Here is a 119,175-nt window from a genome sequence, read left to right on the forward strand (position 1 = left end):
ATGGAATATTTTACTACTTTATTAATTATAGTTATAAAATTATCTAAATATTCTAATATGCATAAAAACTATAAAAATGGAAACACACAAATAAAATCAAATGTTCTTGCAAATCTGTCCTCACTGTCGACTGTCCACTTAGTGATTGTAGTTCTATACCAACTGTGACAGAGTAGCTACATTTAACCTATTAATTCTTTCATTTGATTTGGAAAATATAATTCTTAAGTAATTTTAACTCATCAGGAAATTTCCCAAAAATACCTAACCCCAGAATTGTGTAGGGAGCTGTCTTTTGGCCTGGTGAGGTCTTTGTGTCTTGTGTTTATACCAGCCAGGATGTATGCTTAAATGTGCAGGTAACTTTGCTAGCCTAGGCCTACTAAATTTTGTGTCCACAAAGGTTGTCAAATATGAAGTCTTTAATTTTTCCTCCCAGTCTACAGTAGCACAAGTGATTGCCCTACAACAAAGTATTTTAGTAAGACTATGTTGATTTATATCAATGATCACTGTCCCTTACACTGAACTGACCTACTTGTCCAGTACAAGCCAACTGTAATGTTCACCCTGTTTCATGTTGATACAAGTTGTAAAATTCATACTGTTATTTTTTGTCTGACAACAAAACTCTAACTGTAGTGTCCCCATAACTTCTAAGCTGTTAAAAATTACCTATAGCCTTCACATTAAAGGGAAACTTAGGAGACCTTGGACCACTAATAGTTTTAACGCAGAGGTGTCATTCAATATGAAAATTCTATTTTAATGTGGTTACTTTTGACATGCCAATAGCTGGTAAAATCAAGGTGGGTAGGGTACGATAAGCGGACCTGGTTTTTTATATCCAAGAATGTAATCATCGATACCTAATATTTCCATCTCAAATCCTAGATTATCAATCGATATAAAAATATCTTTAGTCCGCAACAACAAACGTATGTTTTAAATAAAAATGTGATTTTAATATTAACAGTGATCAAACAAATTATTATAAACAAAATTAGGAAACCTGAAGACAACCTTATTTGCTCCTCTCACAGTTACACTTGTTTCTTTCCCACAAATTTCACATAATGGGTTTTTCTGTACGAGTCCAACATTTTGAAGCCACTAAAAACATGTCTTATCATCTTTCAAAACAATGTTGTGTAGTTTTCTAAAATTGACTGCCATTCTTTAATCAAATGTTACTTATGTAAAATTGAAATATTACCTTATGTGTATTATTTGAAAGTGTTTACAGCTGTTGATATAGATTATTTAAGTTAATTGTTCAAAATAATTAATTAGTATCGATTGATTATATCGATGGTTATGATTTAGTGATATCGTTTGCCAATTTCGATATAAAAAACCGGGTCTGCTTATAGTACCCTACCCATCAAGGTGACAGAGGATTGAGATCTAAGTTGTTAAATTAGGTATGTACCACTATTGTCAAATAGTACAAGACTGAATCCCAAACAACCATACTCGGCTCTGGGGGACTGAATTTTATGATTTAACACTGTTTGAGACTGCTTTAAGATTTCTAAGCAGAAAAACAATCTAGCCAGTATTTTTGCTGCCTACTTGGACTTATGGATATTACAGATAATGGGTTGCCAATTAATTGAAAAATTATTGTTCTTTATCAACATAATTTATATAGCCCAAATCATTTTACAGAATTACCAGGAGACTAGAATTCCAGACAATTCCTTGGGCGTATGAACATCAGATGATGTTATTTTTAGTAGTGAGTCTTCATATGAGTAAGCTTGTACTAATTTAATCTTAAAGACAGATCATGTAAGCTGTGCACGTTACAGACCTAGTTTCAGGATACTTCACCAATTGAGGAAGCCTCAACTAAGGATGGAAATCTTTATTGATGACTTTATTTTATTTTAAGTTTTAATGCAGCATGAGGAAACTTCAGAGCATATTGGTTCTATATGATGTCAGATTGAAACATGTGAGGATAAAATGCCTTAACAAATCCCAGGGAGGTCCAATCAAGAGAGGAATAATAGCCACAGTGACCAAAAACAAGCCAGCATAGCCTAAGAGCTGAGGCTTCAGAGAATATAAAAATAAATAAAAAAAACAGTGCAATAGACTTCGTGCAATATTTAGAATGTTAGACTAAAACAAAAACAAACAATTCAGATTCTACCTACTCAATCCAGCCTACCAGTAAATATATAGATCTATATAATTAATAACAACCAACACATCCATATAAATTAACAATAATACATATTTTGTTTTTAAGGAGAAGCCAATCCCCTTTTAAGCCTTATTCTGCCCGTCCTCATGGGCCACTGGCCTGTGCGAGGATCTTATCAAACAGAATAAAGGGGAGAGTCGATACAGTACAAGGTTTATTGTACTGATAAAAAGTGAAAGGGTCACAGACAGCATTAGAACCTGCGCTATCTCTAACTCAGACCCAAAGTCCAATGTCTTAGACAACTCGGCATCGGCACTCCCATAAATAAATAACTATTAACATATTTAACATGGATAAAATTTTAAAACTCAACAATATCAAAACTGAATAAATAAATACACTGAGAGACAAAATTAAAAAAAATAATATTGTAGTATCACCACTTGGGAATTCATCAACACAATAAAATATATTAACTTTTAACCAGCACTTCAAATTGTTTTGGTTAATATTATTTTGGTAAATATTCAAGATATACTATGAATGATACAGGGATTGAACATTTTTTTGTAATGAATAAGTTAAACAAATAACTTATGAAATTCATCATGAAATCAATGAAGAAAACTCTAAATAAAAATTAACCATTCCCACCAGAAAATCAATGTAAAAGATGAAAATGTACAAAATAACAATAATGATTAAATGTGTTTGTAACGCTCTCGCTCTTAGCCAACAAGAAAAAGACTAAAACTTACAATTTCATTTATGTGCTTGACAATTGGTGCCTCTGATGGGCGAAGACATTAGTGTGAGACCCATTCAGTAACTAAAACCTTACATTTCTATCTCAGCAGTTTTTAGCAGCATACACAAATTTTGGTGGTACATAAATAACAAAATTTTGAATTATCTAAGTATTGTGAAATTAATATGAATTATCAGTTTTAAAAAATATGGAGATTTGCAACACAGACACCTGGCTGAATGAAAGGAAACTGGCTAGAGCAGCCATAACAATGGTGCACTAGAAAACACCAGGTAACAGAGTAACACCAGGTAATATACAGTTAGGGTTAGGTGAGTTTGCTGTAAATAACGTAGAACATTTATTATAGATTATAGACTCTGTTACCAAGATCAGGGAAGTTACGTCTATCCAGCAGCATGTACTCAGTCATCAAGGCCAAGGTCATTTGCAAACGTAGTGGCAGCAAACTTGTCCGACTGGCATATTAATATCGTGTTGCTCTTACTGTACATTTTATCAAGGCCAAGGTCATTTGCAAACGTTAGTGGCAGCAAACTTGTCCGACTGGCATATTAATATTGTGTTGATCTTACTGTACATTATATCAAGGCCAAGGTCATTTGCAAACGTAGTGGCAGCAAACTTGTCCGACTGGTATATTAATATTGTGTTGCTCATACCGTACATTATACCTTTATAGTTCCCTCAAGCATTCGTGATCATATCTTCAATTTTATATATGGTAAATATTTACTTTAGCCACTTCACGCTATTTAACAAAATTTCAACTTAAAATAAGAAAATAAATTTATAGGAGAGTAGTACAACAGATATAAAAGGGAGGCAAGCCTAAATAATAACAGAAATTACCTTAGAAATGCTCTTGGCCATCGGTGTAGGCTTTGATGGTGACCGGTGCTACCCCACACTTCTGTCAAAAACAGAAAAACATCCTTGTATAGTTAAAAATAATTTAATAACAAAATGTGCAGATAAGATGCGCATTGGTAGAAAATGTTGCAAAAATATAGAGAAAGAGGAACAAGACCGAGAGCACAGAGGAAATATTGTCAACATAGGGGTAGAATCTAATGAAAAAATGCTCTGACCTCCAAAATTCCTTGTAATTTTTTCACCTGAATGTTGGTACCCCAATTATTCCCTCCATCAATGCGTACTCCTCCACCACTGACTACCCCTCTTTAACTTGTTATCTCCCCACTCAAAAACCCTGATTCCCCTCAGTCCCCTAGATTGATGAACAATTAGAGACATAACTTAAAATTGTATTTCATACATTTATAATAACGTATTATCAGTAATCTATAGTGTGTTGACGCAATAAAGATTATTATTATTATAGTTATTGTGCAATTATGGATCGTGACCACCTGAAAATGGAAACGAAAAAAATACTATTTTAAGAAATTGATATGATTTGAGATCGTTATAGCTAACAAGGCTAAAGTAAATTAGAACTCATTCTTTTAACTACTAGTTCCTTAGCAACTTGCTCTGAATCGGTGACCTCTGGTTGATCAGCAAGTACCAAATATTGGTATATTAGTTACTTTTTTCACATCCTGAAAACTACATATTGGGGGTGCAGTATAATAAGCGTCCAACACTCGAGTGATCGATAATATTGAATCATCAATATTCATTAATAAAGAATCCTCGCTACAACCACTTAAGTTATACCAGATTACATTATATTTTAATTACGCTGTATTTCAAATTACAGTATAAAAAGTAATAATGTTAAGGTGAATAAAAAACAATCTAGCATATATATTCATGAAATATAACAAACAAAACCGTACATTTACATACTTTTTACTATTTTGAAGAATAAATGTGTCTGACAAAAAAAAAACACATGCATAACCAATGCACTGCTGCCACTGCAAATCTACAGTATTAGTGTAAGTGACAGGTAATTCACTGATAACCTATTACCGGGATACTGTTGTTTCAGTAACAGCTGGGCTGAATGATTTGTTCTCATAACGATTTTTTGGATTCAGGTTACTCGATAGACAGTAACAGCCCAGGTCATTTAGTGCAAGCAATAAGGCATATAATATTAGCAATGGAAATATTACTACACTATGCAATGTTACAGTATTGTGCAAATTAATGTGAACAAGCAGAATTAATTTGTAAATATGATTTATTTAGGCCAAAGCTACATTTACCTGAGATTGTTACCATTAATTAGTGTGAAACATGTCCCCCTTTCACTTCCTGGACTCTTATTGGCATGGAATCCACAATTTTTTGCTATTACTTATGAATGCTTCATCTCTAAACCACACCTGAATCACTGCTTCCATCAATTTTTTTTTTTTTTTTGTCGTACGGTCCATTTTTTCAATCTAGCCTTGCATATCGCCCACAAATTCTCATTAGGTGAATTCCCAAGCCAATCCAGAAGGGTAATATTATTATCCTTGAAGTATTTCATCATAGTCATTGATACGTGGCACGGAGCTGAGTGTTGTTGAAAACTTGCAGTCCCTTCGGCCTAGACTTTTTCAAGCTCTATAGCTAAGCGTTGCCGCAGCAATATTTTGTACTTTTCACTGTTCATCATACCTTCAATAGGAACAAGAGTTCCAGTTCCTGAGTATGAAAAACAGCCCCAGAACATTTTTTTGGTGGGATGTTTTAACTGTTTAGTTAAAATGGCTAGCAGAAAGTGATTCACCGACTGCCTTTCGAACTAATTTTGATCGATCGGTACTTTCCCAATTTTAGATCACGTCCTTACTCTTACAACGTGATCTGACGTCGGAGAAGTTGGACAATTTGGGACTTGATCTGAGGTTGAGAAAATACCAATCAGAAATACCCTTGGCCATCAGTCCGGGCGTTGGTGGCACCCCTGGCACCAATCCACACTTTTAGCGAAATAAGAAGAATATCCCTCGAGATAGTACCCAAATTCATGCTCAGATTACATGTGCACTTGTTAATGTTATGTTTAACTTTTAATATTTATAATAAATATATATAAATATTAAAAGTTGTATGATAAGAGTATGTATGGCTTCATAACAAATAATAGTAGATAAGAACTTTGTTATACCTAATAAAATTGTGTTGTATACTCAAATTTGAGTTAACCTATTTATAAATTGATTAGTTTATCAGTCTATGTTACATTGTAGTGAGTTAGTTAGTTAAATATTTATATACGAACATGCTACCATGATAGGTAACAGGCCACTGAAACGTAATAATTCAATGCATTATTTTGTGATAGGTATCGACAAACAATAGTATTTCCAATCTCTAACGAGTTCCTCAGATACCACACACATGGTTTAACTTTGTTTTAATTACTTTGAAAAATAATTCAAACTGAATAACGTTTTAGACTATTACAATTGTGAAGCTATAGTTTTATACCTCAAAGAAACATATATGCATTTTAGAATATATAAAATAATGCAACTTACTTTAGGCCTAGGCCTACACTAAGTTTGGGTAGTTACAAATATTTAACGGAGTAAACAAACATGTCTGATAGCATTTAAATCATTCTAATTGATGATTCAATGTTATTCACTCGAGTGTTGGACGCTTATTGTAGTACAGTCCATAGGTAGGGTACGATAAACGAACCCGGTTTTTTATACGATGCCTGCAAGGTGGTCAAGGTGAGGCCTCTTTTCAAAAAGAAGGGTGATGAGTCCGATGTCTGCAACTATCGTCCAATATCGCTCCTTCCGGCAGTATCCAAAATCATTGAGAGGGTAATCTGTGACCAGCTGACTCTCTACCTGGAGGAAAATAAACTCCTGGTGGAGAGGCAGTATGGTTTCAGAAAATCCAAATCAACCAAACTGGCCTTAATTGATTTTGTAAATGGTTGCATTGATGCGGTCGAGGCTGGTGAGACGGTATTCGGCTGTTTTGCTGACCTATCGAAGGCCTTCGACTGTGTCAATGCGGTCATTTTATTGAAGAAATTATCAGCACTGGGCGTTCAAAATTCTGCCATCGCATGGCTAACCTCATACTTGACCAATAGGTATCAGGTAGTGGAGGTTCTCAGCACAACCAAATTCAAAATTAAATCCACACTTTCACGACCCAGTTTGATCCGAAATGGCGTGCCACAAGGTTCAATCCTGGGCCCTTTGCTTTTCCTGGTTTATGTAAACAACATAACCAGTAAGATTCCAGTGGAAAATCTTTACATGTTCGCTGATGACACTACCCTAGTTACCAGGCACAGAGATTGTGGAGTCCTGGAATTAGAATCCTTCATCAAAGCAAACAATCTAGCCCAATTTTTTGAAACAAACCACCTCAAACTCAATCAAGAAAAAACAAAATGCATCTGCATCCAAACAAAACAAAAGAAAAATTCAAAAAAATTCCTGGACTGCTAGCTTGTGCATAGGTGACAGGGAGATGGATGTCACAAAATCAGCAGAACTGCTGGGGGTGATATTGGATGATGGGTTAGACTGGAATGAACAGTTGGTCAAAATTGAAAGCAAATTAGCCAAAGGCGTTTTTGTCCTTCGAAACCTTGCAAAACTCAAAAACAACCAATTGGAAAAATCTGTATACCACTGTTTGTTCGAGTCTCACATCTCTTACTCAATCATCCTGTGGGGGGGCTCAGCCTCAAATCTCAAACGAATTTTTACTTGGCAAAAAAGGCCATCAGAGCCATGTTGGGCCTGCCTCCCCGCTCACATTGTAGTGATTACTTCAAAAACCTAAAAATATTAACAGTTCCATGTCTATATATTTATGAATGTGCCTGGTACATAAAATCTCAAAACTTAGAATTTATAAACAATAGTCATAATTACAATACTAGATTTAAGAACAATTTCTCAATGCAACATAGGCTTACTCTTTTTGAAAAAAAACCAAATTTCTCTGGACTAAAAATTTATCAAGTTTTACCACTAATAATAAGAACAATCAATTGTAACAAAAAATTCAAGAGTGAGCTAAAAAATTTCCTAATAGATCAATCCTTCTATAGCATGGAACAATTTTTTGATCATTGTAAAGGTCTGGAACACCCCACCCTACCCTAAACACTGTCCCTCCTATACAGGGCAGTTTTGGACCTGCAGAAGCCCTAAAATGGGCCAACTTCCTGCGGAAACAAAAGTAAAAGTAAAGTAAGTAAGTAATATATCGAAATTGGCAAACGATATTACTTAATCATAACCATTGATATAATCAATCGATACTGATAAATTATTTTGAACAATTAACTTAAATAATCTACATCAACAGCTGTAAACACTTTCAAACAATACTCGTAATGTAATATTTCAATTTTATATAAGTAACATTTGATTAAATTAAAAATGGCGGGGAGACTTTAATAAGCGGCCTACACTCGTTACTCGGTTGTTTTTGTCGAATTTTTCAATATATTATCCAACTTCGATATGGAAAAATCATACACAATAAGAGTTATAATAAACTATTGTAACAAAAAGAATCTCGTTTATTACAATTTTAAAAACATAAATTTAACACTAACATTACAAAACAACAAAATCAACTAAGGCCTAGGACTTACATAACAAAGAAACCTTACAATATTTATAACTTTCTCAGCTTGATAGCAATTAGTAACAGCTTTTGTAAATGGAGGAAAGAATTCTACCCATGGGTTACCAGGAGCCAAACGTACCTGTTGAAGCCTCTTAAACTAATATCACTAAGTCACTTGTGAGAAATATCTTACATATACCATTTTCCACATATTCATCACCATTTTCAGTCTCAAAGTATATGTTACTTCTTGCTGTTTATTGTTTACATTAAAACTGCTATAGTAATAAGGTGAAATCATATGCTAAATTAAATAAATTGTAATATCAAATTATGCCTTCAGATAAACACGTATAACAATTCTTTAAAAACAACCGAATAACGAAGTAGGCCTCTTATTAAAGTCTACCCAAAATGGCAGTCAATTTTACTGAAAACTACACAACATTGCTTTGAAAGATATGATAAGACATGTTTTTCATGACTTCAACATATTGGACTCATACCGAAAAATCCATTATGTGAAATTTGTGGGAAAGAAACAACTGTAACTGTGAGAAAAGCAAATATGATCGTCTTCAGTTTTCCTAATTTTGGTTATAATAATTTGTTTGATCACTGTAAATATTAAATTACATATTTTCATTTAAAACATGATTGTTATTGAGTACTATATACTTTTATATTGATTGATTATCTAGGATTTGAGATGCGATTATTAGGTATCGATGATTACATTCTTCGATATAAAAAACCGGGTCCGCTTATTGTACCCTACCCCAGCCCATACTTAGCGTAGGCTAATGTTTGGAAACATGCGTTATGATGCACTAAATGGGTTAACTTAGAAATCTAATCTTTGCTAGATGACCCTCTTAAGAGTTAAATAATTTCAACTTACATGATGTAGTGATCATTGTGGTTTATTCCAGGATTGAGATGAGATTCTTTTTCATCAGTATCCATTATAAGGATGTAAAAAAAGATTTTAAAATATACTAAGACACGACTGGCTATATGGACTATTCACTTATTGAAGGTTTTCACAACATTACTTTGTAAGTTAAATACACTTAATCTCTAATAAGTTAGTTATAACATAACAGTACGTTACAATACGTCAAATTACTTGATTGTGAAGAAGACAGACAACAATGAACAAACGCAGTAAGAGGTTAGTTTCCCGCCCATAAGTATTTAGATTTAGACAGGTTCTAAACTAAAGCCGAAAGCCTTTCATTTCATAATCAAGAACTCTAATGTTGAGTAGTGACAACAGAGAATAGAGAAATATCATTAGGGCAACAGTATATAGAACAACAACTTCTATTTCAAAATGAAATTAAATTGAATGTATCCTATGAGTTAAGATACGCTTTGGCTTGCAACGTCTACGATATCCTACTACTGTGCGAAAACAAACCTATCTCCAGATATATCTAAACTCTGAGTTACAGCCTGTTAATAACTATAATGATTTATCGTAGAGATAGAAGCACGTACTCTAGCGGCAAGATTTTCAGGTGGGTGGGGTATTGGTGGCCGTCAGTAATGGTATCCAGTCACATGAAATAATACATAATACACCCATAGAAAGTCTTTTTATTTCATTACATAGTTACAGACTTATTCTGAACTGTGTCTACATTCCCCCGGGACAACCGGTCTCAACGTATGAAGTGTTCTGTGAATCAGTCGATGAAGTTGTCTCCTTTTCTCCGTCATCTTCATTGGTATTGGCGGGTGACTTCAACATCGCTACTTATGACACCGGTTCCTTTCGAGCAGCCCTCAGGCGACCGACCGAAAAGGGAGCTTCTTGAAAATCTCTCAGAGTTGCACTCTTTGGACCAAATTAACCATGTAAGGAACTTTAGGCAAGTGACTTTGGATTTGGTCTTTAGTAGCATCAAACCTGTATCCGTCTACAAGGCTGATGACCCATTGGTTGAAGCTGACCCTCATCACCCTCCGTTATCCTTTTCTCTGCCTGTCGTGAGAGGGACTCTTGCCCTGCTGGATACGTCACTTTCCCAAATCTTCGTAAATGCAACCTTCAAGCGGCTTCATATATGCTTTCTGAAGTGGATCTTTCCTTCATTTATGAGCAACCTAACATCCAGGAGAATTTCAATAAAATTGCTGCAATTCTTGGCAACATTTGTATTAAATGCAGTCCACTATAAAACGAATTGGGACTTTCACCCTTCCCGAAATGGTTCTCCAAGGAGTTGATTAATCTGGTGATTACAGAAGAAGATTGCACATAAGCGTTATAAGCAGTCATTTCAACCATCAGCCTACTCACGCTTCTGTGCATTACGTCATGCTTGCAAGATACTCAGCCGGACTTGTTACAGAAATTACTTGAACCACATAGAGAACTCAATCCCACATAATCCAAACAGTTTTCTGGAGTTTTTGCTCGTTCCTCTGGAGAAACATCTGGTATACCATCTATTGTAACTCTTGGCGATCGTTCCTCACTCGATCCGCAGGAAAGGGTTGATATATGTTCTCCGAATTCTTTTCATCTGTTTTCTCACAGCCTGCAACTGCATTTTAATTCCCTTTGATTTTAATTCCACTTCTTCCTTGGCAAGTATCTCCTTCTCGGCCTCGGAAGTCTTGGGGGTCCTCAGGGGGCTCGACGTGAGGAAGGGTGCCGGCCCCGATAGCATCACACCGTCCCTCCTACAACACTGCAGCAACCTCTTGGCCCACCCTTTGACCTTCCTATTTAACTCATCTATTCTGCTTGGAAAATTTCCAGATACTTTTAAAGTGGGGCATATTGTCCCAATATTAAAGGGTGGCAGCCCCTCGAAAGTGGAGAACTATAGACCAATCACAATTCTCTCTGCACTTGGGAAGGTGTTTGAAATGCTTATTCTCTCTCGTCTCAAACCATTTGTGAGGTCTCTGACTTGCCCTAATCAGCATGGATTCACCTCCTCTAGATCTACAGTAACCAATTTACTGGTTTTTGAGGATGCTATATTATCAGCAATGAGGGAAGGGAGGCAGTTGGATGTGGCCTTCGTTGATTTCGCCAAGGTCGTTTGACAAAGTCGATCACTCTATCCTCATATGTAAGCTGGAAGCTTATGGGATCCATGGACCACTGCTCTCATGGCTCCATGATTACCTGCATGAGACCGACGGTGAAACTGCCGGGCTCTATATCCAGAGAATTTCCTCAAACCTCGGGTGTACCACAAGGCTCCTTGCTCGGCCCTTACTTATTCACTGCATTCATCAACGACCTTACGCCCATCCTGCTAGTAGAGGCCCTTCTCTTTCGCAGATGATGTCAAGATCTTCACAGTAATCTCTCACCCGGATGATTTCGCAAGGTTGCAGACTAGCCTTAATAGTGTCCTTGATTGGTGCAATACAAACAACATGAAGTTGAACTCCTCCAAGTGCTCTGTGATGACCTTTGGCCGGTCGCGCGACCCACGCTATTTCCAGTACACCTTGGATGGCCGAGCTCTGGATAGGGTGTTCACGGTGAGGGACTTGGGTGTTACCTTCTCTGCTGATCTCTCCTTTAACGCTCACGTGGATGATCTGTTGCTGACGGGCACACAGGGTTCATCTCAAGGTCGACTCGTGGCATGACGAGCCCTGTTGTTTTAAAAAACACTTTATTCTTCCTTTGTGCCCCGTTTGGTCACCCTACCACTTGACTCTCATTGGGAAACTCGAGGTTGTCCAGAGGAGGTTCTTTAAGGCTGGTGGGAACGAGGCGGGGACATCAATTCAGGGAGGTTCCTCTCGCGGATCTGCAGAACGAGCTACTCCTGCCAGATCTCCTATCCAGACGAAAGGCTGCAGATGTCCTGTTCCTTGCCAAATTGCTGAATGGTCTGCTTGATTGTCCTTCTCTCCTCGCACAAGTGGATATCCGCATTCCTTCAGCTACTCGGTCGCGTGATCTGTTCGGCAGGCGTCACTCTCGGCGTGATTATGACTTTCATGGTCCCCTCGCCCGAATGATGAGGCTGGGAAATAACTTATGCCACCTTGTCGATCTTTTTCACGACAGTGCTTCGACCATCGGGGAAGAGTGCTGGCATCCTTCCGCGATCCTGAGTAGAAACACAATTTCTAATCTTTAGATGTTGATGGTAATTTATATTTCATTTTTATGCTTGTTACCCCTCATATTGATTGTTGTGTTTCTGAATAGTTTACTGCTTTGTTGTTATCTATTATGCTGTTTTGTTGTTACTATTACTTGTATTATTAATTGTTATATTTAATAATTTATGTTGTTGTTTTTTGTTAGATTGTTATCACTGTTATTGTTTCTTTCTTTCAGTTGATATTTAAATATTTATATGTATACTACCCACTTGTACTTTGGCTTGTTTGCCGTTGGAATGTAATAAAATAAAAATAAAAAAAGAGACAAGTGCTTTGTATATCAGTGGAAAACGCATTTTTATCATTGTTTTTCGTCGTCTAAATTGAAAACAACGTTTAAATGCGGGAAGAATGGTTCATCAAAACACGGGAAATCTCAAACGTTGAGCTATGCCGGCTTCTATGTACACTGCAATGCATTCATTTCTGCACAAGATAGGATGTCCCCAGGATTTCCGATTTGTTGAACCCGTGATCTCTCAATTATTAGAGAGCCAAGACTATAGCGATTTTAGTCTACAGAGGAAGACAATTTATATTTTAATACTCATTAAATTCCAATCAAATACCTTTAAGATCGGCTTTTTACCAAAATTCCCAATTATTAGATTATGTATAAGTGTAATAAGTACGGGAATCCAATGATAAAAATACGTTTTACTTCCACTTAGAATTGAAACGTTGTGGTTGTGCGCTATCAAGCGGCAAACGAAAGAAAGACCTATTATACACATATTACAGAAAACTAATAAACACGTGTTCTATTGAACAAACTCTGACTACAATAATAAAAATACTCAACAACTTAAATTCAATTTATAAAAATGAAGTAATTTCAATAAGATTAAAATGGATTAAATCTCTGAACAAAAGATGTAGCGATTTAGATATTGTAGCGATATCTATGCTTCAAAGAACATAACTTTACTGGCTTTAGAGCTTTACCTAACAATATTTCTGTCAAACAATTATACCATACGGATGCAAGGTCTATTCTCTGGAAAAGTCAAAGCCCTCACGAAGTACATCATACATCAAACGTACTGTCCTAGGTTGGTACAGTACGCGCGCTGAAGGTTTCGCTCCGAGTCAACCGAGCGGACTATGGCGGGGGACGGGTAGATTGCCCGATATAACAACTGTTCTGTAGACATCCGCCAATGTTTGGCCCGCCTGCAGTACTGAATATTTTTTGTCCCTGTTCTCCCTCACAGTCGAGTATTCACTGTTGTTAGAAGTGGACAAGTGGTTTAAGTGCGTTATACACAATTCATTAGTTTAGTTAATAGTGAGGTTAGTGAGTTTTGGTAGTTGTAGGGCGTTTACAAATTATTTAATAATTATCCTTGCTATTAAGTTTATATTACTAGTTTTAGTGGGTTTGTTTTGATTCATCATCTCAGTCGGTATAATGACCCGATACGTTTTCCAAAGTGGCTCGAGGAAAGACTACGAGAAGCCATGCTCGAGAAATTATATGGAGGGTTAGTGAGTTCATGGCAAATGAGTTGAAACTATCTAATGATGAACGAATCCCTATAAATAAATGTTTAAGAAAGAACTGCCGCGGCTTGTGGTGTTTCAAAGACACTGATTAAGGAGATTCGCCGTGAAAAATATGTATGGATTCTTCCACCTGAAGGGGAGTGTTCGTTCACTACCCTTAAAAAAATACAAAAGAAAAAAGAAAATAGTAGAACTAGACGACTTTGATAAATGTGTTGTTCGAAGAACCGTCCATGAATTTTATAAAACTGATAGTTGCCTGCCAACTCTTCAATTGTTAAAAAACAAGCTGAATAAAAAAATTAACTATGAAGGGGGTTTAACTAGCCTCAGAAAAATATTAGCATCATTAGGATTTCGGTGGGAAAAAAATTGAAAATAATAGGCAAATTTTTGATTGAAGCTAGAGACAATAAGAATGAAACGTATAAACTATTTACGAAGTATAAAACAAGCGCGAGCAGAGAACTCTCCTATTGTTTACATTGATGAATCGTATATATAATCATCTCATGTGACTGAAAAGGGATGGAGTGTCGCCAGTCTTCAAGGTTTTAAAAAGAAAATAAGTAAATGGCGAGAGGGCCATAATACTGCACGAAGAGGGTGAAATGGGGTTTATTCCTGCTTGCTTAATTTGGAAAGCGGGAACGAGCGAAGGAGATTATCATGATCAGATGAACCATGCGAACTTCATGACATGGGGAAGAACTCAGCTCATTCCAAACTTACCTCTATAATAATTATTGATAATGCCCGCCTAACATAACGTCCAAGTTAATAAAGCACCTAATTCAGGTTCCAAAAAAGTAGAAATGATCAAGTGGCTACAAGATCATGGACTGCAGTTTGATACAATAGGTTATCACTTAAGCCCGAATTGTACAGTTTAGTAAAACAACATAAGGATGTATTTAAAAGATTTGCATTTGACGATCTGTTAGAAAACCACGGACACAGCGTTCTTCGCCTTCCTCCGTACCATCCAGATCTAAATCCAATTGAGAATATTTGGGGAATAATAAATAATTATGTAGGTCAAAAAAATGTTGTAAATAACATTAAAAATACCATAGCGTTATGCAAAGAAAAGATAGACTCAATAACAAAAGAAAACTGGGGAAAGGTGTGTAAGAAAGTTGTAAAATTTGAAGATGAAATATTATGAAAAGGAACATTTAATTGATGACACAACAGAGAGATTTATTATTAGTTTGAATGACACATCTGACGGCAGCAACAGTGAACAGGATGCCAGCAAAGAATCGGAAACGGGTGGTGAGGATGGAAATAACTCGCCCATTAGCAACTCTATTATAGGTAAGAACAGCTTTGTAAACAAAGTAAAATCTAGGGAAAATACTGTTCACCACGCCGATTTTAAAATAACGGATTTCTACAATTTATGCGTTGAGAATTTAAATTCTTAATTTGTATTGTTAGACGTTTAGTAACTTTATTACGATTTTTAATCACTAATAGATTTATGACATTTTTATTCTTATCTGTCAGAAAGTCAATTATATACAATGTATTGCTAAGGTAGTATTCGAATTTTGAATTGAATGCTACAATGTAATACGGTTTTAATCCATATATAACCAATGTCCTCTATGTATAGTGTATTCGTAGAAATGCTAAAAAAATAATTTATTGTCATGCCACATAATTAATAATTAAGTTTTTCATATTAAACAGGATTCTTTATACAACAGTGTTTCGTATTCATTCATCTGTCATAAACTTAGTTTTATAAACAATACACCCCAAAACACTTGAACATAATTTTCATTAAAATTTAAAACTTTTAGTTTATCATAGATCACCACTAAGGCCTAAAGTGTTTTTTTTTTTTTTTTTTTTTTTCAGAAATAAACTATTGCAAAGTGATTCAATGTTAAACTTTCAAATGGTATTGCCGTGTTGCATTTACGTGAATGGGCCATAAACTGTAGGGCAGCGGTGTGGGTGATACATTCCACTTCAGACTAAGTTACGGCTAACCTAAACTATGTAGGCTATCTGAAAAAAGTTAAATCTGAAATTAACTTCAGTTCATTCGGAAAAACTTTCCCGCTGGTGAAAGTTTTTCCCTGACCAAAATAATAAAAAAATCCTCACATAACAAACTTTTTTGTATCACAATTTTGGCACAGTTTAATTTTAAAATATATTTTATTGAAGAAAAGTAATAAGACATTGAAACTTAATACATCCATTAGCATTTGGCATAAACAGGAAAATAGATCTGCGAAGTTTCAGAATTTTATTTGTATAGGAAGTTGGTCTAACCATAAGTTGATTGTCGAGCGAGAATTAAACATTGCCGTCCGTGACGGATCATTGGAGAGTCAATGTTTTTATTTGGTTAGTAGGGCAACGACAGGGCCGAACCTTCAGGGCGCGTACTGTACCCCACACTGACGGCGGAGACATTTGTGATCAGATCATCTGAATGTTTATATTTTTCTTTATTTATGTGCTATCTACAGAAATGTTTTTCGTTCGCCGTCAGCAATGTGGATGTATTTTTTTTTTTAGAGGAAAGAATGTTACCTATAACAACTAAAGGAGCTTATGAGGATGAGGAATCCAGACTTGAAGTTTAGTTTAGGTGGTCACAGCAGATTTGTTACCGATTATCGAAATGTAAATGTTCTCAGAACTAAACTTAGAGATCTCAAGATAGTCCTTGTTGGCAGCCAATTACGGTAGTGTCATCAGTGTTGTATAATCAAATCTGTCTCCTAACATCTCGAATGCAGAACTTGGTTTTGGAAACTTTATATTGTATATAGGCTAATAGAACAAATTTGCAAGTTCAAAATCGAGTGGTGGTAAAGTGATCATCGGTGTTTGTGTTAGTCCGGTAAAATAAGGATGCAACCTCGGAGTGAAAGATAATAAGCTAAAAATTTGCATACGTCTTTATTTTGATGGTATAACACTTACCTCAAAAGTCTCATATAATCACGTGTACGCGACTTAAGATATTTAAGGTCAAAGTTCACGAAAATCAGTTTTTTGCAAATATCTCGTTTCCCTTACGCTAAATGACTTTGAAGGTGGTTAGAGAAATTGTAGAACGGAAAATTCTCTTCAACTTTTGTATGAAGTAAATTAATGTACGTTCAACCCTTTTTGAGATACAGCGCAAAGAGTAGGAGATCGCTTACCTGTATATACGATAATGCAAGGTCAGCTAGTAGAATACAATAAATAAATAAGTTATATTGTTAATTATTCACTTACTATTATTATTATTACTTAATACTATTATTATTGTTATTATTATTACCATTATTATTAATAATTAATTAAAATTAATCTGTCAAAATTAACAATTGTAAAGTTCCCATCGATTAATTACTACTCTTCCAGAGAATAACTGTAAACAAAAAAATCCAAAATAATCTAAAAGAATATCTACAGTATGAGTTAAGCCCGTATCAAACATATTTATTTAATAATAATGGCATGAGAAAAACAACAAAATCAGCACTATATAAAAACATGACTTCTGTGTGTTATACCATCAAAATAAAGACGTATGCAAATTTTTAGCTTATTATCTTTCATTCCGAGGTTGCATCCTTATTTTGCCTTATTTTACTGAGTTAGTGAGGAATTCCTCTAGAGAGGAATTGGTTGAAAATCATTTATTTTTAAACCTTAAAAAATAAAATGGACTAAACTGGATACTACAACACGAGAGTGCGTTGAAATCAAAGTTTCAACAACTTTTAACATTTGCGACCTCGTGTCGTCGCGACCGGAAGGGGGACCTTCCAGAGGAATAATCCGTGGATCCGCCACTAGATTCCGACTATTCCAAAACCTAACCAGCTTTGATGACTAAATAAATACTAATAATTTGGGTATAGTTCCGAAAGGTTCCCTAACAAAATACAACTAAAATCTAGACCACCCACGCTACTTCTCCCGGTCCACCCTGTTCGAAAGCTGCACAACGACTCTCTGTGTGCACAACCTCCGGTCACAGCCTGAAAACCTAGCAGGAACCATCCTACCAGAACCTGTCCGGAAGAATTCCGGATGGTAGGAGGCTCCTATTGTTTGAGCTAAAGGCTAGAGGTCGGCGCAGCTGGCTATAGCGTTCGCGGCAACAGACGGATAACGCGCGCCAAATTCAAAACTGTAGCGGCACTCGCCGCACATTGACTTTCCACTTTATTATTTTTATACTTATACTTTGTGCTGTATGTTTAACGGCTAATCAGACACGGGATGGCATGATAGTGTGGTACCCAATTAACGCCTTAACCGAAGAAGCGGTTATGAATCATGGTCTCAATTACACGTCACCCATATGTGGGCTACATTCACAACTCAAAGACCATTAATTAGTGTGGCGCCCAAGCTATTATACAAACACACTAGGGAGAATCATACAAATAAATGTTAACTGCTACCAACCTGAGCCTAGTGCAAGATATTTCCTTGAAATCCCCAATGTGGGTAGATTCCTATCGATACCTACCTCTAGTATTCCACATGATTATATATTTAATTATTAACGTAAAATATTGTACTATGGAAAGTGCACGTTGTGGTTAATTCCAATATGACATAGTTAGTGATATTAGTCACTATCATGTCTGTTTTTAGAATATTATATAATCCCCAATTACTGTACAATATGACATCGATTCGTTTCACAAAAAAAAAAAAAAAAAAAAAAAAATATCAAAAAACGTGCACTAATACATTATTTAAGTATTTTAATGTTCGGATGGCCGTAAAATACACCGTTACTGTTAAAGGTGAGCAATACATTTTTTTAGCTTTATTACTGTTAGTTACAATACATTCGACCACGCTGGACACAATTACTATTATATAATAAAACGTATGTTAACGTGTAAACCATTTTATATCATTATCTTATATTCATTATAACTACTCTAGATAGTTGATAGTGTGCTCTGAATAGGATCTAAATTGCAATACTTCATTGACAGTTAAATAAACACCAGCGGTCATAACCGATGTAAAGGACTAGTGATTCAAATTAATGAGAATTACCAAGAATTATCCTGTAAATAAAATATAAGAAGACAATTACAAATTTTTACACTATTCATTGTGAAGGCCCAACATAACAGAAAATTTTATTGCCCGACTGCCAACTAAACAGAACAATCTCAGAGAAAAAAAAAAGAATATAAGGTAATATAAATGCATGTCACTGTTTGTTTCTTTATTCTGTTTGTTAATTACGTTTAAACTGGTCAAATGAGCTGCGCCCGAACCCTGACACTGTTCAGAAGGCTTTGAAATCTTCCTTCATTTTGGGACCATGTTTGCTGCGGCTCTAATCTGTTTCTGTAATGCTTATTGTTTCTTCGAAATAATAGGTAATATGTTCGTTCGAAAAAATTTGTATATTATAAAGTAATGGTTGTGATATTATCATGCATTTTACAACTAAACAGAAGCAAACACATCAATCAAACGAAATAATCATCAGGAAGTCACGAAATATACGGTAGCAGCTACCATATTTTTTACCTCTATCTAGTTTAACTAATACCTACAACGTGCATAGCGTGTTATGTATCATGTATACATACAAATATAAGAATTAAACTCATTTTCTAGTCCCAATACTTCTGCTTCTCACATATTAAGTAAAACGCAGTTGGTCCAGTTGTTTCTGAAGTTGTAATTTGGAAGCCATTTGAAGGCAAAAGTGACTGTGGTAATCAAAAACATAAAACAAGTGTTTTTACTTTTGTCATCTTAAGTTCACGTGAAACTAATCAGCATTGTCTCTGAAAACATTAAAAATCTTAATGATCGCAAAAATTTCAAATATCTACTAAAATACCTCAGTGTCAATATGTCAAGGACGTTTTAAACTGTTGCAGAACTCAGTAATGGATGTAGGGATGATAATCGTTCAGCTTTTGGTAATAAATACAAAATCGGGATTTCACAAATAAAATCCAAATCCTACGTATTTGCTTAAAAATGAAATTATCTTAATAATTATAATTATATATGCACATTGTATGTGGATTTTTGTGTGGGTCAGCCATGGGTATATACTTTTTAATGGATTCAAAACTTATCGAAGACATTGGCTCTTTTACGATTAATACTAAATTATTTGAGTGCATAAATTCCTTTAGTTTTTTTTTTTTTTAATTTAAACTGATGATTACTCCAGTACTCTTGATAACCTAATGACAATATTTCATTGTAATACTCGTAGTTACGACAAGCATATTGAGAAGCTCATATTAATATTAAATAATTATAACCAGAAATTTTATATTATAGTTCTAACGGAGACTTGGATGGATGAAAGTGGCGTGTTTGAGCGATTGCATGGGTACGATATTTTAGTTAACGAAAAGTGTAGGAATCAGAATTAGTGATTGTGGTATGTATGGGAAAATCTGCATGTGAATAGTGAGTTTACACGGGGCAACTAGAATTAAAATAGATATAGTAACTGGTAGTGGCCGGCACAGTATCCTGGCCGTGTACCACAGTCCATTACCCGACCTTGAACTGTTTATTGATAATCTAGAGTCATATTGTGATAGCAGGCCGCAGGACAGGATACACTGGCTGGTGGGTAACGTGAACTGCTGTATTCTGTCGGACACACATAACACAACGTCGTAACGTTATCTGAACGTCCTCTACAACGTGGGCTATGTCTGTGGTATTAACGTACCCACTCGTGTCACTCGCGAATACAAGTAGCTGCATTGGTCATAGTTTTATCGACTCAGGCACCACGAAATATGTAAAATGCGGTCTAATTAAAGCAGAAATGACGGATCATTATTTTCCTGTTGCTGCAATTAATAACAGTATTATTCATTCTAAATTTAGTAGAACAGACCACAACATTGTTATACATTTCAAAAATGTAGCACATCTCATTTCTATAACTAGGGAGTCTGTAGTTGATACGGACGTCAACACTTCTTGCGTGCTATTTGTCCATCAGATACAGACAGTATTGAAAAACTCTACAGAAGTTAAAACACATTCCCACGAAAGAAATGAAAATAAAACCGTGGATGATTAGAGGATTTGATCAGTCAGACGCAGAGATAAGATTATTAAACAATTAAAATACAACCTTTCGATCCTATTCTTATTGCTCGGTTTAAATCCTACCGAAATGTACTTAGTAATCTTATTAAAACGGCGAAAGAAGACCATTGTCGTAATAATATTAACTTGAAAGCAAAATTCCTATGTAAAAGTATTAGCCAAATTACTGGTAATACTAAATGAAAATAGGCTTTCAAAAGTAACCCATTTTTGGAAGGGAATAGGAAGCAGGATAAAAGAGACGTGATTAAGGTTGCGGACACATTCAATGATTATTTATATATGATTATGTAAGTGTTGGGGCAGGGCTGGCCAGTGCTGTCCCTCCCGTGACTGAGCTTGTTGTTGACGATACTTTGCCGGGGACTCGGCCCTCTGACTGGTTTACCTCACTCAGGACAATATTGTCCGGAGTGTTACCGAACTCAGGAGGAGTTTCCACCACGGGGATTGACGGGATTCCCACTAAGAGCGTATACTAGTTTTTGTTTCTGGCAGCCATATAATTTTGAGATTGATAGGAACTATTTACTCGTTTAAAAGACAAATAATGACGTACATTCCTGGCTTATAACAGGTGCTTAAACTCAGTGACCCCATTATATATCCATTATCAGGTTCGCACCACTTTGAGGAAAAAAATTGTTAACATTTTCTTGAGATGATTTGTGAGTTATCTCACATGTCTCATTTGGAGCTTTGAGAAAAGTATGTACTTCCCATACAATTAACTGACATTTACAAAAATAAATATTGTGCACCATTTCATTTTTTTATTGAGTTATTTTTATTCATAGACTTGACAAAAGGATTGAACCAATTCTGGTTCGGCTTACATGTAATAATTACAGGTAGGCTAGTACTTCTATACAGATCATATTATGTACAAGTAATCATATTAAAAATACACTAAGTGACTACTAGTTACTGATAAAGATAGTTTCATCATTAATTTACAAGACAAATACATTAAAATACTGTATATTTATACATACAATCACTACTTTTGGGTTCTTGAACATTGTCACTATCTAAATAGTCAACATCAGTATCTAGATATTCCTCCATATACTGTACTGGATCTTCTTCAACCTTTTCATCATGCTCCTCCTTCTTGATATGCCTTTTAAGACCAGACCTACTTGCAAACAGTTTCCCACATCTTGCACATTGGTAATTTCTTTGATCTGCACAAAACAAAGAGTTTTATTCATAATATTTAAATTCAGTATTATATACACATATGTAAAATCAAGACGTAAGAAATATTTGTAATGTAATTCCAGTTTTATTTACAAGTATTGTGTAAGTTATAATACAAGTATTCTGATGGTTCAAAAAAACAAATTTTGGTTTTCAATGGAAACATTATTTATGTGACCACTGTGGTAGCCAACCTTCACCTTTAATGTGTCTGCTACAAAGAACCTGTGCTCTCTGTAGAGAGAGAGAGAGAGACAGAGACAGAGTGACAAGCTGATTGTCTGCAAAACGGATTAGTCTTTCGCAATCTGCACTGTACCTGCAGTACATCATGAAGTAGGTTATTGAGATCTATTGGTTGGATATCAGGCTGGAACCCTTAAGTGATTTTTTTATATACAATTAGTTTGAAAATTATTTGGTTAAGGAAGTATTACTAAAACCCACCATCATAATTTTGACAGAACTTGGCTTAAACCCTAACAATGTATCACTGATGAAAACTGATGAGTTGCAAGAACATTGAATCCTCAAGAGACTTAAAAGCAGAACAAGTTAATGTGTCTGACCACTCTGTGGAATTTGTGTGTGAAGCTGCATTGGGAAGATTTAGCAAGAAGAATAATTCTCTCTATGTGCTTGGTATCTATCGACTACCTGATGGAGGTGGACCAGTAAAACAAGCCATTGAAATAATCTGTTATATACTCAACTTTATGCAAGCTGATTCAAAGTCCTTGGTGAAAATGTGTGATGTTAATATCAATAGCCTTGCTCCGAATCCTAACAATGCATGTTTTGAAGATGATCTACTCTGCTACGGTATCAGTAGACTCCCTCTGTCAGCAACTCGGATAACCAATACTTCCAAGACCTCCATAGATTGCATATGTACAAATATCCCTGACGAGTATATTAAAAATACAATCATTGAAGCTGGAATTTCAGATCATACAGGTCAAGTTTGCACCATCCGCTGAGGAATCAAAAATAGTAAAAAACATTAAAGTTCCCTTAGAAGAAACTACAGTCCACAGGACCTTAATTGCTTAAGGAATGAGCTAGCTGGGGAAGAGTGGTACCATGTGCTTAATGCTGAAGAAGCTTATCAACAATTTTTGACAACTGTGACAAGAGTACTTGACTATGCATGCCCAAAGAAAAGAAGAAGACCAAAATCACAATCAATTTTTTAAATAATCTATGATGATAAGGCCAATAAGCTAAAAAATGAATGTCTTAGAGCTTTTTACATATATGAGATGACAGGTAGTATTGGCGACAAGGAGGGAATGACAAATATAAAGAGAAATTATTATATCAAACTCAGAAAGGAACACTGAGCAAACACAGGATACTTCTCTTCGTTTGGAAATGAATTGCAAGAAGGAGGATGACCCAGAGCTCATTGCTGATCATCTCAACATTTTATACCTCACAGCAAATAGCAGACACAATTCTTCAGGAAAACATAAACCAGCTGCAAAATGTAATTCTGGATCATACAAACAATATTTCAGCTGATAATTACATAACATTCAATTTTACCCCTACTGATGAGAAAGAAGTTCTAGAAGCAATAAATTCACTAAAACCAAAGTTATCTTTTGGAATGGACACTGTGCAAAACATTTGGCAGCTCCTCTAACAAGCATAATTAACAAAACATTCAGTTTGGGCCAGTTCCCATCTGCACTGAAAATTTCTAAAATCTGTCCCAAGCATAAAAAGCATCTATCAATAAAAAATAAACAAAACTATGAACTATATCACTCTTATCCACATTTTCCAAAATAATTGAGAAAATTTAACTGAGAAAAATGTTGCAACACCTTAAAATTAACAATCTTCTAAATAAGAACCAGCACAGATTCCTCAAGGGGAAGTCAACTGTTAGTGCTATTACAAGCTTGGTTGAGTTTATTACAGATCAATTAGAAGAAAACAACCATGTCTCAGCTGTTTTGCTAGACTACAGCAAAGCAAGTGACTGTTTAAGACACAAACTGATTCTGTATAAACTGGCTGCACTAGGATTTCAAGGCAGGACCAAGAGAGAAGAACGAAGACAAAGCTTCGAAGTTCTGACAACAAACAGCAGATCCAAGTCATTAACACTGAAGACAGATCATACCTTGGTGGAATCCCACATCATATATGGCCGATTGTGTGGGGAGGAACCCTCACAGCACAACCTCAAAAAATATTTGTCCTTCAGAAAAAAGTCCTTATTATTTATTACTTTGTTAACATAAAAAAGGCAATATCTATGTGTTACAGCCTAGACCAATCAATTATTCTGAAATCTTAAAAACACATATTTGCTACAATTTTAGTCTATGGTACTTACTTTTATGAACAACATCAGAATGTCTCAAAAGAAGAATCCTTGATTTGAATGTCTTATCACAAAGCTCACACATATGAGGCTTATCTAATGAGTGAGTGGATTCATGTTTCCTCATGGTGAGTTTAGAACGGAAGCCTCTGTCACAAAATCTGCATATAAATGGAGTCTCTCCTGTATGTAGCCGCTCATGGACCTTAAATGGATTTGTGTATTTGAATGTCTTCCCACAAAAGTCACATTTATACGGTTTTTGATCGCCAGTATGTTTTGCCATATGGCCTTGGAACCCTATTTTTGAAAAAACGAATCTATTACATACGCTACAGGAATAGACCTCAGGTTCATCCAACAGTTTCTTGATGATTTCAGGGTTACCACTACAAAAGTGAAATTTTCTGTGCCTTTCGACACCGGCAGACTTGTGAAACTTCCTTCCACAAATGTCACAACTGAGGTTGCCAGCATCTTTCAGGGTCAATCTACCCCACATTTTATTCTTCGGGCACTCCCCAGTCAAACTGAGTATCCTCTCATGATTTTTCAATGACTGCGGTTTTCTAAACCTCTTGTTACAATCTCCACACTTATATCTTTTCTCATCGGAGTGTGTCAACAAATGAGCTTTTAAGCTTCCACTGTGCAAAAATCTTTTTGGACACGCATCACATAGAAATTTCTTTTCAGCAGGTACAGTTCTGTGAACGGCCTGATGTCGCAGTCGATGTGTGTTGGTTTTAAAAGGTCTGTTGCAAATTTTACAGGGAAAGTTAATGCCACTGTGCAGCATCAAGTGCTTGTGCAGACTCTGCTTCGTCTTGAGGATCGCCCCACAGTGCCAACAGATCTCATTGCAATCTCGATCGTGTCCTCGTTCGTGTTTTCTCCTGGACTGAGAATTTTTTAGTTGTTTACCACAAACACTACACTCTGTTCTAGTATCGTGTATGGCGGCAATATGTTGCTCTAACCTCTTCTCTTTTTGAAATATACGGTTGCACATTGTACACTTCCACATGTGACTTGTCCTCATGTGCTCTATGAGACTTGCCTTGCTCAGGAATATATCACTGGAGTCACACATCAAACATTTCAGTTCACTATCCTCATGATCTGTTTTTGGTACCTCCTCCAGCAGTACCGGGTTTTGGAATTCTATATTATTAACGTCACCACTCAATTTATCAATCTTCTGATGATTGGTTAAGACGTGGTCTACCAGATCTGGATAGCTACTAAACAGAGAATAACACTCCAGGCATTTGTAAGACACAGTCAAGCCAGTATCACTTTCTGCAGATTCGCAGTTTCCATCATCATTAGTATTACGATCAAGTTGATTGATCAATTCATTTTCTATATATTCCGAGGCAGGTTCAACTCCGACACTCTCAATGTTTACACCTTTATTGAGTTGTTCTTGACTTGAGTATTCTGATGAATTCATAAGTCTTAAATCCTTTTCCAAATTTTTAAGATCAAATAAAGGTGCATTATACCTTTTCACTGGTGTAAGATTGGGTGGTTTTTTATCGGCTGTAGATTTCCTGAAACATAATGGATTATTATAACACTCTTTGTATGATTTTGAGCCAGAGTGTTTGATATCAAAATTGTTTTACGTTTTCTGTGTTGCTAAACTAAAATGTAAAATCATCACAACTTCATATAAATTTATTTTATTTTATCTTGTATTAGCCTTAATTTTTATGACTGTAAATTTTTATAAACATTTTCCATCTGTTATGCTCTATATTTTAAGGACATAGGAACATTTTCTCTGACTAAAAGTAATAGCATTACAGTTTTTTATGTTGCTAAAATAGCACAAAGGTAGAGTCAATAGATTCCCAATACTTGTCAAGCAGAACTAAGTTCAAGCTTCAGAGGTATTCAGAGGTTCACTGAAGGGAAATTTTCTCTACTGTGGTTAACAGCACTGTTAAAAGGACAGTCACGCAGGGATGAAGTTTGGAACGGAAGACAAGCAAGAAATAGATCGACCTAACTACAACAAACAACAGCAGTGCTCACGACATGAGGAAGACTGTACCACCAGCAGTCGAAAACGTGTCCATCTGTCACCAATAGGTAATGTTCATCCATTTAGTACTGTTGTAAATGAATAATTTATATATGTATTTATCTCTCGGTCTCCAGAAATAATTATTTATATTCCTCATTAGATCAGCTCATTTCTCCAATAAAACTTTGTTAATACATTTTGTGTGTGAACATATACATGATAATATCAAATTTTAAAAGGATATTCAAACATGAAATTTAAGACATAATTCATCTAGGTTTGCTTGGCATGTTTAATTGGTTACACAACTTACTGAGGAGTAGTATAAGTGATCTTCTGGCTGGGCAGAATAACCATATTGTTGCATATCAACTCTACGCCATTCTGTAACATTGACAATTAGCGTTTTTAGAATCTGAAGAGTAAAAATAACTACAAAATCACACATATTAAAAGTCTGCCCAATACTCATTTTCATTAATTAAACTAATTTTAGTTGTATATAAGATAAAAAAAACATTTTATATAGCCTGAACTAATATATTTCATATTTTACTCCGGATACCAATGGTAAGAGATGGGATCAGCCAAAGTAGTGTGGCGGAGTACTTAGACTGACTGACAGACAACACTTACCAAGCCACAAAGTACCTGTCACAATCTAAGTATTAACTTCCTACGAACCTTATAAAACACTGATGTATCGACTCATGTACAGAAATAATAGTTTCTTTCAAACAAAAGAAATTAAAGCAAGTAAAACGCTTGGAAATTATGTTCATTAGTACAGTTGAAGTTTCAATATTCAAACACTCAGTATCAAATACTAAAAGGATATTTAAGTACTATTTAGGTATTTTATAGTACAACAATTTAGATAGTTTATCAGTATTACTTATTCACTCCTACCCTAACAGCGTCGTTTGAGCAAGCCAATAGCACACTTTCATAGTGTACTAATAGTATATAAGAAGTTTTGTCACCAGAAAACACATTAGATCTCAAATTGTACTTGAAGAAGGCATTAAGTTGTAAGCAAAACAAAACTAGTGAGTGAAGTGTTCTACCATCTGGCTTGATATTAATGTAATTTTTAAGGGTGTTTATTACTTAAATGTATTTCGTTATTACTCTGAAACACCTTTTTTGTCCACCTATTACTCAAAATTAACTTTTATAAATTCAAATTTATTTTGGTTCTAGATAGATACTATAAAAGTTTAACTATGAACTGACGGAGCTGTGGAGTGGGTAGTATTTGTGTCTGCAGCGCCCTCCACCATCACCCACAAACACCCTCTTGCTATGTACAATCAGTCGTTGCTTAGTATGTCTGCTTGTCTTATCGCTGAGACTCGCTTGCATGGTTATCTGTATTAAGATTGTGGAGTGGGGAGTACTTGTGTCTGCAGCGCCCTCCACCATCACCCACAAACACCCTCTTGCTATGTACAATCAGTCGTTGCTTAGTATATCTGCTTGTCTTATCGCTGAGACTCGCTTGCATGTCTATCTGTATTAAGATTGTGGAGTGGGGAGTACTTGTGTCTGCAGCGCCCTCCACCATCAACCACAAACACCCTCTTGCTATGTACAATCAGTCGTTGCTTAGTATATCTGCTTGTCTTATCGCTGAGACTCGCTTGCATGTCTATCTGTATTAAGATTGTGGAGTGGGGAGTACTTGTGTCTGCAGCGCCCTCCACCATCACCCACAAACACCCTCTTGCTATGTACAATCAGTCGTTGCTTAGTATGTCTGCTTGTCTTATCGCTGAGACTCGCTTGCATGTCTATCTGTATTAAGATTGTGGAGTGGGGAGTACTTGTGTCTGCAGCGCCCTCCACCATCACCCACAAACACCCTCTTGCTATGTACAATCAGTCGTTGCTTAGTATGTCTGCTTGTCTTATCGCTGAGACTCGCTTGCATGTCTATCTGTATTAAGATTGTGGAGTGGGGAGTACTTGTGTCTGCAGCGCCCTCCACCATCACCCACAAACACCCTCTTGCTATGTACAATCAGTCGTTGCTTAGTATATCTGCTTGTCTTATCGCTGAGACTCGCTTGCATGTCTATCTGTATTAAGATTGTGGAGTGGGGAGTACTTGTGTCTGCAGCGCCCTCCACCATCACCCACAAACACCCTCTTGCTATGTACAATCAGTCGTTGCTTAGTATGTCTGCTTGTCTTATCGCTGAGACTCGCTTGCATGTCTATCTGTATTAAGATTGTGGAGTGGGGAGTACTTGTGTCTGCAGCGCCCTCCACCATCACCCACAAACACCCTCTTGCTATGTACAATCAGTCGTTGCTTAGTATATCTGCTTGTCTTATCGCTGAGACTCGCTTGCATGTCTATCTGTATTAAGATTGTGGAGTGGGGAGTACTTGTGGGATTGTGGATTGCAAGCACAGATGCAGCCAAAGCAGCTTATTATGCTCTTGTCGAATCCCAATACTATCTTGGGGAGGAACATCTGAGTGCAACATGAATAAAGTTTTAGTCCTTCAGAAAAAAGCAGTCAGAGCACTTGCAAACCTGAATCATACAGACAGCTGCAGAGATGCCTTCAAGTTACTGAAGCTCCTAACCGTAACAGCACTTTATCTTCTTGCAGCAGTCATTTACACCGACCAGATGGACTTTCCCAGGAATGAAGACATTCATTCATACAATACAATACACGAGGAGCATTAAACTACCCTCTTCCTACCCATCGGACAACACATTTTAGTAAAAAACCATCCTACCTGGGCCGTAAAGTTATAAACTCACTTCCACAAAACCTCAAAAACCTCAGAGGAAATGAACTGAAGAGTCGTCTCCAGGACTGGCTAGTGGAACGACCTGTCTACACTATCAATGAATTCTACAGTATTGTAAAGCAAGAGACATAAAATATCATTTCATTTCTGTTGACGCCATTGTATTTCTTGAAGAAACTACAAATAAAGATTCTTGTCTACTTGTGTCTGCAGCGCCCTCCACCATCACCCACAAACACCCTCTTGCTATGTACAATCAGTCGTTGCTTAGTATGTCTGCTTGTCTTATCGCTGAGACTCGCTTGCATGTCTATCTGTATTAAGATTGTGGCCAGTTAAGTTTTGATAAAAAGTTACGTATTCTTTTGTGGCATTGACCTCACTTAATTTATTTAATTATTTATTTCTCGGGTTCGATTTCAGACGCAATGATGGATTCTAGCCCAGGTCATTATAATAAAAACTCTCCCTTGGTAGACTGAATAAAACAATATACTTTATTTTTTAATAAATTGGAAATAGATTTTATAGCCTAATACAAACTCATAACAGGAGAGAGAGCAATATCATGCGAGCTTAACGCGTTCTAAACTCCGACATGACCGCTCTAACAACAACAGACTTCCAACCAGACGCTACATCAGCAGAATCAGCACATTCCTGCTTGTTTACTGCAAGTTAACTGTGCAGCTGCTCTACGTATGGAGAGTTTCCAGGCTTACTAGTGACAGACCTGGACTACAATTTATATGTTAAATTAAAATATTGCTTCTCCTCCTGCATTGCTTAATCTAATACGACTGACTGCATTAGATTTATTGTTCATTATTACAATTAAATCATTTAAATTTATGTTGAATAAAAATAAAATACATTACTGATAATTTAATATTTTAATTTGGTTGATTAAGACCGTATAAGATATTACCGGTCTGGCCTTACAACTATATGCTGGAGGCCGTCGCACTTTAGTTAAAAGTTGTGTTAAAAAATTAAGTGAGTACAATGTTTGTTGGACAGTAACTGCACCACGTGTTCTAGCGTGTACAGTGGAGAGGGAACAGTTGCTTGTGCGCATGCGCTACTCACGGTTCCTTCAGAACACAACATTTAATGTGATTCAAAATATTAGGAAAACATTTCAAGGAATGTTCACAAAAGTAACACAGTTGAGTGATTCATTAAAAATTTATAATAATATAACAATAATTTTTTTTCTCATGTTTTAATCGAAAGAAATCTAAATTCTGTGATATGTAAGGATATTATGACCACAGTACAACAATGTAACATTGTAGGCAACTGACTAGAGCAGCTGATTGTTGTGGCTCACGAACATTGTTGTCACATCATGACAAATGAGTGTTCGGTTTTTTTTACAAGTAAATTATCTACCTTATTTGTTAATTGATTTTCTTAAACTTGGTAATGTTGGATTTGTAATTAATTCGTCTAACTAAAATGTAATAATTGTGACTTATTTATCATATATAGTTTGTAAGATGTTTACACTTCAAGGTTTTAGAATAACACTGTAATTTGAGACAGTACATTTTCAAAAACTATTGTCACTTTTTATCTATATTTCAACCCATCGTCTAACACTAAAAAGATTGAGATTCACGAACTGAGCTAGCGAGACTCTAACCTGCCAGAGATGGTCATCTGTAGAGATAAGGCCAATTTCTGGAGCCTGAAGTGGCAGCAGTTGGTTCACTGACAACTCAGAATCAGCTGTTTCCAAGTTCACTGGTTCACCAGCAGCTGATTCTGTATTTTTATCTTGTCCTAGAGTATTCTAAACAGATACATAAAGTGACTGAAATATGAATGAACACCACAGTTAGTGGTCAAATAGATACTTTAATATAAATATATATTTTTTTTAATGTCACTAGTCTGAAAATTTGCATTTTGACTTCCATAATTACTGTACTATTATTAACCAAGCGGTGGTGAAAATATCCTTGGGACCTAAATCTAAAACCATGTATTATTAGTAAACTAGTAAAAACCTATTTTTAAATTAAAATAAATTTATTTGAAAAATAACTTAGAAATTGTTTAAAATAAAAAAATAATAACAGAACAATATTTGAAGATTAATTCATTAATCTCTCTTCTTCTTCTTGTGGTGAAACACTTAAACCACAAGGACCTGTTTTATACACTCTAGAAGTATTGTATAAGACAGTACAGACATTGTATATATGGTGCCAACCAGATCTAACCTATGTGGCAGTTCAGGGAAAAGTCAACAAATTCTGTTGTCAGTTAATGTATTAAAAAATAATTTTACCTTAAATATAACTTATGATTTGTTCAATATAACTGTTTTTCTCATATGAGTAAGTTTACACTGATCATATATTTGTAGTCAGCATATCGGTAGAATTTAATGAGTATCAGTTTAGTATTTTTTCCATGTATGTATAAAACAAACAGTGAAGGTCCAAGTATGGGTCTTTGTAGTACATCACAAACTATAATGTTTCCATTAGTATTTCGCCTTCAATTGGTATACAGTACACTGTTATCTAATCACAAGATATAATCTCATACAAAAAATAACTGATTCAAAAATCCTTATTTAATTTGCCAAACAAAAGTCATTATGAATAGAATCAACATTTTATTTAATGCCATAATCTGATTTTTTTAGAGCACAACTGTTTTACACTTTTATAGCTAGACCAAGATTATTTTGTTCAGTCAAATGAAAGGTTCTTTAATTTACTTACTTCCCAAACAATGCAATCAGTTGAGGGAAGATTACTTGATGAATCTAAATTAGCACCTACATCTTCAAGATAACTTTGAGTATCTTCCAACACAGGCTTCAGGCTTTTCAGCGGCATTACCAGAGATTTCTTAGGAATTGGCTTCAAAAGCTCTTCATCACTAATTTCTTCTGTATCATCATCCTGAAAACAACATCAAAGCTAGCATTAATTTTGTTATAAAATAAACTAAACTGAAAATATGATGAATGGTCCAAAATAACTGTCTACCCACATCAGAAATAGGTAATGACAGATAAGATTAAATCCTAAATAAATATATGGATATTACAAACCATCCTAAGATGTAGTAATCACAGCATTGTAATATTTTAAGATTAATGCATTTATAGATTTTTTCAACAACAAATACTACAAATATGCTTCAATGAGCCGCCATTTTGTACAGGGTTGAGATAGAAAGCTCTAGTTTCCACTGGTTTCTTCTTATTTCAAGTCCTTTTCAAATGAGGTGTCACTTAATTGGTCTTAACTTTAAAAAATGTTGAGCCGCTCAAAATGGACAAAGTTGTAACAGACTAAAAACTTCACTTCTATTTCTTAGAAAGGCGTCCCAAGTTTCATCCCTCCATCTTTAACCATCAAAAACTAAACAGAGTGTATCCATACTTTTAACTCACAACTGTATTTTCAATTACTTCAGAAAATGTTGTACACACAATACAAGAAAACCCTCATGGACTTTGACTACTGGGCCTCTAGCAGAGTATGTGACCAATGCAGAATCCTCTCTAGAACTTGTAAAGCTAACTATATGCACCTTCTGGATTCAGCTATTTCAACAAACATAAGTCTTTTGGATCTTTGTCAATGATATAAAATGACCTTCTACCCCAGGAGAGATGAAAAATGATGACTCAGTGTCTTCCCATCCAAGGAGACGTGTAATATGTTCTTTTCCATGTGTGTGCCTGCTCTTAACTTGCCAACAAAGGTGTATAGCATGCCCTTTACCTTCTCCGAGACCTCAGTTACTGATGAAGCAATGCTAAGGAAGTATTTCCTCATATCCTGAAGGAAAATTACATTGTACCCATTTTCAAATCTGGTGACAGACAAGTCATCGTTAATTATCGGCTGATGAACAAGATATTGGAGGGTTAGGTGCTGGACATCCTCTAGCCACTTTTCAAAAGCATTATTATTGATGAACATCATGCATCATGGCAGAGAGATGCTTTAATTTCTTGAATGATCTCTGTAATGATCTCCACCTGCCTCCACATAGTTTCCTATTCTATAAACTCCTACAATTAGCCAGTTAAATTTTCACTATTGTCAGCCCCTCTGCGACAGGAACTTAGGTGTTGATTGTTTGTCTCTCCATGATCCCTAAAAAAACTATTGTTTATATGAGGCTGTCAGGGAAAAGCTGTTTAAGTTGTGATATAGGTGCCTTCTTGTGGTCGACCTGGCTGGGCCTTGTTAACATAACAGCCTGTTAACAGAAAGCCAACATGGCTTCATCAAGGGAAGATTCACAACATCTGCCATAATCAAACTTGCGGAATTCATCATTGATAGCTTGGAAGAAAAAATCTGGTTACTGGAATTATGCTGGATTTGAGCAAAGCTTTTGATTGCTTGGGACACGAACTGATCCTCAACAAACTTGAACAGCTTGGTGTGAAAGGCCAAGCCTACACATGGTTTAAGAGTTATTTGGAAGGAAGAAGTCAGGTTGTTGAGATTCAAGACACACAAAAAAACATACGCCAAGAAGTAAGATCCGACCCTTTACCCATTACAAGGGGTGTACCTCAGGGGTCGGTATTGGGACCAGTCCTATTCATTCTCCTGACAAATGACATGCCACAATATCTAGGAATGCACTGTACTCCCCTAATGTACGCTGATGATACAACACTTCTAGTCTCCGAGTCATCACCAAACAATGTGGCCATCAACTCTTACATTGCACTGAATAAGGCATATCAATACTGTCATGAAAACGACTTAATTGTAAACGCTGAAAAAACCAAACAATTAGCTTTTGGGAGAAGACGGGAGGAAGTCCCAGAACTAGCAGAAGTATCAATGGAAAGCCAGACCAAATTCCTAGGAATGACTATCGACAATGCACTATCCTGGAACAATCATGTTGACACACTCTCCAAAAAATTGAACACCTGCTTGTACATTTTAAAAAGAGTAAACCTCGTCAGTGACGATGCCACAACAAAAACTGCCTACCATGCATTGTTTGAGTCTCACTTACGATATGCCCTTGCAGTTTGGAGAGGCACAACAGCAGGAAACCTTAATCGAATTCTACTTCTCCAGAAGAGAGCAATCAGGATTATGGTCGGCCTTGGCCTAAGGGAGAGCTGCAGAAAGGTCTTCAAAACTACAAATGTGTTAACAATCATACACATAACAGTACATAAAAGAAGTCATATTGTATGTAACGATCGAACAGCTTCAACGAGGCCTTGATATACACACACACACAACACTCGTCATGCATCAAACTTTCACCTCCCTCTACATCACACTGCATCATATGAGAGGAAACCATCCTACATGGGGAGGAAACTCTTTAACCTCCTACCAGAAGATCTAAAGATGCTGAACGTGAAGAAGTTGAAGACAGCCCTGACCAACTGGCTCATCGACCGACCATTTTACTCCATTAATGAGTTCCTGGACTGGAGGAAGAATGAAGAACACATCCACTGAAGGAAAAAACCTATATAAAATTGACGCCATTGCATTTCTCGATGTTATGTTAATAAAGAATTTGTCTATTGTGGGTAATAGTTTTAATATTTCTGTAGAAATCAATGTGATTGGTAAAAAATTCTTCTAGACTTTCATTTTCACCTCGGATTTTTGAAGTGAAGGGTGGTTTTTTAGTAGAGTTGTTTTGGCATTTTATACTTTCCTGTCAGTGTTGGCAGCATGCTTTGTGACTTAAAGAGATATGTTTTCCCGTTTTTCATCTCTCAACGGCTCTTTTGGTTTGTTAAGTTTCTGCCTACAAGGTTTGCTGAGACCTAGGGTGCAGCTTTGTACAGTGCATGTCTGGGGATTGGGCTTATTACTGTTAAGTAGTTCGCTACAGGTCTGGCTGACTCAGTGTACAGTCAAAGGTGTGATTCAGGTCCTGGACTATTGACGTTTGTAAGGCAGTAGGTGTCATGTGTGATCTGATGCTATATTGTGCAATTTTATTTAGAAAGGACAAAATGTATGACTTGGTTATTTCCTCATATTGGCAACTTGTTGGCACGTGATAACACGGGCATGGCAGTTAAGGAATTAACAAAATAAAATAAATAATAAGCATTATCAATTATGTATTCTAAATTGTTTTCCTGAAAAGAATGATATGTCACACAACCTAATAAACACCAGAGACTATATTGTCTCCAGGGTTGACAGATTTCACGATGGGTTCTGGATATTCATATCAATATCACACATGTGATGTTGTTACATGTTCCGTATTGATGTTTAAAAATAAGCTATTCTGCCCATCCCCATGTTTTGCCTGTTACAGATTATAAAATTGTATCTAATATACATATTAAAAATACTCTGTACTACTCGGTCTATAAATATTTATCCTATATTATATTGAAACATAACAAAGTCATGAACATAAATTAAGAGAGCACATCATGGGGAAATGCATTTCCATTTCATCAAATCAGATTTAATTCATACCTCAGACATTCACATTCGATTGATATTAAGATCACGATTGATATCGATGATATAATTTAAATATTCATAGAAATTAAAGTGTAAATGTATTTGAAATTAATTTAAGATGAATCATATGTTTGATTTCATCACTAAAGTATTAAAATAAACAAAAGGACCGTATTATATAAATGTTTACTCTACTACTTACGGTCTCTGATTCATTCTCACTCCCGATAAACAAGGAATACTTGGCGACTGCTCTCAGGTAGCGGTCTGCGTTCCTGAACTGGTCTGTGAACCTCTTGCAAGTTTCGAGGTCAGTAACGCACTGAGGGCACACCTTGTGTGGAAGCCGGTCACTCACGTCTATCTGTCACACAGCCAACACGTTACGTAGACATTAGTTGGTAGCACTGATTCATTTTGTGTTAAGTTCAATAGTGTTGGCCTCGCTGACCATTTGTAGTTATGTCGGAAATAGTCACTGCTCTAAACAATTTATTTCCCCAACGCTATCCACTCAAGAAACTTTATTGTAAGCTATGAATATACAAGGATTTACCTCGTGTTTCTTTGACTCTATTCTTTGCCAATTACGAAAAATATCTATTCAAGTAATAGCTGAATGCTATATAATGACCAATCACAATAATTAATTTAATATTTTTACCATGAAATTATTCTTAGAATCTCTGTAAAAACTAAGGTCAACTTCATGATTCTAAATTTATAATACCATGTATTTAAAAAATTACTTACACAAACTTATTCAAATAATGCTACACATATAAATACAAGGCAACAATTTAACAGGCAACAGATAACAGTACTCTACCAAAACGTTAGGAGGCTTGAAAATAAAAGAAACCACCTAGATCAAATTTTGACCGAGATTAAACCTACCATAGCAGTGCTGACAGAACATTGTCTCTCAGAGATGGACTTAAAATCAACAGGAATATCAGCGTATAACCTAGTGTCACAATTTAGCAGAGCTTACGACTACGGAGGTGTAGCAATATAGCAGAGGGAAGATGCCGACATCGAGTTAGAGCTAGCAACTTCAAATCACAGCGAAGAACTTCTGTGTGAACTCGCCGCCGCCACATTTAGAATAGGCAGCTCAAAATTAACCATAATTGGAATATACAGACCCCCACAAGGTAACCTGGACGAAGCGTTAAATGCTTTATCGCAAATTAATCGAAGAACTCCAACCCTGTAACCACAAGTTAATAATCACTGGGGACATCAACATCAATAGTCTAGTACCTAACAAAAGCAATACAAGATTGATGGAGACCCTTTCCCTACATGACATCACAAGGCTGAACCTCCCTGCCACCAGAATAACGCATACTTCATGCACTTTTATCGACTGCATCTGCACTAACCTACCTCCTGACAATGTCGAAGTGACTGTTCTAGACACAGGCCTATCAGACCATAAAGGCCAACTTTGTACATTAAACATCGCCAAGAATAAAACCCAAAAACAATACTAAATTAGGAAGGGAGATGAATAAAAAGATCACTGGATCGGCTGAAAATAAATCTTTCAACCCATGACTGGAGAAGGATTTACGCTTCAGAGACAGTGGATGAATCCTACAATGTTTTTTGCACATCCTGACAATGGAACTTAACACAGCATGCCCTGTAAAAAAACTTAAGCAAAGAGGAACAAACAGAGTGCAACAGTTCACAGACAGAAGATCAATACAGTTAAAACAAGACTATTTAAACTCTCTTCATAGGTATGAGCTAACTGGATGGACAGAGGATAAAACCATCATCGCCGAGAGGAAGAAGTGTTATGACCTCAACCTAAAGCAAGCTAAACAAGCAGAAGCAACTCAAAAAATTCTCCAATCGGATAACAAGTCTAAAGCAGTCTGGCAGAAAAGAAGTCCAGCCCATGAGATTAGTAACTGCAGGCAAAGTACTACACAAACCTAAATTGCAGAGGAATTTAATACATATTTTGCTAGTATAGCGGAAAACACATTAAAAGCAAACAAACAGAACACCAAAAGTAAAGTAATAACTAGTACACCATCCTCATTACAACAGAATCTGACTCTCACTGACAAACGAATAAAGAATAAAAAGTTAAAGATACTATAGCTAAGCTAAAAAAACAACGCCTCCTGCAGTACTGATGAAATCTCGGGAAAACTGGTAAAGCACTGTGTGGATGCTGTTCTGGCACCACTGACTACTATTATTAACAGGTCTCTTCAAACAGGAATATTCCCCTCTGCTCTTAAAGAAGTTAAAGTGTACCCAAAATTAAAGAAGGGGAAAAAACCAAAATTAGAAACTACCGCCCCATTTTAATTATTCCTACCTTCTCAAAAATACTGGAAAAGATTGTATTGAAATGACTTCTGGCCCATCTAATGGAGTTAAACCTTCTAACCAACAGCCAACATGGATTCATCAAAGGAAAGTCTACAACCACAGCCATGATAGATGTTGTATAGTCTATTATAGATTATCTTGACAATAGAAAGTCCACAAAAGAATTACTACTGGATTACTCCAAAGCATTTGACTGCATAGAATACAAGATAATTCTAGATAAACTTGAAGGCCTGGGAATAACAGGTTCTCCTAAAACCTGGTTTGAGAGCTATCTCACAGGACGAAACCAAGAAGTGAAGCTGAACCACACTACTAATGGAGTGACACTGACAGTTAGATCAAAACCGCAACCAATGACTAGGAGAGTCCCTCAGGGATCTGTGCTCGGCCCTGTTTTGTTTATACTCTTGACCAATGACTTCCCTGGCTATGTAAAAGAATTCAGCTCGGTAGTTATGTTTGCAGATGACACAACCCTCCTGCTCTAAAGTGAAATCACCGAAGACCTCAGCATAAATGCCTATATAGCTTTAAATATGACCTATGACTACTGTTCTTCAAATGACCTAGCTGCAAATCCATCCAAGACTAAGCAGATTAACTTTGAAGGGGGGGGACAAGTTCCTGTGCTGCCTGACATAAGTAATGAAGAGGAAACCAAGCTTCTGGGTCTAACCTTGGACGCTAAACTAACCTGGAGTCCACATATTGACAGCCTCTGCAAGAAGCTAAACACCGCCACCTATGTAATGAAATGAATAAAAAGTGTAAGCAGTTGGAAAACAGCGACAATCGCATACCATGCACTTATGGAAACCCACTTGAGGTATGGAGTCATTGTATGGGGCAGCACTTCAGCAACAAACCTGAAGCGAATGCTGAAAATACAAAAATCGGCTGCAAAATCTCTAGCCAATCTGGATTCCAGGGACAGCTGTAGACCAGCATTCAAACAACTAAAAATAAACACAGTCACAGTGATATATATCCAAGAACTCATTCTACATATAGACAAGCTTGGACTTCCCAGGGTAACACGACCACATTGCTACAATACCCTAAATGCGTCTCTGATACCACCCAGTCAGACATCGAACTGCCCTTCATGACAAGAAACCCTCAACAATGGGAGCACGACTTTACAATCAGCTCCCAGCTTCCTTCAAACAATTAACTGGAAAGGCAATGAAGAGGAAACTTGATTCGTGGTTATTGGAACATCCTATCTACACTGTTGAAGAATTCACTGAAGAGATAAGCCAGACTTTAGACTAAAACTCAATCAACCATAAATGACAATCATGTATTATTACCATGTATCATATGTATATTCTGACAAATAACTGTTCTCAATATTCATTTTTTGAGATTCTGATTTTAATAACAACACAATATCACAAAACTGATATTTTTCAAACACTAAAAATATTTTTTAAAGTAAATCAATCCTACGTACATTTTTATACAAATATTGAATTGTTTTTATTGATGAACATAATAATATTAAATTACAATCAATCTAATAATTAACCCAATTGTTAAATTTAAATTATTATCACAAATTGAATAAAATACTAAACAAGGTTATAATTTAAAATTGTTATTAAATGAGATCAAATATTTTAATGTACCCTATGTTTCAGGAGAAGTTCACCAGTTTTTCTGATTTCAGTTGCTTCGGAAGTTTCAGAGAAGAGATCAACAGAAACTTGCTGTGCTTTATTCATACAAAATCTGCAGAGATCCTCCAACTCATGTAACTCTGTCTCTGGATTCAAATTGACCAAAGCTTTGGATATTGTGTCCGGATCGTAGTCTTTCTTTTTTGTCACTTGGTTGCTATCTGTAATAAAATCCATTTTCCAAATAACAATTAAAAGAACCCAATAATCTGTATGTGCTTGATAAACAAACAGAGAACCACACAAATTGTATTATAAATTATAATTTAGGTTTAAATTAAGATACCATAAAATCAATACAGTTGAATTGCTAAATATGTAATAACAGTCAAATTTTCTTAAAACATTGTTTTAACCCCTTAATGAAAGAGGGTCATAAGTAGTTTTACGAGTAAAAGTATAAAGTAAAACACCACGGTCACAATATGTATGATGTAATAACTCAATACGTAGCCTGACACCATTCTGTATATATTGCACTTTCCTGACACATCCACACTGACATGGGCCATTAATAGCTCATGCAATCCTACAGAAAAATGTTCACATCCCCACAGAGAAAAGAGAAATTTTGCCAGCCTACTGAGATATGCTTCAATGATGCTCAGCCCAATTCCACAGTGACATGCACCATCATCAAATTCAATGTTGCCTATATAGAAAAAATCTTCATGCAACATTTCATGACTATAGCTTAGTTTGTTCTTGAGATATTGTGTGCAGACAGAAAAACTGATTGTCAGAAATGGAATTGCACTCTCTCAACTGGTAGGTTTCATGTAATGAAATAAAGTTTGGTTTTTTTGACAATTTATATGTATAATAAATATAGCATAGCGGAAATAATCTGAAAAGTAAGCCGGCTTAGCTTATTCAACATACTCTTTTTAGTATTGGCATTTTAAGAAACCATATTATGAAACTAAGAATATTGTATGTCAACTTAAAAGGTATAAAATTTCTTATAATGTTTTTTAAGTCATATCCCTATAATGAAACTAATAATACAGAATGCTGGTAATATTGACTGCTCTGCAGAATCTTCTATGTGACTAAATAATGTTTCCTGTATTGTATCGTGAGTTTTAATTGTACGCCTGAATGCCTACATGATCTATTGAAGAATCATAGGAACACTTTCCCAAAGTTTCTGGTGTTCCAAAATGTAATGCAGCAAAAGTAGTTTTCCTTTCTATTTAACATTAGTTTCAGCAAATTATATTGATAACAAAACATTAAAACATGTTTTTGTAAAGCTCAACTTATGCTTGAATTTAATTTTTTTAAGCATTACGTTTAAAAATACAATCCAAGTTTTTTGATGATTCTGAATTATGTAGGAACAAGAATTAAGTTTCTAAAACGATTTGATAATAGTATTTTTATGTCCTAAAAACCACAGTCCAGTGTTTACAGTTAGACCACTTGGATAACAAACTGCCTTTGTATTAGTATTTGTATTTTCTGTATTAGTGATGTAGATAAGATTGACAGTTGTCTTACTGTAAGATATCGGAATGCGTTCACTTTGCACCATGAGCTGAGACGGGTCCAACACACACTCACAAAGTGTGGAGGGATCATCGTTTTCACTGCCATCAGGCAGGTCAACTGCAAACATAAAACAATGCTGTTTATTTCATCTGCAATGTTATTTAATAAACATACGTAAAATAAGTGTATAAAATAATATCGACTTTATTTTAATATATTTACATGCCTAATCTAAAAATACATAAAGTTATCCCAAGAAACAAATACTTTTTTATCTTATAGATCATACAGTCCATTACCAATTATTATGAATTATTATCTATAACCATGTTATAGATATACTTTTGTAGCCCAATAAATTTCAAAATCACAAGGTAGAAGTATGCCATACTACATGTTGTGTAACAGGCTCTCTCCATAAAATAATTTAGTTATTAGTAGATTTTTATTTTGACTACAGAAAATCTATTGATCACTATCAATCTCAAAATTGTTAACATTTGTCTGTTTTTATTTGTTACTACCTGTATATCACTACCATACTTGTTTTACATATTATGTATTGAAAACAAGTCTGACATAAAAAATGACTACATAAGTTCATCAAGAACCTCACATTACAACTATAATCTAGTGTTTCTGTAACTATCACAATATGTTTCATTTGCCTTTATATATGTATATTAGTTTCAAGTTAGTAAGGAATGATCTTTGATAAACTTTTGTTTTTGGAATTAATTTCTTAATCTAACATAAGATGTACTACTAAAATCAAAATTTTGTTTTGTCTTGTACTTTTTCCACTAAAGGTGCAGTCTGCACGTGGTCGTCAAAATGGATTTTTTTACTTACTCTTCAGTTTAAAATTCTTCTACAGAATAATAAGGCCTCGTTGTAACGTGTTCTTTTAGCGCAGACTTACTTTTCTATATCTTCCATATTTCTTATTTACTGAGGAACCTTGTTACGGACTTTTGTACAGGTCAATTTTGAGCCTGACTAGGCTTTACTATAGGTGCATGAATTTTCTCCTTTTGTCTAGTAGGATACTTATGTACTCCTTCATTTTCTATAAATGTCTCAGAATTTCTTTTTACCAACAACGCACATTCCAAAATAACAAAGCTGGCAGGGTTAATATTTTTGGTTACAGGAACAAAGCTTTACAATAGTCAAGTTGACCAGGCCTACTGGATTTATCAGCTACTCGGGTCAAGCTCTTAAAAGCAATATTGAGGTTATAAAAGTCAAGAACTTTTTTTAAACACTCCTTCCATGCTTCAGCAAGGTTATCTATATTGAGGTAATGGTACGTAATATTAATGGTAGGCCTAAATCACAAGTCTTAACACAACAGGCTTAACAAACATAATGCATTGTCCAGTAGTTCTAAGCATTGGAAGTAATTATTTTTATCAGGTGGTCTGTAAACGTTTAACAAAATAAACTTCAGTTTGTTAGAAGTTACGATGATTCCGTAAAATTCAAATATATCCTCAACAGAATTTGACTTAAGTCTGTTTATAAGATTTACTTTAATTCTACAGTCAACGTTAATAAAAATTGTAACACCATCACCAATCCTATTTACTCTAGAGCTATCTACAAATTGATTGCGTCCATTGATTTAAAAGATACATTTTTACCATTGGACAACCAAGTTTCAGCTAAACAGGATGTCAGGTTCATCCTCATAAAGTGATGCCTCCAGTGCTTAATGAACAATATATGCAGTCCTAGCTTAGGACTCAATCCAGACTCATTACTATTTACAACAGACCTCCTATGCCTAGTACAATTTTTATTTGTAATACTATTTACATTTCTTACACAATTCATAGGCCTAACCTTAGTGACATAATTGTGTCCTACCTTCGATTACATAAATTTAAAACGTGTAACTAATATTTAATTCTGATTGAATTTAAAAATAAATTATAAGCCTACATCCTCAGGAACATTAATTTGACTAAAACTTGTCAATAACCCTATTGTATGAACTGACTTAATAATCCATAATTTTCATTGTAGCTGACTTATTAATGATTTGTTTTAGACCAACAATAAAAGAAGAAGAGTTTCTTGCAATATCTTTCATTTACCTTCGGGATGCTATGAAACTCTCTTTGTTTGTTTATCTATGTACTAGCTGTATATATATTTTCATAGTAGCTATTATATGTAGGTATTGTTACACTTACTGTCCAAAGTTTGTGAGCCTTGGGGCAGCAGGTCTGTGATGTTGTTTACAAAGATTGTAGGGACTGGCTGTTGGGCCCTGATCAGTTTTGTTCTGGTGTGGTCTGTAAAATATTTGTCCTCAAAATGATCTGAACACAGCTTGTAGTATCCATTGGACTTTTCCACAACGGACACCTCAAGATCTGTTCTTCCACTATTATGTAGCCAAGTTTTACACCTGTAAACATCAAATTTGGTTTGTAAGAGACACTTAATTGTAAAAGATATATATATATATATATATATGAAAAGTGTAAATTGTGATACTATCTTTCTAATCACTACATCCCCCCACCTAATTACTGACATTAACAACATTCTCTTTAGTATTGATCATTCCTAACTTCAAAAAGGTGTTGTTTCCTGATCTCTGATAAAATTACATTCCTGTCACGAAGAGTAATACACTGTTTTGATGTGCAGTATTGATGTCATTGAAAAAATATTTATTATTTTCTGAATTACCTCTGTAATATAAAGCTAAATTCAAAACAATCTATTAACCTCTTTTGTAATTACAGCAATAGCGTCAAATTTTACAAAAAAAAAAAAAAACATTATTATAACAAATATTTTAATTTTAATGTTATATTGTACAAATTTTTTGATTAAGTTGTATCAAAACATGTTGTAACCTAACACTTTTTAAACTCAACTTTTGATGAATTCTTTATTTTTATGATAAATTTTACTACATTTAAATCAAATTCAATAGAACAGTTGGGAAAATTGAGAAGCTCTTAACAAAAGAAATATTAAATGTTATAATCAAAACCAAAAATTAATAATTTTTATTATTAGAATAATATTGGCAAGGTAATAAATAATCATTTTGAAGTATATTTTCAAGTCAAAGGCCTTATACACAATCATCGCCAATAAAAATTAAATATTGATTCAACATTTAAGACAGTTCAGCAGCAGACTATTTCAAAAATAAAATATAATGATTAGATTGGAGTGTGGATTGGCGAAATTATATAAAAACTTCTAAGTTGGTTTTGTTGTTTTCATTGGTTCTCTTGCTAACACACTCTCTAACCAAAGTATACTATTTGAAGTTTTACTAAAGACTAGTCGTTCAATCAATCATTCATTTGAATATTTTCTAACAATGTAATGGTAACACTATATTTATTGTATCAGAGTAAAATACTCTGAATTTAAAAAATTATATTTTGCAGTGTTTAAATTTTGTTGTAGATGATGAAATTGTAGTGTTTTGCTGTAAAAGTAAATAAACTAAACATAAAAACACCTTTCTGACTTCACTCTGTATTTTGAAGTGTTATATACTTACAGTTCTCTATTACGTGGAAAGCAAAAGAATCCTTTGTTAGGATGATTCAGCCATGTGTTGTAGCATTTCTTGGCAGCACAGACGTAAACATATGCTCGGACCATGATGTGAAATATAATATAGAAGAGCCAAAAGCAAGTTCACACAGAGTCTGAAACAATAGTTACACTACTATTACATATATACTTAATATTCCACTTAAAAATTGAAAACCATTAACTATACAATTATTTTAAACATACTAATTTGTATTATAATCTTCAATTTCCACTTTTGAAAATTAGTATATTAGTTTTAAATTTGTTACCAACAGTTTAAATATTTTTATTTTTATTCAGTAAATGTCCTAACCTCTAAAGAGCGATCCAAATTATGAATTCAGTTTTTGTGCATTTTCGAAGTTCCTACCCAAATTATATTTTCTTGAATATATGGTTTTATGTATTTTTCTTGTGAAAAACATTCACTGATGAATTTCTATAAATCTATCTTGACAATTTTCTTAATTTAAGCACAGCAGAACACCACAGCAGATGTACAAAGAACAATCATAGCAGACCGCAGAGGATTGATAAAAGAGAGTAAGTTTCTTCAAAGATCAAGTAATTGTATTTGCACCAATGATGGGTCATTATTTACTATTAATAATAATGCTACTTTAGCTCATGAAGCCAAACACAAGTTCCAGGACCAGATAAGTTATTGTAGAAACGTCATAGGGGTAGGAACTTTGTACTTCATGTTTATTTACAGCATCGTAGGCCTGCGTATTATTACATCAGAAAGAGAATATTAAAATAAAAATTGTTTATCCATTTTAAATACAATGTTAGTATTTATATTACCTATTATTTAATTTACATATTAAAATTAATATTAAATATAAACATTAATACTGAAAATTAACATTATCTTTAAATTTGCTCTTCCCTTTTCTTAAGAATGTCACACTTTCATTCTTTCTTCTCCTCTCAACTAACTTAAATGGTGTAAATCATGAATGGCCCTTAATTACCATATGACGTCCATCCTTTTCTTTAAGTTCAATCAGTTTATAAAAATTTTTTTTAAAACCTTTACCCTCCTTAATCATGAAGGTATTAATACAAGGTATGGGTATACCACATCATATGACACATAACCTGGAGATGTCTTGCGGACAGATAGACTGTCACACAGAAATGTGTACATCTCTGGGCTGTGCACCAGTCTACTGAATGTTACGCTTCAATTAATCCCAACCAAATTCAATGGTAGGGCATGCATCATAGAACTCATTCTTGTCTAAGTAGAAGTTAAGTTTCATGCAAAATTATAAGTCTACAGATTAAATCTTTTAGAGTGAAATAATATATCATTCAGTTTCATAAAAGTGTTCAAATAATAAAAGTTCCTTTGAGATAAGGAGGGTACCACAATGAAAGAGTGCACTGAAATTAAGTCTTGTCTCCAATTTTTAATATTGACTTTCCACTCTATTATTTTATCTTTTTACTCTATGAATAAAAATGTTACACGTTGAAATCTCATAAGTTTATTTACACATTTATTTATGCTGCTATTTATTATACATTTATATATCCAGGATATGGATATGGATCCCATTTGTAAAGATATAAACATCTGGCAAGACATAGAATAAAGTGAGAGTATACTGAAATTAGAACTTGTCACCAACTTGTAATATTGACTTTCACTCTATATTTTTACAGTAAGTATAGATAATCTACATGTTAATATGTCACATTAAATCGCATGTGATTGTTTTAGACTTGTTTAAAAATTTATCCTCAAATTTTCTCATTCTCATGATGGTTACATATAACACCTATGTAAAGATATTATTCAATAATGCTTAGCCAAACCCATGGAGTAAAGTGCACCATAATCGAATTTAGTGTTGCTAATATACAAATGAAGCTTCATGTAAACTTTCAAGTCAGTTTGTTCTCGAGGTATCTTGTGGACAGACATACAGAGAGAAATGAAAGTTTTATTAGTGAAAGTTGAGTTACAGTACATTGATTCATTAGCATTAGATAACTAATTTGATGTTCCGTAATATCATCTATATTAATCCAAGATATTTATAGAAATGTATACTTTAGCCTGTAGTAACTAAACTATGTAGTAACTACAGTCCTACCTGTCAATATTTAGTACAGTTGTAGTTTGAAAGAAGAATATGTCCTTCTTCAAGGTAGTTGGAGTATATTATTTTTGTTATGTTCTAAAAAAGCTCATAACTTGATTGAAAAATGCACTTTTTGAAGACAAAGGCCAAGGACAAAAATAGTAAACCGAGAATAAGATTTTATTTTAAAAGGTGATATGTTTTAGTAATTTGGTAAAGAAGGTCAGACATCAGGTCAGCGAGGGAGGCTTTGTGTTTGCTACATATCAGACAACAGCCTGTTTGAACTGGAGAGCATCTTCCACTGGATTTAAATATAGTACAATCAACAATTTATTACTACCATTATAAGCAATCTATCGACAACAGTCAATAAGGGTAGAGTATGATAATCGGATCTGGTTTTTTATATTAAAATTATCAAACGGTATTTAAAAATTAAACCAATCAATATAATTAATTTGAACAATTTAACTAAATTATCTGCACAAACTACTAACTGTATACACATTTTGATATGGTAAACATAATTCGTTCTATAAGTGACTTTTTTTAAATAAAAAGATAGTTAACTTTAGAAAACTATATAAAATAACACTAAAAGATGATTGACTGTGTATTTCTCGGCTTCAAGATAGTTTTGTTGTTAAGTTTTTTTCATTATTTAAATTTCACTTTTCTTATTACCTGTAGGTCTTAATATTATTGTTTGATTAATGGTTATGATTCCTTTATTATTCATGACCTTATTTAATTGCTTAAACTATTTCTATTACTTTGAAACATGTAACTTTAATTTGGTATTTTAGATATGTTTATATTGATTGATACTTCTATTGTTCGATATACATAAAGTATTGGTGATAGAATTGATATAAGCGATACAAAAACTGGGTCCGCTTATTGTAATCTACCCGTCAATAATAAACAATTAGTGTCATCAACGTATAGGTTATTAGGACGATGAAAATTAAGAGTGAACTATATAAAAAATTTGCTGTTTAATGAGATGATTGGTAGGTGCCATTACTTGCTGTCTCTTTTGCTAGAAGCGCGGCAGCAATAGTGGTAATATTATCAATCTCCTATGGATTGCTGATGAACTCGTCTTTTAGAAAAACATTCAGACACGAGTCTTGTCATATATTGTCTATCAGCTATTATAGTTGTATTATATTATAGCTAATATCAAGACAAATAAAAATAAAACTGGACTGGACAATGTAAATATTTCTATATGAGAATATTTCCAATTTAAAACAAGTTTAAATACAGCTTTAAAAATATGTACCAATAGGGTTTAGAATCCCCAAACATCCCCTTCCCTAGATACTCCTTTGTTTCACTGATACTGAATGATTGATTAGTAGTGCATTAAAATACTTCAATTTCTAATATTTAAGTCAAAACACTTTATTGTACTTACATGTAATGATATTACAGCAGTAACAGCACTATCAGAACAAAATAGCCTTACTAGCATGAAATGTATACAGAACAAGTTTGTAACATTATTTATTCATATAGCTTATTCTGTGAATTGTTCCCTTTTTATGCACATTGTTCGCACATCTCTATCAGATCTAGTTTAAAGAAGTAATGAGTAAAATTGTGAAAAATCAATATTAAAACTCCCATTTAACCTAAAAAAAATATATGTAATCAACATAACCTATAAAAATAATAGACCTACAACATTGTTTGTATACATATAACACATCCAAAAACAAAATATCAGTATTAAGATTTTTGCTTAAAATTAAAAAATGTTTTATTTAGTTAATACTAGATTCATTTAAATTGTTTATTACATTCTATTTCATCATGAAACTAAAAACATTAAAACCATAACAGTGTAACCGACAACTGAACTGTCATCTGTCAGTCTCTGTCTCTGTCCTGTCCAACATAGTAGGCGGAGAGAGAATAAAAAAGAGTAGCATACAACAAACAAGCATTACTTGTGTTTTTTTTTTTCCAACTACATACTCGAATCGAAGTGAATAATAAAAGTATTTACTCGTAGTCGCAAGTAAACACTTGTGTAGCGAGTATATCCCCGAAAACCTGCAAATACTTACATAACAAGTAAAGACTTGTATATTTTCTTTTTTGGTATGAACTTACACTTGTTCTTTTCTGATTACGTAAGTTTACTATTGATTGGTTTATGCGTTTAATAGAAGTGAAGCGTTATGGAAATCGGGAAAATATAACTATAGATTTATCTACTATAAAATACAGTTACATATTGAAAGCGATAGTGTACATTATTACAAATTATTTATTGAAAGAAAACGGAGAAAATCATTAAGGAGCTCTATCCCCGAGCAAGAAAATAGAAATATTCTCAAGATATGTTAGTGATTGAGATTTAAAAATGGTTTTGCTATGGATTTTGGTTTTGAGAGAATTGCATGTAAAACGTTTGTGATTGTTGTAGACAATATAATACAGAAAGCTCATAATTGAATATTTTCATTATCTATGGAGGGCCAAAGCTGGTGGGAGCTCTAAATTCCGTATCTCAGCTGTTATTGCCGCAATATACTGTTCCCATGTACACGTTCAAAAGCAATATTAGGGCGTAAATGAAAAGGTTAACCGAAAGGGTGAAACATCTATAGATGAAGTTACAGTGTGTACGCTCCGTTGCCGGGAAGTTTATATAATGTTAAGAACAGGCGTCAAAGTTGTATTTAAGAGGCTATGTGTAAAATGCAATTGTAATGTTTGTCTGCTTGGTGATAGCGGGTGTAGAGCGACTCATTGGTTGTTCTCTCCATTTTACAATGTAAGAAATGATAATGAATAAAGGTTTAAACTCATACATGCTCATGAAGAGTAACTATTTTTGCACGTTTGGCAATGAAGAATGATTAGCAGTACGAAAGGTGAGAAAATTAGTAGTCAGCTCTGCTGTTCTTAACAACGTTGCTAAACATTTTAATGATATGTGGGAATTGGAATATCACAATGAACAGATTGACGTGGTGGCTATGGACCATTTTGCTTCAACCATGTAGAGGACATTGTGTAGTTTTGCTTGGTCAACACATGAGGAATATAATGAAAATTCACATCAATGTTGACTTTTTTAAAGTAAAAATCACACACACACATTAAAGACAAAAATCAAATACCATTACTTTCCAATTTAGTCACATAATTAATAGCCACACAATGTAAAAATGCACAACATACCCATTATGTTTATTTTTAAACGTGGATAGCTAATCACTTTGTTTTACAAACAAACACGTTTTCTAACTATATCTTGCTCGTTACCTTCATGTGAAACAAAACAAACTTTTTGTACTATTTTTTTCATCGTCTTTCCAATAAGTGGCAAATAAATTGTTCAGAAGTTCAGTTCTCTTTGTTATGCACTTATTGTACGCTCTAAAGGGATCCTGCCCAATGCCGATTTTAAAATACTAGGCATTTGCACCCCATTTTAGAAGAGTGTAGAGTACTGAATCTTATTGAAATCTGCAAAATTCATGATCCCTAACTTGAATTTTATCATCCCCATTTTTAATCACTATCTTTATGATTAAAATTCTTTTCTTGTCATTAACTTTAGAGAGGTTCTTCAGACAGTTGCCTAAACTTTTTATACCATAAAGTAAATGCATAAGAGAATGTAAAACACAATTGTTCTTGTTTTGCCCCATTCAACAATCAATGAATACTTTGTTTGAGGTTTGTTTTCGACAATGGATGGATTGTGAGAGAAACAGGATTTTTCCGTACATTTGCCTTTGTTTAGTGATACAAAAAATCAGTAACACCCCGTACCTAGGTTATTCACTTTCCCAATCCAGGAAAAATCCTGTTTGCTTCATCACTGAATAAGCTTATTTTCTTGATTCCTGAAAGGTTTGTTATTCAAACAATTTATAAAAGGTGGTGCTAGTCTCAGTAGATCCATGGGCTGCTTGGTTCAATGTCCAAACAAAAGAAGAGTTTTTGTTTTCACATTCATTACACATATATTATATAAGCCTAACACAGCTATGGTGGGCAGAGTTGATTCAATGTGAATGTTGAGTTTAGCTCCAGTTTACCTTCCTCTCACGTGCATCATTTGAAATCTGATGCTTCGTGAACTTGACCTCTGAAATCTAGAGTCTGCAGGGATCCAAAAATTAGTCACCGACGAAGAACGAAGAAGCTTAGAACGGACTCTGCATCGTTTCGACATCAGAGACACTTAGACTGCAGAATGTTGTGCAATCTAGTAGAGGAGGCATTCTCACTGTCTCCTCAGGTGCACCACGATGTTAACTCCCTAGAATAAAAGGCTTGTCATATTGGAGTACGAAATAATGGATGAAATTACTGCATGTCAAAACACAGTTTAAGTTCACTATCATCTGTAGCTTTGCACAGATCTTCACAAAAAGTCTTAGTCTTCAGCTTGTATATATGTTTTTCTGTAAAACTTTCTAATTCTTCTCTGTGGGCCCTGAAGATTTTATTTTATTGTCTAATATAGTGCAATTACTGCATACATCAATTGATGGAGATCAAAATCCAATGTTAAATTCAGTACAGAAGATTTTTCTGAACATACGTAGATATATTAACTTGAAGATTAAGGGCTGTAGAATTATTGTAAATTTTCATCAGTTTTCTGATTGAAAGATCACTTTATAAGTACTCATAAATCCATTTGGACTTTTTCCTGTTGTAGTGGCTTTATCTACCTTCTAAATGTCCAATAAATGTTCACAATTGTTATATTTTAATCACAAACTTATGACTAACTCGATCACCACCTCTATACTCATTGAAAGGCTTCCCATTTTTAGTTTCTTTGAAATTTGTCCTACTACTACTGGTTACATTTAAACTTAGTAAAATGAAAGAAAAAGCATACATAGACATATTCTTCTGTAGATATAAGAAATGTATATGCATCTGTAAAGCTATATTTGTTTATTAAATCCACGCCTAGGCCTAGGCCTCTGAAACTCTGTTGAGACCGGTTATGCTTGACAATTCATTATATTTACAAATGCATTCTGCTGCTCTTTTCTCTCCAGCCTAATCACTTGAGGAGGTAATTTTCAAAACCCCACATGTCCATTTTTTGACAAAATTGAGTTAGCACTGGATTATTTTTCTACTTGTTGAACCCTACAAATCCATATGAGTTAAACTCTCCGAAACCCCACATGTCCCATATAAATTAAATGACAAAAATTGAAGTTTGAAGCAAAAGCTCACATGTCCCATGCATTGGTTAGACCAGAATCCCACATGTCCAGTTAACCAATCACAGAGCTCCATTTTTATCACATGATCCAGCTGTTTACTGTAAACTGTGGAACATATACAATAACTCCACAACCCTTAATCTTCAAGTTAAGGTTTCTATGTTCAGAAAAATCTTCTGTACTGAATTTAATAATGTATTTCGATCACCATCATCTGATGTATGTAGCTATTGCACTATGTTAGAAAAATAAAATAAAAGCTGCAGGGCCCACAGAAAAACAAGAACTTTTTACAGAAAAACGGATTCACAAGCTGAGGGCTGTCTTTTTATGACGATCTGCGCAAAGCTACAGAAGATGGTGAACTTAAACTGTGTTTTGATATGCAGCAAGTTCAGCCATTACCTCGTACTCCAATACAACAAGCCTTTTATTCTAGGCAATTAGGCTTATATAATGTATGTGTAATGGATATTGAAACAAAAAACCCAACTTTTTTATTTGGACAGAGGACCAAGCAGCCCGTGGATCTACTGAGGTAACATCAGCTTTAATAAATTGTTTGAATAGCTTGGACCTTTCAGAAATCAATAAAATAAGCTTATTCAGTGATGGTTGCATTGGGCAAAATAAGAACAACCACGTTTTACATGCTCCTAAGCACGTTTTAGCTTCAAATTCAGGCAGTGTAAAACTTATTTCTCTTAAATTTCTAGTTAGAGGTCATTCGTTTCTACCGGCCGATCGAGTTTTTGGTTTAGTTGAAAAGTATTTAAGGAAGAAAACGATCATTATTAATAAGTCCGACTACTATGAAGAATATGCAAAGGTTGGAAAAGTATACAACCTAGGTTCTGATTGGGAACTTTATTACATAAAAAGTACTTCCCTAACATTTGTGACAAGAAAAGAATCTTCATCACAAAGAAAATTGTAAAAAATGGGGATGTAAAAGTTGAAGTTAAGGGTCATGAATTTTATAGATTCCAAGAAGATTCAGTAGCCTATATTCTTCTAAAAAAGGGAAACAAATGGGCTAACATTTTAAAGTCGCCATTAGGCAAGATTTCTTTTGGTGCATACAATAAGTGCAGCAAAAAAGAAGGACGTTGCTGAACTTTTGAACAATTTGTTTGACGCTAGTTGGAAAGAGGATGACAAACTGTCATGGTACAAACAAGTTTGTTTTGATTCACCTGAGGGTAATGAACAAGATGAAGAAATGAGCAATGTTGAAGAATGTGATTGTTTGGAAAGTGATTGTGCTAACCATGTTTAAAAATAAAAATAATTGATTTATTGTGATTTATATGTGACAACTGGAAAGTAATATCTGATGTTTTTGTCTTTATATATATGCGAGTATATATATTTGTGATTTTTACTTGATTATAAATAAAAAAAAGTAAACACTGATGTGATTTTCATTATATTCACCATATCTTAACCAAGCAAAACTACACATGTCCTCTACATGTTCAAAGCAAAACCCCACATCTAGCCAAGTTTGTAGCAAAACCACACATGTCCACAACTAAATTGAATTTTTGGAGTTATATCCCAAAATTGATGTATAAGTGTTATTTTTAATGCAAATAGTTAATATTTGGAGTATATTGGTGTATTAAAATATAATATTTCTCTGATTAGTAATGAAATATAAGTTTTTTGGCTGTACTGAAAACTCTGAGGACTTGGACATGTGGGGTTTTGAAAATTAACTCCTCACTTTTCTTCTATATCCATTGCATCTTTTGGGCGAACTTTGTAGCATTTCAATGATTTATTATTATGACTATAAGGTGTAAAAACATTGGTAATTGTGGGGGACCCATGTTTTTTTTTTCACTTCACGTTTGGCTCCTCTTTTCTTACACCTTCACTTGCTTCAGAAGTCAAAACTAAAGGATCCATTTCTATCAGTAATAGTTGAATTGCAAACTTATTCCACTATAAACACCCACCTTTATTTTAATAACCTTAAACAATAAAATGCCACAACTGTGAAATAGTAAACAGCTGCATCGTGTGACTAAAATGGAGCTCTGTGATTAGTTAACTAGACATGTGGGATTCTGGTCTAACAAATGAATGGGATACGTGAGCTTTTGATTTAAACTTCATTTTTTTTTCATTTAATTTAAATGAGACGTGAGGTTTAGGGCAGTTTAACTCATATGGGCTTGCAGGGTTCAGCAAGTAGAAAAATAATCCAGTGCTAACTCAATATTGTCAAAAAAAAATGGACATGGAGGTTTTAAAAATCGTCTTCTCAACTGTTATAGCTGGTTTATTAGTTGGTGAAACAAACAAATATGTTCATAGAGGTACTTGAATGTTAAATATAAATGAATTAATACATGAAAACACTAGTTTGAGTTTTGTTTTACAAATTAATAATTTGTTTATTTATTAAATTAACAATATCTAAAAATATGAAATTAAAATAGAGTGTTACGAATGTTTAGAAGCCAACAGATTGCTGGAGTTTAAGAATTTTTATTGCAAATTTCAGTAGAGCAATGGAGTTTTCTGGGGTTGGTGGTATGATGGAAATAAAAATTCAATCTTTATTGACACAATAGAACTGTATTTTTTTGTGTAAGTCCCAAATACAATTGGTCAGTAAGCACTAAACATCATATTTCTATCAGTGAAAATATAAGTAGATACAAAATAACAAAATTTATCTAATATTATATAAAAATAAAAAGCCGGCCCAATCCCCAGTGCCCTCTTCTGGATGCAGAAAATTCTGTTAAAGAACTTGGTACTACAGAAGCCCCAGAAAATAATACAGTAACTACTCTTTGACTCAAACAAGCCATGGTAACTCAGTCTGAGAGTTTTCCTAGAGACAAAAGTTAATAGGCACATCAGGGCACATGTTGCTAAGTTGAGGTGTTTAGCTAACATATTTATGTGGGAATCCCATTTTAGGTTGAATCGATAAATAATGGGTAAGAGCAAATTCTACTATTAGCATAGACACACTATTTTAAGTCCAATAATGGAAGGGTTTGTAAGCAATACAGAAAATCTTCAAAACTTGGATACTATCTCTAGCACAGGGTTTAGGTTTCTATGCCCTTGGCAATGGGCAAATTTCTATAAAATCTAAAAGTCTACATAATCAAGTAAGCATCAAAGTAAATTAAAGTGGAGAATGTCACTACATACATAAGGAAAAGTTAATCAATGTACCTGTACATATTATTTTCACTCGGACTATTTTGTTTGAATATTTTTGTTGTACAAAACTATATGATCTTATTATGACCATACTATAATATTTTATGTAAGTACTTTGTATGGAAGGTAGCTTTGTAACTTCCATAATCCAAAGTCAAAAAGTAAAGTAAAGAATGTCTTATTTTACCAGGCAAAGTTAGGGCTAAGAAGCCCTCTCTAACACTTAACCTGGGGACCAACGGCTTAAAGGTGACTTCCGAATCACCACCAATGGCCGGGCAGGCGGGCCGCTTGCAAGGACAGGATCGCTCAGCGGTCACCTATCCAAGCAGCAGCCACGCTCGACGTTGCTTGATCTGGTTATCTTGCGATAACCGCCGTACCCGCTACACTGCGCCATTGGCAGTCAACTGGATACCAATTCCAAAGATTGCCAGATGTTATGACACCCTAGCCTTAAACGATCAGAATCTGACTGCAAAGTGGATGGATTACAGGGTACTTAATCAGGTGTACAGTCAAGTACATACAACAGATATGTAAACAGACAATAATACAGAAAAGAAATGTATACATCCTTACGAATCAGAAAAGAGAAATTGTGTCAGCATACTGAGTGTTAGACTTCAATCATGGCTCAATGAAATTTCATGGTTGGACATACAAAGTCATAGAACTCTTTATAGTTTATGTAGAAATGAAGTTTCATGCAACATTCAAAGTCAATAGATTAAATCTTTCTTCTTATATCTTGGTACATAATAGAATGAAGATTGATCTCTGCTATAACTATATTGTTCATAGTAATTTCCTCTCCAGTTGAGTGGATACATATTTAAAAGGCCTATCTCAGGTTTAATGGTCGTTATATAATAACCACATGGTCATAAAGCAATATGGGATTAAATGTGTAAATGGAAAATAGTTTATTTAATACCCTCTAGGCAGGTAAAAATCACAATCTCCTTTATCCTCTGGACATCAAGTATTATTTTACATTATATTAAAAGCAGTTGATTTTAACCCTGGACACAGAGCTAATCATAGATTCCAGAATAGTTATTGAATTAACATGTTTATTTCATATAAGATTCTTCTCTGATGTATCTAACCAGCAAATCTAGTATACTGCACACAATTAATAGTGTTATTAATAGAGATGTTAGGAGCTAATATTTCAGAATATTAGTATATAGTTTGTTTTTTTGGGATTTTACAACTAATTTGTTGGATTTGAATAATAGTTAGGATAGATTTTTTTAATAAGGCTCATTGCACATAACATCTATGGATACAATAGAGTCAAAATTATCTTATTCTACTTAGTACTCTATATTATTCTACAGAACCAGTTAAAAATCATAATGCACATCTCACTATTTCTCCACAATGCCCAGAGGGGTGTTATCTTCTTTAGAATTATGGTTTAGCAGTGATTCCAAAAATTATAAAATGTTTTACTGCAATCTGAAAGGCAGGTGATGGCCACAGAGGATGCTTAAAGTACTGTACTGCAGTGCTAATTGCAGTCATGGAGTTGTCAAACAAGAAAAATAGATAGCTCTGTGAATCTACATCATTGCATAAAAATGTACACAAATTATAGAAAAAAGTTGAAATAAGTTTCAATTTTAACTATAATGTAACCAGGTTTGAAAATATTCCATACTTATTTTAGTAATTTGAATAGACACTCCTGAATAGACTCCAATAGTTGAGATTTTCAATTATAGAACCTTTGGATGAATAGTCAATAAATTAAAAGCTGTATTTGGTAAAAATCACCACCTTTTTCCATAGCTCATACTATAATGGAAGCACGATTTCAATATCATTTAATAATGAGCAATTCCCATAACTTAGCCACCTGTTTTTCTATTCTTTATTTAAATATGAAACTACATTTTAAGGTTAATATTGTTATAAAATTAAACTAACTAAATTTGTAAAATTAAAACTTAATGAATATTTTGGGGTTTCAAAAATAAAAATAACCTAAAATCTAGCAAATGTTATGTAAAAACATATTTCATAATATAAAATACACAAAAAAGATATAATTTATAGAATAATTTATATTTTAACAATGCATAATGCAGTTTGATATATCAAATGATTACAGAATAACATAAGAATAATGTATCATTATATTAATCATGACAAAATATAATGTATCATACTTTTCACCTTTGAATTGAAGTAAAACACAGTGCACTATAATAACATTTTATTATTCACATTATTACACATGTCACAGTATAATTATTGAAAAGTAGTGGATGATGAGGCTCTGAATTTGAGTATTTTACAATTATTTCATATTTAGCCAACAAAGCAGTGATGAGATAAGATTGAACTATACCCAAAAACTTGTTTTCAAAATGAACAAACTAAGCATTTTTCAACGATACGCTGGAACAGTTTCACCTTCATCACAATAAACTTCAACACAGATGAAAATTTAAAGCTCTAACTTAATCGAACTGTGTTGCTTTATATTTTTAAGATAATGACACTATTCAAAACACACTTTTACTGCAAAGCAGTTATCTCTTAAGAATTGTCTACTTCAATGATTTTTAACCTGGTGGATGGTTCCCTGATATTATCTTCTGCTGATAGCTCAACTACTTTTGCTTCAACTGTTGAATGAAGTTGGTTTCGAGGTTCATTGATATATTTTACTGAGTTATGTTTTGAATTAGATTTGAACATAACTTTGGGCAGTACTTCACACGTATTTTCTTTTACAGTATCATTTTTCATGGTTTCTGAGCTTACTTCAGTTACTTTCTTAGGTTTATTAAGCCTCTCATCAGTCATTAGTACGACACTTTCCGGTGCAGTATTAATTTGTTTACGCAGTTCCTGAGCAACATTTTGTGCCAAAATATGTTTAGGTTGTTCCTCTAAGACCTTGTTCATGTCTGCTAGTGCCTCTCTGAATTGGTTTTTATGTTGAAGAGCAATACCTCGACGAAACAGAGCTTTAACATTGTTCGGATCTAAATTTAATGTATTTTTGGCATCCGCTAAAGCTGCTGTATAGTTGCATTGTTTTAAATAGCAAGCTGATCTGTTGTTATAAGCTTTAGGTGTGGGCCAAATCGCTATAGACGCCGTGTAATACTTGATAGCTTCGTCGTAATTTTTTTCCTCATAATATTCATTACCTCTATTTTTTTCCTGTTCAGCTAAAAGCTGTCGTTCTATCTGTGACAGGTTTTCAATATCATTTTCTACCACCTTAATCCTCTCAACCGTGGTTTGTTGACTTTTCTTCTGTGACGTATCCTCTTGTTCTTGTTTCAAATCCATCTTGAGCAATTCTGTATCTGCATCATATTTGTCCCACGCTTTGTAGTCACTCACACGGTTTACTTTACGTTTACTCTCAGTACATTTATTTTTAACAGAAGATTCCAACACAGGAGCTTGTCTGATTGGAGCTTCAATGGCGTCTTCTAACTTGTTGTTTTCTTCTGACAATGTCATATCAGATACAGAAATTTCTTTTTGCCACATGGAAATGTCAGTTAAAATTGTGTTCCATTCTTCACGATTCAAACTATTACGTGTGAGTACAGGCTCTTCTATACGCAGTTGTCGACTGACAGGATTCAACAAGCGTAGCCGATCTTCTGTTGCTTTTTGTAGATCAGGATAGAATCCTTCTTCACCAGATCTTAGTATCTTCACAATTCTTTCAAGTTGTTTTACATCATTACATCTGCCAATATATTCATAACTCAGATAATCTATCGGAATTTCATATTTTCGGAGTAATGATCTTTGTTTTAAAGTACTTTCCATTTGAGAAGCTTCCAAATTTTTTTCATTATCATTCATAATTTCAAACACTGTAAATATTTACACTTTTAATCAGGATTACCTAAAACAAACAAATAATGTAACAGTTATTGTTCTTTAATGCAATCAGTATCAATACACCTTATGATATAGTGCATATTACATTAATAATTCAGGAACTTCATAAAATTTTCATAGTGTTAGTAGATCTAATATTCAAAATATCATCTTTCTATCTAAAATTGCACATTTATTTTAAATCAGGTAAAATAAAAAAATAAAAAGTGTTTGCTATGGTTGATTTTATTAAAAAATAGTAAACATTATTCTTTAAAATGTTTTTACATGTTCAATGAACTAACAAAAAATAAACATTGAAGATTTAAAATTCAAATGGCTTAGATCACAAAATTTGTATGTCTTTAAAAAGCTAAAAATGTACTCATGCTTATGCACTTTATGGGCTAACATTGCACTCACTTTCTTCCTTGCCCGTGGGACGCTAGTATTTTTTACTAGCACTTAAAATAATAATTCACTTAATCAGACGAATTTAAACAAAAAAATAAAACAAGCCAATGTAAAACAATAACTCTGTAATTAATAAGAATATAATAACTCTCCATTATGCATTTTATTTATAAATAACATCAAAACAACACAGTTCAAAAGTACTTAATGTTCATTCACATATTTAAAACAAAACTCAAGATAATATAATTTATTTTACTATTGAAAACCTCATTGTTAAGATGAAAATAAATAAAAATAATCTAATTATGAATAATTTAATACTAGTTTTCACAAATGTATTATAAAGCTATAGTTACTATAGACAATCTATGTAATAAAAGGGTTGTACAAAAGTAGAATTAATTTCATTACATCATTATATGCTCTTGTATGTTTTACGTTGGAAACACAATCTGTAAAATCTGTGCAAGTACTTAGATTACTTTTATCTGATAGTAGAACCTTTTTAAATTCTTTGTAATCCGTTTGGGTTAAATATTTCTGTTAATATACCCTCAAATGCAATACAGGGTGCTTTCTGTACAATAAGATGTTTTCATCACACTTACTGAGACACAAATTTCTCAAAATTCTTCAGTTTTCTCAACTTCATCACTATTAATTCATGCACAGGGTTCGTAGAAACTTATTACAGGAGCTTGGTGACTGCTACCAAATTTCAAAACATTTCCTGTCCATAGAAGCACATACACTATTTCTAAACATAACTTTTCTAAGAGCTCGCTGCTATTGCTTTATGTTGGGGTTATTGTCATTTCCACCTCTTGACCTAATACAATTCCAGATTGTCCTGACAAAACCTGTAAGTTAAAATATAACTACACTTCTAATTATATACTATGAAGCATTTAGTCACATTAATATTGCTTATGATCCTAATGCAACGGTTTTCTTTGGATGTTTGGAATTTTTTTTAATTTCAAAGTGTTCAAATAATTCATAAGAATAATACATCAATTAAGCTTTTGTCACTGAAAAAGGATTAAATTTTAAATGAACAGAGTATTTTAAAACACTTTTTTAAAGTTAAAACAATAAACTTCTTATTACAATACTTTTACATTGTTTAGTACCAAATTTCTAAACTATGACATATTTCAAACACCTAAAGACTATCAGGCAAAAGTCAAAACTGGAATATTAGGTTCATTGTAAAACAAGAAATCAATGATAACTTGGATACAACTGTATTCTTAATTTTAAAACCAATTAATTATTCTATTTTATACAATATTCCTTAGCTGCCTTATATTGTATTTTGTCAGGACAGTGAAATTACTATTAAAATTAAAATTGTTACTCTATTTATTTTCAAGTAAATGTGATGGTAAATATATTGATTTTTAGATTTTGGATAGTTTTGAGTATATAAAAATAAATTCCAATAAGTTTTAAACAAAAATATTGTTTTTATAAATACTGGTAAATATACCACATTCTAATAACATTTTGACTCTCCATTTCTTTAAAGTTTAGGTTCTTATCCTAATTTGTATTTATTTAGTTTTTTAATATATGCAGGGTGTAAATTAAATCCTGATTCACCTGAAAATATATTCCAAACGGATTGAAATATTGATGTAAAATCTTCACCATACCTATTTAAATATATTTATTTGGACTTTATGAAGGATAAAAATATTTCTCCCCCTCCTTTTGCAGAGGGGAGAAAAGGGGAGTTACTTGAAATTTTCAAATTGCAATCCCTATCTTGTGACACATCATTTGAAATGTGCATTCAAAAGAACCACAATGACAAGAACAAAACATCTCTATGACGATTCTAACAAAAGTTATGGGTAAACAACCCCTTATATCTAAGGATGTATATTAAGTCCTGATACGCCTGGATATATATATTCCAAATTGATTGAGATATCAATGTACAACCTTCACCAGACTTATTCAAATCCTTTTTTGAACTTTTTGAGGGTAATAAAAGTGTTAGAAGGTTATAACTTTAACATTTCAAATTCCAACCCTCATCTTGTGACATGTCATTTTAAAGATCTATTCAATGGAAACACAATGGCATGAACAAAACACCTCTACAAATGCCAGCTAGAAAAAAGGCACCTCTTAACAAAACTATGCACAACCAGAAACATTAGATAGGCTACTACGTAAAGAAATAAACTGGGCCCTTCAAAGTCTTACTGAAAGATAACACGCATGCATTGTGTTGATATGCGCAAGAAATTGGCATTGTCCCTACAGATTATTATTTTTTTTAAGTTATTTGCCCATAACTTTTGCTAGAAACGGCGTACAGGTGTTTTCTTACTGCCATTGTGTTTCTATTGAATAGACCTTTAATATGACATGTCACAAGATAGGGGTTGCAATTTGATTATTTAAAGTGATCACCTCTCTATCCCCTTTGAAAAGGAGGGTTTTAGAAGGTATGGTGAAGTTTTTACATCGGTATCGCAATCCGTTTGGAATATATTCAGGCGTATCAGGACTTCATTTACACCCTGTATAGGTATACACTTCAACCGGTACTTAAACATATTTTCTCCCGAACTGAGAAGCCACAGATGCAGAACAACTTATAGAATCAAAGTTGAGTGTGAATTCTCTTGTTGTTAGTCCTAGACCCAGGTATAGGTTAAACTGAAGCTGAGGCAGATGTTCTGATTTTCTAAAAATTTGTTTTAGACTACAGAAGAAATTGAGTAATAACATTGTTTCAATTCTTTTACTGTAGGAACTTTTTCTTTCGAATTGTTTTGGTACAATCTATTTTATTATTAAGCCAATATAATCTTGTTTACCTAATATTGGTAAGAAATTGGCCATAACTCTTTCTTATACTAGTTGTTTATTAAGTTGTTAATTGCTCCACTCATTTTGTTACAGATCTTAATTTGCATGATTCACATTCATAATAAATAGAGGTGTGCATTGTATAATATAGACCTGCATATATATGACATGTGTGTGTGTTTTATTAATTTAATTTATTTTAAAATGACTTGAGCGATCTGGTTCACTCTACAGTAAGAGTCTCCACTCATTGTCTGCTGTGATTACAAAAATCTCTATCTCATGCACAGAGTGAAGTAAGTATTTAACTATGATGGATTGAAAGTCATTGACAGCTAAACAAAGTTTGATCCTTGTGAAAGACCATACTACTACTATAACCTAGACCCAAATCGGTTTAAACTGAAAATTTTAGTTTGGTTTTTGAAAGAAAGGCAAATTTTTATACTAAAAATACAATTTGAATCACACTCAGAGCTTTGATTTCAACACCATTCTTTTAAAATTGGTTTTAGAGTTCTACCTACAATAACAGTAATCTGATAGTTGTCTAAAAGCTAATTCATACTTGACATAAATGACAAGTCAATTTTTTTTCTTATTATTCCTTGTCTATTGGTTGTATAAACCCCTGATAAACCCATCTCCTTGTGAAAATCTTGGTTATGTTGCTGTCTAGAAGATACAAAGTAGAGATGTATTTAATTATTGATTGTAAAATTTAAGAACATAAAAGCAAATTAAATGCAAATTTTTAAGATACATTTTGTTAGAGATTATCCTTTTTAACTTTAACTAAATTCTCTATTAAAATATAATTCCTATCATCACTGTATTATAAAAAAGGCTACATAATAAACAACCCAGCCTGCATTTTAGAGTTAGCTTAATTACTATTTTACTGTTATCTTCCACAACATAATTCTAGATTTGTAGTGTGGATTTTGTTTGTTTTTTATTTATTTGAGTATGTTGTTCATTTCCAATCATATTTGTCCTAAACTTCCTAGTTAGGAATCAGAGTATTAATTATTTTAAATGTTTCAAAGTGTGCTAATCCTTCAAATTTGGTTCAAGGATAGCTTGATGTGATTTTTTCAAATTTACTACATACTATCCTATTGTCAGTTGTAACTGTTGTGGATAACCCCCACTGACTTAGTTCAACATCTCTTTTGAGGCATTGCAGACAACCCCTCACTAACCCACTTTTGCTCTTGAAGTTAGACTTTTATATTTTTAGCTAATATATTTTGATATTGGTAGGAGCGGCAGGTAGTATCCACCCCAAAAGATAACATTTCTATAAATTTACTTTATTGATAGGTTAGAAACGTCATAAGTTTGTCAATCTTCTGAATACCTTTAATGTTCTATTTGCTTTTCTTTGGCATTGAAATGTATGGCTTACCTTAATGTCCCAGGCGTTACTTAGATAATAAGGGCAGTTTTTATTGAGCTGTGGACGTGAAAAAGTAAAGGCTGAGGCTAGATGCGTGCAGAAAACATCAAGTATGCAACTGCAGAGGGTAAACTGTTTGTGGTTGCTAAGGCAACACTGTTTCTCAATGTCTACTGCTGTAATCAGATCTTTTTAATTGGTGTAAGGTCCTGCATTTACATTACTACGTGTAACTATAAATCCAATTACTTTTTTCACACTACTTTCGTCACTGTTACATACAGGTTCAATGATCCACAATATACCTATTGTTTCGCTTTGGCCGTTCAGTAGTTGGTTCAGTGAGAGAATATTAATAGTTTCTATCTATGGTGTTTTGTTCAGCATATATATATATATATATATATATATATATATGCTATATAGAATAATATATATATATATATATATATAGATTAGCTATCTTACTAAAATGCTGTTTATGTTATGTTTGCAGTATATATTAACTATAATAGTACTAGATCTCAAAGACAGGCCTGCCAAGAATGTTCCCGCGTTTGTATTAAAATAGCTTAGATAATAATATGACTTTTACAGTAAATTTTGAACGTTCCAGTTTGAAATTTAATGATTTTACGCAGCTGTTCTGATTTTATAATTCTAATACGACATTATAAGTTTAAAAGCACAAAGTAGAGGTTTATGAGAACATGACTTTGTTCTGGCAGTTGCTGTTGAAAATGACAAAATGAAGTCATTATTTTTAAAGGTAAACTAAATTCCATCTTTGCGATCGTTAAATCAAAACTACTGTCCTTTTTCATAAGCATGCCACATTGTATCACGTTTACAATTTTGAAAATCTAACTTCATTATAAATAGGTAACATAATTAATTTTTAATTTGAACAATTATATATTTGTAATATAAATATATTATGTTGAGTTCAACCAAAGGGGTAAAGTTAATCTTAGAGAGACTATAAATAAATTTACAAAGAAATTAAATGCTTTTGTATGTGAGACATCGGGTGAGTTAGGTCTGGGGAAGTGAATCGGATAAATGTCACTACATAAATATTGCAATAAATTATCGTGTTTACTTGGATACAGTCTAAAGGTTTCATGGTCGATTATTACATTTCTCTATTTCACCACTGTTCAGAACAAACTGTGGCATAGATCTTAGTGTTTTGGCGCAGCGAATGTCATGTACTCGTACGAGTATACTGTCTGTGACAGTGTATACTTTTTTTTTCTCTCTCTCTTTTAAGCCTCAGCTTTACGCTATGCCGGCTTCGATGTTCACTGGTTTTATTATTATTATTACACTGATATTTATTTGCAAAGTACACTAATCCTGTCTATGCCTGATTGGACTTCCCCGGGATTTGAACCCGTGATCTCTCAGTTAGAGAAAAGTGTATACTATTTATGACAAATTTCCTGGTTCACAGTAATCACTATTAAATGTAGAATATTGTTAATGACTATTCATAATCAAGTGTACCGTACTGTCCATGCAATTTGTTAGTGTCGTTTGTTCTTATTAGTAATGTAAATTATAATCTAACATTCATACTCTAGGATACATGATACACTATTCTAGTCAAATTTTGAAATATTTATTTTCCGAACTCTTGCCTGAACAAGCTTATATTTGACCAATCAATGGCAATACGTAATATAACTTTACTGGGTTATGCATTGCTAAAAAGCTTTACCAAAACATTGTTATTTTATGCATATTTAGTTGTTCATAAAACAAAATTTGATTAGAGTGCAGACATTTTCTGAGTGCAATAAATTTAATTAATTTTAATGAAAAAGAACCTTACATTTTTTTACTCAAAATAATAAAAACTAACTATTATAATAGTAAGTCGATAACCAGTGGCGGCTCCAGCGGGTAGGCAGGGTAGGCCCGGGCATGCCTGGAAATGCCAAATATACATCTAAAGATATACAAAATGAACTTTTATATGCAGCTTTAAACTTAGTCGTTCGCGCTATATTTGATGAAATAAAAACTAGCAATACATGTAGCTTTAAAGTTGGTGAAGTTCGAGATGAAGGACTGCAGGAGCAAATGAATATACTCGTATTACGTTTCCGTTACATTCATCTGTCTAAAAAAAAAGGAAAGGTATCTTGGGTTTCTTGTGTTGCAAGAACCCACCGTTGAATCTCTTTCTATCACCATTTTTTGGAATCAATTGGTCTAAAAGTTTAGAATTGTGTAAACCAGTCATATAATGGTGCGTCTGTTATGTTGGGAAGATTTAATTGGTTGCAGTCATTAATCAGAGAAATGACTAATAAAGCTTGCTCGTACGTGATTTCCTTAGCACATGGACTGAACTTTTGTTGACGTAGCTAAGAATGTACAAATAGTTGGGAAAATTATGAGTCTTTTAGAAGCATTTTATGCTTTCCAACTTGCTCTACGCTTCGCCATTAACTGTTCATCTTTTCCAATGAGTTTAAAACGGGGAGAAAAATTGTCACAGTACCTCAACACAGCGGTACCAAATGGGTAGCAGAGTATAAATGGGCACATTTCCTTAGGAACTAAACTGACTGTAATAAATGCTTTGCAAAAATGTACGCAAAGTTAAAAGCCAAGAGAAGTTGCTAAGCCTAGAGGCCTTTTGATATAATTACAATATTTTTACTTGGCTTTCACTCTAGTAATGTCTTACTAAAGTAAGAAGTGATAGTAAACCGTGAGAGTATCTTAAAGATTGTTAATATCCTATCAAAACAACTAACTTCAGTCTTCGATCATATATGTAGGCATATGCCTTAAGCTTGTAAGAGCAACAATGGACAATTAGGTCAGTTACGAACAGATAAAGAAATTGAAGAATTTATCCAAGAAACAGTATAAGTATGCAAAGGCTGTGGGATTTATCACAAAAGCGACACTGCCGACTGGAAACAGAAGTCATCGACAAGCCTTCATCTTGATGGTTATTTCGTCATGGAGACTGGCTATACACTTCTCAGCCACCCTGATCCTGTCATTGATGAATTCGCTTCTCAGAAGGGCAGAAGATTGCAGTTGTCATGAAATAAACTGTTCATTTGGACTATCCTAAATGTACATATTACTGATTTAAGTTGTATTATTGAGCTGCACGGTTTATTTTGATTTAAATATTATTTCTGAACTTCTACTATTTTTGTGACTTTTATAGGTAATAAAATATATTCTTTTGAAACTAAAAATATTTTTTATTTTACATTGTTGAGCTGGATTTACAGTTTTAAAAGTAACAGTATGATATGCCTTTATGTTGATCAATGATTTAGAAGGATAAGATTAAGAATATCTAAAATTAAAATGTGTAAGGGTACATGACCCATCTAATCTAATACTAATACATTGTCAGTTGTGGCTCGTAGCTCTTAATAGAAAATATATAAACTTAGCTACTAAAAAACCACCTAACGAATAAGTATAATATTATAGGCTGCTAAAATTAAGTATAAACACAATACAAGTTGTAGACCTATTTTATTTATTTATGGCACAAACAGCTTTTACTTTTCTTTGGCTATTAAAAGTGGATTCTTATGCTAGACCTATCAAAGACAGAGATGGTAGGCTATACAAATTTGGCAGTTGTTCGATACCTACTATTTTAAAATACAGAGTTATAGAATTTTTGTATCATATCTACGTATCGTTTTTGTGAATGGTAAAATGAAATATATTATTACAAAAGTAAATCAACAAAGTTAAATCTATAAAATTTAAAAGTCAAACAGTTTACGAAAAAAATTAATATTCTTATGCTGATAATATTATAGTTAATTAGATAATGCACCAAGTTGCCATGAAATATAAAATAGTCACTCTTTTATTTAACTCATTATTCGTAGTTGCCTTGAGAGTTTAACTGTCCAAAAAGCCTTATAACTCACTATTTTGCATTTAAATTTTAAAAATTCCCCCTTTTACTGGGGGGTATTCCCCCCAGTCCCTCCACCGTAGTCATGACACTCCTAAACTGTGCCTACCAAAAAATAAATCTTGGAGCCGCCTCTATCTATGACAAAAATTTGAATGTACTGCAAAGAATCTGTGATATTATAGTTGTGTAGAATTTAGACTGTACATAATTCTTTTATAAATGTGCTTGACACTTTGATGAGATTAAGGAACGAATCAAGTTTACCAAGTTATCTGAATCCCTATTAGAACCAGTTGAGTCTTTCTGCTAATTACAACTATAATACATCGTAGTGCAAAATAAATACTTCTATAAATTTGAGGGTCAATCCCAAAAAAAGAAAACTTCGTACAAAACTCAGCAATACAATATTTTACATTCAAATTAATTAATTCATAATGTTTAAAACATTTTTCAAATCGATACAATTGAACGGCTGATTTCAAAAAAATACTGGCCATCGATTGCTAGATACGGATACGATATCCCTCAGCTGGAGACTGTTTACTTCGTAGGAGGTTAATCTACATTTGGTTTGTTTATGTTTTGATTTCTTGGTAGCTGTTCAGCACTTCTGGGTTCTGAACACTGACCGAAGTGACAAGTGGCGTAGACATTAGACAGAGAGCAGGGCTGGTGAATAAAAGAAGGTGAGACCGTTTGACATTATATTGTGTTTTATCATCAATAAATGAATTACTTTTCTTCTATATGAGTCATTAACTGAAGCCATTAACTGAGCAATGCATTTGAAATTCATTTGGGAAATATCAAAATATTGTAAGGTTAAGTCCTCTTATAGGTTATCTGTACTTTTATGGAATATGTTTATAAACTCATTGGTAGCCTGGTAATTCTTTACTTGAGTCACTGTATACTCTCTGACAAAATTTCAACTAAAAAAGGTGTAGGAGAGTAGTATAATAGATATTAAGGGAGGAAAGCCTAAATAATAACTGCAATTAGTCTGTGTCTGAATAGTTCCAGTCTTAAATGCCCTATCTGTGCAGGCTTCAGTCACCTGCACTTCTGAAATAAAAAGAAAAAGCTGTATAATAATAAGCGTCCAACACGTGAGTGTTCGATAATATAGAATCATCATTTAGACCGATTTAAATGCTGTCAGACATGTTTGTTTACTTGTATTTGTTACTGCCCAATCTTAGTATAAAGAAAGTTGTATTATGTTCTATAATCTAATATATATATATATATATATATATATATATATATTACTTTGACATAAAAATATATCTTCACTATAATACAATCTTAAAAATTCATAACGTAATTCAGTTCAACATTACTGTTCCAAAGTAATTGAAACCAAGTTAACCATGTGTGTGTTATTTGATTATTGGCCGCTAGAGAATGGTAATACTGTTGTTAGTGAATACCTATTACAAAATAACATGTTCAAGTTATTACGTTCCTGTTATCTGTTACCGTAGTAGCATGTTAGTGTACAATAATTTTACTGTCATTACAATGTAGGGGAGACCTGTGTACCTAGGGCCATATTTTTTCAAACACTCATATTTTGTATAAATTTATTGTTTTTGTATAGCAAATTGTATAGAACCTATTTGGTGTTATTCTTCTACTTACCAAATTTTTTTTAATTTTTAAAATCATATATTTTATTGCATTTTTGTATTTTTTTTTTTAAGATTGCAAGTGGCCCTAGGTACCATGAATTATTGTACCTAGGGCCACATATATTTGTACCTAGGGCCACCAATTACCATAATCAATAAATTGTGATTTCATAGAAACTGGGTTCAAAGTAAATAAACAAGCATTATCTGGTATTATACCTTTACTTAAATGGTTAGGTAAAAAACAGTATTTTAGAATTACATTGGTTTTTAATCAACTTTGTACGCAGAAAAATCAACACCAAATGGTAGTTGGATCCTACCTCGTGACGAGTTTGAAATGGGTTTGGGTAATTTGGAGATAATTTCACAACCGGAAAGTTCAAATATGTCATCTTTGTCATACACAAAGTTGTTTCTGGTGGAGTCAGCTTTTTTTAAGTATTTCACTGAATACACATTGGCTAGTTCATCCACGTCAAGCACTTCAACTACGAAGTTTCGAGTTGATTTCTTGCCACTTAATAGCGTTAAACAGAAATCTCCTGCTTGTACTGGTTTGTCGATGCCGTCATCACTCTCCATTGGTTGCGGTGGCCAGTCACAGATGTCATCAACTGAATCGGAATCTTCTTCTGGGATGTCTTCATCAGATGTAGAGGAATTGTCAAAAGTGAGAAATTTGCGACCTTGGTTTTGATTCTTGCAAGTTAGGACAATTGGCTTCGATCGAACTTTAAGGCTGTTAATTTTTTCATTTGTCTTTTCTTTACTAGCAAGCTTTCCAGCCTTCTTTGAGACTTTTTCTTGTTTGATAGCCATTATTTCAAGTTTTTCTGGAGTGTCGGTTAAAATCCGGCACCTCCCAGGCTTACGCCCTCCTCGCTTGCCAGTCATCTTCCTTGGTGGTGCTTTAGGGTAAGGCCGCACCTGTTCTGAGGTAAGCTTTACGCTTTTTGTAGGCTGAGCTTCATTTGAAATATTGGTGCCAGATGTTGATGGTCGGTTTTCAAGCAAGTCTGAGCTGGTTGTGTCAAGAGTAGGCCTAGTCGTTGGTCCCATTAGGCCTGGGTCATCAACTTCAAGTTGTGCTTGCACTGGCAAAGGCCTATCTGAAACACTTGAGCTTAAAAACTCGTCATCCGTGAATATATTTCGGTTTATAGGCCAGATGCCGGAAACTCTGAACCCTGCTTGTATGTTTGTATGCGTGAACGCCTTAGGGTATGATTTCCCAAATATCTCAGCCAAATCATAGATAGAAATTGGAGTGCCATGGTGCATGTTTAGCTACTCTGTGCACACGGTATTGTAGTATTTTTTCAATGGCCCATACACCCCCCTGTCAAGGGGCTGTAGCTTATGGCTAGTGTGAAGCGGAAATGTCAATAGCACTATGCCATTAGATTTACAGACATCAATTGCTTCAATTGTGACGTGTGTTTCATGGTTGTCAAGGAGTAGAAGGACTTTTTCTTCTGGTGAGGGTTTTACATGATAAATAAAATGATTCAAATACTCAAGGAACTTTTCTGAAGTTGACCAACCTGTCATGTGAGCTGCTCCCATTGTTCCAGGAGGAGCTCCCTTGATCATATGATCTTTATAGTGTACCCTAGGGAAGATCATCATGGGAGGAACAGCGTTTCCAATGGCATTTACTGCACATATAATTGTGGTGTTCAGGCCTCGCTCCCCAGAAGTGACTGATCCTACCTGTTTTACCCCTTTGCCTGCTACTACTTTGACCGGATTATGTACTGTAGTTATACCACTTTCGTCTACATTATATAACCTTTCTGGAGGAAAGTTGTGTTTTTCAATGACTTCTGAATATTTATCAAAGAATGTATTTACATTGGCTCTATTAAACGAAGTAGCCCGAGCCAAGCTAGTAGCCTGAGGCTTGCGAAGACTTATTACAGCCTCATGTCTCTTCATGAAGTCTAAGTACCATTGATCGCCTGCTTTAGAATCTCTATTCCAAGTAGGAGGGTAAGTTTTTCCATTTAATTTGGCATAATCAAAGGCAAGTTTTTTTACTTCTGTTCTAGACAATCCGTAATGCATTTTGCTACACTGTAGCAAGTACTGAACTAATTCAACCTCCTCCTCTCTAGTAAACACTGTCCACACAGCGCATCTATTAAAATAAGTAGTTGGATCTGTTTTACCAGTTTGGTAGGCCAAATAGCGCTGCAGTGTTGTTCTCTTCACTCCAGATTCTTTTGCCGCTTTTCGCACCGATACGCCATCCTCTAGAACCATATTTGCTGCAGCCATCACATTTTCAGAGTTTGGTTGCGATCTCTTCTTACCCTCTTTATTTCTGGGCATCTGAAAACCAAAAACACAGATCAGAAAAGCCAAATTTTAGGTTATACATTGTTATATAATTTAAACATTAGTCACATTTAATGCTTTTGTACCTAGGGCCACCAAACTTGTACCTGGGGCCATGGCCCTAGGTACACATGTTTACTGTGGCCCTAGGTACAAGTCTGTACATATTTTATCAATAGTGTTGTCATAACCAGTCAAACTAACCTTAATCCTGAATACTAAAATCTATTCTGCACTAAACAAAGTTTCACACATACTATCTCTAAATTATCTGATACACTTACCTTCAGAGTGAAAAATCCAAGCTGGTAAGTAGAAAAAATTACTTTTGCAAGTGAAAACTAGCTCAACTGGATATCCTCTGGCAATGCTCATTAGTTTGTCTCCAACACAGGAATAGGAGCTGCAAGCAGTTTAGCCAACACACTAAACTCACCAGAATAAAAATTCCCCCTACAGTTTGGGGGGAAAAAGGGGTGGCCCTAGGTACATTGTGGCCCTAGGTACACAGGTCTCCCCTAATATAGACTGATAAACTAACAAATTTATAATTCTGCGGCGAAGCAGAAAGCCTGCAGAGCACATATGGTTTAATTGTCCTGCCATATGCAAGATCAGGAGAAAATTCCTAGGGGCCTATTTTCTCAATTTCTAGGAAATTAGAGATCTAAAGCCCTGAAATCTAATAGGCTTTGGAAAAAGCTTTAGATTTTGAGTGCCTTGAAACCTAAGTAAGGGAGGCGCAAAAGTCCTGTTAGGACTACGTGTGGGGACTCCTGTGTCTTTCCCTCTAACAAAAAAAATTATAAACGGGTTAATTCAAATTTGAGTATACAAGACAATTATTGGATACTACGAAGTCCTTATCTACTATTTGTTATAGGCTATATACGTATTATATTTATAAAATGTTAAAGATAATCGTAACAATCGCTCACATAATCTGATACAGAGCTCGAATTTGGGTTCTATCTCGAGAGATCTTTTTCTTATTTTGCTAAAAGTGCCAAATGCACCACCGTAGCCCGCACTGATGGCCAGGGGCATATCTGATCGGTATTTTCCTGACCTCAGATCGTCAAACTTCTCCGATGTCAGATCACGTTGTAAGATTTAGGACGTGATCTAAAATCGGGAAAGTACTGATCGGAAATGCTTCTGCCCATCAGTGCAGGCTTCAATGGTGAAAAACATCCCTTGAGATAGTACCCAAAATCAAGGTTAAATCACATAAGCGCTTGTAAATATACACATCAGTTTTAAAAACCTTTGCAAATTAGATCTGCACAGGAAAAATTGATTACTAGTTCTAGTGTTAATTTATTCAAATTAGATAAAGAAAATATAACTTTCTCAATGTATAGCAAATTCTTCAAATATGATGCCACACATCTTAATAGCATTCTCAAGAACAAAGCTTTTTGCAGTTCATGATTTACAACTACAGTTGTCTAATTACTATTATTGTGTTGTTTTCTTTAATATTAACAAAATCCATGAATTTACACAATATCCCTTAACATCCAGAAATCTGAGGAATTTTTAAAAGATTTCATTTGTACATAATTTTTGTTTTGTGAAAACCGTCCATCACTAAGTTTTTAATAATTTTATTAAGATTTATGAAAATATAATCAAAAGTTTATCGCTGAGTGACTGAAGCTACTTATGGTTAATACTTGTTTGTTAAAAAAAATACTACATGAGAAAAAATATTGCTTCATGGAATAGACCTGTGATGTGTATATGCTTGGTCCCTAAGAATAACTCTGTGATAAGAATAACCCAATTGAAGTATTGTCTGCTAGCAAAAACACTGATAGTAAAAAAAAACATTTATTTTACCAAATGTTGACTTTGATAGTATATCAGGAAGATAGTAGACTATCTAAATGAACTAAAACTTGGGTTATAAAACAAATAATTACTAGTGTTATCAGTGAAAGAGATTATATCTATTATGTTCACAGTTGGAGACTACATGTGAGCTGAGTTGGTCATCATGGTGAAAGTGAACTATGATTTGCTCCCTGTTAAAACACACTACTTCTTTTTTATGGCTGGTAAGGTAATTTTTTAAACTTTATGAATGGTGGGAAAATAATTTGGAAACACAATGCCATTGTTTAAAACATGGATAAGTAGAGAAACATTCAGATTAGCAGCAACATTCTAGATTAGTAGAAATTAAGTCAACCAACTTCTGTTAATGAATTAATGTAAAATATTAATAGGTATTTTAATGTTAGTTGTTCTATTAATGCAATATTTTGTGTGTGTCGGATTAAAAAACAATATTTATTTCTCAAGTATTTAGATAATTTCTAATATTATGTAAAACCTTGAATTAATTTGTGCAGCATCTGATTTCAATACTAGCTTTAATTGACAGTTAATCCAACATTGTTGCTGAATATTTTATGTTGGAGAAAATATGGTACAGAGTATAATTGATTTTATTCATTGCTTTTGATCAAACTATTAGAGCTTGATATTTATATTATCTAATTTACGAATGTAAAAAAAGAAATTTTAAAAAATATTTATAATCATTGTCAACTAACCAAATTAAGACTGACTATTTGGCTGAGTTTTAGTCTAATTATCTCATTGGCTGCTGGTGGCATAACTATTACATATGTAAGTTTTAAATGTATCTAGCTATAAAAATATGGCCTGCAAACAATTTATTGTTTGATATTTTTAACTCCAAAACTAACATGGCTAATGATCAATTTATTTTTTACTGAAAATTTCTCTATCAATTTAACAAAAAATTAGGCTGAGTGTTTATACAATGCAAGTCTGCTCTGTGGACTAATAGGATGTCCAGTCACCAATAACCTACTCTATCCCTACATTAACTAGATATCAGCAATGGTCTTCAGACAGTTATATCTCAGTAGCTAAAAAACATGGTATTCATTCCATTGAAAATCATAAAGTAAAAATAAAGAGTAAACAGTTACATATTCCATTTTTTGGTAGTTTTGTATTATACGTTGGTATTATACATTGGTATTATACTCTCTGTCCCTATCTACCACTTGGTATTAAGCGATATAAGTAGGTTTAGATTAGGTTATCATAAATATATTACTTGTAGTATCAAAGTTAAATTTAACCTTTATGAGCACTCTTGTCATCTGAGCTATAATTCAATTAAGATTCTATCTCAAGGGATATTTTTTGTTTTTTGCCTGAGGTGTGAGGTGGTGCCGTAGGCAATCTATTGTTATTTTCCTGTTAAGGCTGTCAAGGTATTGCAAAGCAACTTATCTTGCTTAAATACCCGTTTGTTGGAAACTGAAGTCTTTTGACGCATATCTGGAAAAAAAGAAAAATATTGTATGGAAGCTATTATCTATTTTCTTATTTTAAATCTCTAGATAATTGATTGCTATTAAAACGTCTAAGTTTAAATTTATAAAGCACTATGGTTAAAAGTGATGTTTTGATGTTTACTTATTTTTCTTGAGCTGAGATCCTTTCCATTTATGTGGCATAAATCAATCACACGGTTCTTTACAACTTATCTGATACTTCTATTAGAAGGTTTATTACTTATTTCCATCATAATGTCAATAATTAATCAATAAAAAATTGGAAAATCATGGTAAACAATGTTTCAATCTAACTCAAACATGACCTGCTACTGAATGTGTCACATAACCACATCAGACCAAAATAGAGTTCCCAAGTGGAGAATGGAGTGATGGACTACAGCGCTTAGTCAAAAATTTTACTTTTCCTTCAAAACGTTATTTTTGGCATTAGAATACTGTGAATTTTGATGGCTTAAAAACAGAATGAGGCACATTAAAATATGAATAGTAATGATACATCCATAACTATTCATATCTAATTTTTCATACTGGCTGAAATATTTCCAAAATTTCTGTATTTGCATGTTTACACTATATGGTATTGTAATATTGGGTACTTGTAAGAAAAATAATGTAAATGTTTATTTGTGGAGCCGCCTGATGATGACACATTTGGTTTTGACAGGCCTTGTCCAAAAAATAAACCATATTGGAAAGTCTTTTTATTACCATTTAATACTATTTAATAAGTAAATAATTTTCTAATGTAATTTTCAGCTATGGGACCTATCCTGCCGTTCCTGCCAGTTATTGGGAAACAGTTGGGTGTCTCTGAAGTGGTCATGGGGCTCATCATGTCTGTCATACCGATCCTCTTTTTGTTTGCCAAACCAATTTTTGGCTTCATCCTGGACTACTTCCAGTCACACCGCAAGACAGTGTTTCTCACTCTGGTAGTCTCCACCACCGTGTTCTCTGCCTTGCTCTGGCTAGTACCTGAGTACAAGCTGGTGCCTGTCCAACAACAGGTGGCCTGTGGTTCAATTCTCAACTGCACCGATCAGGTATGGTTCAATTACCACATGTACTGTGTTACTGATTCAGCAGTGCTTGTCCAGCTTATTATTTACTGAAGACTCTGTGTTGATAGTATCTACTGCACAATGTGTGCAACTTATTTTGAAACAAGGAATATTGCTAAATATTTTGAATTGTGTCAAAATTAAATATATGAGGTCTGTTCAAAAAAATATCGCAACTTTTGTTTTATTTGGAAAGTTATTATTTATTCATCAATTCAATTGTATCCTCTTCAATGTAATCCCCATTAGATATTATACACTTGTGCCAAAGTTTCTTCCAATCCTCAAAACACTTCAAAAAGTCGTTTTTTGTGATCTTGTTCAGCTCTTCCTTCAATGCTGTCTTTATCTTGTCAATTGTAGCGTAGTGTCGTCCTTTCATGGGCCCCTCAGTTTCGGGAACAAGAAAAAGTCACAGGAGGTCAGATCTGGAGAATACATGGTGGCTGCGGCATCATTAGTGTGTTTGTTTTGGCCAAAACATCGCACACAAGTAACGATGTGTGAGCAGGTGCGTTATCGTGGTGCAAAAGCCAATTTTTGTTCTTCCACAGATCTGTGCGTTTCTAGCAGATTGCTTCGTGCAAATTGTGCATAACTTACAGATAATATTCCTTATTGCCAGTTCTACCCTGTGTCAAGAACTCATGGTGTACTGCAATTATTTTTTTCAATAAATGTGCGACTTCTTGGTTATGAATCCATATTTCCACACTTGGAACCCGTCCCGCTCGTACCTATAAACAACTTGGATGTTTTAAAATATATATAACTAATGGGTATCTACGCTCTGAGAAATTTATTTATTTTTCAATTTTACATGACAGCTACAGGACATGATATAGCACAAACAAAGTACAAAACCTTCAATTATTTCCCAAAACAGCCATCCTAACCTAAAAATTAATGTACTCTTAATATGAAACTTTACATAACAAACTAAACTAAACTAAACTGCTGGCAGTTACACAAATTAATATTTATAAATTTCTTTACACAACATAAATAAATGAACTCTATACAATTTAAAAAAAATAACAACTTGCTTCATTGTACACATACACTTCTACAATGAACAATAAATTAAATAAAAATAAAAGGTTGCTGCATATCTTTTAAAATATATTTCAAATTATCATTAAAAAAATATCTATGTTTTGATTTGTTTAAATTAAGAAACCGTAGAGTCTTGTACAAAGGAAAGTTATAATGAGAAGCTGTTCTACATCTAGGTAAAGCAAATAAATTAAATTCTCTAAATATATGATGTGGTACATGCAAACCTATGTGATACTTACTTACTTACTTGATACTTGATGTCTTCGTCTTTGACTGATAAAACCAGATAGACTGTGTCAATTTTGTTTTAAAAACTGTTTTGCAATTTGTTCAGAACAATTTTGTCAAGTATTTTAAAACTATATACACTATTTACAAAGGTTTATGGTGGCAGGGACTAGAACAGTGGGTCATCTTCAAGTTCCTTGAGTGCATAGATAGGCCTACTTGTAAGTCTGGACCATATGGCTTCCTTGAAACTTAATAGTGTTCATATTTCTGATGCTTTTCCGGTAGGCTGTTGTATAGTTTGACCGCTGCTATTGGAAAAACTGTTCAACGATTTTGAAAGTCTACATTTTTAGGGTGTTTAGGTCTTTTGCATGGCGGGTGTTGTAGCCATGGACATCTTGTCTTCTCCCAAACAGAGATTCATTCTCCTTTACGTATATAAGCGAGTTCATTACATATTGGCCTTGAACCGTTAATACCCTGAGGCGTTTGAAAATAGGCCCTACAATGCTCCAGATAGTCTGAAGATGTAATGATGCGTAGCGCCTTCTTTTGGAGAACAAGGTATTTCTGCTGCATGCTGATGCATGGCCCCAGAGCAGAATTACCATAGGCTAGGTGGCTGTGAAAAAGTGCGTGGTACACCGTTACCAGGCACCGCTCTGGTACACAACGTTTCTCAGTTTCCTCAGCAAGAAGATAACCCTGGAGAGTTTTGTGCAGACTTTGTCTATGTTGCAATTCCAATTTAACTTCGGGTCCAGCCAGAAACCGAGTAATTTAACGGCCTCATCACAGTCCTCTATGACATCTCCATTTTTTAGAGTACAGAATATCAGTTGTGTGTTTTTTTCTTCGTTTTAATTTTAGTTTTGTTTGTGGTGAACCACCTCTTGGCATCTGCTAACAAGTCCTCGGCTTCTCCTGAAGCACGGAGTGTATCAGCTTTCCTCTGGACAGGAGCGTAGTGTCATCTGCAAACAGCACTGCCCTGCCTCCCAGTCTTAAATCATTCACAAGAATTAAGAAGAGCAAAGGTCCCAGGATGGAACCTTGTGGCACTTCATGCATGACTTCTCTACTTCCTGAAGTAGCCCCACCAAGCGATACCCTCTGTTGTCTATTTTCGAGATAGCTGGAAATTAGTTTTGTGAACTGTTCCCTTCGATCCCATAGGAATTTAGCTTGCTAAGTAGTATCTTATGCGGCACACAATCGAATGCTCGGCTCAGATCACAGAGCGCAAGAGCCATTGATTCGCCAGCCTCGAAAGCTTCCATTATCTTTGATGCTATGGATAATAAGGCAGTGGTTGTAGAACGTCCACTTCTGATGCCATGTTGGGTGTTGCTGAGCAGATTGTTGGACTCAAAAAAATCAACCAACTGTTTTTTTCATTATTGACTCCATGACCTTAGACACCACTGGCAGAACTGAAACTGGCCTGTAATTCGCCAGTTCCTCAGGATTTCCTTTCTTGTAGATGGGGACTGTGCGTGCAATCTTCAAAGCATCTGGAAAGATACCTCGACTAAGACACTTGTTTATTACTACTGATAGAGGGTTTGCTACTTCATGGATCACCGCTTTCAAAACAAAGCAAGGAACACCATAGATATCCGGGCTTCTAGAGTTCTTTAGCCTATTTACTATTTTTATTAATATCTAGTGGTCGCACCTCTAACCAATGGTCTAATATAGGCTTAGGCCTATTTGCAATATACAGAGGGTTAAAGGTCCATCTCCGGAAGGTTTGTCACTATCCTCTTCAACAGCCTCTATGAAGAAATTGTTTATGTTGTCAGGACTTTCTGAGCAGGAAGCATATGGCTTCTTAGGTCTGTGTGAGTTTATAATATCCCAGGCCGCTTTACACATGTTGGAGGATGACCTGATGGTGTGGACGTTGAAGGCCTTCTTAGCTTCTGTTTACTTCCAGTCTGTATTGTTTATTTGTTTTACAATATAATGCATAGTACTCATCACGGTCTTTTGGAGAGACTGCTGATTTATAATGATCATTTAGAAGAATACTACTAAGTTTTTTAAGTCTGCGCAAGTCTGCTGTATACCAAGATTTATCTTTAAAATGACATTTAGTTTCCGTTTTCTGGATTTTTTTTTAAAGGTTTTAATGGAAAAAAATATATCAAATTTGTGACTTAACAAATACGAACTATCAACTGAATTATTAAGTAAACTTACATAAAAAACTTATTGAGGCTAGTTCCCTTCTTATGGACAATTTTTTAATCTCAAACATTTCCCTTAAATTAGAAGTGGGCATGTCGTAAGGACATACATAATTATGTTGTTTGTAAAATAAAAAATTTAAGAAATTTGTTTTTGTATTATCTCTAAATTGCTACACTCTAACACATTTATTGAATTCCAGATAACAGAACACTCTAATTTACTTCTTATCATAGTTTTATACAAAGTCATAATTGTCCTCAGTATTGGGAAAATATCTTGAATTTCTCTTCACAAAGCCCAGAAGTTTGTATGCAATCGACACCAGCATGTGGACATGATCATTAAAACAGAATGAAGAACTCAAAATTACACCTAAATCTTTAATTTTAGAAACATGTTTTAAAACCTTTATTATTTATGAAGTAAATGTTAAAATCAGGAATCCTCCTCCGTGAGTATGACATGGCAAAACACTTGTTTACATTCAATTCCAACTTATTAGTCAAACACCAAATAGTACTGAGATTGATTATATAGGAACACATTTTTATGTATTAGTTTGAAAGTTTACTCCTAATAAAATGCTACCCAAAATTGAGAAGGTTATAAAATAAATATTGGTTTAGTGCCATACATACTTTTTATTGTGTATCATGTTAGAATCATCAGCACTTCACCAGGTAATTATAAGATCACAATAATAATCCTTAGTTATCAACTACTAAAACTTTGTTGCTTTATTTCATCAGCACGTGTTAAGATTAGATCTCATTTCTATTTCAATGCTTGAGATTGTCTCATTCAGTGAGAATTATCTCTCTTCGTGATGTTCGTTATGTTTCTCACTAGTAAAATTGAAAAACGTTTTTACAGACCATTGTAGTACAAATATTTGTAGTTCAGGTACTTTTAAGTTATTAGATGATATTAGCTTACAATGGATCAATACCATCATATTGTACAAGAAATATTAAAATTTATAATGAAATGTAATAACATTTCAAGCACATTTTTGTAGATATGGTCAAGTTGTTTAAACCAAAATGGTGGAAGGGAAGTTGTTTAAATTTCAAGATTAAGGTTAAAAAGGAAGAGAAACTGTAGAAATGCTGAACATAAACTAATAATTTTTTGTAGTTACTAAAGAAAGAATACATACAACAGCTGTATAAACTATGGATTAACCTTCTAATGGAAACACCATAATCAAATCAGTTGGAAATGGCTTATGGAAAGTGGATGCATGAACGCCTCCTGTGAGCTATCCATCGATGTTTGACTGTTTTAAAGACAAGATAGACAATTAACCTATTGGTTTGTTTAGTTTTAAATAGACTTTTAGCACTTTGGAATTCCAATTTTTTCATTGTGTGTGTAGTTTTTCAAACAAACTACATACACTTATTTTCTATTTTCTACATACCTTGATTTCTATAGGAGTTCACTAAAATATACTTTAAGTATTTTAAGTTAATTGAAAAAACAAATATATTTACACCACACACAACTACATAGGCCCCTTCCCATTTGTTATCAATTAAAATAAACCAGACAAACGATTAGCCTTTATTGATAATACTGTTATCTTTCAGTGAAAGAGATTAAATTAAAAGGCCAAACAGTAATTATTTGTTTTAACTGATCAATATATTACTTTTTAATTATTAATTTGTTTAAATCAAACAATATTTTAATTTTTTATTGTTTATGTAGTAGTTGACCATATACTTGATGTGTTTTGAACTAAAGGGTCTGTTCAATAAATATCGGGACTGGTTCCCTGTATCCTTAACGGAACAGTGGAGGGGGGTCTCACTGGTCGGCCTTGGTAAATGGGTTCCTCACCAATGGTTGTCTATTGTCTAACTGTAATATAAGTGCATTAATTTAAATTGTAAACTTTGTTATTAAAAAATATTATTGTATCTGTTTTTAAGTTTTTATCTATTTGTAAATGTGTTTGAGCGATAATTTTAATTGTTTGAATTTTAAACGTTAGTGTTGAAGGTCTTTTGTCTTACTGTTGGTACTTAATTGTTTTTTCCTGTTTTTGTGTATTTATATTTGATAACTTGTGTATTTTAGTTGATCACTTTTTAATTTTTTACTTTAGAATAATGTTTATCTGTAGACTACAAATACATCAACCACCTAAAAGAAAGTAATTGTATCGTAATATAGTTTTTATTTATAATAATGTTTATGAATATATTATATTATAATACATGTTTACTATGTTCATGACAATGTCTATTGTACACTTGTGTATTTGATGGCAGTAAAGCTTCTTGATTCTTGAGACATGCTTTAATCCAGTCGCCTGCAGGCATGCATTGACACAGGAGGTTGATTTTTGTGACATGTGATTTTTTTATGGTGTCATCACGCCAGCATAGATCCGACCTTGAGCAACGCTACATTGTGAAGTTTTGCTTTAAACTCTGGAAATCTGCGTCCAAGACCCTTGAATTCATTAAATAGGCTTATGGGGATGATGTTGTATGCCGCACAAGAATTTTTGAGTGGCACAAAATGTTTAAGGAAGGGAGGGAAATGGTCAAAGACACATAACGACCGCTCAAACCGACGGTCAGGTGGCCACAGTGAAAACAGTTTTGGACTCTGACAGGTGTTTGACCAGTGAGGAGACCAGCCTTTCAGTTAGAACCGGTAACAGAAGGTCTTGCGATGAGGAAAGTGTGCATGAAGCTGGTGCCGAAAGTTATCCTCATAAATAATCTAGAGCGAGGAACAACGTTATTACCGGTGATAAATCGTGGGTTTTTCAGTATGACCCGGAAACAAAACGTTCAGAATAACACGTGCAGGAGTCCCGCGTCTGAAAAAAACTGTGATGTGAAAATAAAAAATCAAAATCGTGCCGATTGTTCTTTTTCAACCGACGTGGCATTATTCACTAGGAGTTCGTGCCCACTGAAATGACTGTAAATGCTACATTTTATGTGTAAGGTGTGTGTGACCAGCCAATGCGAAGGATTGGAAACTTCACTATGACAATGCACCAAGCCTTGGAGTGCATGCCACTGTGTGGCAGCTGCTGGTGAAATTCAGTGTGCCAATGTTGTCTCACCCGCTACAGCCCAGACCTGGCTCCACCAGACCAGTCTCATAGGACATCGGTTAGACTCCATCCAGGTGGTTCAAGAGGTGACGAGAAAGGTTCTGAACAGTATTCTGGCAACTGACTTGAAGCGGACTTTTGACGAATGGCAGACGCACTAAGTGTATCGATGCAGGAGGAATGTATTTTGAAGATTATTAAGTAATTGTAATGATACCTGCAATAAATTTTGATTTTTGGAGTCTGCCCTGATACTTATTGAACAGACTCTGTATGTTAACACCGATGTGCCCACTCGTGGCTCACACAAACAGAGAACCTCTTAAAAGTACACATATAATTTTTCACATTCAAATTTAATTCATATTAAAATTAAATAAAGTTAGATTTAGCTATTCTTATCTTAAAATAAATTAATTAACAAAACAAAAAACGCATTTAAAAATAATGAGTGATAAAATAAATACAGTGGAATTTATATAATATACATTAAAAAGTTTTTGTAATGGTTGGGGGGTAATTTATTTAATGAAGGTTGCATCATTTAGAAAATCATTTTCTGAATAATATTTTACTCTATTAAGGTATTTTTTAATTTTATAGAGAATTTTTCTGGAGGTAAAGAGGATAAAGATACTGGAGTTTTATTGTTAAATTTTAGTCCTTTATAATAAGGGGACATTTTAAATAATTTAATTCTAAGGATTGGGTATGTAAGTCTGTCTCTCTGTCTTGTATTGTAATCATGATCTTTTGTGGTGATATTATTAGGTAAGTTTTTATGGGTAAACATTAAGACCTCATATATATAAAGTGATGGAATGGTCAATAAACTTAGCTGTTTAAATATAGACCTAAAGGATGATATAAAATTTAATTTAGTTATATAATGTTCTCAGATAATGTTCTCCCCAACTCCCTCACCACCATTCCTCTCTCTTTGTGCTAACATAGTTGCTTATCCTCCATAGAGTAACATTGCAGTAGATTTCTCTTCTGTTAGGTTGCTCTCGTAGATGGTATAGATTGCTGGGTGACACTGTCAGGTGAAAAGACAGCAGCCTTGAGACTAGCTGCTGACAACACCTCGTACTGTGCTGAGAGTACAGTAGTCTGTCAGCTGGGATCTATGGTTCATGTCAGCTGTCAGAAGCGAGGTCTGGGATTCTACTCCAGCACCACCTTCTGGATGTTCGTCGTACTCCTCTCTGCAGCCAGCATCGGCTACAACGTCTCCAATAGTGTCAGCGATGCCATTTGCTTTGATGTTCTCGGTTAGTATTTCCATAATATTAAAAGATTTAATTTTAGTTCTTAGGATTACGCCTCAGGCATCATAACTAACACCGAAGTCACCTTCAGTGAGGAGGGGAACGGAGGGGGAGAGGGAGAGAGACTTTATTTCAAAATCGTCAAGAATTGAAGTGGTGTCACAAGTTAACAATATATTACAATACAATATAATAACAGCTTTTAGTAGCCAAGATACATTGTAAAAAATATCAGTCCCATTGAAAAATTCATTTAAATTATAAAAAGGTCTCTTTGACAGCCAATGACGCGGTTTATTCTTCAAATTTCTAGTCTCCATGATTTTAATTTCATCAGGATGTCTGTTGTAACATTTAGCCCCAATTTATGAAGGTTTCTTCTTACAAAAGGTCCTGGAGTTAATTGGTAGAGTGAAGTTGTTATCATACCTGGTGTTGTAGTGGTATATGGACAAGGGACAATGATTTTGTTATCATAAACAATGGATCTGTTACTGTTCAAAGTATGATTTCCATCTCTATACACAAGGAATATTTTGAAGTGTTTTAGAAAAATATTAAACAGTTATAGATCAAATGGTATTCTGTATAAAAAAAGTTCCTAAAATACCCTTTTAATTTCTTTCACAGTTTGTGCGCACAACATTTTGTTTCTGACATTATGAAGGTAATGAAAAAGCAATATTGTGGTGATCTTAGACAAGCGACTAAAAGAATAATTCTGACAAATGCTTGTCGTTAAAAAGGATTTAAAAGTACAAAAAATAATACAAATGTAGAGTATGCTCTTTGCTCTGAAAACATTGTGGTTATAAAACACTATTAGTCTGAATGTATATTGTGGAAGCACAGCTAGCAGGCCTCGTTGCACTATGAGACAAATCATAGTTAAGTGGTTTGTTGTTTACATTCCCAGTTTCATGAAAATAATAAGGAGTAATAATAATATAAAGAGGAAAGAAACGATTGGTCGGATACTAGTATCCACAAGATTGATCTATTTTTGATTTACCCAGCTCCCATATGAGGAAAGCTTCCATATCTGGTCCCGTACAGTCCTTACAGTTCTGTTCATTTTATTCCACCCATTGAAGTTGGTATGTCTGCCTCGTCGTACCCAATTTGCAATTCCTGTAAGAGCAGAAAGAGATAACCAAATCCTAAGTCAAGTTCAAGTGCACAATTAAAAATGTTCTTCAGTGAATCTGGAAAACAAAAGTGGATACAAGTCTACGATGAGATGAACTGTTTTTCTGTGAATCTCGTGTTGTCATTACAAATCCATCAAATAATTGATTGTGTTGCCAGGAGCAGGAAACGAGAAGAAGTACGGGCAGCAGAGGGTGTGGGGCACTGTAGGTTTTGGTCTGAGTGCCTTGGTTGGAGGTTACTGCGTAGATTGGTGGTCTGGACCCAGCCAAGTCAAGGACTACACTCCCGCCTACTTCATGGCTGTCGTTTTCACTTCGATAGATCTCCTGTGCTGTACCAAGCTTAAGGTATAATCTGGTTTTTTATTATTCAATAAAGAATTTTTCCTTTCAGTGGAATCTTATCTATTTTCAATATTTATTGTTATGATTTCATATACATAAGCAAATGTCAATACCTTTTTGAGAAGAAAAACTTATTATTATATATTAATAATGAAATTAGATTTCTTATGATGAAGAAGTTTATCCAAAATTTAATTTTCGCGTTTGTCTATCCACATTAATTTTATATTATTGAAAGGTGCAGAATAGAAAATGTACTGGGTTCAAATGTAAATTAACCCTTGAGAACTCGCACTAATATTAAAACATGAGAAGTTACTTCCAGGTTAAAGGAAAAATGCTTTATATTGCTTTAACATTACTTTATTGCCTACATAAGTTGTTACATAAAGTAGTGTATTAACATAATACATCTATAAGTAGAATTTGTGTTCATAACATTGTTTGAGATGTGTATCATTGACTAAAAAAATTTAAACAGTGTACAAAATATAAACAAAATTTCTTTAAAAAATGTACAAAACGTTATTAAAAAATACATAGAAATGTGCTTTTTAATTATTTTATCCTGAAAAGAGTAACTAAACATATATACAGACACAAATAAACATTAATTACTTTTGGTAAATACTAAAACAAAAGGAACGGTTTTTTAAGGTTTTTTTACATTTTGAAAAAAGATCTAATTTTATTGAACAACTGATAACACTTTGCAACAGAGATAATACTAGAGATAAAATATATTAAAAATTTTTCTATTATTTGATGAAAGAAAATAGTGTATTCCAATAAGAAGAGCTCCTCCATCAATGAAATAAATTAACAATGTTGAAGATGGAGCTTGTATTGGCTTTTATTTAGTTCAGTCACTACATTGAAAAAACACCAACCAGTAATTATAACTTTTTATTTGTGAGGCCTTTCCATAGCAAGGATATCTTCCTCAGACACATCACTTTTGTGTTTCCTGCAACTATTCTCTTCTGCAACTAGAGAATATTTTGCAGATTTCTATTATTAGTCAAACCTTACAAAAATGCACCAAATGAGATTGGGAGTGAATATGTGAGAAGTGCACCATTATTAGTGTGTCTGTATTACAATAGTTAGAGATACATTTTAGGCCATACAATCCAGAGGATATTTTGCAAATTTCTATTACTAGCCAAACCTTACAAAAATGCACCAAATGAGATTGGGAGTGAATATGTGAGAAGTATACCATAATTAGTGTGTCTGTATTACAATAGTTAGAGATACATTTTAGGCCATACAATCCAGAGGATATTTTGCAGATTTCTATTACTAGTCAAACCTTACAAAAATGCACCAAATGAGATTGGGAGTGAATATGTGAGAAGTATACCATTATTAGTGTGTCTGTATTACAATAGTTAGAGATACATTTTAGGCCATACAATCCAGAGGATATTTTGCAGATTTCTATTACTAGTCAAACCTTACAAAAATGCACCAAATGAGATTGGGAGTGAATATGTGAGAAGTATACCATTATTAGTGTGTCTGTATTACAATAGTTAGAGATACATTTTAGGCCATACAATCCACAGGATATTTTATTTGAAGAGCCAGAATCAAACTTTTATCTAACATCTAACCTAAAAATGTAGTCTGGTGAGTTTCTAAATCATCTATTTCAATAGATTTTTTTGGTTTATATTTGTTTTGTTGAGTCTGGAATAAAATAAAATAAGTTTTAACAGGATTAAGTAAGGACACTGCCGGAGATCGTGCAAGCTCGTTGTGGCATTTCAACAATAACCTAGCTCCACCAAGCGGTACGGACAATGCCGGAGATCGTGCAAGCTCGTTGTGGCATTTCAACCATAATCTAGCTCCACCAAGCGATACGGACAATCCGGAGCTCATGCAAGCTCGTTGTGGCATTTCAACCATAATCTAGCTCCACCAAGCGGTACGGACAATCCGGAGATCGTGCAAGCTCGTTGTGGCATTTCAACCATAATCTAGCTCCACCAAGCGATACGGACAATCCGGAGCTCATGCAAGCTCGTTGTGGCATTTCAACCATAATCTAGCTCCACCAAGCGATACGGACAATCCGGAGCTCATGCAAGCTCGTTGTGGCATTTCAACCATAATCTAGCTCCACCAAGCGGTACGGACAATGCCGGAGATCGTGCAAGCTCGTTGTGGCATTTCAACCATAATCTAGCTCCACCAAGCGATACGGACAATCCGGAGCTCATGCAAGCTCGTTGTGGCATTTCAACCATAATCTAGCTCCACCAAGCGGTACGGACAATCCGGAGATCGTGCAAGCTCGTTGTGGCATTTCAACCATAATCTAGCTCCACCAAGCGATACGGACAATCCGGAGCTCATGCAAGCTCGTTGTGGCATTTCAACCATAATCTAGCTCCACCAAGCGGTACGGACAATCCGGTGATCGTGCAAGCTCGTTGTGGTATTTCAACAATAACCTAGCTCCACCAAGCAGTACGGACAATCCGGAGATCGTGCAAGCTCGTTGTGGTATTTCAACCATAATCTAGCTCCACCAAGCGGTACGGACAATCCGGTGATCGTGCAAGCTCGTTGTGGTATTTCAACAATAACCTAGCTCCACCAAGCAGTACGGACACTGCCGGAGATCGTGCAAGCTCGTTGTGGCTTCAGGTAAGACTTCAGGTACAATGATTGTATATGCTGAAATTACTCAAACTTATTCAAGTTACCTTATTCTCACAGTGCCGTGTGTAATTGTTATGTTGTATGTTTATTTATTTACAGCTGCCTGTACTTCCCAGGTCACAAAACATTCTGAAAGATGTGTTGAAGTTGGTGCAGACTCCCTCCATTGCGACATTCCTGTTATTTGCTGCATTCATTGGAATCTGTGAAAGTTTCATCATATTCTTCTTGTTTTGGTTAGTAATTTGCTATTGAGTATATTGAATCAAACATTACTGTTAATTAGAAAATAGAAACAAATCAAAATATGTTGAATCAAAACATGAAGACTAAATTGAACATTTAAAATTATTTTCTATCAGTTATTGATATGCTTGAAATCTTGTCTGTTTAGTGATTTTAAATATATACCTTTCAATTTAGCTGTTTACTTTCTTTTTTTTAAATCTCACTTTGTTGAAACTTTAGAACTAAACTTTGGATGTATTTGGAATTCTTTAGTTCTACCAAATGCAATGATCATCTGACATTGGTTTTTGTTACACCATTACATTTTTCCCCTATAATTTAATTCTTAAACAAATATTTTCTTGTTTTTTTTAAACAAAAATTTCAAGCTTTATGTATATTTTAAAGCTGTTGGTGTATCAAATCATATTTGTTTTATTGAATATGTGTATCTTAACTTATTTCTTTTGTTTTGTAATATTATTACTACTCCAATAAACAGTAAAAAAATAAAACTTATACAAATCCCTATTGTTAAGGCTATCTAGGCCTAGATTAGGTGAGAGGCAAATCAGTCTCTTCATCACTAGATCTTAAATTGTCATCTAGTTTATCACTAATGTCATTAATTTGTAATCCACTTGTACTTGCAGCCATTAAAAAAAAAAAAATAGTTCTAAATGAATAATTCACACATTTTTTCAAGACTATAATCTTGAAAAAAAAATCCAATCCAAAGTAATAAAAGTGACGTATTTTCACTTGAAAATGAGGCCTAAAACTGATTACATTATTTAATTGTGCTTTACCCTCAAATTTACAATAAATTAAAAACTAAACAAACTTGTATTACAACGAAAACAACAATAAAAGTACTAAGAGCCCGATTCACAGTGACTCAACTAGTTTGTTTACTACATGAGCAGACAATTCACTCAGCTGTAAACAAACCAGTAAATATACTGCATAAAACCGGCTGCAATATTGTTTCAATTAGTTCAAACTGTTCCCGAGAGGTAGCAGCACGATACAGAGCCAGTAGAACCCACCGAACTATGTCAGTGAAATGAAATGTAGTATGCCAGCCGTGCTGCAGTGCCTGTGTTTTGTCCGGAAAGGGTTAGAGAACTTTAATTGTAAAGGTAATATTGGGAAAAATTAATTTATGCCTCAATCTTCTAGTTTATTTGTTTACTATTGGTGCAGATGTGAATGAAATCCATTTTGCAGGTACTTGGAAGACTTAGCCGTAACCACAGGAGCTATGGGACACATTAAGTTACTCCAGGGTTTGACGGTTGCAGCTGAGACTCTTGTGGGAGAGATTGTCTTCTTTCCTTTGTCAGGTGACAGTGTTGTCAATGTTTTAATTTATGTATATGTTATTAAAGAATGAAAAGACATGAATATTACTACTCATTGCTACGTTTGAAGGTAAAATTTGGAATCATTGAGCTTTTTCTTGCATTCCTAAGCCAGCCATGAGTCGAATTGCTTTCTTTTGAAGAAGCAGCACTCTCTAGATTTGTGCTGGATGAGCCACCCCACAAGGCAATACCATAGTTGATATGGCTCTCAAAGACGGCGTGATAAGCAATTCTTATTGACTCCATTGAACTGACTGCCAGCGTTCTTCTTAGGGTGAATAAGGCGCTGCTCAGCTTCCTGCAGAGGATGTCGACGTGGTTTTGCCAAGAAAGATTGACATCAATGGTGACTCCCAAATGCTTGATATGGTCCATGGTCTGGAGATTTGGCAAAACAGCAATCTCTTTATTCTTGTGACCAAATACAAGCTGCACTGGTTTTTCTTCATTGAAGACCAGATTGTTATTGTTGCAGTAGTCGACCGCCACATTAACTGCAACAAAGGAGTCAATTTCGAGACTCTCCACGGAACTGTCAGATGATAGGATGACAGTATCGTCAGCATACATGAAGCTTTCCCCAAAGGGTCTGATACACGAGGGGAAGTCGTTCGTGAACATGAAAATCACTGGTCCCAAGACTGAACCTTGCGGCACACCCCTGGAAACATTGAGTGGAGAAGATCGGACTCTGCAGGTTTCTCCTTTGTAGTAATTTCAACTATCTGAGACCTGTCCTCTAAGTAACTGGCAAACCAGTGATGGGCTCTATCACAGATTCCCAGGGAGTTCAACTTTGCAAGAATAAGTTGAAACTAAGCAGTCGAACGCTTTGCATAGTTCCATGAAGATTCCAGTGTCATTTTTTCCCTCTTCAAGATTGTCGATGATTGCCTCCACCAGTTCCACCAGCTCTGTCACAGTTGACCTCTCCTTTACAATAAGTAGGCTGTTTGCGTTTAGATGCTGGAAGAGTCTTGCCAACACCACCCTTTTGATGATTTTGGAGAAGGTGGGAATCAGGGAAATGGGTTGGTAATTCTTTATTTCATTCTTTTTCCGCGCTTGTGCAGGGGGGAAAACCTTAACTGTTTTCAGTCATGTAGGAAATAACCCTTGAAAAAGTGACAGATTGGTAAGGTGCATGAGAGGACACAACAGTTCTTCTTTGCAGAACTTGGCTCCCGGTTAAAAGATACCTGTCGTTGGCCTCCAAGAAATAACGCTTAAACCTTCTGGCTTGCACATCACAGAATACTCTTTTTTTATTGCATCTTGATTGTTTGGATGGGCATGTGTGGTTGAGGATTAAGGTGAGAGTTCTTAATAGATTGTCATGTGCCTCGTTGACATCTTTAGTACTCATGACATTCTTCCACAATTCCTCTGCCAATAATCTTTTTAGAAGGATAAGGTTTGTCAAGTTTGTGTTCCTGTAGGTAGAGATAATATGATTATTGGCAGAAGATGGCACATAGAGTGAGCAAAGCTTCCGGAATGATCCGAGATCCCAGTCTGCAACACACGCACTTTCAGATGGTCTGGGCTCAAGTTTGTGCAGACTACATCGATTGATGTTGCCGAGGTGGGGGTCACCCTGGTTGCTGGTAGAAGAATACGCCATATATTGAAGGAGGGTAGTAGTTCATGCAGCAAATTTTTTTCAGTTGAAAATCGCAGGTCGTCTCTATTTATATCTCCAATAATTAAGGTTTGAGAGTTTGCTGATGGAAGTGTTTCCAAAACTTAAGGAAGAAGGTCGAGGGCCTGTCTTGTCTTATCAAGGCAGTTTGTTGGAGGTTGGTAGACTCCTAAAATACACAAACGCCTAGAGTTGGTCAAACAAAGTTTTATAGCCGCGATCTCATATATAAGGGGTATGCTGTGGTTTTCCAATTCCAGATTTGTAATTTCATTTGTTAAATTGGTGCTACTGTATATAGCTACTCCACCCTTGATATGATGATCTCTGCCAAATGCTGCCACCAGTGAGAAATTAGCAAGTCTGGTGTTGGTTATTTTTTCACAAGATTGGCCATGCTTCGTTAGAACAACCACGTCCAGATTCAGAGGAAGAAGAAGATGGTTTATTCTGTCTATTTTGTTGATTATCCGGTCCGTGTTTTGGTGAAAAATAGTCAGTTTTTAGAAGCACTCGCCTTGTCTACTAGCGGTTTTGTGCATTGTGGACAAGTATCTGTCCTAGTTCATTAAAGGAAAAGCTTTCTGAGAAGGTTAGGTTTACATATGTTAGGTTCAGGTTGTAAGCCAATCTGACCAAATTAAATGTTAATTTGAAAGCCACTTTTACAGTGTGCGGCAGTATAACTTCCTTTTTTCAAAACTCAATAAAAACTATTGTATGCATCAGAAAATATTTATTTATTTTTTATAATGTAGGTACATGTCTAAAGTTTTTATTTACATTGTTTTGAAGATCAAATCTGTTAGGTGACATCCCCCATTCTCCACACATTGCGTAAGCCGATTTCTGGCGTTTGTCATGACTGTTGTTAGCGTAGCAGGTGTTATGTTGGCAATTTCTTCTCGGATGTTGGTCTTCAAATCTTGTAGGGTTCTTGGACGGTTCACATAAACACGGGATTTCAAAAAACCCCATAGAAAAAAATCACAAGGTGACAGATCGGGAGAGCATGCCGGCCATTCCAAATCGCCTCTAATTGAGATAAGGCGTTCTGGAAAGTTTTCCCTCAAAACAGCTATTGATGCTCTCGAAGTGTGTGCTGTTGCACCATCTTGTTGGAACCAAGTGTCCCCCAAATCCAAATCTTCTAGCCGTGGGGAAAAAAAATTCTGTAGCATGTTTACATACCGGTCCGAAGTCACTGTCACTGTAACCTCATTTTCCTCAAAAAACCAGGGACCAATAATTCCAGCTGAGGAAATTACACACCACACTGTGACTTTCGGTGAATGCAAAGGCCTTTGATGCAATTCTCGAGGGTTGGTGTCAGCCCAGTAGCGCATGTTTTGTTTGTTTACTGACCCACACAAATGAAAATGGGCTTCATCGCTAAAAAAAAACAATAGCACCCTCGGGAATGACATCAAGAAGAAGCTCACACGCGTTCATCCGAGAATTGAAGTCACGTTCTGAAAGTTCCTGCACTATCGCCATCTTATAGGGATGAAAATGAAGATCATCACGAAGAATTCTTCTCACAGAACGATCTGATAGTCCAAGGGCAGATGCGTATTTGCGCGCAGAACGCCGTGGTGATCGCAACATTGACACTCTCACTGCTTCAATGTTCTCAGGTGATCTAACGGGCCGAGGGACTCCAGTTCTTCGTTTTGTCGCACTTTCAGTTTGTCTGAATGTAGTGACCCATGTAACAATTGATTTGCGGTCTGGGACGGGAGCCAACGGGGCTAAATTAAAGCGATTCCGTAATGCACGCTGTGTTGCAATAACTGAACATCCACTTGAAAAGTAGGCCTCAACGGCAAAGGCACGCTCATCACTATTCCAACGCATGATGGCGACTGAAACCGTGTCGGGACAAAACTTTACATTACCCCCTCTTGAATGAGACCACTAGCGCTCCGCTATGACATCAAACTAACTGAATGGCGCACATTTTAAAAAAGGAAGTTATGCTGCCGCACCCCTTATTTGTATAACACTTTTATCTGAGCTGTGTAGAGCATGATAGACTGGGGTTTAAATATATGTAATTAAAACTTATAAATTGTGTAATAAAAAGAGTCTGGCTATTTTTTAAGATCAATAGAATGTCAATGATCTTCACAGTAAGGCTGTGATTTTCTAAACCAAAGGATCTCAGATTCGCTTCCCAGGAAAATCTGTAAATAATTTGGACCATTTCCCCTAATAATGTTAAGTAAAATTAAATTATTTTTTAAAATTAAAATGCCATTGGTGTAGAAAGAACTCCATTAAAACCAAATTAAAGTTGTGAGTAGGGAAAAGTTATATTTTAGCGAAAAGGCCTTACATTGCAGAAGTAATGTATGATTGAAAACTCTTACATCTTTTGCTTTTATCACTAAGACTAGCTGATTCCCGCGGCTTCGCACGCTTTTTGTAAGCTTTGCCTGCGTATGTGCACTTCTGGTACGAGTGAATTAAATTTCCAATGCCGATGAAGAGTTTGCCTTGTTACCACGATCAAAAAAGTCTGTGTATGTGTGTGCTATTGTACACATATCTTTACTTTATTATAAAGTAGTCTAACACTCAAGCTTTAAGTTCAACCAGAAATTTATCTTAAAGAGAAATCCCCATCATAACTTAGTGCCTTCAAATAGTATTTGGTTATTTAATATACGTAACTGTCACATAATTGCAGTTTATAATGTGCAGGTGCTTTAAAGACCATTATCTTTTGCTCACCACGGTGGCAAGTTACATCAATAGGCATAGCATATAAACCTTCTCCTTGGAAAAATACATGTACATACAAATTTTTATAATGAATCATCAGTCAAGTAGTTTACGATTCCATAAAGGACAAACACACAAACATTCATTTATATATATATATATATATAGATTATTATATTAATTTTAATAGTTCAGGTAGCCTGTAGATCAGTTTTTAAAGTTAACTAATGTAATTGTTACGTATTATGACCATTGTGTGCGGCAGGAACAAGTAAAGTATGACCGTTGTGTGTGGCAGGCAGGATCCTGAGGTGGGTGGGTTACCGGCACTGCTTGTCTCTGTGTTTTCTAGCGTACACGCTGCGACTGGGTCTGCTCTCAGTGATACACAACCCCTGGTGGGCTCTAGCTGTAGAACTGCTGCAGGAACAAGTAAAGTATGACCGTTGTGTGTGGCAGGCAGGATCCTGAGGTGGGTGGGTTACCGGCACTGCTTGTCTCTGTGTTTTCTAGCGTACACGCTGCGACTGGGTCTGCTCTCAGTGATACACAACCCCTGGTGGGCTCTAGCTGTAGAACTGCTGCAGGAACAAGTAAAGTATGACCGTTGTGTGTGGCAGGCAGGATCCTGAGGTGGGTGGGTTACCGGCACTGCTTGTCTCTGTGTTTTCTAGTGTACACGCTGCGACTGGGTCTGCTCTCAGTGATACACAACCCCTGGTGGGCTCTAGCTGTAGAATGCTGCAGGAACAAGTAAAGTATGACCGTTGTGTGTGGCAGGCAGGATCCTGAGGTGGGTGGGTTACCGGCACTGCTTGTCTCTGTGTTTCCTGGCGTACACGCTGCGACTGGGTCTGCTCTCAGTGATACACAACCCCTGGTGGGCTCTAGCTGTAGAACTGCTGCAGGAACAAGTAAAGTATGACCGTTGTGTGTGGCAGGCAGGATCCTGAGGTGGGTGGGTTACCGGCACTGCTTGTCTCTGTGTTTCCTGGCGTACACGCTGCGACTGGGTCTGCTCTCACTGATACACAACCCCTGGTGGGCTCTAGCTGTAGAACTGCTGCAGGAACAAGTAAAGTATGACCGTTGTGTGTGGCAGGCAGGATCCTGAGGTGGGTGGGTTACCGGCACTGCTTGTCTCTGTGTTTCCTGGCGTACACGCTGCGACTGGGTCTGCTCTCAGTGATACACAACCCCTGGTGGGCTCTAGCTGTAGAACTGCTGCAGGAACAAGTAAAGTATGACCGTTGTGTGTGGCAGGCAGGATCCTGAGGTGGGTGGGTTACCGGCACTGCTTGTCTCTGTGTTTTCTAGCGTACACACTGCGACTGGGTCTGCTCTCAGTGATACACAACCCCTGGTGGGCTCTAGCTGTAGAACTGCTGCAGGAACAAGTAAAGTATGACCGTTGTGTGTGGCAGGCAGGATCCTGAGGTGGGTGGGTTACCAGCACTGCTTATCTCTGTGTTTCCTGGCGTACACGCTGCGACTGGGTCTGCTCTCACTGATACACAACCCCTGGTGGGCTCTAGCTGTAGAACTGCTGCAGGAACAAGTAAAGTATGACCGTTGTGTGTGGCAGGCAGGATCCTGAGGTGGGTGGGTTACCAGCACTGCTTATCTCTGTGTTTCCTGGCGTACACGCTGCGACTGGGTCTGCTCTCACTGATACACAACCCCTGGTGGGCTCTAGCTGTAGAACTGCGGCAGGAACAAGTAAAGTATGACCGTTGTGTGTGGCAGGCAGGATCCTGAGGTGGGTGGGTTACCGGCACTGCTTATCTCTGTGTTTTCTAGCGTACACGCTGCGGCTGGGTCTGCTCTCAGTGATACACAACCCCTGGTGGGCTCTAGCTGTAGAACTGCTGCAGGAACAAGTAAAGTATGACCGTTGTGTGTGGCAGGCAGGATCCTGAGGTGGGTGGGTTACCGGCACTGCTTATCTCTGTGTTTCCTGGCGTACACACTGCGACTGGGTCTGCTCTCACTGATACACAACCCCTGGTGGGCTCTAGCTGTAGAACTGCTGCAGGAACAAGTAAAGTATGACCGTTGTGTGTGGCAGGCAGGATCCTGAGGTGGGTGGGTTACCGGCACTGCTTATCTCTGTGTTTCCTGGCGTACACACTGCGACTGGGTCTGCTCTCACTGATACAAAACCCCTGGTGGGCTCTGGCCGTAGAACTGCTGCAGGGTCCCAGCTACGCACTCAGCTACACCACCATCGTGGCGTATGCGGCCGCAGTCAGCCCGCCCGGCACCTCGGCCACTGTCCAGGGTGTTGCAGCTGGTGTGGATGATGGACTAGGTAATACAAATATTTATTTTGTTTTTACATGATCACTGTATGAAATTATTAACAAAATAGTCTCTTCTTGGAAAACATGATGAGTATGTGAATTGTTTTTATAATTAGTTAGATAAACTTGCACACTTTGGCAGCCTGTTCCAGCTCGCTGGTTTCCCTCTTTTGACACTGTGAGATCATTATATACTTAGAGGGCACTAACAAATTTGAAATTTAGTGTTGTCATCAATTGAAGTTCAAGGTCATTAATTTCAAATCTGATAATTGATTTGCCACTAAACACACAGTAAAGATGTTTCACAATTAACTGGGTTTACTTATAGCTAAGCTTACAATTTTAGAGTATATACAGTTTGCGTTTTTCTGGTCAAATCTCAAAGAATTGCCTATAAGGAAGCATTTCTGAAATTCTCAATTTTCTTGGAAATGGAACATTTGTGACTTCATGTGTATTGGACAACAAATTTTTGTATTCACATCCTCTATCAACCCTGAAAAATGTACACTTTTATCGGAATTACTCGATATATATAAAATTTTTAATTGTTTTAACTTTGTATTGACAAGCACTTTTAATGTGTGCTTTACTTTTAAATATATTAAATTAGGCAATAGTGACAATACTAATAGGTTAAGTAGTAAATGGTATACAAAAGAATTGGAAAATATTAGGAAAATAGTAGTTGCGTTGTATGATAAGCTTAAGAACAGTAAGGGTACTTAAGCTTATTAAATTATTAAATTTATTAAAATCATAAATTTGTTCAAATTATTAAATTTGTCCATTATCTGAACAAATTTATGAAACTTGAGAATTTTTAAGCATAATAAATAACACTTATACACTAGTGATGTTATATGTGCTACTTGATATATAATCATAAAATAAGTATTAAATAACATTTACATGATTATTGATAATCATATACACAATACAGGTTATCTCTGTCACTAGCAATTCTGTGATACTGAATCAGAACAGTGAACTGATTTATTTCACTTAGGCCTACTGTCAATTCATAAGAATTTTGAAAAATTTCTCCTTCAGGATTAATTTTTCCATTACATTAAATACCTAAATACTACAAAATAACTTGGTCAGAGCAAAAACATAATTGTAGTGTCAAATGAATGATGGGTAACATCGCAAATTGGTAGTAAATGGTAGTGTGCATAACCCGGTCTATGACACATGTGACATATGTTGCAGGGTACTCTGTAGGCAGCCTGATGGGAGGCTTATTGTACAGATCTTTGGGAGGCGGTTTGGCATTCCGGGTGTTCAGCATGTTTGCGCTGGCCTGCAGCATCTCGCACTGGCTGTTGTACGTTCTTTTCTTCCGGGAGAGTACAACAGGAGACCAACAGAGTCGAGGTATTGGCCTTTCTGTTTAGCATGATAACCGTCATAGAATGTCCTATTCTGTATCAATTCCACTTTTAAAGCATAAATATTTACAATTTTAAGGATGACAAGACATATACTGGCCGTATTTGGATATTTGAGATGTAAATATCTATAGTTACAAAAGTTTTAAATTAAAAAGAATATTAGAATCTTTATATTTATGTAAGAAAAAAATCTAAAATGTCTAACCAGAAAATTAAAACAAATTTAAATTTTGCCTAACTTTAAAAACCTTATTTGTATTCAAATACAAATAGTCAAAACATTTTGTTATTAAGCCTTTGACCGCCAGAGTAATTTCGCCGATTCACGTTGGAAACCACCACGCACACTTTGTAGTGCATCACTCAAAACTGCCCCCGTCATTACGGCCGCTAGTTGTCAAAACCGCCAAGGCCAAAGTTTAAAAGGTTTAGTAAAGTGTCAATTATTCCACTGATAATTGAGATATCTGCATCATTTTTGGTATTGAAGGCAATTACATTCTGCACAAAATTACGTATTATATGTCAATAATACAAAATTAAAAAAGTAAAATTCTAATATATTTAACTTTTTTATTTCTTATACTATTTTTATTTTTATAATTAGAAAAAATATGTTAAAATATCTATTACCTTAATAGCTTATGCATTTTGTTGATGGGTACCATCTGAACAACCTTTCTTGATAATTTCAGTCTAAAAAAAAAATTAAAAATAATTTTTTTACAACACTTTTATTGAAATTATTAATTTTTTCACAAAAAATGCATTAAAGGAAAATCTGTCTTTGACTGCGGTTACATAAATTATAGTTCTAGTTACTCAGTTTAAAACATTTTATAAAACAGTAAAAAACAGTTTAAAATATTAAATAGTAAGACAAAATTCCAATTCACATATAAACATTTATTTTAATACCTATAGTAACAGAAAAGTAATTACAATAATTAGCCGATCACATCGGTCCTCGGGCTCGGCGGTTTTTAACGATCGAACTGCAGTGCCGATCACATCGGTCCTCGGGCTCGGCGGTTTAACGATCGAACTGCAGTGCCGATCACATCGGTCCTCGGGCTCGGCGGTTTTACGATCGAACTGCAGTGCCGATCACATCGGTCCTCGGGCTCGGCGGTTTTACGATCGAACTGCAGTGCCGATCACATCGGTCCTCGGGCTCGGCGGTTTAACGATCGAACTGCAGTGCCGATCACATCGGTCCTCGGGCTCGGCGGTTTTACGATCGAACTGCAGTGCCGATCACATCGGTCCTCGGGCTCGGCGGTTTTACGATCGAACTGCAGTGCCGATCACATCGGTCCTCGGGCTCGGCGGTTTTACGATCGAACTGCAGTGCCGATCACATCGGTCCTCGGGCTCGGCGGTTTTACGATCGAACTGCAGTGCCGATCACATCGGTCCTCGGGCTCGGCGGTTTTACGATCGAACTGCAGTGCCGATCACATCGGTCCTCGGGCTCGGCGGTTTTACGATCGAACTGCAGTGCCGATCACATCGGTCCTCGGGCTCGGCGGTTTTACGATCGAACTGCAGTGCCGATCACATCGGTCCTCGGGCTCGGCGGTTTTACGATCGAACTGCAGTGCCGATCACATCGGTCTCGGTTTTACGATCGAACTGCAGTGCCGATCACATCGGTCCTCGGGCTCGGCGGTTTTACGTTCGAACTGCAGTGCCGATCTAATTGGCTCTTGACGGTATAAGGCTTAAGTTTGATCAAAATAACTTACATCTGATTAAATGTGAAGTGAAGAATTTTTTCATAGATTTATCAACTGATAAAATAATATTTTTAATTTTTTTAGTTGTTCCTAAAAGCTTTGACATACTAGAAATGTACCATTTTTAACATCAGAATTGATGTTAAAATTTTTTGGTTATATAATTTATAATTTTGTTATGTTTACGTTTAGTGTTTCACCCATACATTTTTTACATATTATTTATCCAATCAGTTTTTGGATGTACACCAATACTCCTCCTATGGCTATGAGCCAAATACCCTACATTTAATCCCAGTGATCGCCAACCACCAGCCAAAGACAATGAAAAAAAATCAAGATGCCAATTTTCTCTAAAATCCTCAAAATCTGTATTATTAATTATAAACTACTTACTGGCAGTTTAGAATAAAATTGAACACCTCATAATTGTTATGAAACTTGCATCTCCACAGTAAACAGGCGTTTTGTCAACATTTTCACTGACAGTCTCCACCGTTTATATCATTATTACATAATGTATATACAATTCTACAATGTATTGAGTTTATACATATTACATTGTTGAAAGTACTAAATATACTAAAATTTGTTTGGTATTAAAAATGGCAAAAATCTTGCTGCTTTGTTGATTCTTTTAGTTTTTTTATTGGAGATGATTTTCCTATTTACGGTATTAAGTTTTTGCAGTAATAAAACTCATAACAGTAACTTCTTTCATCTTTTTTTATATTTTGAACTTATTTTTTCCTCAAAGATTTCATTAAGCTTTGAATAATATGTTTTATGACTAATTGTACATTTGCAGTGTTTTAAATTGATATCCCAATATATTTGTCGAATTATGTAAGTTTGTGCAGTTTATTTAGTTATGTGCTATTGCCCATAGATCTGATACATCCATTGCGCTCTGAGACATTTCAATATAACCATACAATACAAATAAATCTACTGATACAAACATGAGAGCTGTCTGCACACATGAACAATGATGGGTTTAGGAACACCAGGAGACCAGGAGGTGCTGCAGTCTAGTGGGAAATGCCAAAACTATGTGAATGGTGATTACTAGCTGCGGGACAACTTCTTGTGTAATATAACAACATATAAGAGACGAAAACGGAACAAATGTGTTGAAATAAAATATTACATGGATGCAAAAATGTTGTAACATTGCTATAAACGTTATATTACATCAGAAACCATCAAGGGGTTATGTTTATGAACATGCTAAAATGCTTAACACACAAAGGTTTAAACATGCAAATAAAATGTTACTTAAATTATTTTATTATATGTGGAAGTACCTATTTTATTTTTCATCAGAGTTATATTTTTCAGAGAAACGAAATATATACAACCCTCCGAAAGAGGCATCAGAGATGGTGGTGGTTGCATCATGATGTTGGCAGTTACTAGGAACTTATCGAAGGTGCGATAACACTGTCAAGAATACCTTACAAGAACTCCCACAATAGTATTTTAATTATTTAACAGATCATTAAGAAAGAGTACTTTATTACAGGGATTAGCTGTTTTATTATTTTTATGTGTATAAGTTTTAATCCAATAAGTTTATGTCTAATATGATGTACAATAAACTAATATATTATTTCTTCTTGCCAGACAAATATAATATTTACGCCAACGTCACATTTGATGACTTTTTGATAGATTTCATCCTTATTGGGCAACATTGTTTATCTATTTGATGTTGTTAACTTGTGTAGAAGACAGTTTTAACTGAGAGACTAAAACTTGCAATTACAGTAGATCTGATGATAAGATGTCTGATAAAGAGCAGGGAGAGTTTGTTCTTCACTTCGTAAACATGTTCATTACAATAAAACATTTCCTAAAGTGTTATTAAGAAAATATGTTACATGTTCTTGGAAGAGTACTTAATTATTTCACTAATGTTTATAAACCACACTTTGGTTCTTGTGTTTTCAAATTTCTTATTTAACTTCTGCATATGCAGTAGAGTGGGCATCATGACACATGGATATTTACTACTAAATTCTTCAATTATTGTAGCAATATTTGTATTATGCTTCCACCACAACTGAACGATTGAAACTTGTTGGGTTTAAAAATTTTAAAAACACACACAAACAAATAACAGATGCAAAGAGCATCACTATACTCTAGCCACTGGAACAGACAACAATGAACTTACGCCGTGTTGCTGCCAACTTAACATTGTTACCAATCAAACAAAAAAAATATCCCAATTTATGGGGAAACTGACATATGCGCCACCCTGTATTTTGTTTACAACAAAACAATAGCAGTCTTAGTTTCCTAAACAGTATTTGTCTAGAGGTAACTTACATCTCCCTTTAGGCATTTATTAACAATATGTTATATAATACACAACATGTAATATTAAGTACTATTGTATATAACTGGTGTGCTTGTCATGTTTGCTACCAGAAGCTACAATGGTGGCACTCCTACTATGTTATATAATACACAACATGTAATATTAAGTACTATTGTATATAACTGGTGTGCTTGTCATGTTTGCTACCAGAAGCTACAATGGTGGCACTCCTACTATGTTATATAATACACAACATGTAATATTAAGTACTATTGTATATAACTGGTGTGCTTGTCATGTTTGCTACCAGAAGCTACAATGGTGGCACTCCTACTATGTTATATAATACACAACATGTAATATTAAGTACTATTGTATATAACTGGTGTGCTTGTCATGTTTGCTACCAGAAGCTACAATGGTGGCACTCCTACTATGTTATATAATACACAACATGTAATATTAAGTACTATTGTATATAACTGGTGTGCTTGTCATGTTTGCTACCAGAAGCTACAATGGTGGCACTCCTACTATGTTATATAATACACAACATGTAATAGTATAAGTACTATTGTTGTGCTTGTCATGTTTGCTACCAGAAGCTACAATGGTGGCACTCCTACTATGTTAATATAATACACAACATGTAATATTAAGTACTATTGTATGTAACTGGTGTGCTTGTCATGTTTACTACCAGAAGCTACAATGGTGGCACTCCTACTATGCCAGCTGTTGGTTTCTCAGTCTATATTTTAATTGCAAGTACTTATTATTTTATCAGCTTTCTTACTCATAAAAGTGCCTTTGTTTATAAATCGTTGATTCAGATGTTCATAATGAAATTCCAGTTAATGCTCACGTAATAATGCTCATGTAGTGAAGTATGGCCTCTGTTAACCCAATGTACGGTCATCTCTCGTTGTGGTAGAGATAAAACATTATATTTCACGTGTACATTTTACTTATTTCTCTGTTTCTTACATAGAATACTTATCAACCACATGGAGAGGTCACACTGTATTGTTTTACACAGAAAGCACATCACATGCTGCCTCAACTTGTGAAAGCATTTTGTTATTTTAATCGTAGTTTAAGTTAGCCACAAAGTTAGGTGTTAAGGTTCATTATCAGAAACATGTTATGACATGTTTGCTACTGACAACTCGTACGTACATGTGCTACTGTATGTAGCTTACATAGCTGTACTGTAATATTCATCTTTCATAGGTAACAAATTACATTATCTTCAGATCAGTGTTATCAGTGTTATGTTAGTTTCACTATTTCTTAAGTCTACAATGTGTATGGAAAGTAATGATAGTTTAACTCAAAAAGTGCAAATATTTAAATCGATATCAGACAAAGTAAGCATTTTGATGGTAATGGTAATGTTACCAATTTCATATTATTACTTGGTGCATGACACAGGTTAAAAGAACTGTTATAAACTCCGCTTATAACAAAATTTGTTGTTTTAAATTTTAGTTGAGTTCTTAGTGTACATAAAATATTTGGTTTTTATTTAGCAATATTCATAAAATTAAATACTTGCTGCTAATGTCTGAAATAACCAAATGTCATTATTATCTCTGCTATTGCATCATCAAGGTTTTCAAATTTACATCTAGCTTTTGATCTGTACTTATATTTCCGATTTTTACCTCATTACTTGTTGATTTTTTCTTCGATAATTACATTAAATAATTACCAATTACATCAAAAGTGGCTATTTTTAGATCCTATGATAGAATGCAAAATGTTAGTCTTTAAGCTGCATTGTGATAATCGTACAAGAGTTTATCCAACATGATGAATATTTAGTATTGTGTTCCAACTATACTATAGTATGGAATTTAATTTATTTTAGAACTTGCACCATTTGGAAATCAGTAGCAAACATGAGGTAAGGTATTGGGTAATATTTCATATATGTATATATAATATATATAATAATATCAGTTAATAGTCGTAGACTTAGAAACTTGTTTATTATTTGATGTGTATTCACTGAAAAATAATTATAATACCATTATAGTACGCCTAGTCGCTCCAGGACTGAAACAATTTGGGAGGTCTATTAATTGTATTCATAGACATGTAATACATTAACACAAACACCAATGTAAAGGTAATAATCATTTTTCTTCTATTTACCATAATCAGTGAAACCTCATAACAACCAAAGACTGATTGAAGACTGATTGTCCTGTTTTACATACCTTAGACCTGAAACTGACTCTAACAGTTTCAAGCCGGAGACTAACAATTAGAATATTTGATGTGAGTTACATTTGTAGCAACAACCCGATTATCTGTCATCTGTAATTTAAGATTTATGTATTTATTACATGAACATTAAGAACAGTAATTTGTCAAGTTACAATAAGTAGAATTAAGGAGATGTGTTCATTAATTCCAGGAACTCTTCTATCTTGTACACAGGATTCTTCAACAGGAATTCTTTAAGCAAGCTCTTCAGTCTGTTGCCAGTCAGGGTCCGGAGGTGGTCTGGAAGGAGGTTTTTCAGTTTTTGGCCTACGTATGATGGTTTTTTCTCGAAGAGGGCTGTTCTATGTTGGGGTAGGACGAATCTAGAGGCATGGCGTGTGGGGTAGCTGTGAAGGTCCATGTGAGTCTGCAGGTTTAGTGTGTCTGCATATAAAATGGCTTCATAGATGTAGAGCGCAGGTACTGTTCGTATGCCTAGGGTCTGATAGGCTTGACGACAGCTTTGCTGGGACTCCAGGTTTGCAATTGTCCTAATTGCCTTCTTTTGTAGTACAAGTACTCTCTTCAGATTTCCCGAGGAGCTTCCCCAGATTGTAAGACCATATCTAATATGAGATTCTACTAGAGCGTAGTATGCCATTTTTGCCGCTTCCTGAGTGCCAACCCATTTAATGCGCTTAACAATATAGACACCAGTGCTGATTTTATTGCAGATGTTGTTTACATGGTTTGCCCATGTGAGTCCATTATCTAGAGTTATTCCTAGAAACTTAATCTGATCAGCCACTGCTACATTGGGGATACTAGTGGGTAGAATTTTTTTTCTGCTAAAATGTACTTGTGTTGTCTTGTCAGGGTTTATTGCTAAATCATTTTGTTTACTGTAGGCTATGGCTTTTTGAAGAGATGCAACAGAGTTATCGTACAATTCTTGAGCTGTGTCATTTTTTAAAAGGAGGGTTGTATCGTCTGCATACACTATGCAGCTGGTACTGTAGTTGTGAATTAGAGCTGGGAAGTCGTTAGTCAACAAAATGAATAGAATGGGTCCCAGCACGGATCCCTGAGGAACTCCTCTTGTAATTGGTTTAGGATCTGATATGAACATGGTAGTAAGGCCAGCTGTAGTATGTTGGATATCTACAACTTGGGATCTCTCTTTAAGGCAGCTGACAAACCATTTGTTTTCTAAGCCTCTTACTCCTAAAGTTATAAGTTTTTTAGAGATCAGCTCATGTCCCAAACAGTCGAAAGCCTTCCTGTAGTCTAAAAATAAGGCTGTTACAAATTGTCCTTCATCTATGCTGTCGATTATAGACTCAACAAGGCTGTAAGGCAGTAATCTGTTATATCCAAGTACTGAGATAGACATTTACAGGTTAATTAATAAGTTTCAAAATTGTTTCCATTTTCAGTTTGAATTTTGTTTTTCTCTGTATTGTAACCTCCTCACACCCTGATTTGATGGTAAAAGTTAAAATTATTTTGCATAATTGAAATACTTTATCCTCACTCGTCATTCTAAACCAGGAATAACTGTAATATAGAACTGTGATCGTGTTACCACAGGGCAATACTGTTAGCAGCTGAATACATAACTTTCCTGTAAATACACTTTAAAGCTGAGTTTTGTCCACTGTTTACTTCAATAGAGGTTTTACTGTTAAGTGGTTCTAGTCTTAGTACCTGAAATTTTAAAAACTGTAAACAATTAGAACATATTTACAGATACAATTATTTCAGTGCAGTACACTAATAGAGTAGAGTAGTCAGAAGTAGGTAGCATAAGTACTTTACCTCAGTACAACTTTGCAGTCATTGTACATAATATTGTTAAGTTTTACAGAATTTAATTACATACTAAATAATGTATAGAAACTAATATGTAAGAAATGGTCATAACTTGCAATTTGGATTGTGTATTTTTGCGGGTACATTAAAAAAGGTCTTACGGTAGCTGTAGGCACTCGAACATCAGGACAAGAATTATTTGTTTTATGTGCTTTGGAATATTAGAGTGTAGTGGCAATATTTTGTTATTTGTTATTACATTTTATAAGAACATTGAATTATGTATTTTAGGAAAGTATTATATCAATGGATATTTTATATGTAGCCATATACACATTTTATTATGAAATAACTTGTTAACCAATAGATTTTGAAACCGTTTATCATATTGTTATGAATAAAAACATCACAATTTCAAAGATTATACTGTGTGTTTATTACAACCTATACATATTTACAGGTAATTAGTAATATTGTATGGTGTTCAGTGTAATAGCTTTGATTATGTACCAGGCCATGAGAAGGCACTTCATCCAGTGCTACAATGTGTTACAACTGGCAATGTTGTGGTTGTGGTTTTTTTATACATATTTACAGGTAAGGATAATCAGTAATATTGTATGATGTTCAGTGTAATAGCTTTGATTATGTACCAGGCCATGAGAAGGCACTTCATCCAGTGCTACAATGTGTTACAACTGGCAATGTTGTGGTTGTGGTTTTTTTATACATATTTACAGGTAAGGATAATCAGTAATATTGTATGATGTTCAGTGTAATAGCTTTGATTATGTACCAGGCCATGAGAAGGCACTTCATCCAGTGCTAAGATATGTGTTACAACTGGCAATTGTTGTGGTTGTGGTTTTTTTATACATATTTACAGGTAAGGATAATCAGTAATATTGTATGATGTTCAGTGTAATAGCTTTGATTATGTACCAGGCCATGAGAAGGCACTTCATCCAGTGCTAAGATATGTTACAACTGGCAATTGTTGTGGTTGTGGTTTTTTTATACATATTTACAGGTAAGGATAATCAGTAATATTGTATGATGTTCAGTGTAATAGCTTTGATTATGTACCAGGCCATGAGAAGGCACTTCATCCAGTGCTACAATGTGATACAACTGGCAATGTTGTGGTTGTGGTTTTTATACATATTTACAGGTAAGGATAATCAGTAATATTGTATGATGTTCAGTGTAATAGCTTTGATTATGTATCAGGCCATGAGAAGGCACTTCATCCAGTGCTAAGATATGTTACAACTGGCATTGTTGTGGTTGTGGTTTTTATACATATTTACAGGTAAGGGTAATCAGTAATATTGTATGATGTTCAGTGTAATAGCTTTGATTATGTATCAGGCCATGAGAAGGCACTTCATCCAGTGCTAAGATATGTTACAACTGGCAATGTTGTGGTTGTGGTTTTTTATACATATTTACAGGTAAGGATAATCAGTAATATTGTATGATGTTCAGTGTAATAGCTTTGATTATGTATCAGGCCATGAGAAGGCACTTCATCCAGTGCTAAGATATGTTACAATTGGCAATGTTGTGGTTGTGGTTTTTATACATATTTACAGGTAAGGATAATCAGTAATATTGTATGATGTTCAGTGTAATAGCTTTGATTATGTATCAGGCCATGAGAAGGCACTTCATCCAGTGCTAAGATATGTTACAACTGGCAATGTTGTGGTTGTGGTTTTTATACATATTTACAGGTAAGGATAATCAGTAATATTGTATGATGTTCAGTGTAATAGCTTTGATTATGTATCAGGCCATGAGAAGGCACTTCATCCAGTGCTAAGATATGTTACAACTGGCAATGTTGTGGTTGTGGTTTTTATACATATTTACAGGTAAGGATAATCAGTAATATTGTATGATGTTCAGTGTAATAGCTTTGATTATGTACCAGACCATGAGAAGGCACTTCATCCAGTGCTAAAATGTGTTACAACTGGCAATGTTGTGGTTGTGGTTTTTATACATATTTACAGGTAAGGATAATCAGTAATATTGTATGATGTTCAGTGTAATAGCTTTGATTATGTATCAGGCCATGAGAAGGCACTTCATCCAGTGCTAAAATGTGTTACAACTGGCAATGTTGTGGTTGTGGTTTTTATACATATTTACAGGTAAGGATAATCAGTAATATTGTATGATGTTCAGTGTAATAGCTTTGATTATGTACCAGACCATGAGAAGGCACTTCATCCAGTGCTAAGATATGTTACAACTGGCAATGTTGTGGTTGTGATTTTTATACATATTTACAGGTAAGGATAATCAGTAATATTGTATGATGTTCAGTGTAATAGCTTTGATTATGTATCAGGCCATGAGAAGGCACTTCATCCAGTGCTAAAATGTGTTACAACTGGCAATGTTGTGGTTGTGGTTTTTTTTTATACATATTTACAGGTAAGGATAATCAGTAATATTGTATGATGTTCAGTGTAATAGCTTTGATTATGTACCAGGCCATGAGAAGGCACTTCATCCAGTGCTACAATGTGTTACAACTGGCAATGTTGTGGTTGTGGTTTTTATACATATTTACAGGTAAGGATAATCAGTAATATTGTATGATGTTCAGTGTAATAGCTTTGATTATGTATACAGGCCATGAGAAGGCACTTCATCCAGTGCTAAAATGTGTTACAACTGGCAATGTTGTGGTTGTGGTTTTTATACATATTTACAGGTAAGGATAATCAGTAATATTGTATGATGTTCAGTGTAATAGCTTTGATTATGTACCAGGCCATGAGAAGGCACTTCATCCAGTGCTACAATGTGTTACAACTGGCAATGTTGTGGTTGTGGTTTTTATACATATTTACAGGTAAGGATAATCAGTAATATTGTATGATGTTCAGTGTAATAGCTTTGATTATGTATCAGGCCATGAGAAGGCACTTCATCCAGTGCTAAAATGTGTTACAACTGGCAATGTTGTGGTTGTGGTTTTTATACATATTTACAGGTAAGGATAATCAGTAATATTGTATGATGTTCAGTGTAATAGCTTTGATTATGTACCAGACCATGAGAAGGCACTTCATCCAGTGCTAAGATATGTTACAACTGGCAATGTTGTGGTTGTGATTTTTATACATATTTACAGGTAAGGATAATCAGTAATATTGTATGATGTTCAGTGTAATAGCTTTGATTATGTATCAGGCCATGAGAAGGCACTTCATCCAGTGCTAAAATGTGTTACAACTGGCAATGTTGTGGTTGTGGTTTTTATACATATTTACAGGTAAGGATAATCAGTAATATTGTATGATGTTCAGTGTAATAGCTTTGATTATGTACCAGGCCATGAGAAGGCACTTCATCCAGTGCTACAATGTGTTACAACTGGCAATGTTGTGGTTGTGGTTTTTATACATATTTACAGGTAAGGATAATCAGTAATATTGTATGATGTTCAGTGTAATAGCTTTGATTATGTATACAGGCCATGAGAAGGCACTTCATCCAGTGCTAAAATGTGTTACAACTGGCAATGTTGTGGTTGTGGTTTTTATACATATTTACAGGTAAGGATAATCAGTAATATTGTATGATGTTCAGTGTAATAGCTTTGATTATGTACCAGGCCATGAGAAGGCACTTCATCCAGTGCTACAATGTGTTACAACTGGCAATGTTGTGGTTGTGGTTTTTATACATATTTACAGGTAAGGATAATCAGTAATATTGTATGATGTTCAGTGTAATAGCTTTGATTATGTATCAGGCCATGAGAAGGCACTTCATCCAGTGCTAAAATGTGTTACAACTGGCAATGTTGTGGTTGTGGTTTTTTTATACATATTTACAGGTAAGGATAATCAGTAATATTGTATGATGTTCAGTGTAATAGCTTTGATTATGTATCAGGCCATGAGAAGGCACTTCATCCAGTGCTAAAATGTGTTACAACTGGCAATGTTGTAACACATTTTAGCACTGGTAATGTTAATTACTAAATATTTACATTACTTTCTGTTTTATCAAATAACAAGGAAGTAAATGTTTAAAAATGCATTGAAATTCAATTACAATATTTCAAATAACAGTATGTTTACAGCATTGACTGTGAGAAATGTATGACATGTCCAGAATTATCAGGATACAATTTGGCAGTGTTTTATGTATCATAAACTAAGAGTAGTATCATCAATAAGTCAATTCATACTTTCATTCTAGACACAACAATCTAAAGCATGTAATATATACACACAACAATCTAAAGCACGTAATATATACACATAACAAGAAAATTATTAGCCTAAGAATTAATATTTGTGTACTTCCTTCTTTATTATAGTTGTTTAATTTATAAATTTGTTTTGAGCTTTATTTCAATAGGACTTTATATGTGGATGAATGATATATGAAAATTGTGTTGTCTGTTAACAATAAAAGTTAATTGTGTGTTTATAAGAAAACACACACTTTTTATTTAATTTTCTGGCATCATTATAAAATTTTTAATTTTTATAATTTTAGTATCTATTTTGGAAACTGCTTTACTCTGTTGTTAATAAGATTTATAACTTTCATAGTTGTAGGTCCAAACATGTTATGTCATTTGAACTTAGCAAATATACTTGGAGCAAAATAAACATGACATACTTACTCCTATTACAGTGGTAGCTGAGCCTCGCTTCATGCAATCTGCATCCACATCTGTTACAGTTCTACAGTGGTTCTACTTATAGTGGTGCATTAACCCGTTGTTAATTTGAATTTTAAATGTACAAGAATTACAAATAAAATAAGATACTACACACTTATACTAAAAAAGTAAATATCTTTATTTTTAGTCAAACATCTGTAGTCTATTAATTAGTAAAACCATTTTAGAAACATAAAACATTATATTGATATAATTATAGAAATTAGAAAGAAAGGTTTTAAAACAAGTTATAGGATAAAGCTGCTATGTAGTTATGTTGATTTACATAGACGATTTTTTAAACCTTTACCGAATTCGGTCGGGGTTCCACTGTAATCCGATATCAGACTAGGACCTGAACTACAATCCCAAGTGTTCCAAGTCCAACCGAGGTAGCTGATACCTTTACTGTCCAACCATTCCATCAAACCATCAATGTAGCTGTGAGTACATCCGTGTTCTCCGATCTCTCCCACAATAACAGGATACTTTGTAGCAATCGGGGCTATCTGTGACTCCCAACAATTCTTGTTATTGCACGCATTGAAGTTATAACTGTGCCACGATGCTGCTATGTTGTTGGCTGGGTCCGACGGGACAAATTCCTCCCATCTCGACAGATCGTTAGCCCAGGTCAGACCACCGACCATTACTAGATTTGTTGCTCCTGTACTTCTGACTGCATTTAGCAGATCTGACATTCCAGCGACTTCAAACTGGAATCCAGGACACGCACTGCCTCCGTCTCTCCAGCATTTCCAGGCAGCGGACTTGTCATTCACTACCATATCAGGGAAAGGTTCATTGAACAAGTCAAATATGATACCTTCATCATTTTTAAACTGTGAAGCTACAGATTTCCAAAACTTAGGAGCATTTTCTTTATCTGGCATAGGCTTCTGACATTTTGCAGCATTATCGTAACAATCTCCTTGACCGGGTCCTCCGTATATTCCATCAGTCCAGTGCAGGTCTAAGATAACTGTCATGTCGTTTTGACGAAGTAATTTCACATAATTGATCACAGCATTTTGGTAATTGCTTCCGATGAAGGAAGGTGTATGACCGTTGATACCGAGCCAGCAATCTTCGTTCAGAGGTACTCTAACTACATTGATGTTCCATTTTTTCATTGTCTTGATAGCATTATCATCCACAGGTCCCTCAAAGATACCGAGGTTTTTCACACAACTGTATTCGGCTCCTGACCTGTTCACACCTCTTAATTGCTTTGACTGCTGATCTGCCAAAACCACGGCCAGCACTACCTGCAAAAACATATTACAATATATAAGACTTTAAAATTTTATTACCTGGTATGTAATCCAATTATTAATTTACCTATAAATAACATGGTGTTTTATTTTCTCTTTTTTATACCATGAATAAAGCGATATGTGTTAGTTAACTCACTGAATCATAATTATACTGATATTCAACTCTTCGTGTACCTAAGTAGTTAAAATTCTGCATAACACTGATCTATCTAATAGAGTGTTTCAGACCACCTTTTCTATCTTTATCCATCATAAAACTGAAGCAAATTAACCATATTTATGGGTAACAAGTTTAAATTGTCTCTTTACAAGTAGTTAAGCAATTAAGAGCCCAAAAAAGTAAATAAAAATTAAAAACCCTTTATTAATAAATATCACTTGGGCATAATCGGATTTGTACAAGGAGTCTATGTTAGATCTCTCAACATTTAAAAAAAATATACATCATTCAATCTTTTTTTGAAACATTGCTTCTATGTAAATAATTTTTTAACAAAAAAGTATTAATCACTATCATTATTTATTTTTTAATCTGGGTATGGAGCACTTCCAAAGTATTAACTTTAAACCATTAAATTAACAATTCCTCCTCTATACTGTATGTTGAATTTTCTGTAAATCTTGTTGTGTTAGTAACATGTACATTGATAGGCCAGGATCCAAGAGTCAATTTGCACTTTATAAGCAAACAATCAGGTTTTTATAGAAAGCTATAGAGAAATTTCCCTTGATAAAGACATCGATTGTCAGCCATGTTAGGTCGAAATGGGAAGGTATCAGATGGTTAATAGTATGAATTATTAATTTTACTCAGGTTATATTTTTGCCTAGCTGGAGAAATTAAAAACAGCCTCTGGTAAAGCAATAATAGTCATATCACTATATACAAAGACTGAAGATCAGCACTTTGAGGGTATGTACGAGCTGACACTGATGTAATATTTATGTAAGGTATCTGATGGTTGGTTTTATGTACTGAATCTAACATTTTACAGATATCACAATAAAATTTTACATTAAACATAAAGTTAAAATGTTTATTGAGTACTACATTCTTTCTAATCATTCCCATTGACTTTTCATCAAACATGTTTTCCCAAAAAAATGCTCAGTTCATGTACAGAGGAAGTAGCAATTGTTACCTGGAACGCGAGAAGCAGTGAGCAGAATTCCACGACTCTCAGCAACATTCTTGGATCTGATGTGAAACCATTGCCAGCTCTGTTTACAAGTACCTCATTTATAGGGCTGCGGTGACGATGATTGACAGCCAAACAAGTCAGCCAGGCATGTTCTTGTGATGAGTGTCAATAATTGTTGACATTTTCTCAAGAAGGAAATCTTTAAACCCAGGTCACAAGTGTTCAACACATTCCTGTGTTTCTTGTGTTTGGATAATGTGAGAGAACACAAAATGTAAAGAGCATTTACCTTTTGTCCAAACAGGGGAATGTAGTTAGAACTTTATTGCTTTCTGGTAGTCAAAAATATTAATGTTATTTCTGAAAGTTATATAACAGTTTTGTACAAAAGTACTTACATTTTATAGACACTGTATTCATACTAAAATGTATACAAATAATTTATTTCAGCTCCTTACTAACAATGTGCTACACAATGTGTTGCACAGCAAGCTTCACTGAGATTACATGCAAAATTGCACGTATATAGGTCATTTAATTCTTGAAGTGTCCTTTGAACTAATAGACAGACAGAAAATCATGCAAACAATTATTGTACATTCCCCCTGGCAGACTAAAGAGAAATTGTGTCAATCTACTAAGTGATATGCTTCAATGATGCACAGGCAAATTCCGTGTCCGGACATTCACCAACTTTGAACTCATTCTTGTCTATGTAGGAGTGAAGTTTCATGCTCAACTGAATGTCTACAGATGAAATGTTTCTCAAGATTTCTTGTCACATGATACATTTCAATAACAGTTTCGGTGAGCTAGGGAGGGTACTACAACACTAGAGTGCACTGAAATCAAATCTTCACTTTCTTTTCTACTACAGTGAATTCTCTTTTATTCTATGAATAAAAGTTATATGTTAAATCTTATATGATTGAATTCAGTTTATTGATAAAAATTGTTATTTTGCTATTTTATAATTGCCAACATAGTTACCCATAAAGTTGTGTAAAAATATTGCAAACTCTCAACCAAATCCTATGGAGTGACCTATCATCAAACAGTGATGCCTGTATAGAAAATGAAGGTTCATACAAAATTTCAAGTCTGTGGGTCAGTTTGTTTTCGATACATCATGTTGACAGACAGACAAAAATGACATTTTTCCAGTGTGTTGAGTGATAAGGCTTTACAATAATTGGTTCTCTGCATTGGTTTATTACAAATATCTAGTTTGTTTAATACTAACATTGGTCAATTTTATAGCTAGTACTGCTGAACATAGTTCCTGAATGATCTCCTAATGACGGCCTTTACCAATATTTATCAAGTTCTACCAAAACTTAATGGTTTCTGACCAACCATATCAGTTGTCTAATCATTGGTTATTTGATCAAGACCAATCATTTTACAAGTTTTATCAAATTGACCTTGGAAATTCACATTATTTCATCAAATTTTGTGCAAGGATATTTCTTTACCAAAACTTAATTAAAATATAGTTATATTTGATAACCTTTACAATTTTTTATTTATTACACACTTTATGGACACACCGTATGTGTAAACAAAATGTGATTTCTGAGACAGGGGAACTCACAATAAAATTTTATCTATTCCACAAATTTAAAGTTATACTAACCAACTCTTTATTAATAGTCAATAGTCAAAAGTTCTTTATTTACAACAGCATAAAAACAGAAATAGAAAGTCTTTATTTTACAATCAATCACACATTACAATATGAATAAAGAGCCACATGGGACGAATCCTGTGCGTGGCTCTGAGTTCCTTTAAAATACTGTGCGCTTACTACATAATATATAAAAAGACAGAAAGAAAGATTTAAAAAAAAACACATTACACTAAAGAACAAAATAAATTTAGAAATATATGTACAGTTTACGTTAATAAAAATAAGTGCATACTAAGACTGCTACAGAATAGTTGTAACTACACTTAATACATCAACCACCGTATAAAGAAGTGTAAGTTTACAATGAATTGAAATCTTCAGGTCTCTTACTTTACAATGTACTGTTTACAGAGTCAAAAAATTCTGTCATGGTGTAAAAGGGTCTCTCCATGAGTCAGTCTTGAAGGCTTTTCTTCAACTCATTCCCTCCAAGATTCTTCAGGTTGAGTGGTAGGGTGTTGAAGATTTTTCTTCCCATGTAGGATGGTTTCCTGCTGAACCGTGTAGTATGGTGTCCAGGAAGGAGATAGTAGAATAGTTTGTTTAAAATCAATTGCACTGAAGTTCCAAATCTCTTATGGGACAATATGATGTGAAAAGGTCAAATATATTAAAATATTATTTAACTTATTACGATCGTGGCAACACTGCGCGTTCCAATGAACACTGCCCACGGCAGTTTGCGCATTCCTAAGAACAATGCCCACGGCAGTTGCCACGGTTTGCGCGGTCCAATGAACACTGCCCACGGCGGTTTGCGCATTCCTATGAACAGTGCCCACGGCAGTTGCCACGGTTTGCGCGGTCTAATGAACACTGCCCGCGGCAGTTGCCACGGCAGTTTGCGCGTTCCAATGAACACTGCCCACGGCGGTTTGCGCATTCCTATGAACAATGCCCACGGCAGTTGCCACGGTTTGCGCGGTCTAATGAACACTGCCCACGGCAGTTGCCACGGCAGTTTGCGCGGTCCAATGAACACTGCCCACGGCAGTTGCCACGGTTTGCGCGGTCTAATGAACACTGCCCGCGGCAGTTTGCGCGTTTTTAACGAGCAGGCGCAACCGAGGTGAATTGGAAAAATCTTGTTAAATAAAACAGGTGCTATAAATTAAACTTTTAAATATTAGTTTACAAAGTACACACCCAAAATAATACCTTTAAAAGCTTCATAACGTGACCAATGCCAAACTTTTCTGTACCACCCGGTCAAAAATAAAAATGTTAACTAACTTTTAGTACATACCCAAACAGTATAATCGTACCTAACTTGTTTAAAATTTTGGTATTAATAGAATTACTAGTTTCCGAGTTATGGATTTTCAAAGTTGCAGTTTGGTTAAACATTGCCAAAAACCTATACCTTTTTCGATCTTGCCGAAATAAATATTTGAAATACCTTATTGTTCTAAGTTATTTTGCTCTTTAAATGTTTAAACGCAGAAATAAACAAGCTGTTAAAACTCGTGTATTTATTCTTTTTCTATCCAAGAATAGTCGGTACACACTACTAGGCTACTCGTGTGACAGTGAACGTGTTGACCTATAATAACACTGTGGTTACTTATGAAACACGATTCTAGACACTAGAACTAATTGTTTACTCGTAACAAATTCCCGAAATGATGAGAATTTAATCTGGTGGTAACTTCAGCCTTGGTCTCTACCCTACGTCCTTTGCCTCCTTTTCACAACGCGGGGTTCCTCGAAGAGCGAGTGAGTTAGATGTTAATGCAGATTAAGATGGAGTGAAGATTGCAGGTAAGTAGGCTAAAGTGAGGCTGTCGTAATTATTTGGCGACATTGGCCTACTGACACACCACGGTTCAACTCAAGTGGAAACAATTGCGCTTTTAATATTACACTAACAGCTGTAACATTACAATGTACACAGTAACAGGATATCTCTTTGTTGATGCTTCAAAACGTTGTTTTTTTTAAATAAAACAGCCTTTAGAAGTTCTAGTGTGTTGTTCCCTGATGAGGCATTAGAATCACATAACCGTATGAAAGCTGAGCAGACAGGACTGCTATTATCAATACAATACCATTTTAAATTACAAAAATAAAACAGCACAAATTATGTAACTTGATTAACTGAAAATGGTTAACGCCAAATAATGCAATACGGTACGTTTCAAAGTTTATGTTAGAGAATTTTAAGAGCGCATCCTTTGAGTCAAAATAAGTTTTCTCTCATGTGTGTATGAGCCCGGAAACTCACGCCTGGAAGCTGTAGTCTTCCGAACATGGGAAAAAGTTTATATTTTTTGTCACTACGTCCAAGTAATGGACTTATTCTCTCAAAACGTGAAACGATGTTGTTTTTTTTATTACAACAATTTGATTTTGTCAAACTAAACAGTTAAATACAGTAAAGTTTGAGGGGAGCAATTCTAAATGCAACATATGAACGTCAATATTCATAAATCAGAAAAATTTCATTCTAATTTTATTCATGGAACGTTTTACTACAGTCTTCCGGTACATGTGGAACATAAATAATCTATATTTAAATTTCACAAGGGTTTGCGAATAAAATCTATAACGACGAGTAGTAAATGGAATTTTAATATCAGTTTATTAACACCAGCATAATTTTAATGTTATCCAACATTGTACGGTTTTAAGGGTAGTAGTTATGTTGTGTAAATAGAAGTACGCGTACATAACCTCAATATGCGTCAACACTGAATGAAGCTGCTGCTGTTGTCTATACAAATAAAAATAAAATGCCATTCGTTGGTCGTCACATCACTTGATAAAGGCAGATTTGGCAATTTGAATTATGTTCGTAATAAGGCAAAATTAGGGTTATATGTAAAAGGGAAAAAATAAAAACCGTATATATATATTCCCACGGAAACGGAACGTTTAGAGCGTTTTGAAAGAGTAGTGTACTGTAAACATCAATGAAAATAGCATTTTACTGTACAGTAAATGGCGTCAGTGACGAATTCAAACAATTTAGTTAACATTGTATATTATTTTAACATTGAAATAAATTTTAAGTAATCGAATGCATTCGTGAATGTGTAAGTTACCCGAAATGGGTCCCAAAGGGACATGCAAATCATTGTGGCATGGAATATTTACAGTACTTGAAGGGACAAGGCACTAACATGACAAAGAACCACTCACTCAGTGACTGCAATCTGAGAAATCGTAAAGCTATGAACATTACATGATATATTTTTGGATGTTTTGGAACAATGCTTCCCTTATCAAAAATAAAACATTTAACTAAAAAAAAAAAACTAAAGGACCTAAATTCACAAAAATATCGGCAAAGACAGGTACTTTCTACATCTTGATTTCTCTTATATTTATCAGAATATTAAAATACGAAAAGAAAAGAAAATACCGCCAGCTTAACATTTTTCAGAATTACAATATTCAAATTAGTGCGGATATTCAAGAATCAAGATCAAGAACAATATAGAATAACTCAATATCCCTACTATTTATTTATTTATGTTTTAATGATATGGTTTGAAGCAGCTACTGCCATATCAAAGAATAGTTTTACTTGTGATGTTTAAAACACCGTGCTAGGGTTTCACTTAAAGTATTAATAGCTTTATATGTAATCACTTGTATAACAATTCTGTTTACTACTTCTACTGTATTTCTCAAAATGAATTTTCTAGCTACTTTGAAGTTTTCTAAATTTTTTCCGTTTTTTCGAAGGGTCATAAGAATAAAAATTATCTCAACACCCACAGACCAATTTTTAATTATTCCAACATTTAGTAAGATATTTGAAAGCCTATTTTACGAGAGGTTGATAAGATTTATGTCGGATTATTTAGCTTTATCTGGTAATCGATTTGGATTTCTGAAATGCAAATCAACTAATGGTGCTATAAATTATCTTATTGAACAACTAATCTCAGATTTGGGTGAAAAGTAATCATTTTAGTAATTTTTGTGAACTTAGAAGAGCTCTTGACAGTGTAGATCATACTTGCTGCTTTAGGCAGGTGATCTGTTTAGCAGAGTTATATCTCTTGTTTGCGAGGTATAGCTGCTGGTGTATCACATAGTTTAATCCAATACTCTTTTTGCTATATGCAAATTAACAGCCACACTACGTTGATGGTCATCTGATACAATATGCTGATACGCTGATGAA

The 119,175-nt window shown here is 34.7% G+C and overlaps 6 protein-coding genes across 13 annotated transcripts; 1 reads left to right on the forward strand and 5 right to left on the reverse strand.

The window, feature by feature from the left end:
• Nucleotides 1–22,171: 22,171 nt before the first annotated feature.
• On the reverse strand, nt 22,172–49,127 carry LOC124353242 (zinc finger protein 347-like). 4 transcript variants are annotated; one of them, XM_046803163.1, is made up of 12 exons: nt 49,036–49,117; nt 47,237–47,528; nt 45,091–45,241; nt 43,751–43,968; nt 41,559–41,666; nt 40,005–40,216; nt 36,215–36,376; nt 32,296–32,478; nt 31,203–31,352; nt 27,096–27,166; nt 24,760–26,303; nt 22,172–22,393 (listed from the first exon to the last, which is right to left on the reverse strand). In XM_046803163.1, the coding sequence occupies exons 3-12, from the start codon at nt 45,192–45,194 to the stop codon at nt 22,176–22,178; spliced, it is 2,970 nt and encodes a 989-aa protein (XP_046659119.1). In that variant the 5' UTR covers nt 45,195–45,241; nt 47,237–47,528; nt 49,036–49,117; the 3' UTR covers nt 22,172–22,175. The 4 variants fall into 4 exon arrangements, with proteins under 4 accessions (XP_046659119.1, XP_046659120.1, XP_046659121.1 ...); XM_046803164.1 differs by lacking the exon at nt 47,237–47,528 and having other exon boundaries at nt 49,036–49,127; XM_046803165.1 differs by lacking the exon at nt 47,237–47,528 and having other exon boundaries at nt 32,356–32,478; nt 48,651–49,127.
• Nucleotides 49,128–50,514: 1,387 nt separating this feature from the next.
• On the reverse strand, nt 50,515–53,070 carry LOC124355474. The gene is made up of 2 exons (XM_046806628.1): nt 52,984–53,070; nt 50,515–50,637 (listed from the first exon to the last, which is right to left on the reverse strand). The coding sequence occupies exons 1-2, from the start codon at nt 53,068–53,070 to the stop codon at nt 50,515–50,517; spliced, it is 210 nt and encodes a 69-aa protein (XP_046662584.1).
• A 4,781-nt stretch (nt 53,071–57,851) lies between these two features.
• On the reverse strand, nt 57,852–64,423 carry LOC124353243 (sperm-associated antigen 1-like). The gene is made up of 2 exons (XM_046803166.1): nt 64,166–64,423; nt 57,852–59,533 (listed from the first exon to the last, which is right to left on the reverse strand). Exon 2 carries the CDS (start codon nt 59,488–59,490, stop codon nt 58,195–58,197), a length of 1,296 nt encoding a protein of 431 aa, XP_046659122.1. The 5' UTR covers nt 59,491–59,533; nt 64,166–64,423; the 3' UTR covers nt 57,852–58,194.
• A 4,213-nt stretch (nt 64,424–68,636) lies between these two features.
• On the forward strand, nt 68,637–102,005 carry LOC124353246 (major facilitator superfamily domain-containing protein 6-A). 4 transcript variants are annotated; one of them, XM_046803167.1, is made up of 10 exons: nt 68,637–68,764; nt 74,026–74,118; nt 76,159–76,445; nt 84,035–84,305; nt 85,611–85,801; nt 88,574–88,710; nt 89,933–90,048; nt 96,507–96,749; nt 97,960–98,124; nt 101,222–102,005. In XM_046803167.1, exons 2-10 carry the CDS (start codon nt 74,058–74,060, stop codon nt 101,281–101,283), a joined length of 1,533 nt encoding a protein of 510 aa, XP_046659123.1. In that variant the 5' UTR covers nt 68,637–68,764; nt 74,026–74,057; the 3' UTR covers nt 101,284–102,005. The 4 variants fall into 4 exon arrangements, with proteins under 4 accessions (XP_046659123.1, XP_046659126.1, XP_046659125.1 ...); XM_046803170.1 differs by lacking the exons at nt 97,960–98,124; nt 101,222–102,005 and having other exon boundaries at nt 96,346–96,654; XM_046803169.1 differs by lacking the exons at nt 96,507–96,749; nt 97,960–98,124; nt 101,222–102,005 and adding an exon at nt 95,219–96,469.
• On the reverse strand, nt 69,854–73,567 carry LOC124353247 (jerky protein homolog-like). Of its 2 annotated transcripts, none has more exons than XM_046803172.1 (2): nt 72,340–73,567; nt 69,854–72,049 (listed from the first exon to the last, which is right to left on the reverse strand). In XM_046803172.1, exon 2 carries the CDS (start codon nt 72,047–72,049, stop codon nt 71,003–71,005), a length of 1,047 nt encoding a protein of 348 aa, XP_046659128.1. In that variant the 5' UTR covers nt 72,340–73,567; the 3' UTR covers nt 69,854–71,002. The 2 variants fall into 2 exon arrangements, with proteins under 2 accessions (XP_046659128.1, XP_046659129.1); XM_046803173.1 differs by having other exon boundaries at nt 69,855–72,049.
• Nucleotides 102,006–111,046: 9,041 nt separating the features above from the next.
• Nucleotides 111,047–113,463, reverse strand: LOC124353248 (endoglucanase-like). Its single transcript, XM_046803174.1, has 2 exons — nt 113,351–113,463; nt 111,047–112,199 (listed from the first exon to the last, which is right to left on the reverse strand). Exons 1-2 carry the CDS (start codon nt 113,396–113,398, stop codon nt 111,204–111,206), a joined length of 1,044 nt encoding a protein of 347 aa, XP_046659130.1. The 5' UTR covers nt 113,399–113,463; the 3' UTR covers nt 111,047–111,203.
• Nucleotides 113,464–119,175: the final 5,712 nt, after the last annotated feature.

This window comes from Homalodisca vitripennis, chromosome 1 (genome assembly GCF_021130785.1).
Source record: "Homalodisca vitripennis isolate AUS2020 chromosome 1, UT_GWSS_2.1, whole genome shotgun sequence".
Taxonomy (NCBI): Eukaryota; Metazoa; Arthropoda; class Insecta; order Hemiptera; family Cicadellidae; genus Homalodisca; species Homalodisca vitripennis.

Bases quoted from the DNA above. Each gene is read 5' to 3' on its own strand.
- LOC124353242 (XM_046803164.1), bottom strand. From the start codon at position 45,194: ATGGTCCGAGCATATGTTTACGTCTGTGCTGCCAAGAAATGCTACAAC. The intron at 32,479-36,214 runs GTAAGTAGTAGA...TGTTGTTTTCAG, and splicing joins GTGAGAATGAATCAGAGACC to GATGATGATACAGAAGAAAT. The intron at 31,353-32,295 runs GTAAGTAAATTA...GTATCTGTTTAG, and splicing joins CTGATTGCATTGTTTGGGAA to AATACTCTAGGACAAGATAA.
- LOC124353247 (XM_046803172.1), bottom strand. From the start codon at position 72,049: ATGCCCAGAAATAAAGAGGGTAAGAAGAGATCGCAACCAAACTCTGAA.
- LOC124353248 (XM_046803174.1), bottom strand. From the start codon at position 113,398: ATGTTGCTGAGAGTCGTGGAATTCTGCTCACTGCTTCTCGCGTTCCAG. The intron at 112,200-113,350 runs GTAACAATTGCT...ATGTTTTTGCAG, and splicing joins CACTGCTTCTCGCGTTCCAG to GTAGTGCTGGCCGTGGTTTT.
- LOC124353243 (XM_046803166.1), bottom strand. From the start codon at position 59,490: ATGAATGATAATGAAAAAAATTTGGAAGCTTCTCAAATGGAAAGTACT.
- LOC124353246 (XM_046803167.1), top strand. From the start codon at position 74,058: ATGGTGAAAGTGAACTATGATTTGCTCCCTGTTAAAACACACTACTTC. The intron at 88,711-89,932 runs GTTAGTAATTTG...TCCATTTTGCAG, and splicing joins ATCATATTCTTCTTGTTTTG to GTACTTGGAAGACTTAGCCG. The intron at 98,125-101,221 runs GTATTGGCCTTT...TATATTTTTCAG, and splicing joins AGGAGACCAACAGAGTCGAG to AGAAACGAAATATATACAAC.
- LOC124355474 (XM_046806628.1), bottom strand. From the start codon at position 53,070: ATGCAACCATCACTGAATAAGCTTATTTTATTGATTTCTGAAAGGTCC. The intron at 50,638-52,983 runs GTAGATCCACGG...GGCATTGGGCAG, and splicing joins TTAAAGCTGATGTTACCTCA to GATCCCTTTAGAGCGTACAA.